Source organism: Martes martes (genome assembly GCF_963455335.1).
Source record: "Martes martes genome assembly, chromosome: 3".
Classification (NCBI taxonomy): domain Eukaryota; kingdom Metazoa; phylum Chordata; class Mammalia; order Carnivora; family Mustelidae; genus Martes; species Martes martes.
Genome location: NC_137890.1, coordinates 63878218 through 64009905, shown reverse-complemented (window position 1 = coordinate 64009905; position 131688 = coordinate 63878218). Strand labels below are relative to the sequence as shown.

Sequence of the window (131688 nt, the reverse complement as noted above, 5' to 3'; positions counted from 1 at the left end):
CAAGATTGTAAGCCACTTCAGCGTCCATCACTAGAGAAGACAGTGAATCAAACTGAGTATCACTGTAGAGAATCAAAGTGAATTATGGTGTATTCCTGCCTGAATGAAAAGGAATGAACTCCTGGTATATAAAGCGACATGACTGAATCTTACAAACATAAGGTGAAATGACCACTTGCACATACAGACTGTATATATAGTGTACTGTTTCATTTATATAAAATTGAAAAGCAGACAGAACCAGACGGAGATAGAGAAGGGATGAAAGAGAGAGCGCTTCTGGCGGTAGTGACTGGTAGGAACACAAGGAAGGCTTCTGAGATACCAATTATTATTTATTTTTTTCCCCCAATCCGGGTGGTGGTTACATGGTTGCATTCACTTTGTCATAATTCATTGGGCTGAATACTTAAGATATGAGCCATTTCCTTGGTTGTATTTTAGCAGAAGATTTACAGGTGAAAAAAACGCAGTATATATATATATATATATATATATATATATATATAGTGTATAAGTGAAATAATACACCGATGTTTACAGGACACACTAATAACTTTCCATCTTCCTAGTCTCCAGGGGGATCCATTTTTAATAGAACAGTAGGCACCCTTTCCTATTTTCTCCTATTTAAAGAGGCATTTATACATACATATCTCTGGCTTCTCTCTTTTGTTTCATTATTTGTGTTTACTGTTATGTGACACACTCTATCAACTTTAAAATCTGATTTTTATTTGGTAATTTGTCATGGGATTTTCTGTAAGTCGATAGCTATAGCTGGAACTTTTGTCTCTCATTTGTCCACCTACACATTCATAGTTTTACAGAAATAAGAAGATACGCTGGTGTTTATTTTTAATGAAGACTTTTTTTCCTATGCATTGTCCCTTTCCCCACACGATCTCTCCCACTTCTTGAACAACCTGCTATTTTCCCCCCTGCTTATGTTATCATTTATAAGTACATAATGTATATATATATAATCATTTATGTATGGCAAACAAAAATTTATATATAATATATAAAATATGTTCCCATTAATATTTTCATAATTTATAACTTATATTTAATATTTCTGCTCTAACACTTCCCAAAAAACATTTAATGTACCATTCACTCACTGAATAATCAAAGCTCCATATAGTAGACCAAAATTCAAAATATATAAATACACCCAACCATTATAGCATTTTAAGGGTAGAAATAGTGTGGGTAGGTTTATTTCTCATCACAATTCAAATATAATATGAGGAATTGGGGAAAAGTACTTTCTTTCAATTAAACACAAGGCTTTATTAAAGTATACTGTTTGCCTCCTACTGCTAACAAATGGAACTATTAGGCTCAATAATATGCATTAATTTTTCTGTCCAATATCTGTATTCTGTTCTCCTCTCTCTGCTGGGGAAGAGCTTCCTTATTAAATCATTAATGTTATTGCTAAGGAGTTACAGGTAGTTACCAAGATGTTCTTTCGTAATACTTAATTTAAATTATCTCGTGCCTTTTGAAAGATAATTTAAAAAATAAGGTTAATTTCTATTTTTAAGAAAATTATCCTGTGAATTGATATGTATTTCTTTAGAAATAAGGGCTAATTAACATATGGAATTAAAACAAACCCATGTGCTATGGTGAGTGCTGTGAAGTGTGTAAACCTGGCGATTCACAGACCTATACCCCAGGGGCTAATAATACATTATATGTTAATAAAAAAAATAAAAATTAAAAAATAAAAAAAGGCTGATATTAACTTCATGGGAGTTTACAAAAATTTTATGTTGCTTCAGAAAGTTAAATGGAGATGAACATCAATTCAATAAATTTAAGAGATATTCTCAGTTTAAAATTCCATCATAAATCTGTGTCAAGTACGGAAAATATGTAGGCATATACTTCATGAGTTAGTTTTTGTCTTGACATCAATTTCCTATCAGAGGCTATGGATTTATAACCTTTTCATTGTTAGTAACAGGAATAATGATATTGCCTATACTTTACCCTAAAAAATAGAAAGAAGATGGACTTTAGAAACAGGACTCTGAAGAGCCAGCCTAGAGTTACACAGGAGAAACGGGATTTCTCTTCGTGTATCACCAACCACCCAATAATGTTTTCTAGGGCTGAGGTCACAAAGAGAGATGGGTCAGGCTTGGGGCCCCTGCCTAGGGTGACAGGATCTGGTTGCTTTTTGTTCTATAATTTGTTAGTCAGGCTTTGGAATCATCTCATCCTGATGAAGGAGAAATCTGTTTTCTCTAACCTGAGATTATTAGAACACACTGATTTTCCTCTTTCGGACATAAGGAATATGGCTGGGCTCAATAATATGGGGTCCATATTTTATCAGGCCTCTCTCACTATGATGCTGAGACTTCACAAAGGTCGCTGTTCACCTGTAGTCACTCCTCTCCGTCTTTGCCTGTGCTCTTCTCTCCCTGGTACCAAGCACCAGCTCTTTGGGGCGCTTCGTTCCTTAGTCTCATGATCAAATTTCTTGTTGGGAAGGAAGCACTCCAGCCCTGCTACCAGGCAGCTCTTTAAACAGACGGGCTATAAACTGCCAACTGAATAACCCCAGGGGTCAGCTATTCAATACGAGGGATGTAATCATTCATAATCATATGTCAATTGCTGGAGAGCACAATTCAAATTCTGCTAACCAGGTACTGTTGACAGCTTTGCTATCAAATCTCCCACACTAGAATCTCACCTGATTTAGGTCTTGCTGTTTCTGCGCACTTAATGTTTTAAGCTGACAAAAAATTGCATTGCATTAATATTTAAAATTAAAATTGATGATTACTCTAGCACAGTGACAGAATGCTGCTGCTGAATGCTATTGGATTTCTCATTAATATTAATTTGTAGTTTGTAGGGAAATGGTTTAACAATGGAGCTACACGCATGTAATTCAAATATTGATTAACTTGGGCCATAAATCTGTGATCGTGAAAAAAATTGCTCTTGACCATCTGTGTTTGATTTTTGTGGTCTTAGCATATTCAAAATCCATCATATCCCGGTAATAACATGTAATGTATTTTTTATAATATGTTAGTTATTAGCAAATATTTTCCAATTTTCTTTTTTTTAAGATAATTTATTTATTTGTCAGATTCAGAGAGAGAGAGAGAGAGCGAGCACAGGCAGGGGAGAGGCAAGCAGAGGAAGAAACAGACTTCCTGCTGAGCAAGGAGTCTGATGCGATGTGGGATTCGATCCCAGGACCCCGGGATCATGACCTGAGCCGAAGGCAGATGCTTAACTGACTGAGCCACCCAGGCTCCCCAGTATCAGCTTTAACTAAAAAATGCACTGCTACATTTTCTCTAGGAAAAGACTCTGATATATTTCAAGCACCATAGGGGTGTGTGTGTGTGTATGTGTGTATTTTAGACTTTTATGCTGGTAGGTTAGCAACACTCTTAGTCTTAAAACCATGTTTGCTACTAGTTCTTCTGATTACTACATAGTCAAAACTTAGTGTGGAAGATGACAAAGCCAGCCCTGCAAAAAAATGATGTCACTTCCATTACCTAAATTGCCTTCATTGTCTGTGTCAACAGACCATGGCTGGATGACATCACACTGAATTAATCAACTTAATAATTCTTCTTATCAACAAGACAGCCAGTCCTCTAGAATCAGCTTGTATGTAATCAATTACTGAACCGGTTAATATGAAAAACTAGTTAATATGTCATAGGTCCAAACCTTCCTATCAAAATCTGACATCCCTTTTTGTTTTTCAAATAGTACCTTCTAAAAGTGTTAGTCAATAAATAAGAATGGAAATGATCAACATAATTGAGATATGGCAGATGACTTCAAAATAGCACAGCATGTTCCTTGGAAATGGCCTTTAGAGATTTGGTATCTCTTTCTCCTCCAAATCATAGAGTCAGGCCACAGAAGGGAACTTCAATTTGATGTTCCACCAGATGGGAAGTCTCTTCTGCATCTCCCCGAGGGATTATCAGCTGGCTCCTCCTTTACCACTCCCAGTGAGAATGAATTTATGTATAACCATTCTCTTATTGGGCAGCACTAAATGATGAAAGGTAATTTTGTTTCCAAATTTTTCACAGAAATGCTAATTCTTCTGTGAGTCAGGTCTGTGTGATTTCCAGTTTCACATTGTTCTCTTGGTATCACAATGCCTCCCAAAGCACGCATACTGTGTGCCAAGAAATTTGTAGGATAATTGTTAGGAACAGAAACACCCAGCGCCTTTACTTAAGGTGTTTATCATCTGCTCATAGAAGAAATAGTACATGCGCATATTTATTTCTAATTCATGTGCCAAAGAGAATCTTCAAGTTCTATGAACTTTTGTTCAGATGAGGTTAAAAAGGAACTATACCCAAATGGAAAGAGGTTGCATGGAGAAGAAGCCTGATAGGTGGAGATACTGAGGTCAAGTGGGGAGAACATTTGAGGCAGAAGGGAGGGCGTGTGCATCGTGAGGACAAAAATATTGGGTATGTTTAGAAATAAGGAGTAGAACACCTGGGATGCAGCATAAAATAAAGATGTGAGTGAAATAAAAGGCTTTCTTTCTCAGATGGCTTGGGGTCCAATCACAGAGTACCTGGGAGCCAGAGACAGCCTTATGGATTTGATCCTCTATACCAACGTTCTCCAAGGTGGGGCGTCAGCTCTGTGAGGTACGTAAGAGAATGCACTGGGGTGTGAAGAGACATTGAAACTCCAGCGAGTTTTCATTTTTAATCTTAAAAACTAAAAAAAAAAAAAAAAAATTACTAAAATTTACCCTCTTGAGAAGAGTGAGTGTCCCAGAATGCTGAGCGGTTTGCTAGTTTTTGGTGAGTTGCTCACTGCGACATACGCTATCTGCCCTTCAGGGAGTTTGCAGATTTGGGGTCCCAGGTGGATTTATAGACTATGGCATCTAATTTTAACTAAATGTGTGCTCACAAAATGGCACACAGTTTTAAAGAATTCCTTCCAAGAACCCACGGATTGAAGACAAGACTAATGATACAATCACAGATAAATAAAAAGCAGTGTTCCTTTTACACTAAGGGCAAGGTGTTCGGCAGCCACATTATAAAACACAGATCCCACAAGAAATAACTGTTCCAAAAAATGATACTCGACATATGGGTATAAAATCTGATTTTATTTACAATGAACCCTCCCACAAATGGTATGAGATACATGACGCCTTTGTGAAACCTTGAGGCATTTTTTTTTCTTTTTGCCAGGGCAGCCCTTAAAGTAGGTATTTGAATAAAATGAACTTGGAACAGGAACAGCAACCTCTGTTACTGTACCACGAAGTGTTAACCAAAATTTCAGAAATAATGAGTCATGTATATGCCATAAATATGAATAAATATACATAAAATCTACTCATATAAAACAGTTAAGCATAAATGATACATTATATGCTATCTAAATAAACATACAATATTAATGATAAAAATTTAGAGAGCTAGAATGTTCTCTGAAACATTAATAAAGTAATTATTCAAATATTTTTTATCTCTTAACTCGACTTTTTACATTTTTATGTCTGTTTAAGGACGTATCTAATATATGTGAACAGCCATAACTTCAATACACACTTATAAATACATGCGTGTCTGTACAAAGCACATTCTCAAAATGTTTTACCTGAGAGGGGGGTGATAGTTTTTTAAATTTTGAGAAACTACCACTCTACGTTTTGGATGAGGGATTCATTAGAGGTTTTCATCCAGGAAGTGATACATCAGTACATTGAGAAATATCAAGAACTGTAGGGGAAAAAATGGTACCGATGTGCTAAAAAAAGAGACTACTTGATAATGAACCGTAAAGGAGAAAGAAGGGAGGTGACTGATGAATTTGTTGAGATAATTCAGGGCTTGAATAAAGGAGAAAGCAGTGGAAACTGGAGGAGAAGCTAGAGGCCACAGATACTGTGGAGGTAAGATCTGCAGGATTCCAGTAAGTGATTTGTTACTAGAGAAAGCTAGCGGAGTCACAGAGGCAAACCAAAGGTAGCCGTGAGTTTCTCCTTCAGATAACTGAACGCAAGATGAGGACCTTCCAACAAAAATAGAAATGCTATGCTTTCAGTTTGGTTTAGAAGACAATAGACTTTCTCCAGTTTGGGTCACAGTTTATTTAAATAAATCCGTCTATCCATTTATTCATATTAATTTTTAATTTGCTTCAAAAACGCTTAATCAACTCCCACTATATTTCAGAAACTGCATAAAGTGTCAAGTATCCAAAGATAAACGAGATTGTTTAACCTCAGGGAGCTCACAGATTAGTGGGAATAATAAAAATGTATCGATAATGATATATAATGGGAGATGTGCAATTATAGAACCATCTATACAGGGTTTGAAAGCACATGGAAGGGCCACCTGGCCTGGCTGGGAAAATTTTTGGAAGATGAGGCTCTGGAGAAGAGTAAAAGAATGACTACATGCTGGTAGCTAGGCAGAGGGGACAGAGTGGCCAAGGCATGGTGCAGGTATGTGAGACACTCAAGCAGAAGGAGTTCAACAGAAATCAGATTCCCTGTGACAGGTGGACTGCTTAATCCTGCTAAGAGGTCATGGGCTCATCTATTCTGAAAAGAAAATCAATAGCAATCAATGAAAAGTGAAATGCTATCAGGTCTATGCAGAATGAAAACCTAAAATGAAGGAAAAAGATATGGTTTCTATCCTAAAGCTGCAGCATAGAAGGTGAACAATGAAAATTTTAACTGCGGCTATTGAAATTGGAGACATTACCATCCAGTTATTAAATGTGGTCAATGTTAAATGAGAGAGGCTAGCAGGCACGCCTGCAGATGAGGCCCACGGGAACAGACAAACACAATTAGAAGCTTGTTTCTAGAGAACACACGCATCCATATGGGGAAAGAGGCCACAACCAGAGCTCCAGAAAGTACATGGATGCTTACAGCGTCGTACTATTAAAGCGTGTATTTACATGTGTGCCAGATGAAACTTGAGGCTGAAAGAGGGTAGGAGATGTGTGAAACTAATGGCGCTCTGCCTGAAAATGTGAAACCGTTGCATGAGATGGGCAAAAAGGAAAGATTATTGTTTAGTTCCACCGATGGTGGTGTGCAATCGCGCAGAATAAACATGGCGAGTATGTTCACTTCACGGATGATATGCGACACCCTGCACACATTTTATGTCCTCAGATCCCCCCTACTTGTTAAGTTGGGTGGTGCTGCCATAGTTTGCAGGTGAGACTAAGACTTGGAAGCAAAAGGTGGACTGCCCGATGTCATGCCGCGGCAAGGTGAGACTCAGATTGGGTTTTCTGACACCCAGACCAAGCACGTACCACCTCACTAGTGGTTTTCGAATGGGCTCCATGGAGGTCTAAGGGTCTTGCATTTCAGCGTCAGGGGCAGCGTCAGAGGACTTCTGTAACTTGTGGGCCATCAAGCACCATTACCCCATCCTGCGGTAACATTCCATCAATTGTTTTGGAGAATTATCTTTTGATAATTGAGGTTTTTTTTCTTTTCTTTTCTTTTCTTTTTTCTTTCTTTCTTTCTTTTTTTTTTTTTTTGCTTAAGTGTGTATGGATAGCTTTTGTATGCAGAAAGAAATCCTCACATCTGCATTCATTTTCACTAACAGTCAACAAAAAATTTTTGTAGTTGTAGATACAACTTATATATGAAGTAAATCCACTTATAAACCTAGTGGTTGCTAATTAGTACTCAGTTCATTTTTGAATGTAAGATATTAAATTTCCCAAAGCTCTTAAGTACAGCTTACAAATTTAAGTCATATATTATGTTAAACATTTCACGTTAAAGTCATGTAAATTGTATGTTCTCCTAAATAATTTGTAAATGTGTTTGTAAATGTCTTTGTAAATGTGATTGCTTTAATTATCTGAAACTTTTCAACTTCAAATAGTTAATATATCTGGTTTTCTAAAGTACTTTAAACAGATAAGTAGAATTATAAATCTAATACACAAAATTTTTTGAAGTACTTAAATGATTCTTGGAAATCTAATAATAAAGATTTGATGACTCAGATCTATTTAAACTGACAAAAGTTGGTAAAAATTTATCAAATATTGTACTTACTAAATTTAAAAATCACAAAAAATCCCTTTAAATTAAAATTATAAGTTTAATATGCCAGATTTAATAGATTTAAAAAGAAGGCAACACACATTTTTCAGATGATTATATACTGCTCAAATTTTCCATTTTCTTTTTCATTTATTTTCTGCAGCTGTGGTCACCTGGATTTCCCCTTAATGTTCTAAATTTGTTATAGATATACTGATTCCAAGGATTTGATTTTATCATTCTTTTTTCTCTGGTTATTTTTACATCTTTCTGGTGTTACTAAGTCTTTTATCATCTCTTTACTCAAAAAATTTCAGGTGATGATCAGAGATTCTGGACAGGGACCTGGAACCTACTGGTAATTTCCAGAATAACCACCTGAGCTGCCTGTTAATATAACAAACATGTTCATATAGAAAAGAGGCTTTTCAAATCCTCGCATTTTCTCACAAATGGTTTCATCTGGCTATTCGAAGCCATTTTATTTTTACCAGACTCTGACACAACTCTTACTGTAACTCCTTCCTAAATATAATTGCCTAATTATAAGTCTTACCCCACCCAGTTGCAATTAACCTCTGCTGCCAATTCAAAGTTAATGAAATCTTCAGGACAGTGCCCACTTCTCCCCTGTGCTGTGGTTATAACTAATATCTTTACTACCTAGTTGATTTTGTATCTTTCTTATATAGATTGCTTCCTTATCTGTTGCCCAGACCACAGATTTATTGCTGTTCAGTTGGCCAGAATTATCTCTCTGGTGTTGCGTGCTATTGGGTTGGGATCGTAAATCATGATGTTCTGACCAGTGGATGGGCATGTGGCCAAAGTGGACTTGCTTCAGGATTTTTAATGTTGAGCAAAGGCAAATTAAAAACAACAAAAAAATGAAAACACACACACACACACACCCTAGAACTAGCAGGAGTGCCCTAAACAAGAAGTGGTTCCAGCCACTGAGATCTATTGCTACTGATCTATTCCCAGTTGAGTCTCCAGCCTTCCCTTCAGTCCTTTGAGACTTTAGATTCTCCCAATAAGTTACCCTGTCTGTTATTTTGCAACCCCAAACTCCAAGTGACCCAGGCAGCCTAGAGGATGCTGTACTGATGAAGAAGGGGCTGTACTTAGGGGAGAAAGGGCAGGAGTCCTGACCCACGCCTCAGTCAGATCAGCCACACTGTTATCCGTCCTGTCAATTTCATTTGAAGAAGGTTTGAAATCACTGTATTGCTACCAAGTGTGAGATTATTACACCCATGACTGCTAAGGTCCAGAGAATTTTAAGGACAAACTGAAGGATGAGAAGTACTGCAGGACATATGCCTGAATAAAACAGAAAATGAGAAACTTGAGGCAGCTTTCAAAATTCATGGTGCATCAAAGAGGATAGAGAAATCAGGATATTTTTCAATGTGAGAAGCCTCAATGCCTAAAAATTGAGGACTGAGCGTTAAGGTCAAATAATAAGAGGTATGAATGGGGTGCCTGGGTGACTCAGTTGGTTAAATGTCTGCCTTCAGCTCAGGTCATGATCTCAGGGTCCTGGGATTGAGCCCTGAATTGGGCTCCCTGCTCAGCGGGGAGTCTGTGTCTCCCTCTTCCTCTGCACCACCCCCATCATTCACCATTCATATCTTCTCTCTCTCTCTCTCTCACCCTCTCTGTCTCAAATAAATAAATAAAATCTTAAAAAAAACATTAAGAGGTATGAAGAAATGGCCGGGAAGTCCTTATTAAGGATGTGTAGGAAACATGGGATCATTACTTCAAAGTCCCTGAGAGAAATATGCAGCAAAGACAGAACATGTTAGGAGTAGGACTTCCACAGAGAAACTGATTTAACTAAAAATGAAAGCTAAACCTCTCATACTTGATTTCTCAGCTTTTCTATAAACTAGAGCATGGGCAGGCACATGCTTTAGGTTCAACTAATCAGACACACAAACATAGAAACACAATCCAAGGATGCAAAGGCACGGGCACTGTGAAAAATTCTTCCCAGAGGTGGCACAGCTGTTTCTAATGGCAGCAGAGCCAATGTGGCCAGTGGCCAGTGGTAGGCAAGATGTATGGAATCAACCAAAGAATCTAGGGTTCAGCTTGGGGGCTAGTGACAATTTCAATAAATTGGTCTTGGAGTAATTTCAACCATATGTCTGGCTACATGGCTCCCCTCTGTTTCTGCCTGTTTTCTGAGCTTGATTCTCCAGTTTTCACAAGGATTCTTTGATTTGTCCAACAGGAACTAATCCTCAAGGAAAAGATGGGGAAATCTAGTATTTTCTACCTGGTGTTCTTGGTTCTAAAAACAAAGCAAAACAAAACAAAACTGGCTAATATTAAGGGATGGGATTTGGGGAGCCTATGGCATGTAATGACTAAGTTAATCAAATTATCACCTGTGGTCACTCTGGAATAATATGCCTATTAATGGAAGGGCTTTGGAGGACCATGTGGCCTCCACTGCAAAGGAAGTTCTTCATGATCAGGTGAACAAAATGGCCAACTCTATGGATGTCAGTCATTCTCGTTCCCAACCACCCACAGGTGTGTTCACTTGAGCCCATGAACAAAGAAAAATGGTGACAATGGCAGTTGCAACAATGTGAATTTCCTTTTCCCTGCCCATCACTTTTGCTAAGTGCCCAAATTTGCCAGCTGCAACCAAATTTGAGTCTTTGGGATATTAACATACCCCAGAAGAATTAGCCATCTTTGTGTAATTAGATTCCTTCCCTCATGTAGGGAGAAATATTTTGTTCTACTGAACTACAAGGGGCATCTGGCTCTCTGCTCAGCGGGGAGCCTGCTTCCTCCCTCCTCTCTCTGCCTGCCTCTGCCTACTTGTGATCTCTGTCTGTCAAATAAATAAATAAAATCTTAAAAAAAAAAGAAATCATATTTGCTGGTACAGGTCTGCAACAGTTGGAGAAGTAAAAACTGACATTAAACCCTGTTTTCTATTATGTCATCTTCTTTGAATAACACTTTTTAAAAGATGGGTCTTTGTGGTTAATTTACATTTTAATCCATAAGTTACATGATATTGGGGAAAGACCATAACGAAGCCAGAGAGAAATTTGACTTTGAGCGAAAAAGAAAAAAGATTCAATTTTAGGTTGTTCCTTAGGGGATAAAGTAAGCGAGATTTTGGTTAGGGGGTAAATCAATTACATTAAATTAGGCAAAAATATTTTTTAAGGATAAGTATGGGAAGAAGAGTGCATGTTAATATTATCCACCTGAAGGTATCAACGGGGTGGACATTTGCCATACATGTAGGTGTGTATGTGTGTGACAGGGGGTGACACAGTCTATGAATATTCTTTCTATTTGTGAATAACTTGCTCAGTTCCCCTGACAACGGGCACAAATCTGTTATCTCAGCTTTGCCAATGAGAAGCACCTGTCCTAGACTCTGAAACAAGAGAAAGCTGCACAGAAAGCAGAGACAGTGGAGAATTCTTCTGGAACGGTAAAGTTTTAAGCAACATGGTCTCCAGAGATGGCATTGGCAGTTGTGCCGTGGAGGCACCCTACGTGTTGGGTCAGGAGTGTGGGTGTGGTGACCTGTGAACCCCAGCATCCAGCAGTAATGATGACGGGGTCCATGATGAGCTGCTGCGTGGAGTGATTTTGGCAAGTGCTACATGTGGCTCATCTCCTTTTGTTCTGAGGTTCCTTATCTGTGGTTCCTTATGTGTTCCTTATCTGTGGTTCCTTATCCTTCCTATCAATTCTGAGACTTCTCCAGTATCCTTTTGTTTCAATTAGCAATAATCGCGCCTGGGATAAACCTCATTGGCTACGATACTGCCACTGCGCAAAGCTCCAGTATCCTTTTGTTAAACAAATTCCTCTTTAAGTCATCCACAGTCAGCTCCTATTAATTGCAATTAAGAGCTCTAACTCATAAAGCCATAAATCTTCATTTCAATACTTTTCATTCAGTAAGCCTTTAGCAAGCAAGCCAGTAAGTCCAAGGCCTTGTGGCAGAAACGAGCGAGGCAAAAATGAGTGACACAGTCCCCATCATCCACATACTGAGATGTCTAGTGGGAGAACAACACATACATAAATCATTTTAAAAATAATCATATAACAAGTTATAATAGGTGTTGTATATTAAGTTCTATGGAATCTGCTTAAGGAATGAACTCATTCTGCCCAAAGAGAAGTGGGGAGCTTTGTGAAGGTTCAGCAGAAGAATTTATTTGAATGGAGCTGGAAGGACAAAGAGGATTTTACTAGCTTCATAGGAGGCTACACTCCTGGAAGAGTGGATTGTATGAGCCAAGGTATAGTTTGTGATGTGTTTGTCATCCAGAAAACACTAGCATGTGGCAAATACAGGCAAATGACTAGAAATAAGACTAGAGTGATACTGTAAGATGTGATTATGAAGGCCTGTGTGTATCATACTAAATAGTTCTCTTCTTCAATAATTACCAACATGGTTTTTAAAGCAAAAAGCAATAGACCCAATCTATTTTGGAAAAATAATGCTAGTGTCAGCATAGAGGCATTAAAGAACCGTATCAAGCCAATACCAGCAAAGAACACATTTGAACGTTTAGCTACAAAAGTTTTTGCCTACATTCCAAGTGGGAAATATATACAACTCGAAACCAAAACAGAGGACGCATTAGTAGAATTTGATAACTAACTGCCAATATAGCTGGAACTAGTTATGTGATCTAAGGTTAGCCATATATCCTTAGAAAGGTTTTCTTAGTCTTGGATTACTCATCAATCACAATCAATCAATTACTAGTTATATGATAACATGGTAATGATCCTTATGCTGCAGGGTAGTTATCAGGATAAGAAGAGCATATTAAAAAGATCTAGCATTGAGCCTGAATATCAATAAATTTGAATGTTAAGGAATGGGAGCTACTGCTATTAATGAGTAAAAATAGAGAGGGTTGAAAATTCTATTCTATGACTCATCAGACATGTCTTAATACATCATATTATATTTTGATGAAACCACAGTGACCACTGTTAGTTCCACTTATTTCAGAAGCCAAAGAGCAAGAAAGCTTAAATAACAATCCAAAGGAGAAGAGGGGGCTTTTGGGGAGGCCCTCCTTTCAACCATTACTTGGAAGGTAAGAATCTCCATGTTTTACTCTACATCATGGCTCCTCTGTAGGTACGTAAGAACGCTTCACTCTTCCCCATGCATGTATTTATTTTCCCATGAAATCAGAATATTTAAATCAGAGCCTGTTTTTCATTCTTTTAGTGCTGTAGTATATGAAGGAGCTCAGTATATGAAATTATCTTTCACATTTTCATGAAAAGAAAACCTTTAATTATATATTTATACACACACACATATATATACATATATAACATAGGCTTCTGATGAGGCTCACCCTAATATTTATTTTAACTTTTGAAAAACATTGATTTTAAGCACTTAACTTATAATTTATGGTTAGCCTTAAAGAACATATGATAATTAAGGAAACATTAAAAACATACAAATGGATTTATTTTAAAAAAAATTTTTTAAAGATTTTATTTATTTATTAGACAGAGATCACAAGTAGGCAGAGAGGCAGGCAGAGAGAGAGGGGGAAGCAGGCTCCCCGCTGAGCAGAGAGCCCGATGCGGGGCTTGATCCCAGGACCCTGAGATCATGACCCGAGCCGAAGGCAGAGGCTTTAACCCACTGAGCCACCCAGGCACCCTATACAAATGGATTTAAATGTTTAAATTGTACAATAATTTTCATCCTCATATTACCACATATTATTCTAATTTTCAAATAATTTTGTTTCTTGTTTTTACAATTGCAAATTCAGAGAAAAACAAGTGAGCAAAGAAGAGGAGGCCATAATTGCCCTACCTTAATAATCTTTGTTAATATATTCAGCAGCACATGGGTAAGATTAGAAATTGTCAATCCATTTGGAAAGGTACAAATAAAAAGTGAAAGCCTCCCTTCCACAGGAATGCCATCCTGAAGAAAATGAAAAAGCTTTAATTTACATGTATCTATAAGGGACCACACTATATGCACTATAATGTACCCCGTTTTTTTCACATACTGTAATTTGGAATTCCTTCCACATTAGCATTTAAATCTCCTTCACAGCAGATAAGTTGCATAGCACTGTACTGAGTGAACGGACCATAATTTATTTGTTTAGTACTTTACTGATGGACACTGATTATTTCCAGTTTTTCTTTCTCTAGCTCCCTCCTTCTTCTTTATTTCCCCCTAGTAGCACTTTAAAGTTTCCTTCATCTAGGTCCTACGTATTTATTGAATTCACAGGGTCTTTAGAATGTTTTCTTTTTGCTATTTGAGCCATTTCTTCTTTACTTGCCAGAATTGGGATAAGTGATTTTGTTAGATATATCTATATCTATATCTATACATACACATATGGCAAACGGCAAATTAAGGACACAAGCTAAATGGTTAGTGTTTCAGAAAAATACTAAACAAGAAGTTCGTAGATTTTACTCTGATCCAGATTTTTAAAAGTGAGAAAAGAAATTTTAAAAATCATGATATTTGCTATCTAGACTCTCCTGAGATTTCATTTTTCATCTTATTATTCACTTCGCCCTCCGTTACTCTACAGCTACACTGGTTTTGGCCAATTCTTGGAGAACCCAAGTTTCTTCTTGTCTTTTTGGACCTTTGCATTAACACTCTCTCCTACCTCAGAATAATTTCAACCCCATGTTTCAGATTTTCCTTCAAATCTCAGTTTAAATGTCAACTCCTTATCAGACTTTCCTGGGTAAAGGAGGACCCTCCCTCCACTATTCTCTTTCACTGCATTTCAGCACCTTCAGACTGCTCATCACAGTCTTTCAACATTTAACTCCTTTGTCTCAGACGTATATTGTAGATCCCCCAATACCCACCTAAGTACCTAACATGTAATATGCTTCAATAAATACTTGAAAAAAAAAAAGAATTCAGGTAAGTGAATTTAATTACTGTAGAATTAACTTTTACTGAATTTATTTGCCAGGAACAGGTGTCAGTGTATGTTACTCATGCTTAGCTTAGACTTTCATAGATTCAGGATTCCGAAATTCTTTTAATCCCATAAATCTTAATCCCCAAACTCTAAATGTAATTTAAAATTTCAGACCATTTCGCGAAATCTCCCGCCAGTCTCCCCCTCCCACCATAAGGATCCACCAGCTTACCCCTAACTTCTCCAGTTCCCCGCCCCTCCCAGCAGCCTGGCTGAGCTGGGCTGTCCCCGCAGAGCCTTCCGGGACCCGGGGCGCATGTGCGGCACGCTGCGCACATGCGCAGTATTCGCGCAGTGGGCGTGGGTCGCAGCCTAAAGCTGAGGTGGCCGCCACGGAGCTGGGGGCGGGGCCTGCGACACTATGGCCGAGGGCAGCGGGGAAGTAGTGGCGGTACCCACGTCCGGGGCTGCCAACGGCCTCAGCAATGGAGCAGGCGGGGTCCCGGCGCAGACCAGCAACCCTCTGTCGCGGAAGCTGAATAAGATCCTGGAGACGCGGCTGGACAACGATAAGGTAACCGGAACTGGCAGGGCCTGGGGTCCTGCGTTGCCGGCTGGCTGAGCCTGGCCGGGGGCGGTGTGTGTTCGGCACCCACTGCCTCATCTCTCTGTCCCTCCGTCCCTCCGTGGAGGGGACTGCAAACCTGCGGGATCCGAAGTGGGACGGGTAAGAAGGGGGAGGCCGAGGAGACCCTGGAAAAGCGAAGAGGTGTCTTGGGTGTCACCCCCTATTGGGAAAACCTGTTCCTGGAAGGCTCTGGCTCCGGGAGGCAAACGGTGGAGTCGTCTCCTGCCGGGAGGTGTTCGTGGGTCTGAACAGGGGGAGAGGAGAGCCCAGGGCAGGATTAGAAACCATGCAAGAGTAAATTACAAGACTGGACAACGTGAATCGGGGTTAGGAGGAGCTGGAGAACCGGGGTAGGCATAATTGAGCATTTCCACCGACGGGTGAGAACAGCTGAAATAATTGGCAGCAGGAAAGAACTGCTTGCTCGGGGCTTTACTAGTTTTTGTTGTTGTTAGCTAAGCTCCGCCTGTGACATGTGGGCTCCTGCTGTATTTCTTTACAAGAATAAAACCGTCCACATTCTCACCCAAGTACCTCCTGAAACGCATCCTTCCAGCTTCTGTCGTAGCTGTAGCTGGTTATCTCTTCTGTATCATTGAAAAAATATAAGTAGAAGTGAGAGAACTTTACAGATAAATTTGTAGGTAACTGAAAATAAGCTGTCAGTAAGAATTTGTGTGTAAGAAATAGTAAGAAAGACGCGGCTCTGGGGCCACCACTTACCAAATATAACCATCAAACTGAAGCATTATGATTTGAGTAAGCCCCTTAATTTCTCTAAGCTTATTTTTCATCATTTCTAAGTTGAAAATACAGCTGGTAACTTTTATCTCAGGGTTGTTGTGAGGATTCAACAAGAGAATCTGAAGTGCTCAGCACAGTGCCCTACACTTACCATTTCTTATTAAATTTTAATTTTATCATACAGCTTATTGTTTAATGTGCCTAATACTGACATTTATTATCTCATTTAATACAGCTGTGATATAGATAACATTATCTCCTTTTTATCCAAGAGAAAAGTAAGGTATGGAGAGAGTGTAACAAGGTTAAATGATATAACTGATAACTGCTGGAGCTGTAATTTGCACCTGTCTGTGTGATTTTGTTCATTCATCCTTTAGGGATTACTTCTTTGAGCCAGGCCTAGGACATTTCAAGGTTATAGTCAAAAGAAATGGCTTCATTTTTTGGTTTTTCTTTTTCTTTCTTTCTTTCTTTTTTTTTTTTTTGGTACATAAATCTTTGTAGTGTTTTCTTAAATATTAAATTGAATTTAAATAGCTTTACTATTTTTGTCAATCCAGCCAATATTGCAAAATAACATTTTAACTGAAACAGAAGGGTAAGCCTTTTAGAATATATGTTAGTTCAGGTGTAGGAATTTGTATTTGGAGTTAGATAACCTGGGCTTGGTCTTCTCCCTTCTCTCCTCTAATGCATATTTTCTCTGTAGGAAAACTATCTCACTTTCATGGTTTTAAATAACAAAAAGGGTGATGATTCTCAAGTTTATAACCCTGCTCTTGACATCTCTACTGAGCTCCAGATGTGTCTAGTCTGTTACTTATATGACACTTCCAATGTCAATACCTGATCAACATCATAAAAACTTAACATAGCCAGACTCTTGGTTTTTCTCCAAACTGGTTCTTCTTTCCCCTGTTAGGAAAGAACATCACTTACCCAGACAAGCAAAAAAAATATATATATATAAATAATTTTTGATTCTTGTCATTTTTTTCACTTCATGCATTGAATTCGTTTACAAATCCTATAGGCTTTACCTTGAAAAAAATAGTTTTGGAATATCTCCTTTTCATCTGCACTGCTGCTTGTTCTAAGTCACTATCAAATCTTTGCTTGGATTATTTTAGTTTCTTCCTTTCTTGCCCTCCCCTTCATCTGCTTTCCTCACAAAGTTAGAATAAACTTTAGAACTTATAGAACACATTACATTACTCCTTTCCCTAAAGCCTCTAGCAGTGTCCTACAGCTTCAATCATATGGCGTTTCTGCTGCTTTCAGGTCTTTGTACTCACGGCTTTTTGGGGGGGGGGGGGGGCTTTTTTTTTTTTTTTTTTTTTTTGTCTGTGAACGGCTTTATCTCCATGGATGCCTTTCCTATTACTTAGGCCTCATTTCAGAAGTCACCTCAGAGAGGCCTTCCTCTAAGTTCTGCTCCCAGTTACTCAGTTCCTAGACTGGAGGCTACAGGTGGGACTTACTTCTTATGTATATCCTTCCAGAGATAGTTTATACATTCACCAGTAAGTATGTATGTATATAGTCCTCTTTCTTTTTTAACAGTTGGTATTATAACTGTTTCTATACTTTGCTATTTCACTTGCTGTGTCTTGAAGTTTGTATTATGTAAGTACATAAAGAATTTTCATCTTTGTTAAAATGGTTATGTCATAATTTCTTTAACCAATCTGCTTTAAGTGGACATTAGGGGTATTTCTAATCTTTACAATTCCAAACTATTCTGTAGTGAGTGGTCTTGTATACATGCTGCAGTGTACAAGTTAGTAGCTTATAGTATTTTGGAAATAAGTTTAATATTCAGTAATGTGAAGGTGGCCTGGTATTTTTTGATTATTTAATGGAAACATTTGAAAATGATTTCATTAAAATTTGACTTGAGATTTGGAAAACATGTGAAAATCGGTCCCAGTAATTGTCTTTTATTATCAATTGTGTAGGAGATGTTGGAAGCTCTCAAGGCACTTTCAACCTTTTTTGTTGAAAACAGTTTGCGGACTCGACGAAATTTACGTGGAGATATTGAACGCAGAAGTTTAGCCATCAATGAAGAATTTGTCAGCATTTTCAAGGAGGTGAAGGAAGTACGTAAATACTTTTCCTTTAACATTTATTGAGGACTTACTGTATGCCTAACTCTGTTCTAAGTATTTTTATGAATTAGGTTGATATGTTTGCTGTTAACATATCATGTTCAAATAGAAAACTTAATTACTTATGCCAGAAGCATCCAGATCCTTCAGTTAGTGGGATTTCTGAATCTGTGACCTCCAGTAATGCTGTTTCTTAGAACGTTCAAACATTTTTTCTAGGATATTCTCTTAGAAATTTTTGTTTTTTTTAACAATAAGAAAAAACAATGCTTTAAATGTTTTCCAGTAGAAATTTTTCCTTACTGAATAAACCTCCTTTGGATAACTACTTCTCCATTGAAGATTAATTAGAATTGAGTTACTTTAGTGCACCATAAATTATGAAATTTTCAGATTAATTAAGATCAGTTACTTTCAGCATAAGTAATATTTTTATCATACTTGAGTGAGCAGACTACTCACCATAGGGTAAAAATGAATTTTATTTATTATGTTGTTATATTTTACTTATGCAATATTTTGTTAATTTTATTAATATCACATATTCTGTATGTGTTGTATGAAAGTGTATATAGAGTTTCAGTGACTAATAAACAGGGGATGTTTAAATGTTTAGGAAGATTTCATTGACTGAGGCTAAAAAATCTGGAAGGTTGGAAGGACAGTTTGGTAGTGTTCGTAAGAATAGAAAGGGTCTCCAAGAGCACATGCAGATTGTGGTCTCTGAATACTGTTTCCCTCTGAAAGGAACAATCTTACAAATATCAGAAAGCAGGGAAGCTACCTGAGACCTTTGGGAAAGTGGCAGAAGAACTCTAGAGCTAATTTGATGAGGCTTCTGTTGGCCAGGGATAGGATGATTAGAGCCTCAATAAGAATAACTCAGTGGACAAAACTCATTAAACATGTTTAAACACAAATTCATACGGATCTAAGAACCAAACAGAACCCTCATTGGTTATATTTGATGGATATAAGGGAACCAGCTTCTTTGAAAAGTGCTAAATAAAAGGAAGGAGTCAAGCATTTATCCTGTCTTTTGTTCCAATTACATATGGTTGTTGAGGGGAGGCTTCTCTTTATAGCTTTATTCTAGTAAATGAAGGAAGAGTGATAGAAGATGAGAAGATTTTTGCCACTACTGTTAAATTTATGGATCTAGCTCAGCTTGGCAGTATTTTACATTTTGGATCAGACAAGTGGGGACTGCCCTCTGCTGTTTGGGTTGTTGAGCAGCATCCCTGGCTTCCAGCCGCCAAATGCCAGTAGTACCACTTTTCCTTTAGTCGTTCCTCCCAAAAATGTCTACAAACACTGCCGAATGCCCCATCGGGGGACAGAATTGCCTAGTTGATCACCATCGATGTAGCCATTGGTCGTCACTAGCAGCTAACCTCCCAAAAAGCAGTTAACCTCGTATCTGTTACTCCTAATAAAGGTATACAACACCACCTGTGAAAAATTCTGCTAGAAAACTGAACCAGAATATAATCAAGCTTCTAGATCTAACTGCCTGTTTATAGGAATTACTGGGGTCAGAGGATTATGTTAACACCACAAATACGCAGTCAGCAAATATAGAATGTAGGGAACTGTAGAGACAAATGAGCTGGTTTCTTTTTTTTTTTAAAAGATTTTACTTACTTATTTGAGAGACAGAGATCACAAGTAGGCAGAGAGGCAAGCGGAAAGGAGGATACAGGCTGCTTGTGGAGCAGAGGGCCCGTTGCGGGGCTCAGTCCCAGGACCCCGGGATCATGACCTGAGCCGAAGGCAGAGGCTTTAACCCACTGAGCCACCCAGGTGCCCCTGAGCTGGTTTCTTCAACAAATAAATGGTAAGCAAAAGAAAAGAAAAATAAGGAGAAGTGAGACTGTATAAATTAAAAAAAAAAAAAAGGAGAACTAGCAACCAGTTGCTATTTGTGAATCTTAGTTGGTTCCTGACTTGCAGTAATTATTTAAAGATTGGAACAGCTGGGAAGACTGGAACACTGACTAGATACTTGATATTAAGAGATTATTGTTAAATATTTAGATGTGAAAATGGCATTATGTTTTTTGAGTCTTTTTAGAACCATATAGTGATGTTTATGAATGAAATAATAAAAGATCATGAATATAAAATAATTCAGTTTGTGGAGGAGGGAGAAAGGGATGGAGAAGAGGTAGAAAGTGGGTAGAGAAATAGATGAAACAAGAGTGGTCGAAGCCGAGTGATAGGTACGTGGGCATTCATATTCTTGCAACTTTAGGATATTTTTGAAAATATTCCATAATAAAAAGTTTTTAAAAAGTTAATCATACACTAGTTGTACTTCCCAGCCTATAATTTTATTTGGGGGGGGCGGGGAGAGATACTTTGTCCTAAGTTCAAATAAAGACTTTTTAGGTAACATACAGGCCATTGAATTATAGTCATCAAAACTCTGCATTGAAGTCATATATTCAGAGATGTAGTTTTTATTATTTGACAAATCAGGTCCATTTGGTATATTATGGTGGCTAAAGTATTAGGAGTAGTTATTCTTGACCTAGCTGGCTGGTAATATCGTAGTGCTATTCATATTAGGTTACACAGTGAGATTTAAGGGAATAGTGAGATTAGTTTACTCAGGCTTCTGCTATTGCTATTATTAATTGATAGTTTGAAATTGTGCTTTTTTTTTTTTTTACTGTTCACCTGAAAGCAATTTAGCACTTCCTTTAATGATTTGATGTATATGCTATTTGTAATGAAGTATAGAAAGTAACATTTGAAAATACTGGGTGCTATGATACAATTCAAAGTACTTTATAGAAAGAAGGGATAAAGATCTTGCATCTAGAACTTAGATTTATGTTCATATTCTGATAAGTGATTTTCCAGCTGGTTTATCCTCACATTTTGTTTATAGCCTCACTGGGCAGCTTTCTTATCTCTTACCCTCTGATTGGCCCAACCCTTAAGACTGTCATGTTTCTATTTGAAGGTCTGGATGTTGTGTTGAAAGGGATTGTCCATTGTCTACCACTGAAACTTCTTTGTGTATCGTTCTGTTGTGTGACACCAAGTTGAAATTAAATTGGGAAAAAGAAGATAGTAGTGCAGTATGAAGCTAGATGTGATTTTGTGATATCATTTTCTCATATAATATTTTTCATTGATTCAATAAGGACTAGAGAATGGTTTCGTGAAAAGTGTAGAGCCTGGGAGACCTGTTGGAAAACTTTTTTTTTTTAAGTCACTTCACATAAGAAATACTAATTGATGTGAATTGAAGTAGTAGCTATTAGAGTAGTAAAAAATAAATGGATAAGATACATACAGTAAGGGTATAAATGATAGATCTTAAGGACCAGTTATATTCCCATGTACCTGGAGGAAGCTAAAGGAGGAAGTACACAGGGAGAGAATGTTACTGAGAAAATTGCCAGCTTTGTGGCATGATGTACTATGTGATGACCTTCCACAAGGTAGAGGAGGCACAATTTTTAGTTTATTGGGTTTTCATATTTTCTTATTTTTATTAATTAAAAGTTAACAAACAATTTGTTACAGAAGAGTTAGATAAAATCAGAAGTCAAAACAATTGCTTATAATCCTATCACCCAGAAGTAACTTTGGTCAGTATTGTCTGGCTTTTCCTGTGTACTTCCCTGTGTGTGTGTGTGTGTGTGTGTGTATGTATACACACACACACACATATATATATGTATATATAGTTTCATAATGCTTTTTAAAAAATCTTATATAGACGTTTTCTATCCATGTATACACACACATGCATGTACATGCATACGCATACACATATAATCGTTATTAATATACACACAGAGTTCCATTGTATAGAAAATGTTTCACATTTTCCTTTTGTTTTGGGCAACTCTGTGTTGATCATCTTCTTACATATATTGTTGCACATTTATCTGATTAATTCCGTAGGCTAAATCTCTGTGTTAGTACACCTGAATGAAGAGGTATTAATATTAAGCATTTGCCATTTCCTATTGTCACCCCCTTTAAAAAGCTTATACTAATTTCTTTACATCTTTTCTAACACTAGATGTTACTCTTTTTTTTTTTTTAATTAATTAATTTATTTATTTATTTGACAGAGAGAGAGATCACAAGTAGACAGAGAGGCAGGCAGAGAGAGAGAGAGGGAAGCAGGCTCCCTGCCGAACAGAGAGCCCGACGCGGGACTCGATCCCAGGACCCCGAGATCATGACCTGAGCTGAAGGCAGAGGCTTAACCCACTGAGCCACCCAGGCGCCCTAGATGTTACTCTTTTTAATTATTTCCAATTTTAAATATAATATCTTTTGTCATGCTTTGACAAAAAAAATTCATGAGATGAAAATAGGATTTGGCTAAGAGAAGAGAATTTCTTTAACAACGTAGGTAATGTTTGCTGTTACTTTTTTAACCTTTTCAGGAACTTGAAAGCATAAATGAAGATGTTCAAGCAATGAGCAGTTGTTGTCAAGACATGACAAGTCGCCTACAGGTACTGTGTAATAGCTGGATTTTACTATAGTTCCTGGTTCAAAGTAAGCTTTCAAAAATTGTGAGCTAGATCTACAAGATGTATGGATATCTGAAATATCATGTCCTGTAGGAAGTTCCAATGTAAATATTATGCTTGTTTTTTTAACTAAAAATGAGTATTTTGGGGTGATGGTTTACTGATATTGTTCAGTTAACTCCATATGCCTTTATATTTTGATCTTGTCAGTGTAGAGCTAACTGCATAGAATTTTGTTAAACCTTTCAATCCCATAATATCCCCAAAACCCAGGAGAAATGATTGCCTTAGTAGAAGGTCTTAGGAATAAGTCCATGCTAAAGCTATGCCTGATACAGACCAACCTTAATTATGTTTTGTGCTCAGCCTCCCTGCAAAAGAAAAGAAAAAATCTCAGGAAAATATCTGTTATTCTACATCGGTTTATTAAAGCAGTTTGAAACTTCTCGTTTGATTGCAGACTTAAGATTTAGCCTGATTATCCTCATTTATGTAATTTTGGAATAGTGAAGAGAATAGGATTCCTCCTAAGAGCCAGTCATGATTATGTTTACTACCTTCACATTTATTTCAAACTTACACCTTTAAGATTCACTGGAACTATAGAGAGCTACAGTGATTCTAGGAAGAACCCTTAATCTTTGCATATTCCACAAATCAGTCCTAAGCTACTTCCATGACCTATCTGTAGAACCAGTTTCCCATTTCTCTAAAATTTTAGCTCTCCTAGTCTTAACTAAATTTCAGTACTCTTACTAATGTATCAGATACTATTGGCGTATCTGTTGTTCAGCCTTAGGTCTTTATGAATTACATAATACTTAAATAGTCATAAAATCTTTGCTAATTATTGTCATTTTATATTTTTTGCAATATTACTTTTGTTGCTTAGTAATTTTGTTTGACTGTTCTGTTCCTTTTTTTCTTTACTTTTCTCATTTTCTGGCTTCCATGATTTTTAATACCTTTTCTCAAATTACACTCTATAAGGTTTTCTGTATTATATACTCCTGCATTTATTTTGTAGTATTATTTTTATAATTTGGTTTATGGGATTACTCAAGTTCTTCTTTTGGGGGACAGTATCGCTTATTTTCAAATTTTTATCTTTAATTGTATTTTTATCCTTTTATCATAGCCATTTGTAGATGTAAAAAGATCAAAGTATTTTTATTCTTCATGCTGTTTTCAAAACAGATTATAAGTATTTTAAATCACAAAGTATCCTCTTTAGTTTTGTCCTTTGTATTTTCTTTGCACCCCCCAATCCTATTTTTTCCATATAATGGCATGACCCCTTCTTTCTTTTTTTTTAATCAATTTTATTGGGGAAAAATGATGTATAATAATAAACTGCATCCACTTGATGTATACAAAACAATGCATTTTGACAATTCTGTACCCATGAAACAGCTACCATAATGAAGATGCACATTTTCATCACTTGCAAAAGGTTCTTTCATAGCTTTTTAAACTGACTATTTAAAAATATTTTATATTACTTATTGTTTACATTCAGTTTTGAATCTCAGATTAGTAGGGATTAGATCTGTGATTTTGAAAGTTTTGTTCATCCATTGGCACTGATTTTTTGCATATAGTGTGTTTTTGGAATCTTGGTAGTACCCACTCAGACTGTCAACTCTAGAATAATGTTTTTAATTTATTCATTTATAGAAAAAAGTATTATTTTTCATTTTAGGATGTTATACACAGGACTAATTAAATTAGCTCTTATTTTTCAAAGTACTTTAGATTTAGGACATTTTAGAAATTATTATAAGATACTTATAGAAATGCAGTCAATTATTTATATGCTGTGGTTTATCCCTTTGTGGACTTGCTTGGATAAATAACATTTTAGAGGCATATGTTTATTATTTAATGAGAAACAATCATTCTTAACATTTAAGATAAATTGGAAATTGCTTTAGGATAATGATCTTCACTGCTATTATTAAACTTAATTTTTGAATCATTACTGCAATTTATAAATGAAAAGTCAGGAAGCAGCGTAATTCTTATTGTATACCATTGTAAGCAGGTATTATAGTTAAGTGATTAATAGATGGTGTTTTCTGTAAGATCTACCTTCAATTTAATAATGACTCAGACTAAACAAAGAAGCTAGTAAGCATTTTTGATTAATTGATTTTATGAAGCATTCTTTTTTCACAAATACTAAAATGTAAATATATTTTAGAATTGAGAGAATACTACATTTTAAACAATTACATTAGTCAAGAATAAGGTGACAGTGGCCTTGAAAGCAAAGCAACATTAGGAAAGATAAAGAAGAATTTGAATAAATTAGTAGGTTTAAAGAGTAATAATTTTAGAATAGTACCATGGGAGCCATTGTGTTCAACTCCATTCCTTAAAAGTTATTGATCTGCTGAATTACCTAGGTTCAAATCTATTTTTTTTTAAAATTACTATTTGCTAGGTCCATAATTTGGTTGCAAGGAGCACAGACTCAACTGGAGATGAGGGTGGGACTGGATGCCCATTTGAAGCAATGAGGCAGAAAATTTCATTGACAATTGGAAAGACTGTAGGAGGATTAGGCATCTAAGAACCCAGAAGTTACCGTAGTATAGGGATTTCTGTGTAGATCTAATGCAGCTCTAGAAACATTAGCAGCAGAAGCTTTGCTCTTTATGGTAGTGTTCCAGCATGAAAATGAGCTATATCTTCACATATTTGCTCTGGTATCCTATCTTTAACGACTGATCCTCCACAGTATGTGTGGTCTACTTTATACCATTGACCCTTGAACAATGCCAGAGGTTAGGGGCATTGACCCACACATAGGCAAAAATCTGCATATAACTTTTTCTCCCCAATATTTAACTACTAGCCTGCTCTTGACTAGAAGCTGTTAACATGAACAGCCAGTTAACACATATTTTATATGTTATTTGTATTATATACTGTATTCTAACAATAAAGTAAGCTAGAGACAAGAAAATGTTATTAAGAAAATCATTAAGGAAGAGAAAAGAGATTTATAGAACTGTACTTCTTGTGTAAGTAGACCCACATAGTTAAAATATTTCAACTGTAATTTCCACTTACTAGTGGCTTGATTTATACATAATTCTGGCTCACTCTGTGTCCCTTCAGGACATGGACCCCATGTCTCTAAGCTACCGTACACCCATTTGTTTCTGCTCTCTTTTCTAACTGCCTTATGTTTAGTTCTTTGAGAATCTGAGTAGCTACATTTGTCTTTTGTTTCAATCCATTTTAAAATACTTGCCTAATCTTAGGATAGAATAGCTTTTCATCAGGTTTTCATTCCTGACCCTTTTAGCTCTGGCTTGGGGGAGGAAGGATTACTTAATATAAAACTTGGTCAGGAACTTGACCTTTAGTTAGGGCTGTCTTTGATCTTCCCCAAACCCTATATAAGGGGTAATTTGTATATTCTGACTCTCAAATGCTTATCTCCATCTTGGCCATTTCTGTTGAGTTCCACACTAGCATTTTAGTGACTTACCTTACAACTCCGTTTAGAGGTCCCATGGTATGTCAAGTCACATGTGCATAACAGAAGTCACGTTTTTCATTCTTAGCCTGCATTTCCAGTACTTCCGCTTCTCTAAAAACATCATGAACGGTTAAATCCCTTAGTGCCCTGATAACTTTTTCCTTGTAAGCCTTAGCATTATGTGTCTATTGAGAACTCTACATGGGTTCTTCTTAGTAAAGGTAATATATGAGCCTTGAAACATCTGTGTCAATTACTTGGCCTTTAAAATTTTTATTTATTTATTTATATTTTATTTATTTTTTGGCCTTTTTTACACTTCTGAGTTCTGGATCTCTCTCGCTGTGAGCTTGAACTTCAGTAAGTGGTACTATTAGTTTTCTGAAGTATAAAAATATCAAGGATATATTTATTGACGTTATAAAATACTGAATTTAGATGTATTTATGATTTTAGGCAGCAAAAGAACAGACGCAAGATTTAATAGTAAAAACCACTAAGCTTCAAGCTGAAAGGTAAGTTTTACTTTAACTACCTCTTCATTAACTTGGAGATTAAGTAGAAAGAAAATTATAGGTAACTCTAAATCAGACTTAAAATAATAAAAAAAGTAATTCAAAATTCATATAACATAAAAGATTCTGAGCTATTATCCAAGAGGAAAATAAACATAAAATGATAATTTAGGAGTATCAAACTTATGTTGGGGTTGAGGGATTATTCATTCTTGGAGGTGACAGTGTGGTGTTTATTGTTTGCTGTGGAATTAAAAAAGATTTCTTTTTAAAATGTAGATGATTTTGGAGTTTTAGTAATTTTATCTTTTTCAACACTCATTATCTCATATTTTTTTAGCTATGATTAATCGTCTCTGATACAATTAAGAGTTCACTGTATACATTTTTCTTGTGGTAGTTTACAGATAGGTATGTTAATATTTGTTCACTGAGTAAATGGGTGAATGAAAGTGAGTAGAATATGGATTCAGGTATTTTAGTGTGTATTACAATCTTTTGTAATTAGTTTTTGGTTCGATTGTCTCTTTTCTTATGAAACTGTGGGCTCATTGAGAATGATGACAATTTCTTACCCTCTTTTTGTGTCTCCAGTGCCTAATACATTGTAGATTCAATAAATAATTTTTGAGTAAATAAAAATAAAAACTGAAAAAGAAGTGTTATATTGGAGCTTGTAGCATATATGGGACCCTGATTAATGTCTACAGGAGGCAACATTTGAACGTTGTGTTTCTGTCTGTATATTCTCAAAACTAAGGATTATTCATGTTTATTATTTTAGTAAATTGATGGAAGTGTTTTGGCCTGGTATGCTTTTGGGAGTGAAAATTTCTGACATTCTAGTATCCCAGGAGCTGTAGATATGATGTGCCAAGTGAACATTTGCGGGAAGTATTTTAGGAAAATTACATAGCAGAAATTATAACAGATTCCTTGGAGCTGGCCGAGAGTTGTTTTTCCATTTTTAAATACCTTTTAAATACCTTTTAAATACCATTTTTAAATTACCTTTTCTTTTAGCAAGAAACCTTGTTAAGTGATTAGCTTTAGAAATAGAAATTCTGTAGGCTTATTTGGATAATGTGACATTCTTATTGAGACAGATACATAAAGGATATGAATATTTTCCCAACTGGGTTAGAAGAAGTTCAGTCATTGTGACAGGTGATGCTGTAATAAAGCTGCATATAAAATTGTCTTCACAGAACTGCAACTAACATTTCTTTATGATATTTAGTTGATAGAAGGTGGATTTCAGTGATAGTCAGGAAATGATATCCACATAAATATACTTCTGTTTTTTTTTAATACTATTGAAGTCACTATTTATTATACATTTAATTGTCTCTTGTGAAGGCCCAGCAGCTAGATTTCTTTCTGGACTCAGAAAAATAATCTTTGGTGAATATATATTTCTTTTTGAGGTGTAGTTTGTTAAAGTGGAAAGAATCTAAGCTTTGAAGACAAAACACTGAATTTTAATCTGAATCTTGGGTAAGAGTTCATTAGATTTTTGATTTTGTAGAAGTTACTTCTTAACCTTCAGCCTCAGTTTTCACATCTGAAAAAAGGGACTAGCATCTGTGTCACAGGGTTGTCGTGCTGATTCAATGATAAACATAGGTGCTGAACACACTGCCTGACATCCATCAAGGAACATTACCCTTCCATCCTCCTCCAAAGCCTTTATTAGATAAACCTGTCAGCACATCTTCTTTCTACACTGGGTTTCCTCAGCTGTTACTTACTTTTTTATCCTTTCTTACTATTTTAATGTTTAATAGTTGTAATTTTGTTTTAATTTTGTTATTTGTTATAAACTAATTCAGGTTTTGAAGTTTGTAAAAAAATATAAAACTGTTTTGCACAAACATACATATAAAAATATATTCCAGATGCATATGTGTTCAGGCAAGAGAGTGTAGACCTTTTTTCTTCTTCCTCTCATTTATATATATAAAATTTAAAGAAAGAAAATTAAAGTCAGCTGTAACTTCACTACACAGACATAACTACTAGTAGCATTTTGGTATGTTTCTTCCCAGCTTGATTATATATATGTGTGTAGTTCATTTTACTTTGTTCACCTAATATTTTATGTTCATTTTTCTTTTATTTAGAAAAAAACATGTATTTTAATGGTGACATTTTATTTCATCTTGTGAATGAACCAACATGTATTTAAGCATTCTTAAATTACTGGATATTACTTTCATTACTAAAAATAATGACTTGACAGATGTTTTTAAATCATTATGGGCATTTCAGATTATTTCCTTGGGAAATACTCTTAGAATTGTAATTCATGAATCAAATGGTAGAAACTTTATATTTTATTTTAATTTTTTTAAAGATTTATGTATTTATTTGAGAGAGAGAGTGCTCATGAGCATGCAAAAGGGAGGGGCAGAGGGAGAGGGAGAGAGAGAATCCCAAGCAGACTGCCCGGGAGCTCCGAGCCTCATCTTGTGGGGCTCAATCCCAGGACCCTGAGATCATGACTTGAGCAGAAATCAGGAGTCAGACGCTTAATGAACGAGTCCCCCAGGTGCCCCAAATTGTAGAAACTTCTTAAAATGCGCTGTATATTGCCTAAATTCCTCTCTAAAAAGGTTATACCAATTTACACTTCTATCAGCAATCTATGAGAATGTCTCCTTTGTCAGTACTAGGTATTGTCATTAAAAATTTTGCCTATTTTATAGATGAACAATAGCATCATAATTCTAATTTACATTTTATTGAATGTTGATGAATCAGTATTTTTTTCATTTTGTCATGCCACTTATATTTCCTAATCTTTTTTGTTTTCTTTTATATATTTTGCCCAATTTTAAATTCTTTTTCTTATTATTTTGAAATTATTTGGTAGAGGGGAGTCTAAAAGGTGGAGTTAAAAGATGACAGAGGCATATTTTCAGGGAAAAAAAGAAGCACCGTAAGATTCATAAATCATGTTCTGGGAATGCTTGAAAGAATCATTATAAGGATTAATTAGACAGTTTATTTTAAATACTTAGTATATGAATACATGTTCTGAAAGTTCGTTCATGTGTGTATTATATGTATTTTTAAAAAAATTTGTTTCTCTGTATATTTTGGGGGACTTGCTTTTTGTATCTATAAAATGTCTTGTAGATCATTTTATGTTAATACATACAGATCTTTATTATATTTATCTGCTGCATATTATTTCACAGTATGCATTTGCTATATTTGTTTATATATTATATATAATATGCAGTGATTACATGAACACATCAAAGAAGTTCTAATTTATAATAGCCATTTATATGCTTTATATGAACATTGATTTCATATGATTTTATTTAGATATTAAAAACTCTCCAAAATATACTGTGTTTCAGTTATGATATAAGATGAGAGAGAAGTCTGTATCATATGTATCTTTTGTCACACCAGACCCTGACTTAGGGCTCTTACACAGCCCTACATTAATGTTACTAGATTGCACAGAAGCTGCCAAACCAAATGATTGGGTTATCTTACAGTAACTTTCTGTCAGAATGATTATCTTACTGGGAAGAATATATATGATGTATGTATGATAACTAAAGAGTAATATGATTTAAAAAAATATATTAGAATTTACTTCATTACTACTTTAAAAAAAGTTCTCATCTTGAGATACCAAACCCTTGTTTTAGCAGTATGACCATTGTTCAACATATTTTTGGACCAATCTTTTGTATACAGATCAGGCTCTGGTTCAAAATCTTTATTTCATGGATTTTTTTTTTTTAAAGAATAGTCAACAATATTATTTGCGTGAAATTTAATGATTAATAAGTAATATTAAGATGGGTAATACTAGCTTTGATTTTTAAAAAAGTAAATTATAAACTAAAGAAATTTATTTCCTTTGTGTCTGATAAATTGACTCAAAAGAAGCATCAAAAAGCTTTTAGTCAAAATAACTGATCTGTATAATCTCCAGGAATTTTATGAATTCTTATAATTACCTTAATCCTGTATGATAATGATTGGAGCTTTAAGAGGATAAAACAAAACCTGTTGAGATAACTTTTTGATATCCATATTAAGATGATTAAGGACATAGGCCATTTATCTAATGTAGATTTCATTGGGTGATTTACATTATTATTTGAGATAAACAGAATGTTACTGCCACCTAGAGGACTTTTACTTTCTAACTTGCTGTACTATTTCAGAGCATTTGAGTGAATTTAATACCTCACAACCTGACCATACTAACAAAACAAAGATGGCAGATGCATTGTACTCTCTAAACATAAAATGTTCATGTTTATTTTGTTCATTCTCATTTGAATATTATTACATTGTGGAATATTACTGCCTTGTGAATACAGCTAGTGAAAGACAATTTTATTAATCTTTAAATCTAAGATAGAGAAGCCAGGAATGTTGAAATTCTTTCAGGTAGTTTTTACTGTCAACTTGCTTTTAGATGGTGACTTGACTCAGTCCTTCAGGTCCTTGCAGACAAGATTCCAGATGAGAGCATGCCTTTTCTTAATTATCAACCTAGTCTAGACAGGTTGCCTCCAGATAATGTAATTTAAAAGTCTTTTTATCACCATATCATGCAGAAAAAGTGGGGAAGGCAAAAGTGAAGTGCTTTTATGAATTTATGAAGAATTGGTAAATGAGTTCTTAGCTTCTGTTTCTAACCTAAAGTTAAAAAATAATAGACCTGACCTTTTGGTTGCTGTGTACTTCATGTGCAAACCTCAGAAGCAAAGGACTTTTCACTAAGAAGAAAATCAGTTGCAGATTGGCGTATTTCTCTTCTGTAGGATAACCTTGTTTATTAAAAGATGAATAATTCAAGTACATGTAAGTGATGGAGAATTTGCTGTGCAGGGATCATTTGTGAACTTATTTCTTCTCTTTTGCATAATGATTTATTCCTTTTATTGTCTTCAGGTATCTGAGATAGAACAAGTTCAGCTAATTTTATTACCTTACATGCCTACTGAGCTTCTAATGTTTGAGCCAGAAATGAGGCTTTCAAAGACGTTGAGAATCTTTCACACTTGTTTTAAGAAGTTATGTCAGAGATGTAACTTGTTTTAGGTGATGCAAATTCACAGCATGCTTGATTTTTTTTATTGCTTTTTTAAAATTATAGTCAAAGATTAGAAATAAGAGCGCAAGTCGCAGATGCCTTCTTATCCAAGTTCCAGCTGACTTCTGATGAAATGGGTCTCCTCCGGGGTACTCGAGAAGGACCTATTACTGAGGTATCTTGTGCTCTGTTACAAAGATTTAAAGCATAGCAGATATTGACTTATAGAGAAATCACTTTTTTTTAAGGCTTTATTTTATCATCTTAAAAGTTTGATTTAAAAATATTTTTTAAGTTTAGAAACTAAGATGCATTTTAAATTACCTTAATTTGGCTTTTTTGTTTGTTGCTTATTCAAAGCAGTATCTCAGCTTTTTTTTTTTTTTAAGAAATCAAAGAGTATCAAGTTTATAAAGAAAACCTACTCCTCCTCATCTCTAAGTCCTTTTTCAACCATTTTCAGTCTTGTTAATTGCTTCTTTTCTAAATTCTGTATCCTGGATCTGTTGATTAAAAAAAAAAAAAAGGCTTTGGTTATCTATGTTACCTTTTTCTAAACAACAAAAAAAAAATCTTGGAATTCACAGTCAAGTCAGTTCCTATATATTTATAAGCAGCCTCTATGACTCCAACTTTACATTCTACTCTTGGATTGAGGGCAAGAACAGGTATGTAAAGATACATAAAACATCATCTTCAGTGATAAAGCTACAGTTAAGTCATAAGGTATGTAATATATAACATGTTTTTCTTTATATAGTAATCTTTAGGTTTGTATTCTATCTCACTAGACTATATATTTCTTGAGGGCAGGGATTTTTGTCTTTATAAATTTTGTGTTCCCAGCAACTAGCATACTACTTGGTGCTAGCAGACGTTAATGTATGTTTTAAAATTTAAATAAATATGTTATGCTTTGTATAAAACTTTAGAGAAAGTCGAGGTCAGTTACAGGAAGGTTTCTTTAGAGTAAGTGAAAGGATTTTTTTTCCCCTTGTAGTGATATTTCAATTTAGAGTAATGTAATTTCACCTGGAAATATGGACATTTTAAAGTTGCATTCTTACTTTTAAAGCATTTTTTCAAGGCATTGGGAAGAGTAAAACGGATTCATAACGATGTCAAAGTTCTCTTGCGTACAAACCAGCAAACGGCAGGGTGAGTAGTAACCTTTTGAATTCATAATTGCATTACTAATCTTATATTTGTAAAATTTTAAAAGTGTCCTAGGTTCTTTTTGAAATATGACATTTTGTGAATAGGAATTTAATCTTTATGTGTCTTTGGATAAGGAGTTGGTTATACCCTGATACTTACAGAGCAAAACAACACTTGCCTATCTAAGTGATAGTATTAAAATTTGACAGCATTTATTTAGTCATAAAAAAGTTATTGCGACATCATTCCATAAATGATAAAACGTTAATATGCTATAACCAGATCACTCTGTAATTAAACAAAACAAATTCTTTGGTGTTGCTATTGTCTAAAACTTTAAAATAAATCTTTAATTTTCTTAGTTTAGAAATTATGGAACAGATGGCCTTGCTTCAAGAAACAGCTTATGAAAGGCTTTATCGGTGGGCTCAAAGTAAGTGATTTCTTTCATACAATCTAGATTCATGAATATTAGTTTTCAGTTTGGTTATTTTACCTGACCTTTAATACCATATTTTGATCTTAGTAACCAAAAAGTATTTTTAAAAAGAAAAATGAACTTCACTTTTGAACACACTGTGTGTCATGAGCATCTTCTGTCATTGAAGCTCTATGTATGATTAAGGATGAGAGTAAAAAAATAAAGTCAATATTTCTGCCCTACTTTATCTTAGAGTTGATTAGGCATTTTTTATTATTTTTATTATTTATTATTATTATTACTTATTATTTATTATTATTTATTATTTATTATTTAAGTAACTGTTTTATACAGTTTTTGTTTTATGGTGAATTGATCTTTCTCTTGCTGCTGTAACAAATCACCACAAACTTAATGACCTCAAAAACACAAATTTGTTATCTTATGGTTCTGTAGGTCAGAAATCAGACAAGGTGTCACCACACTAATAGTGTTGGCAGGGCTGCATTCATTTCTGGAGGCTCTAAGAAGAATCTGTTTCCTTGCTTATTGAGTTTGTTGGCATAATTTAATAACTTGAGTCTGTAGGGTGGACTGAGGTGTGAGTTTCTTGCTGGCTGTCACTCAGAGCTTTTCCCACTTCTAGGGGCTTCCAACATTCTTTGGCTTATGGCCTCTTCCTCTGTCTTTAGAGCCAGCAATAATGGATTGAGTCACTCACTTTGAATCTCCTGCCTCTTCGTCCATATCGTATCTCTGATTGACTCTTTTGCCAGCCTCTTCTACTTTTAAGACCTGTGTCATTGGATTTTCTTGGATAATCGAGGAACATGTCCCTATTTTAAGATCTGTTATCTTAATTTTGTCTGTAAAGTCCCTTTTGCTATGTACTATAACATATTCACATGTTCCAGGAATTAGTGATCCTTGGAGGGCCATTATTTTGCTGCCACAAGTGGTTTATTTATTTTAGTTTTGTTTTAAAATGTTTCAGTAATCTGTTCACAAAATTGCCTGTCAAAACCAAGAAGACAGTTAAGACAGAAGGATAGGATAGAAGTACCTGACATTTTAATAGGTGCTACCAACTGACTGTTGGAAGGAGTTAGATTTTTTTTTTTTTAAGATTTTATTTATTTGCCAGAGAGAGAGAGAGAGAGAGAGTACACACAAGCAGTCAGAGAGGCAGGCAGAGGCAGTGAGAGAAGCAGGCTCCCTGCAGAGCAAGGAACCCGATGCGGGACTCGATTCCAGGACCCTGGGATCCTGACCTGAGCCGAAGGCAGCGGCTTAACCAACTGAGCCACCCAGGCGTCCCTGTTGGAAGGAGTTAGGCATACAAGCAGTAAACTAATAATATCTGTATTAGACTGTGGAAAACTTAATTATCTGCTTGATCATTTTACTCTTTATGCCCAAAACCCATTTCTTTTTCTACCTCTATTGTTTGCACTTTTTACTCCTATTTGGAGTGTTGTCTGGCTTTCTGTCTTTAAATTCAATTTCTACTTCAGTATTTAAAGCTGAACTTGGATTCCGCATCTTTCTGGAACTCTCCATGACTACATTAAATCACAGTGACTTTTTGTATCTCTAAACACTAATTTTTGACATTTGGTACATTACATTACACAAATATTTGACATTTGGTACATTACTACTTAACTTTTAATATATGTATATGTTAGCCTCTCCAGTTAGATTTCTACTTTCTCAATCACTACGTTAGGTGTTGTGGAAGCACAAAAAAAAATGTGAGGCAATGCCTCACATTTTTTTTTGTGCTTCCACAACACCTAACGTAGTGATTCTAAACAATGGCCTTCTGACTCCTAAGGATTCTAAACAATGGCCTTCTGACTCCTAAGGACTTTGGAGTCATCTTAAGATACCTAATTTCTGCGGAGGAAACCATCAACAAAACAAAAGACAGCCTGCTGAATAGGATAAGATATTTGCAAATGATGTATCTGATAAGGGATTGCTATCCAAAATATATGAAGAATTCATGCAACTCAACACCAGAAAAACAATTTGATTAAAAAGTGGACCGAGGAACTAAACAGACATTTTTCCAAAGAAAACCTATAGATGACCAACAAGCACATGAAAAGATACTCAACATCACTAATCATCAGAGAAATGCAAATCAAAATCACAGTGAGATATCATCACACCACTTAGAATGACTAATATCATAAAGACAAGAAATAGCAGATGTTGGTGAGGATGTGGAGAAAAAGAAGCCCTCGTACAGTATGCATGGGAATGTAAATTGGTGCAACCATTGTGGAAAACAGTATGGAGGTTCCTCAGAAAATTACAAGCAAATATCATATAATCCAGTGATTCCACTACTAGATACTTACCCAAAGATAATGAAAACAGTAATTCAGGAAGATATATACACCCTTATGTTTATTGCAGTATTATTTGCAATAGCCAAGATATGGAACCAACTCAGGGTCACCTGAATGGATAAAGAAGATGTGGTGTATATAGATACAATCAGCTATTACTCAGCCATAAAAGCAACTGAAAGTTACCATTTTTGACAACACTGATAGACCTAGAGGGAATTATTATGCTAAGTGAAGTAAGTCAGAAAGAGAAAGACAAAAATTACATGATTTCATTTATATGGGAATCTAAAAACAAACAAACAAACAAACAAACAAACTCTTAAATACAGAGAACAAACTGGCTGTTGCCAGAGGAGAGGTAGATGGTGGTGGGGGAGGGGTGGGCAAACTAGGTGTAGGGGAGTAAGAGATACAAACTTCCAGTTATAAAATAAGTCATGCAGGTGAAAAGTACAGCATAGGGAATATAGTCAACAGTCTTCTTAAAAAAAAAAAAAAAGATTTCATTTTTTTCATTTCTAAAACATGCATTCTCAGTGCTTGCTAGAAAATATAATGCTAGTGTGAGGTCCACATATACCAGATATTTGGGAATTTCTGAACAAGTTCTGAGTTTTTTGAACATAGACATTTAGTTAGCATTTTATGGATAAAATTAGAATAGTAAAATAAAGAAGATGTTGGTGTAGAGATTTTTAAAAGTTTAGGATCTAAACTATTTCGAAATTATTATCTTACTAACCATATATTATTTATATGAACATTTTTAGCAAACTGCTTAAATTTGCTCCCAAGGAAGGGATTGGTAATATATTTTTTATATTCTTCCTCTTCCCCCTGAACATTGCCATGTGTGTAGCAGTTACTCAGTGAATATTTGTTCATTGATTGGTTTCTTTGGAACTGTAGTCTCTAAATAATAATAAAATAGAGGTTTGGGGTGCACTGGATAGCATGTGTGATCATATAAAGTTACACAAATACTTAAGCTTACATTTTTAGTGTGGTTGACAGCATAAAATAGTTTTGATTGGCATATTCTCTAAGTTCTTCTGAGCATTTTTTCATGTAATATTTGTTAAGACTTTAGACTCTAGGTGTATGACCTAATTTTAATTTAATAAGGGCTATAATTATATGTTAACTGTTTTTCAGGTGAATGCAGAACATTGACCCAAGAATCATGTGACATATCTCCAGTATTAACTCAGGCTATGGAAGCCCTGCAGGATAGACCTGTCTTATATAAGTTGGTGACTTTTTCCTAATTTAAAAAAAATAAATCTACTTTTTCTTTGATGAGTTATGCTGGCTTTCAGTATTATTAAATTTATATACAGTAGTTTGAGTAATATAATTTATAGTGATATTTTCATATGTGTATCATTGGAGCATCAGCTTATTTGCTCTTTGTGTATTATAGAATGCCATATGGAGGGGAAAAGCAGGATGTCCCTATATCTAGACTACCCTTTATTTATGTAGAGGTTAAGGGGCTTTTCCTCAGTCTATCATCTCATTAACTACCTTAGAATTGTATGAAACTAAAGCTCCTTTATCAGCCCTTCCCTAGAGAGAAGGAGGTCAGATAGGGGACTGAGATATATAATTTCCCAGAAATGAAAAAAAGAAAATTTAAAATCAGGATTCCATTAATAAGATTCAAGAAAAGAAGGAGTTCAGGTGTTTGATTCAATAATTTATGCCGGCCAAGAGGTGTATGATGGTAATTTGTATAAAAACTCCATGCATTATTAATTGTTCACATATTTTTATTCTATATTTTAATTTTATTCTTTATATAAAATAGAAGTAAATTTTTATTTTTAATTTCTGCAGTAGTATGGAAATAGATCAAGTGGGGAGTTACAATATGGGAAACAGAAAACTAGGGGACTCCACATAGGCATTCAGTCTTGCTCTGAGTCATGTCTTTCAGAGGCTTGTAATAGTTTTAGAGTATCTCCCCATTATTCTTTCTGATTGGAACGTTGCTTAGCCTCTAAGTTTTCAGAACACAAATGCTGGGACAGCTGTGTAAAATAATAACATTCCAGGAGTACTTACTGAGTACTTACTCTATGTTAAGCACAGTTCTATGTGCTAGAGACATAACATCAATAAAACTCTGCCCTCAACTTGCTTTATTTTATGGGAACAGGTACAAACACATCCATTTTAATGACTACAGTGATTGCTATTTTAGAGTCCGTGTGTCTGGTGCTGTGTGGCTCAAGTGTTCTGTGCTAGGGGAAAGGAATGAACATTAGGGAAGGTTTCCTCTGGGAAATAGGTTTCACTTGAGTTCTCAGGGTTGAATAGGCATTTGTCAGGAAGAGAAGGGAATTGAGAACATCCCAAGTTGAGGGAACAGCAGGTGCAGAGATGTAGATTGAAAAACAACATATATTTTTGTGAAATTGATTGTAAAAGCTTGCATTGGGTGCTGGGTTGGCAGCAAGAGCTGCATCGTGATAGCCCTGAACATGGTGCATGGATATGTGATAAACCTTGTTCACCATGGCTCACCAGCTCAGCAGATTTTATCTACCTTGGAATTTCTTTCCCAGCCTTTTTACTTTAAGGTATTGGTGTTTAATTATGAGAGTCTTTTAGTGCTGGAAATATTTGATATTTGATTTTAGTCAAGTGTTACATTGTCCACAGATTCATATTTGTTCACAAGGTTAGTATTTGTTTAAAAAAATGCCTTTGTGTGTTTTGGTCAACTGACTCCTACCATATAAATATATTTTTACTAAATTTTGATTCTCAATAAACACTTGGAAAGGAGCAATATTGCATAATAGTTTAGAAGGTGAGCTCTGAATTAGATTTTTTGGCGAGCCCCTCTACTTTCATAAACCCCAGTTTCCTTAAGTGAGGATAAAAATAGTGCCTATTTTACAGGGTCTTTGTGAATATTAAATTAAATTGTTCACATCAGGTGTTTAGCATAATGCTTTGCTTTCCACTAAATATTAGCTATTATTTTTATTTTGGAAGGAGATAAACTGGAAAGTTGTCAGCCACAGAGAGATATTTAGAGTCTGTTATGACCGCCAGGAAAAGCTTGAAAGACATGGAATAGAACTATAATGGGCAAAAAAGATTTATATTGAAGGGACACATGCCAGGGAATAGGGAAGGCAGCGGTGCAGTTGGAAGATTGTAAGAGGCATTTGAAAGTTAACTTGGAAAGGAGGAGGATTTTTAAGACCAATTGATTCCCATAAGATGAATGTTAAAAAAGAAAATTGGCCTTTCATTAAGTAATCATTTATCTCCAAAGTGGTGGTTTCTCTAAATTTAGGAAAAATTTAACAATGTATCATGTTAACCACCAGATGGCACTATATGAACTTTATTTAAGTGATGTGTAAAAGCTTCTCTGACCTTAGTCTTTCTCAAAAGGGTAGGTATCCTGTGCAAGAAAAATGGTAATTATTGAAGTCCTTGAGAGGAGTTTCCACCCAGTTTTTATTAGGCAGTATGTAACTGTGGAGTGCTAATGCATTATTAATTTTTAATAAGTCAAGTATAGAAATTTCTTCGTAGGGGTGCCTGGGTGGCTCAGATGGTTAAGTGGCTGCCTTCAGCTCAGGTCAGGTCATGATCTCTGGGTCCTGGGATCGCTGGGTCCTGGGATTGAGCCCGCCTCAGGTTCCTAACTCATTGAGGATTCTGCTGCTTCCTCTCACTCTGCCTCTCCGCGCTGCCCGTGTTCTCTCTCTCAAGTGAATAAATTTTTAAAAAAATTTTCAAAAGAAGAAAAAAAAGAAATATCTTTTTTAAATAAATAAATTTATTATAAGTAGATTGATATCTTTCTTCCTTTGGTCCACCTTCAGAATATAAAGTGTTAAAGAATGTAGTAATTTGCTGATTTCTTCATTCTTTATGTTTTTGTTACATTTCTTGGAGGCTTTTACACGATTCTTTAATTTGGTTTTGACCAACATTTTTCATATTTTAATTTGCTTTTTGACCAGATTTTTTCTTTTTTTTGCTATAGACATTAAAAATGAGGAGTTTAATTTTTAATTTTAGCTAGAGACATTTTAGAATATTTATATAATTGTAACACTCACCTTTGTAAAGCTCATTTTGAATTTTTGACCTTTCTTGGGAAATAATCTCTTTTTAGTCAAAGTATTCTTTCTCTGGGAAAAAGTGTTTCACATATATGGATGTCATTGAAGATTCATTGTAGTGCGTGCTGCTTTTGCTTCGAATTATATCTGTTGTTCCAGGGAGATTAACATTCATATTAATGTATATGTGTATTTCATATAATTATACAGATCAGAGTCCAGTGTTTGTCAGGCTTGATAATTCACCCCTACCCCCATTTAAAATGCCAGTGAATTCACCGGTTTCTGACACAGCTTGTGGTCAGTCAGAGTAAATAGACCTAGAAACAGAATTTACATTGCTTCTGTTTATTGTGGGTTCTGAGGATGAGTTTTATGTATTTGAGAAGTTAAAAGTTGTGAATTTTATGCTGTAAGTAATGATCTGATTAGAAGTCATTTCATAGAGTTGGTGATCATTTAAAGGAATGCATCCTTTACACTAAACGTACAAATTTAAGAGCACAAGGGAAAAGCAAAGCAAAGCATTTTGGTTCTAATTTGTTTTAAAAAATAGAAAGTGCTTACAAGGTCATCGTGTGCTTAGAGCTTGGCGGGATAATGCATTTCATCTTGACATATTGCTAGTATGTCACTACAGAGAATATCAGAGCCGTTTCCTTTTAATTGAAGCCAAACACAAAAAACCATGATCTGGTTTCTAGTGAACAGCCCTTTAAAAAGATTCAGATTCCTACAAATTTGTAGATATTAACCACTTTACTATACTTTCCCTTTTATTTAAAAATATTCCCTCTTCCAGCTTTCTTATGTTTAAAAATGGATTTTATTTTTTATTTTTTAAGATTTTTTTAAAAAGTTTAATCATTTTATTTATTGAGAGAGAGTATGTGCGTGTGAGCAGGGGAAGGGGCAGAGGGAGCAAGAGAATCTCAAGCAGACTCCCTGCTGAGCATGGAACCAACATAGGACTCAGTCTCATGACTCTGAGATCATGACCTGTGCTGAAATCAAGAGTTGGTCACTTACCTGACTGAGCCACCCAGGCATCCCTGAAAAAAATGTGGATTTTTTTTTGTTCAATCAGTAGCATATTAAAGAAAGCAGTATAGTTTTTACAGTAGTGGAAGAAATTAATTCTTTTGGAAACCCAAATCCCAAATTTTGGTAATTTGGTTTATATGTAAGGTATGAAATAATTCTTAATATGAAGTCTGTTGTCTGTTAGAAACTCTAGAGATTTAAAAGTTCATGGGTCTGGAATCCATTGACATTGGATTGCAATAAAAATTTCTTCTTTTCCTGTGTACTTTTAAAATGGTAAGAACTTTGAATGGTGGGTGGATGTAAGGAATGGTGGTAATAGTGGGAAACCAAGGATGATTCTAGTCAGAGAAATGTGCACTCTTGGCAACTCCAGGCCATCCTGTGATTTCACCCTGAATCGATCTCCTAGTTTAAAGTTCCCTTTCCTGTAAACTCCTTCACTTTAGGAAGTCTTTTTTTTTTTTTCCTTTTAACCACAATAGATCACTTCTAAATATACATTAAAAAGTTTTTACTCTGTATGCCTCATTGGTCAGTAAATTTAAAGAACATATGTCTAGTATTAGAGTCAAAATAAGCTTTTAGGTATGGATAATATGTTCAGGAAAGTTTTGATGGTGGAAGAAAAAAATGTTTTTTGGATTGCAGAGTTCTAACTGTAAGCAGTCTTCTGAGAACTAGATATTATGGCTTTTGTGAACACTAGAACATCATGTTTTGGGCTCCGAGGTTACCAAAACCTAAAGAATCACGATTTCACCTTTCCTTGATTTTTACTTTTACCAGACCCACTGCTCTGTCCCTTATTGCCATTGCCCCTGTTATCAATCCCGAATTCCAATTAAAGTTCTAAAGTTCTAAAGGGAACTTTAGACTGGCTTTTCATTATGATAAATTTATTTCATAAATATTTTTTGTTGTTTAAAAACAGAATTGCTTGAGAGAGTTGTGTAAAGAAGCTGTAGATGTCTTGCTTATCTCAGAAATTGCATGAATAATTGGATATACCCATTAAAAAGAAACACATCTGTTTTTCAAATAACTTGTTTCTTCTAGGTATACCTTAGATGAATTTGGAACAGCCAGAAGAAGCACTGTTGTTCGTGGATTTATTGATGCTCTTACAAGAGGGGGCCCAGGAGGCACACCAAGACCCATTGAAATGCACTCCCATGATCCTTTGAGGTATAGTAATCAGACAGTGTTGGAATATTTGATGTTTTTCCGAAGGAACTCTTCACTAACATTTAGTTTTTGCACTAGATATGTAGGAGATATGTTGGCTTGGCTCCATCAAGCTACTGCTTCTGAAAAAGAACACCTTGAAGCTCTCTTAAAGCATGTAACTATACAAGGTGGGTCCTCTGTTGTTATTCCTAATGTCTAAGTATAGAAAATAACCCAGGGCCTCTCTGTTTCTATTCTTATTGCTGTCAGCTTCACAGAGTTAAACTCTTCACACACAGGTGCCACATTAAGCACCCTACTTAATTTTCCTCTCTGGTTTCCCTTTTCTGCTAATAAGCTTCTCTCAGCATCACTTTCCTGTCACACAGCCGTTCACACTCGTGTACTGGTCCCTTGTAGCCTTCCCATAGCAGGCCTAGACTCCCCTGCCTCACTTTCAAGGCACTTCTGGAGCATGTAGCATCCACTGTCTCAGGTGTTCCATGCCCCACTTTAAAGGTGAGAGGTGGTATTATCTTCCTCTTAACTATGAGTAATCAGACTGAGTTGAGGTTATGAAGCTATACTACTTCTTTTCTACTACCCAACCACTTTATTCATTCTCATGTGACTGTTTTAAAGTTTTTGAATAATTACTCATGTAGTACTAATTGTACTTAAAGTTTTGGTCTTGCTTTCAAGGAAGACAAAAATGGATGATTTTTGAGTCACTATGTCTGTTACTTACAGAACTCCAGATCTTCTTAGTATTGTGACAACAATACTGATGGGTAAATGGAAAATGAAGATACTCTATTTTTGTTAGGAATTAAAGGGAAATATTGTGACTGGTATCACTTGACTGTGTTGCATTGCCCAGCCCCACGTCCTTCTGGCTCACAATGTGATCTCCAGGAGAGGCTAGTGTATAGATGGGGAAGATCATTACTCACCCTTCCTCATTTTTTTTCACTCTTTGATATACAGATTAGACTCAGCAGGTATGTTTGATTGGCACAAGGTCTGAACTTTTTAAAGTTGTTTTCTGTTATCCTAATTAACCTAGTTTAAAAGAATGAATTTCTTAAAAAATGTTTTAGTGAAGTACAGATGAGAGGCAGTGTGAAGAGGTCGGAAGAATATAGATCAGAGGTGGGTGAAATGGGTTATTCTTTGGGAATGGCTTCATTCTTCCAGGCCTCAGCTTCTCTATGTGTAAAAAAGAAGGCGGTTGCAGGCAGTAAATGCCAAGTAGACAGGAGCTTGGTAAATAGTCAGTATTTAGTAAATGCCAGTTTTCCTGTTAGATTACAAGGTGTGCTTTCCATCTTTATAAGCTCAGCTTCTGTGTTCGGCACTAGTGCCCAGATTAAGACATTTGTAGAACAAATACTAACACATCTTCACATCACTTCCTTCAGTTAATATGTTTCCTAGTCATTTTTTCCTGTGACTCATACATTTACTCTTTTTCACAAAGAAGTAATGTTCATTTTATTAGTCAGCAGTGCAATAAATTAACAAGGCTCTAGACCCAGATGTTAACGTAATAATGTCCTAACAGATACTGAACTTAATAAAATAATGTTATGTTATTTTAAATGTTTGTAATTAGTGCCATTAATCATATGCATTATTGTATCTTAGTTTTTTGAACGTATGTGTAATATGGAAAAAAAATTTCCAGTTATGTTATAATTAATTATAGGTGTTGAAGAAAATATCCAGGAGGTTGTTGGGCACATTACCGAGGGTGTGTGTAGGCCTCTAAAGGTAAATATTTTGTTTTTTATATATGTTATATGGCATCTGGCTAAATATTCCTGTGAGTTTAAAAAAAAAAAAAAAAACTGTTAACAGCTTGAAGTCAAGCTATAATTTTCTCAAGTTAACACATTAGTGTAAGATAATAAAATACATTTTAAAGTAATCATTGTCAATTTTCTTTCTAAGGAAGAAAATTTGAAATATTCTTAGTTTGCATATATTCACTTATTTTTCTTACCATATTATGTTTTCCATGGTAATTTATGTTAATAAATTGAGAAAAAGTCCCTTGAAATAACTAACCTATGAACTCTTTTTTTTTTTTGAAGATTTTATTTATTTATTTGACACAGAGAGAGAGGTCACAAGTAGGCACAGAGGCAGGCAGAGAGAGAGGGGCAAGCAGGCTCCCTGCCGAGCAGAGAGCCCGATGTAGGGCTCGATCCCAGGACCCTGAGATCATGACCTGAGCTGAAGGCAGAGGCTTAACTGACTGAACCACCCAGGCGTCCCAAATCTATGAACCTTAACAGAAATTCTTTTCTTTTTTTTTTTTTTAACAGATTTTCAGACATTTATACTCACGTAAATGTTGCTTGTTTTGTATACTAGCAGTTATTGGAAAGATTAAAAAAAGAAAGGAGAGAATAAAAATATTTCTCTATCTACAATTTGCGTATTTTTTTCCTAACTACATAGAGTTAGTGGGAACGCGGAGTCATAACAATAAATAAATTGCGTTGGTCAATAAATTATATTTTATCTGCCTTATCTCCCTCTACCCCCTTCCTTAGTTAGGATATTATGTTCTTTTATTACTGATAACTTTTCTTGTTGTTGTTAAAGTGATTGTATACAATATAATTCTAGAATCTGAGGATTGGGATGAACTTTAGTGTTTCTTGTTCTGGTCTGAGTAAGAAATGTTATTATGATGTTAAAAATATTAAATTAATAACCTTGCTTATATAAAGAAATTTATGCCTTTGTTTTAAAATGTACTTCATTTCATCTTCCTAAATGTTTATGTCCCAAAAGGTGTTTATAACAATTGTAGGGCATTATTGTGACTGCCTGTGAAATTTTAATGTCAGATATCAAAAGGTGAAGAAAAAACTAGTAAGCAAGCAAAAATATTTCTACTGTAAAATTAAAAAAAAAATCCTTTTATTGTCTGAAGTGACAGAAACCTTAGATCTTTTCATATGATAGTAAATTAAATGCATACTCCAGAGAATATGTAACAGATGTTTATAGAAGTTACGTGTCAAATTAGCTTGATAGTGATACATTATATGATCCAACAATTCTTCTCTTCCTTTATATACTTATGACAATTTACATTATTTTCAGAATTTTCTTCCTATATAACTTCATTTGGGTATCCAATACTCAGTTGATATACTGTAGTTGTCAGCTGAGAAAACAAATAAAAACTTACTTTAACATTTCTTTTGCAATTGTAATCTGAAATTTTTTAGTGACATTTTATATTCCAGTAATATAAAAATTTTTACATTGCATTAATTACATTCCATTAATAGAAATTTTTTTTTGTCCTGATAAGCCGCTAAACTTTTCATAATGGTATATGCTATTGGATCTTTTGGTTAAATATCTCATTCGGTCTTGTTTCTTTTTAAGAGTGAATCCTTTTTAGGAAAGGGGAGATAGTGATTTTTAGAAGCATAAGGAAAAGGTTGTAATGGTAATGAGGGATACCCTTGCAAAACTGTGGATTTGGTTTACTCTACCCTGTATTTATCCTTTACTGTGTGAGTTACTAAAGCAGAACTTCCTAGGTAGTAAACTATATATTTGTAAATGTATGCGTAAGTTATTATTATTTCCAGTTTTAAAAATTTGTGTTTAAGCTTAACATTGCGTATACTGTGGAGAAGATGCTGTGGATCATCAGGTCAAGCCTGTTACTTTACAGGTATCTTCATTTCAGAGTTGTGGCTGGACTTATCAGAATTAATGTGTTAAATCTTTGTTTTTCAAGTCCATAGGTGGTAAAATGATATTTCTTTTATGTGAATGTTCTGGATTGCAGATAGATTACCAGCTAACATTTGAATTCTATCTCTTTTAATAAAAACTCAGTGTACTGTATGCTCTGAGCCTCATAAATTATGATGGGTTCTCTGCTGTTATAAATGTACTAGAGAAGAGCTGTCTGTCTGTAATTAATATCTTTTATATTTTGTCCTAATAATTACATTAAAATTCAGAAGGGATCACTTTTATTGATATAATATAAATTTAAATCACTATTGATCCAGGCCTTGGACCTAGAAAGAAATTGTAACATGAAAAATCATGGTTTTTCATGATTAATAATGTGTGTCAGTTAGCTCACTAGTACTTTATGCCAAAAGATGTATAAATTTCATAAACATATTCATGTAAGGGTTATTTAATTTCTGTAGTCTAAGAGGGTTTTATATGCTCACATATATACATTTATAAAATCTGTCTTAGCAAGTCACATATGTTGGCATTATGACATATTCCAAAATCTAAGTATAGAGAAACTTCAGTTTTAAAAAGGGTGTATTAAGCATCTGTTGTGTATGCACTGTTCTACCAGATGCTGTAGAGATGTAAAAGAAGCAGAAAACACAATGTCTCTGTTTAGAATCTCATTAGGAAACAAGATGACACAATGTAAGCCGCAGCTCAGAACAGGTACAATACGTAAATAAGCGCATTATCAATGTGATTTAGATGGTATCCATTAATTAGGGAAAAGTAAGGGCAAGATCAGTAAGGAATGGAATTTAATTAAGATTCCTAGTAGTTAATCTTAAGAGAGATCAAGTTAACTTAGAAGTAGATCTGATTATGGCCCTGGTAGCCATAATTAGACATATATGTTGGTGCTCATTTAAGCTTTGTCCGTTATTGTCTAATAAAAAAGGAAATTTGGTGTAATAGTTTGAAGATAAGAATTCATATGTTGGTGCTCATTTAAGCTTTGTCTGTATTGTCTAATAAAAAAGGAAATTTGGTGTAATAGTTTGAAGATAAGAATTCTTTCATTTTTTTTTTCCCTGTGTATTTAGTGGTAGAGCAGCATTTGCAGTGATAACCTGTTTTTAGGGATGTAACAGCTGCTTTGCAAATAGTGCTGAGCTGAATTCCATTATAATCTGGTGAAAAACCTCACAGTGACCTCATCATTGTATTATTTCTGGTAGCAACTGCCTTGAGCCAAATTCTGTAGGTAGTGGATCTGGGTTTTGTTGTTTATTCTTTGTGTTTTTTTTTGCTTTGTAGAGTATATCTGTGTTAAAATGTGTTATTTTACTATCCCCTATAATTTAATATTCAGAAATTACTTAGAGGGAATTTTGTGATTTCTACAATAATTAGATTTTATCTTTTTAAATGCTGTTTATACCACCTCTGATTATTGAAGGAAAGTTATGCCTTTACGAAATTTTGATTTTTTTTTTCACATGTTTTAATAGGTTCGAATTGAGCAAGTGATAGTTGCTGAACCTGGAGCAGTTTTATTATATAAAATTTCTAACCTCCTCAAATTTTACCATCATACAATCAGGTAAGGGAAAGGTTAAATGTGCTTTATTAAATCCTATGTGATACATCATTTCAGTTAAAGCATAGTATAAGGGTTTTGTTTTCTGGTTTTTTTGTTTTGTTTTGTTTTGTTTTCACCATTTGTACAACTAAATATAACTAGAAGAACCTCCACACTGTATGAATCATTATATATATATATTATTTGTGGTATATTTTGAGGTCTTTTATTTCCTTTTCCTCTCTAAACATAAACGTACACACCCTCACACACATGCACGTACACACATACAGCTTATAGCAGTGTAAGTTTATAGGGTAAGTACATTTTTAAACCTCTTGCATTAGTAAAAGAGATACGTGGCACCTGATGTAACTATACATTATATTCAAAATAGGGCACAATAAGTGATGTGTCCTATCCCCGACATAGATAATGTAAATTCTTTATCATTTAGCTTTAAATAAAAGCTACTTTATCTTCTTTAAATAAAAGCTACTTTATTTTATTAGGAACCATTTGTTTTCTCTATAATACGATCTTTGACTCTAAAGGGTGCATTTATTTTTACTTTGTAGAGGTGGTATACACTTGAGTTTTATTATGTCACTGTAATACCTTATTCCATGCATAGTTGTGTTAAAACACTGTCCTTTCAAGCTGTGTGTTTGGTAGTTTCCATATTAGTCCACTAAAAATGATTTAACAATTACTTTTCATTTAGTAAGAAAGAATCAAGAACAGAAATCCAATTGTTAAAATCCAAGAGGGGTTATCATAACTAATAGATCCAGGAGAGGCACAGGGATCACTAGTTCAAGAAGCACCAAAAGACTATGGCAGTGATGTTACCTACCTTCTAATAGCTGAGGTTAGCCACCCAAAACTTCACAGCTAAGAGATGAGTTTCACATTTTTAAGCAAAACCAACAAGCCACAGGCTATAAAACTAATCAGAGAGGATTTGGGTAGTCCTCTAACATTTTAGATACAAATTTATTACCACCACTTGCTATGACTCAAAAGCAATAAATTAGTTCCAATTGTGATGTTAGAAGCTTCCTAAAATAAGAGAATGGTCCGTACTGAGGAAACACAAGAGCAGCTAATAGTAGTGAACACTGTAACTAATGCTGTATTAGGCAAAAAATCATTTTTACATTATGTAGTAATACCCATGATGGTACTGCATGAAATTTATTATTTGAAGGTAATGATAACTCAGTTTCTAATGCAAATAATGCTAAGAAAAAAATCATTTGGATTCTAAAGGTAATAGCTTGCTTAGACTCTGAGAATTATAATTTTTCTGTCTTTGAAGATGATGATTTTGAGGATGACAATTGGATCTTTTGATACATTTTTTCCAAGTACTTTTTTACTTGTTCACATATTTCTTCCTTTAGTTAATTAAAAAAACAGGCTATAAATGTCACTCTTCTAGATGCTAAAGAAATAACAGTGAACAGAATAACTTAAACATATACTCTAATGGGGGGGAAGAAGTATAGAATAATAATTTTAACATGATAAGGGTACTGAAGAGAAATAAAGCAGGAGGAAGTAAATAAAGCATAGAGAGTGACCACATATGATGAGCAGGTGTATGCACATGCAGCTGTTTCAAAGGCCTTTTGGTGGAGGTGATGTTTGAGTATAGACCTAAAGAGCTTGAAGGAGTTGGGCATGTAAAGATCTCAGAGAAGAGTGTCCTTCACAGGGTATGGTCTGGCCCTGAGGCCAGAAAAAGCTTCCATTTTAGAGGACCAGAAGGAAGGCCAGTGGTTGGAGTAGAGTGAATGGCAGGAGTAGGTATGGATGAAATCAGAAAGGTAGGCAGAGGCCAGATCATGTAGGACTTTATAGGCTGTGGTGAGGATTTAGGTTTTATACTGAGTGGGTCAAAGATATGTGTGTGGCGGGGGAGATGGGTGTTTCAGTGACTTGAGCTGATTGGTGATATAAGGTGACTCTGGGCATGTATGGATAAGGTAGTATAGTGGAGTAAAGGGGAACAAGGATGGTATTTAGGAAGCTGTGTTCTGAGCAGAGACAGTTGAATCAGAGGAGGGTGATAGTCTTGGAGGGGGTGAAAAGTAGTTGTTTCCAGAGATAAGAGGTTACATGGACTAGAAAGGGTGAGATGTGAGGAGTCAGGGATGAATTCTTGGCTTTTGATTTGAAGTTGGACGAGTGGTATTGTCATTTGCTGAGAGGGAGGGAGGGTTCTAGAGAGGACAGTTTGATGGGAGTGGATGGGTAGTTAAGAGTCCAGCCCACTTTTGACTATGTTGGGTATAGCATCCCTATGAACATTCAGTGGGAGATGTTGAGTGAGCAGATAGTAGAGAAATCAGGACTGAACCTATAAATCTCATAGTTTGCAATATATAGATGGTATTTGAAGCATTTAGGCTAGGTAAGATCACTTAATGTGATTATAGATAAAGAAGAGGCCTAGGACTAAGTCTTGGGAAACTCTAATATTTAGAGGTTAGAAGAAAAGAAACCCACAAAGAAAATTGAAAAGGAACAGCCAATCATGTTGGGGAAAAGTGGGTGACACAATTTTCAAAAATATTTTGCGTCCTATACACTAAAACTCTGAATGGATGGATTCCATCAGAAGGCCATAGTAAACCAAGAAAAGGAAGATGTAGAATCCATAAAAACAGGGAATCCAGCATACTTTGATTACATTTCCTTTCCTGTAAAACTTTTTCTCTCTATAGTTAATAATCGCTTTGTTTTTGTACTTGTTTACTTTCCTATGTCCTTATCACTATTTCAGACCCAAACTCTTAAGTAGACTACATTTTCTCACCATATAGTCAAGCACATCAACCACTCCTTCCCAACTTCTCTCTCCTCTCCCCTTTTCACATTCATCTTGGAGACCCCTTTCTCTTTCTTCAGTCTGAATTGGTTGCTCTTTAGGCCTAGTACAAGACTGTGACATAGGGTTTTGTCTTTTTTATCAGCCTGTTCCCTCCTTATGTTGAAATCTCTGATGCCTTGGACAGTTCTGAATAGTATTTACGTGCTTGTAATAATGTAAACATTGAGTATTTATTCACCAGAACCCTATGACATAACTATTAGGGAACCTGGGAAAGATGAAGCTTGGGTATGTTGTCGTGGGGGGATGAGAATTATGTAAGAAAATTTAACTCTCATCTTCTGTAGCGGGGCTTTTCTATATAATACCTAAAATTGAAAGATGTAATGGGAGGATAAGCATATTGGGTAGAAATATGGAGTGAAATACAAAAAGCATCTACAAGTATCTAGCCCAGTGACTAGTACCTAGTGAGTACTTAGTAAACACTAGTAAATTCTAGATCTGACTAGTTGCCAAATATGGTTGATAACTCCATTTTTTAAAAAATGAATGTACACGTATCTTGGTATCTTAATTTTCATTAAAATACCACTTTCTGCAGTGCCTGGGTGGCTCCGTCGGTTAAGTGTCCAACTCTTGGTTTCAGCTCAGGTCATCATATTAGGGTTGTAAGATCGAGCCCTGTGTTGGGCTACATGCTCAGGGGAGAGTCTGCTTGAGATTTTCTTTCTTCCTCTGCCCATCTTCCTGCTTTCGCTCCCATTCCTCCCCTCTCAAAATAAATAAAATCTTTAAAAAATACAAAAAAGAAATAAAAGATCAGTTTCTGTATGTATCCATTTATTGTTTTCCCCCATTGCTTGGGATGGTATACTTTTATTCAGAGGCATACTTACTTTTATTGTATGTGTAGGCATGTATGAGAATTTCTTTCAATTTAGTTTGGTGTTTTGCTTATAATATTTTTAACCAAAATTCTTTTTTTTAAGATGTAGAAATTATGTCTGCCTCTTTAGGAATTTGCTTTTACTGTGCTATTTGCTTTATATATATATATATATTTTAACTATTAATTTGCTTTGTCTGCATTAAATATGTAAGAATTCATTCCAGTTTGTTTCAGTTTCAGAATGTATTGAAATATGTAGATTTAGTATTTGCTTTTATAATGTATCATGTAGCATATCAGTTTTCTCTAAATTTGCTGATTTTCTTTTTGCTTAGTATCATCTGGTATTTATCAGTGCCATTATATTTATTTTGAGACATTTTTCACATTAACAAAAACTTTATCCCCTAACATCACATTTTTAAATGACTTTCAGTACATGAATTTGGAGAATAAAATTGGGAATTGTTTTATATACATGCTTGTCTTACATTTTGGCAAAAATGAGAAACTCCTTGGATAGGTCTAAGAAATTTCATAACAAATTAAGGAGTATAGAATGTGCTAATAATTAAATATTTTAAAATACTGCCAGATTTTTCATAATTAGTCTAAATACACTGCTATTTAGGCAGCTGTGTAAAAATTGAAAAACTATAAATAGGATATGGTGTAAGAGTTTTAATTGAAAGGATAACTCAGTGTTAATAAAATTTAAATATTTTATGAATAGAGCTACTGATGGAATGGCTTCCTTCAAATTAAAATTAGGTCTTGGATAATCAAGACATGAATTTACTGTCATAGAGAAAGATAGAGAGTTGGATTTGTGTATTAAGTGTCTGTTTTTCTAAAAGAGATTGTGCAACATTGAAACCATTTATTCATCACCTAACTCTTTAAAAAAAAAAAAAACCTTTATGAAGCTAGAGTAGTTGTTGTTAATTCACAGTTTATATTCTATATACACACTTTTACTTATATCTAGATTTTTTATTTATTTAATTTTTTTGTTTTGTGTTTTGTTTTTAGAGCAAGAGAGCGTGGGTGGGGGGTGCAGAAGGGGCAGAGAAGGAGAGAGAATCTCAAGCAGGCTCCATGTCCAGCACAGAGCCTGACGTGGGGCTCGGTCTCACAACCCTGAGATCGGGACCTGAGCTGAAATCAGGAGTCGGTTGCTTAACCGACTGAACTACTTAGGTGCCCCTAAATCTAGATCTTTTAAAGGAATTGTACTCAGTTAAAGAATTGTTTTAGCTGTTGTTTTGCAACCTGAAATATTCTTTGCTTTTAGTGGCATTGTTGGAAATAGTGCAACTACATTACTGACTACCATTGAAGAAATGCATTTGCTAAGCAAAAAAATATTCTTCAATAGCTTGAGTCTTCATGCAAGTAAATTAATGGACAAGGTATGTTTGAAAAATTCGATTCTTAAACTATGTGAGATGAATCTTTCACATTTAAAAAAATGTTTTTACAGTTTCACATTGGTGACAATTTTTTCCCATTCCATACAATGTTCTCTTGAGTTCTTCCTGTGAACGACAAAATTTATTTTGAGATGGCTTTTCTGGATCTAGGTTTATAGGCTGGGTTCCTGGAACAGTATAACATTGAGTCATAATTGGAAGTAGAATCTCAAGCCTTAGTTTCACTACCAGTTTTCTATAACAAAAATTTGTAATTAAAGCAAACTTACTATGTTTAGGTCAGGACTAAGATGACATACAGATAGGGAAACTGGAACTCTTACTAAATATTTTTTTCTAAACAGCTTGCTTTATGTATTTACTCTCCAGTGATCCAGTTTTGTCCTTAAGAAATTTATGCTCCTTTGAGTATATACTACAATTAATTACGAAAATAAGATAACAAAAAACTTCCCTCAAAAAACAAACAACCACAACAAAAATCTGAAAGAGTTCTGAGAGCTAATATTTTTCACTCGGTCAGTGCGTTGTGGCAAGACCTTAATAAATGGGTTTACAGTAGCAAATCCTTCTTTATTTTTGTTTCATTAAGGACATAAGTTTTAAGGATGGATCACAATCACTGTATTTTTTTTTTCTTTTAATCATACCACTGTCTCTGTTACGAGCACAGATTTGTAATATAATGTAGAATAGTGAGTAGCACTCTAATCCATAGTTCCTTGGTCAATTTTTATATTCATAAGCTCAGAGACGCCCTAATAGGAATCTGCTCTCTGACCCCCATGCACAACTCAAATTCTTTTGGAAAAGCAACATGAATTTATAGACCTGGCCCTATTTAAATTTTTTCCTGTCTTATGTATTTTTGTTTACACCACAACTTTACTAACAGTCAGTGCTGGTTATGGATGTGTTTATATGAGTTCCTATTTAAACAAAAATTTTGAAAAATCATTCATGCATACTTTGAACATGAATAAACATGTGCTGGCTGATGAGAGTACAGTGGCAAACAAGGTTAGTTAGCCTCTTGTTGCTTCCTCTTTAGTGGGGAATAATTAAATTAATCAGTGATTGCTGTGGAATCACATATTTTAGGAAAGATACGTGCCGAGGGTGATGCGCCAGCACAAAAGGAGGAGCTTTCTAGAGAGGGAGACAGAAGAGTTGAACTTAGAAAGACGTGGAATTTAAATAGGTAGAAAGGGAGGTGGACAGAGGTCATCCTAAATAGAGGAAACAAAGAATACACAAGAACACATGCTGTGAGTCACTGGTAAACACATTTTTCATTTATTAAAAAAAATCACATGAAAAGTGGTATAGCATGTAGATAAGAGAGAGGTTGCAGGTTGCAGACAGAATAGGAAAGTATCAAGGTGTTTTTTTATGAAAATACATGATCTAAAGTAGAGATTCTAGGAAGAGCCATGAAGGAACACATTCTTAAGGTGTAAAGGTAAACCTTCAAAATTTGATGACTGATTGAATATGGGTACCTGAGAGGCAGGAACCTAAAATAATTCCTAAATTACCAACCTGGGAATTTCAGTAGTAATCACAGCTGTATAAAATATAGAAAGAGGGTAAAATTTACAGAATAAAGATGATGTTGCCCATGTTTGGTAGACAGGATACCTTGAAATATCCCATTGTTTTTTGTCTCCTCTAGTTGGAAGCTGTACATTTGGGTATAGAGAGTTTTACATGTGTAAGTTGAATTCATAGATTAGGATGAGGTCACTAGAAGTCATGTTTAATAAGAGTAGAGTTCACAGGACACACAGTCTTGGGAAACCCTAACATTTAAGAGAAAAAAAGAAGCCCACCCATGGTAGAAAGCTGAGGGAGGTTGGCCGGAGAGGCAAGAGAAAAGTGAGGAAAGAGTTTTACCAGAAGAGCCAAAAGAATAGAATTTTAAGAAGGAGGACGTTGTTAATGACAGATACTGTATAAAAAGTTCCAGTAAAACAAGGATAGCAGATTTGTTATCCTGAACAACATATAGATGATCCATGACTTAATGAGAACAATTTTAGCTGTTTGGTGAAGACAGGAGCAGGAGTGCAGTATGTGGGAAAGTACATGAATGTGCATGTTACCCAAAACTTTCCCAGTCAGAAAACATTTGTACTAAAGACTGAAAAAATAATATAGTAGGCATTCATATTGTGAAATTTGAAAGAGAACAAAACGCTATGGTAAAAGAAAAGATGAACTTAAATTTCTGTGATCCATTAGAAGACAGGGAAAAAATTGATTTTTTGAGAGATCAACAAAATTGACAACCTTTTAGCAATTTTTTAACTAAAGAAAAAATTAAAAATTAGAATATCAGAAATAATCAGAGATAAGAATTAACATTTTTTAGGAAATACTATATTAAAATACAGCAATTTTATCCTAAAATAATCAAAATCTGAATTGAAAGACTGATTTCAAGACAATATATATTTACAAAAAGAATGAAAAAGAAATGGAAAAGTTGAGTACACCTTGCAAGGGAAGAAAAAGTATTAAAGAACATGCTGCTAAGCCTAGTTCAGGTTATAGAGATAGCTTTGTTCACATCTACAAACAGTTCTCCAGAATGTAGGAGAATATAGAATACTTCCAATTCATTTCAGGTGTTTTAATGCTGACATAAAAGTCTTTTAAATACAGTTCAGAAGTGAAAAATCACAAATCAGTCACTTGAAGTTAAAAAAAAAAATAGTTAAAATACCTGTCAAGTTGAATTCAGCATTTTATTAAAACCAAGTATGGGTTATTCTCAGAAATACAAGAATGTTTCAGTGTTAAGAAATACATTAAATGTTTCAGTGTTAAATACAAAAGTGTTACATTAAATTGTTGGGGGGGGAATCTTGTAAATAAGAAAGTAAAAATACTTCCTTAACCATATAAAGGTAAATAAAATTAATAGCCCACATCATAATTAATACAGAAATACTACCAATATATTCTCTTTAAGTCAAGAAAGAATGAGACAAGAATGTTTTCCAGTAACATTTTTAAATAATAGAAACACCAGATTAAAGAAATGAGAGCTATAAGTATTTCAAAGGAAACATTATTTATGGATGCTATGATTGTCTACTTTAGAAACCACAGAGAATTAATTGAGAAGTTGTAAAACAAGTAAATAGATTTAGAAAGTTATTTGGTGACAAGGTCAATGTACGAAAATAAATTTTCAGGGAAAGTGACAAAGTTGAAAATACCACTAATCTATCTCCCCACCTAGACAAAAATTGCCCTGGCAGAATTTGGCTAATATCATTATTTTTGAACTCTGGTGTCTAATGGAAGCTTGCAATGTTTCGAGGAAGGCTTGGTCAGTAAATTGTGATCAATTTCGGTCAATTTCTACTTAGCACAGTAGCAATTACCTACCTTCCACCCTCTGGTGCCATGCAGCAGGCAGCTGTGCGCTTGTTCCTGGTCCACCTTGCCACACAGCTTATTGAGCCAGGGCTGGCAAAAAAGAGACTTTCCTCCAAACCTCAAGGGGATCTGTGCTCTGATCACACAGGTGCAAAGAGGAGGGCCATTGTTTTTACACTTCCCCCATTGTTGCAAACACCTCCTGAGCCTAGAGTGACTTCCTGGGAATTTCAGTTTTTCCCACCCCTTTAGTTTTTCTTTCTTTTTTTTTTCTCCCCTCCCCTTTTTGGGCTAGACATTAAAGAGTAGGAATTCAAGAGCAACTCCATACACAAGGATAATTAGAAAGTAACCACACATGTCCAGGGAATGGAGCAGCTCAGAAGAAAACAAGATCTTAAGGTTACATCTCAGGCTGATCCTTGGTACAGTGATAAGAGTTTTACAAAACCAAAAACAATAACAAAATGGGACACCCTGAGAAATGGGGAGAACCTGCTTTTCAGAGTTAGCAAATTTTTACATTGAAATGTTAAGTTTTCAACAAAAAAATTACAAGGTATACAAAGAAAGAGGAAAGTATAGCCCATTCAGAGGAAAAAAATACAAACAACAGAAGCTGTTTTGAAAAAAATGGTAGATCTGCTAGACAGAGGCTTTAAAACAATTATGTTACAGATGATCAAAGAATTAAAGGAAGGTGTGGACAAAAATCAGAACAATATGTGGACAAAATGAAAATATTAATAAAGAGTTGGAAAACCTAAAAAGACATCACAAAGAAATTCTGGAGTTGAAAAGTCCATTAACTGAAATGAAAATTTCACTATTCAAAGGCAGATTTTAGCGGGCTGAAGAAGGAATCAATAAACTTGAAAATAGGACTTTGGAAATTACTGAATCTGAGGAATTAATGAAAAAACAGATAGGAAAAGTGAACAAAACCTAGGAAATCTGTGGAATACCATCAAGCAGACCAACATATGCATTGTGGGAGTCACAGAAGAAGGTAGGGGACTGAGAGAATATTTGATGAAATGGCTGAAAAATTCCCAAATTTGATAATAGATATGTATGTAACCATACTCCAAAAGGTCAGCAAACTGCAGGAAGATGAACTCAGAGACCCATATCAAGACCCATTGTAATTATAATCACATTATAATTTGAAAACCAAAAATAAAGGATCTTGAATAATACCAAGAGAAAAGCACTTGTCATATAAAATTATCTGCAAATTTATCATCAGAAACTTTGGAGGCCAGAAAGCAGTGGCAGATATAGTAGAAGTGCTCAAAGGAGGAAAGGAAGTCAACTAAGAGTACTTTATCTGGCAAAACTTTAAAAAGTGAGGGTATTTTCTCACAAAAGTATGACATTCCCAAATAAACTGAAGCTGAGAGAATCAATTACCAGTAGAGCTGCCCTGTAAGAAATGCTCAGGGGAGTACTGTGGAGTGAAATGAAGGGACAGTAGACAGTAAGCTTTTTGAAGAAATAAAGATCTCAATAAAAGTAAATACATAAGCAATTAAAAGCTAGTATTGGGGCTCCTGGGTGGCTCAGTTGGTTAAGCATCTGACTCTGGCTCAGGTCATGATCTCAGAGTGCTGGGATGAAGCCCCACATCAGGTTCCCTGCTCAGTGGGATGTCTGCTTTTTCCTCTCCCTCTGTCCCTCCCCCTACTCGTGCTCTCTCTCTCCCCTCTCTCAAATAAATAAAATTAAAAAAAAAAAAACAAAAACCTAGTATTGTGACAAAGGTTTGAACTCTGTTTTGTTTTCTCCCATGATTTAAGAGACTAATACCTTTTTAAATTATTTACTCTGAGAGCTAGTATTGTAACTTTGATTTGTAATTTCATGTTTTTTCTACATAATTTAAGAGGCTAATGCATTTAAAATTATTATTAATTTATATTTTGTGACATCAACTGACAGAGGATGGAGCTATAAAGAAGCAGAGTTTTTTTACGTTACTGAAGTTAGCTGGTATAAATTCAAGTTAAAGTGTTAAATAATTTTCAGACCTTAAATGTAATCCTCATGGTAACCACAAGGGAAATAGCTAAATATACACAAAAAGAAATGAGAAAAAAACTTAACTGATTCACTACAAAACCACTTAAAAGAAGATAGTAATACAGGAAATGAGGGACAAAAAATGGCTATAAATTATATAGAAAATAAAACAATGGGAGTAAGTTTCTTACCAATATTTACTTTAAATGTAAATGGATTAAACTCTCCAACCAAAGGATGGAAATTGGCAGAATGGATAAAAATCACAAGATGCAACTGTTTGCTGTTTATAAGAGATGTATTTTAGGTATAAGACACCTAATAAAAGTGAAAGGAAGGAAAAAGATACTCCATGCAAATACTAACCAAGAGAGAGCAAATGTGCTATAATAATATCAGACAAAATAAACTTTCAGTTAAAAATGGTTACAGGAGAGGGGCGCCTGGGTGGCTCAGTGGGTTGAGCCTCTGCCTTTGGCTCAGGTCATGATCTCAGGGTCCTGGGATCCAGCCCCGTATTGGGCTCTCTGCTCAGCAGGGAGCCTGCTTCCCCCTCTCTCTCTCTGCCTGCCTCTCTGCCTACTTGTGATCTCTCTGTCGAATAAAAGAATAAAATCTTTAAAAAAAAATGGTTACAGAAGATAAAGGACAATTAGATATTAATAAAAGGTTCACTACATCAAGAACATATAACAATTATTTACATAACTGATGACAGACAAGCAAAATATATGAAGCCCAAACTAACAGTATTGAAGGAAGAAATAGATCTACATTAATAATTGGAGAATTCAGTAGCCTATTTGCATTAATGAATAGAACAACCAAGCAGAAGGTAACACAGTAAACCAACCAGATCTAACAGACATATACAGACATGTGGCTCATTTTCCAGGGTAGACCATATATTAGGCCACAAGTTAATCTCAGTAGATTTTAAAAGATATGTAAGATAACAAATTATCTTCTCTGACCAAAATAAAGCTACAGATTAGTAACAAAGGGAAAACTCGGAATTTTGGCTCCTGGGTGGCTCAGTTGGTTAAGTGTTTGCCTTCTGCTCAGAACGTGGACCCAGGAGATCGAGCTCCGCATCAGGCTTCCTGCTCCTTGGGGAGCCTGCTTTTCCCTCTCCTCTGCCTGCTGCTCCCCCTGCTTGTGAGCTCTCTCTCTGTCAAATAAAATCTTTAAAAAATAAAAGGAAAACTCGCAATTTTATCACAAATATGTAGAAATTTAACAACCAGTGGATTGGATAAGAAATCACAAGGGAATTAGAAACCACTTAGAGACAAATGAAAATGAAAACACAACATGACAAAACTTATGGGATGCAGTGTAAGTGGTATCAAGGGGAAACTTTATAGCTATGAACAGTTACGTTAAAAAATAAGAAAAATATCAGCTCCACAACTAACTTTACAACTTAAGGAATGAGAAAAGAATACACTAAGCCCAATCTAACAGAAAGGAAATAGTAAAGATCAGAGCACTGATAAATGGAGATTAGAAAAACGATAGAGAAAATCAGTCAAACCACAATATAGTTCTTTGAAAATGTCAACAAAATGAACAGACCTTTAGATGAGAAAAAGAGAGAAGACTCAAATTAGTAAAATCAGAAATTAAAGTGGGGCATTATTATCAATTCTATGGAAACAAAAAAGATTTTAAGAGAGTATTATTGAAGAACAATATGCCAACAAATTGGATAATCAGATAAAATGGACAAGTTCCTAGAAATACAAAAGCTACCAACACTCATGAAGAATTAGGTTGAATAGATCTGTAACTAGGCGAGAGATTGAAGCAGTAATCAAAACTTGTCCCCCAAACAAAACCCCTAGATCCGATGACGTCACTGGTGAGTTCTACCAAACATTTAAATAACTAAAACCAATCTTTCTCAAGCTTTTTAAAAATTGAAGAGGAGGGAACATTTCTTAACTCATTCTATGAGACCAGCCTTACACTAATACCAAAGCCAGAAAAAAGATACTGTAAGAAAAGAAAACTACAGACCAATATCCCTTATGAATATTGATGTGGAATATTTCCACAAAATACTAGCAAACCAAATTAAGAAGCACTCAGATCTTAGCAGACCAAGTTCGTACTTGTAGAGCCTAAGCAGTGGTTTTGCCCATCTGTAGAACCAAATCAGAGGTGCTCTCTGACCAGTGACCTCATCAAGGTTCAGGTCTGCCTGAAGAGTTTTGATGACATTAGATCTTGGTTTACCCACACCTATGAAAGGACTCGTCATTTCTGCTCCACAGCATGACTTTTGGTCCCATCTGATTGGAAGAGCTGGTAGGAACACTTGATAATGCGTAACCTAGCAACACTCAAGCCTAGAAATGGATAAGCAAAGCTGCTTGTTTCAGGAGGAAAGCCAGTACCAGGCATGGACCATTTACCTGTTATATCCATGTAGGGGAATTAATCGATAGCTTCACCTCAGGCTAGTGGTAGCTCTCAGCTTGGAAGCCTGTTTGGGAAAATTGGGAGTTGCTTAGAGGGTCCCCTCCCTACCTTCTCCCTAAGTGGAGAGCTAAGCCCCAGCCCCACCTCCTGTGAAGCCTGGCGCCTAGCACCACCTGACAAAAACGACAACTAAAAGCTGTGTAACCCCCCAAAACTTCAGCCAAGAGACAAGCTGGAAAGCTGATAGTCTACAGAACAAAGCCAGTGGCCCTGTTTGGCCAGGGAACTTGGGGCATAGGTTGGCTTGAGTTAAGACCACAAAAAGTTTTACTAGCTTTAGAGCTGCTTTCCTTCTGCTCCTGGCCAGGGAAATTAGTTTGTAGCCCTATTCATTGCAGAATATAACCTTCAGCCTGCTCCACCAGGGAAGCTAAGCATATGGGAAGCTGCGTAGCCCATCCACTAGCCATACATACAGTGGCACTTGAAGAAAGCAGAGCTCATGGCTTCTGCTAACTGTAGAGCAAGTCTCATGTCCTCACCTAACCAGGGAATTCAGTATATACTCTTGCCTGATTTTGATACCCAAACAAAGAGCAATATAGGCCCTGGGTCTTGTCTTGCTGCCCTGCCAGGTCAGGGTAACTAATTCATAGTCTTACCTACTGCTAGGCGTAGTACCCAACCATGGCTGTCTAATAAACCTGATGAGGGAACCCAACCAACAATGGAGCTCCTCCTTCAGTCTCACTTGGGCCGAGAATCAAGCCAATAATCATGTCCCCCTGTTCTCAGCCAGTAGCATACCCTCACACCCCTATCCTCAGAGCTCAAGCAGTTGCCTTGTCTAAAAGTAAACTCTAAAAGGAAGTCCCACCTGCTCAAGGATGGCCTTTATTAGCAGACATGCCCAGAAACCCCAAACCAAGCTGACTGGTGAAGAACTGTCTCTGCCAAAGCAAATCTGCAAAGTTGGGAAAAGAAGCCTGCTTACTCAAATGCACATACACCGATGCAAGGAATCAAGGATCACCAAAAAAATCAGGTAAATATACCACCACCAAAGGAAATTAATAAAGTTTCAGTAACTGCACTTACAGTAATGTAGCTCTGCTGTCAGACAAAGAATTGAGTATAACCCATGTGAAGAAGTGTAGTGAATAAGAACACACAGACAACTAAATTAGGAAAGCAATGCATGAACAAAATGAGAAGTTTAAAGAAATAGATGTCTTAAAAACAAATCCTAGAGTTGAAAAACACAATGACTGAATGGAAGAGTTCAATAAAAGAAGGATTAATGACCTGGAAAATAGAATACTTGACATTGTTCGGTCAGAGAAGAAGAAAGAAAGAAAGGGACAGAAAGAAAAGAAAAAATAAAAGACAACCTAAGAACTTATGGAACACAATGAAAAGAAACAATATTCATATCATGGGTTTCAGGAAGAAAAGAGAAAGGGATAGAAAGTATATTTAGAGCAGTAATGGCTGAAAACTTCCCAGGGGAAGTTATCAGGGGAATAGAAATGGATATCCAGATCCATGAGGCCTTAAGGAACCCAAATAGCCAGACCCCAAATAGGACTACACCAAGACACATAATTGAAAAGTCAAAGACAGTGAATAGAAGTAGCAAGAGGAAAAGAGATGTAACATACAGAGGAACTTCTCTAAGATTATGGACAGAATTCTCAACAGAAAATTTGCAGGCCAGGAAAGAATGGGGTGACCAGTATTCAAAATATCAAAAGAAAGTAACTGTCACAGTAATTACTTTAAATGTAAACAGATTAAATTTTCCAGTCAAAAGACATAGAATGGCTGAATGGGTAAAACAGGAAAAAAAAACCAATGGTACAAGACTCACAAGAGAGCCACTTTAGCCTTAAAAACATAAATAGACTGAAAGTGAAGGGATGGGAGATTACTTTCTGAATAAGTGGTAATCAAAACAAAAAAAAAAAAGCTAGGGCACATATACTTATTTCAGACAAAGTAGATTTTAAACTAAAAACTATAAAATGAGACAAAACTTACTATATAATGATAAAGAAGTCAACCCATCAAGAAGAGATAACAATTATAAATATGTATGTGCCCAACATTGGAGCACCAAAATTAAAGCAAATACAGAGCTAAAAGAAAATGTAAATAGCAATACAGTAATAGCTGGGGACTTTAATACCCCAGTGTCAACAATGGATACATCCGGCAAAGAATCCATAAGTAAATAGTAGATTTGAACACTATACCCAAAAGGACTTAACAAATAGATGCAGAACATTCTGTCTCAAAACAGTATACAGGTTCTTCTCAAACACACAAGGAACATTTTCTAGGATAGAAATAAGGGTACAAAACAAATCTTAGCAAATTCAAGAAGACTGAAATCATACCAACTATCTTCCCTGACCACAATGGTATGAAACTGAAATCAGTAACAAAAGAAAAACTAGAAAATTCAACATGGAAATTAAACAACACACTCCTAATCAACCAGAGGATCAAAGAAGAAGTTAAAGGGGAAATTAGAAAGTTTGAAACAAATGAAAGTGGAAATACAATATACCAGAGCTTATGGAATGCATCAAAACCAGTTTTAAGAGGGAAGTTCATAGCAATAAACACCTACATTAAGAAACAAAAATCTCAAATAAACAACCTAACTCGACATCATAAGGAACTATAAAAAGAGCGGACTGAGCCCCAAATTAGCAGAAGGAAGGAAATTAGAGCAGAAATAAATGAAATACAGAATAGGAAACAATAGAAAAGATTAACCAAAATAAGAGTTGGTTCTTTGTAAAGATAAAATTGACAAACCATTTGCTGGACTAACCAAGTGAAAAAGAAGACCGAAATCTATAAAATTATAAATAAAAAAGGAAACATTATAACATACCACAGAAATACAAAGGATCAAAAGATATTACTGTGTACAACTGTATACCAACAAACTGAACGACCTAGAAGGAATGCAATGTATAAAAATTGAATTAGAAAGAAATAGAAAAATCTGAATAGACCAGTTACTAGTAAAGAAATTGAGTCAGTAATCAAAAATCTTTCAACAAAGAAAGGCCCAAGACTAGATGATTTCACTGGTATATTTTACCAAACATTTAAAGCATTCACACCAGTCCTTCTCAAACTCTTCAAAAAACTGAAGAGGAGGAAATGCTTCCAGACTCCCTTTGTGGTACCAGCTGTACACTGATATGAAAGCCAGAACATAACACTAATAGAAATGAAAACTACAGGCCAATATTCCTCATGAATATAGATGAGATTAAAAGGATCATTCACTGTGATCAAGTAGCATTTATCCCTGGGATGCAAGGATGGTTCGACATACCCAAATCTATCTAATACATCACAAACAGAAGGAAAGAAGAGAAACATGATCATTTCAATAGATGCAGAAAGAACATTTGACAAAATTCAACATATTTGTGATTAAAAAAACCTTTGAATTAAGAATAGAAGTAATGTATGTCAACAATAAAGTCCATAAATTATGAGCCCACCACTAACACCATATTCAGCAGATAAAGCTTTTCCTCTAAAATCAGGAAGAAGACAGGGCTGTCCACCCTCACTACATCTATTCAGTATAGTACTGGAAGTCTTAGCCAGAAAAAAGAGGCAGGAAAAATAAATAAAAAGTATCAGAATTGGAAAGGAAGAGGGGGGTGCCTGGCTGGCTCAGTCAGTGGAGCATGTGGCTCTTGATCTTGGGGTTGTAAGTTCAAGCCCCACGTTAGGTGTAGACATTACTTTAAGGAAAAAAAGAATTGGAAAGGAAAAAGTAAAATTTGTCTCTATTTTCAGATGTCATGATTTTATGTATAGAAAAGACTAAACTAAAAACATCTAATCAATAAATTCAGTAAAGTTTCAGGATACAAAAGCAACAAATAAAAATCAGTATTTTCTGGGGTGCCTAGGTGGCTCAGTCAGTTAGGCATCCAATTTTTGTTTTTGGCTCAGGTCATGGTCTCAGGGTCATGAGGTTGAGCCCCAGGTTGGTCTCTGAGCTCAGTGCAAAGTCTGCTTGGAATTCTTCCCGTCTGCGCCTCCTCCTGCTCAAGGTTGCTCTGTCTCACTTTCTTCCTCTCTAATAAATAAATAAAATCTTTAAAAATATCAGTCGTGCAGCCACTCTGGCAAACAGTATACAGGTTCCTCAAAAAGTTGAAAATATAGCTACCCTACGACCCAGCAATTGCACTACTGGGTATTTACCCTAAGGATACAAATGTAGTGATTCAGAGGGGGCAGGTGCACCCGAATGTTTATAGCAGCAATGTCCATGATAGTCAAACTATGGAAAGAACCTAGATGGCCCTAAACAGATGAATGGATAAAGAAGATGTGGTATGTATCCAATGGAATACTATGCAGCCATCAAAAACCCTAAAATCTTGCCATTTGTAATGACATGGATGGAACTAGAGGGTGTTACGCTAAGCGAAATAAGTCAATCAGAGAAAGACAATTACCACATTATCTCACTGATACGATGAATTTGAGAAACAAGACAGAGGATCATGGGGGAAGGGAAGGAAGGATGAAACCAGAGAAAGAGACAAACCATAAGAGACTCTTAATCTCAGGAAACAAACAGGGTTGCTGGAAGGGAGAGGGGTTGGGAGGGATGGAGTGGCTAAGTGATGGATATTGGGGAGGACGTGTGCTGTGGTGAGGACATGTGCTGTGGTGAGGACATGTGCTATGAATTGTATAAGAACCAAGAAGGGAAACGATCTCTGAGAACTTTAAGACTTCAGTGAGAGAAATTGAAGAAGGCAGAAATAAATATAAAGGTACTTTGTGTTCATGGACTGAAAGAATTAATATTGTTAAAATGTAAATATTACCAAAAGCCATCTATGGACTCAACACAATCCCTAATGAGATTCCAAAGACATTTTTTACTTAAGTTTAAAAAAAAAAAATCCTAAAATTTGTATGAAGCCACAGAAGACCTCCAAAAGCCAAAGTTATCCTGAGAAAGAACAAAGCAGGAGATTCACACCTCCTGATTTCAAGCTATAGTATGAAGTAACAATAATTAGAGCAGTATGATACTGGAATGAAACCAGAGAAATAAAGCAATGAAACAGAATCAAGATCCCAGAAATAAACCCAAGTATATATGTTCAGTTAATTTTTGACGAGGGAGCTAATACTACTCAGTTGAGAGAAGAGAGTATCTTAAATAAATGGTGCTGGGAAAATTGAATACTCATGTTTAAAAGAATGAAACTTCACCTCAATCTTATACCACTTACAAAAATTTAACTCAAAGTGGAATTTAACATCTTAAATGTAAAACCTGAAACCATGAAACTCGTAGAAGAAGATACAGGCGAAAAGTTCCTTCACATTGGTCTCAGCAGTGACTTTTTTGGATAAAGCACAAGCCATAAAATCAAAATTGAACAAGTGGGATTACATCAAACTAAAAAGTTCTGCACAGCTGAAGAAATCAACAAAATGAAAAGACAATCTACCGAATGGGAAAAAGTATTTGCAAACCATATACCTAATGAGGGCTTATTATTCAAAACGTATTCAAAAACTCATACAACTCAATAGAAAAAAGCAATCAATGTAATTAGCAAATGGTCGAAGAACATAAATATGTATTTTTCCAAAAAAAGGTATATGAAAGGCCAGTAGGTACATGAAAAGATGCTCAACATCACTAGTCATGGGGAAATGCAACTCAGACCACAGTGAGATATTACCTTAGACCTGTTAGAATGGCCACCATCAAAAAGACAAGAAATAACAAATGCTGGCGAGGATGTAGAGAAATGGGAATACTTATGTTCTTGTTGGTGGGATCATAAATTGGTACAGCTGCTATGGAAAACAGTATGGAGGATCCGCAAAAAAATTAAAACTAGAACTACCATATGTTCCAGCAATTCCACTTCTGGGAATATATCCAAAGGAAATGAAAACACTAACTCAGAAATCACCCCCTTCATAGCAGCGTTATTTACAATAGCCAAGACATGGAAACAAGTGTTCATCAACAGATAAAGAGGTGGTATGTGTATGTCTGTGTGTATACACACAAACACAGTAATATTATTCAGCCATAAATAAGGAAATTCTGCCATTTGTGACAGTATGGATGGATCTTGAGGGCATTATGCTAAATGAAGTATGTCAAACAGGGAAAGACAAATAGTGTATGTGATCTTAAATGTGGAATCCAAAAAGCAAAACAGAAACCAAACTCAGAAAAAGAGGTCTGACTTGTGGTTATAGAGGCAGGGATTGCAGGGATCAGGAATTAGAGAAGGATGGTCAAAAGGTACAAAGTTGGAGTTATAAGAAAAATAAGTACTAGGGATGTAATGTACAACATGATGACTGTAGTTACCACTGCTGTAGGATATGTGGGAAAGTTGTTATGAGTAAATCCCCATGAGTTCTCATTACAAGAATTTTTTTCATGTCTTTTTATTGAATCTAAATGAGATGGTAGATGTTAACTAATTTTATTATAATCATTTCACAAAATGTGTAAGTCAGATCTTAATGCTGTACACATAAAATGAATAATCATGATATATGTTAATTATATTTCAATAAAATGGGGAAAAAGTGTATTATACTTCAGTTAACGAATGGCTGACTTATCAAAATGATGCCTTTTACAAATCATAGCCAACATTTAGTGAGCACTTAATATTGGACACACAGACATACACACAAGTGGTTAAGATGGTTACATAGGGAAAGAAAGAAAGAAAGAAGGAAAAAATAATTTTTCTGTATGCCAGATCATATGGAACTTAATAAATACTAGTTACATGAATGACTCCTTCCCTTCATTTTCTGCTAGTCTGTGATCTCTTGCACCCTTTTCATTTTACCATGCTTCCTTTGCAAAAACACCCTGATATCAGCTTTTCCGTTTCTCTTTTGTATACCCTGGCTGCTGAGCACTGCTAAAGAAAGTCATGTGGGCACCTAGGTGGCTCAGTGGGTTAAGCCGCTGCCTTCGGCTCAGGTCATGATCCCAGGGTCCTGGGATCGAGTCCTGCATTCGGGCTCCTTGCTCGGCAGGGAGCCTGCTTCTCTCTCTGCCTCTGCCTGCCTCTCTGTCTACTTGTGTGCGTGCGCACGCTCTATCTCTCTTACAAATATATAAAAGAAAAAAAAAAAGAAAGTCGTGTAACCACGTAGACTGGGTTCACTAAAATTAACCATTTCCTGCATCATTGAAATCTGCCATAATGGCAGTCCTACATGTCCTTAAGCAGCCACTCCTATTTACCTTTCTTTTACCTATTTCCTCAAATCTGCCATACTTCCTCGTACTTAACTCCCAGCACTCGTTGACATTGGATAATAGGTGTTTTAAAATATCTTTGCCAGTATGAGCAAAAAGTGCTATCATTGTTTTTTATTTGGGTTTTAGTGATTCTACTGAGAATGAATATTTAAAATATGTTTACTGAATGTTTGTGAATTGCTTGTTCATGTCCTCTGCAGTTTTTCTACTAGGTTTGGTCTTACTATTTCCTATTCTTTATATGTAAAGAATACTAACTGTTGGGGCACCTGGGTGGCTCACTGGGTTAAAGCCTCTGCCTTCGGCTCAGGTCGTGATCCCAGGGTCCTGGGATCGAGTCCCACAACGGGCTCTCTGCTCAGCAGGGAGCCTGCTTCCCCCTCTCTCTCTCTGCCTGCCTCTCTGCCTACTTGTGATCTCTGTCTCTCAAATAAATAAATAAAATCTTTAAAAAAAAAAAAAAGAATACTGTCATTTTTATTACAAATATTTTCTCCAAGTTATCATTTGCCTTTAATTTACCTGTAGTATTTTCTAACAAATTTACTTTTAATTTTTACGTAGTAAAGTGTCAAGTTTTTTTTTTTTATAATAGTTTGGGGTTTTTTGAGATTTTTATTTATTTATTTGACAGACAGAGATCACAAGTAGGCAGAGAGGCAGGCAGAGAGAGAGGAAGGGAAGCAGGCTTCCCGCTGAGCAGAGAGCCCGATGAGGGGCTCGATCCCAGGACCCTGGGATCATGACCTGAGCCGAAGGCAGAGGCTTTAACCCACTGAGCCACCCAGGTGCCCCAAGTGTCAAGTTTGTTGTTGTTGTTGTTGTTGTTGTTTTTTAAAGATTTTATTTATTTATTTGACAGACAGAGATCACAAGTAGGCAGAGAGGCAGGCAGAGAGAGATAGGAGAAAGCAGGCTCTCCATGGAGCAGAGAGCCCGATGTGGAGCTCGATCCCAGGACCCCGGGATCATGACCTGAGCCGAAGGCAGAGGCTTTAACCCACTGAGCCACCCAGGCGCCCCTCAAGTTTTTTTAATGTATGGTTTCTTCCTTGGGAGTATGTGATACTTAAAAACTCCAGACAATCAGAAAATACACTTAGAATTTAATATATGATAAAGTTAGCATCTTACAATGGGAAAATGTTAGATTATTTAATAAAATTATTTAGATTCATGTTCTTAGATGTTTTGTGGTTTCATTTTTACATCAGATTTTTAATCTACCTGAAGTTTATTTTTGTCCATGCTGGGGAGGAAGGATCTTACTTATTTTTCCTGAATGGTTACTCATTTATTGTATTTTATTCTTACTCAAAAAATACTAAGTTCTTCTGTGTTTTATTTCTCTTATAAAGTTAAAATGAGAGTTGCAAGAAAATAGGAAAATAAAATGGATAATAAAATAGAAAAATAAAATGGATGACAAGGCATCTTTCAGTTAAAACCTAGAACAGGATAGGAGATAAACAGGGAAAGAAAGTAATTGTAATTTGAATATTTTAAGTACAAGTTATGTGAGTTTATTACAGTGCATGGGTTTTGACTGTTACTGGTTTTTGTTGCCATTATCACTAATTGTGCCCTGAAATGTTTTTCTCAGATATAAATTAGGCTATACTTAGGGATATTTTCATGTTAAGTTGAGATTGGAATATGATACTGTTTACAGCTTGCATGTTGCTTACATCTGTAGCCATTTCAGGTTTCTTTCAAGAATTATCTTTCTTTCATTAAATTTTAATGTTCCATATTTTATATTTCTCTTATTCTGCATCTCGTAAATCCCTCAATTCTTCTAAAAAGATTCTAGCCTTATAAAGAAAACACTGCTTACTCAGAATGGTCTTCATCAGCAAAGCACCCAAGTAGAAATTTTAAGTGGATAAATTTTAAATTAATAAAATTTTAAGTGGATAGTAAAATTGTTGGGAAGAATGCCCTTCAAAATGAAGGCATATCCAGAAATGAGCTCTTTATATGATTCCTTCTGTGCTTTTAAAAAGACATATCTGGGAACTAACTTTATTCACCAAGAAAAAAAGAAAATTCAAGGACGTCATTTTATTGACAGTTATACTTTTTCCCTAACAAAGCAGTTTGAAGCACTTAAGTATTCAAGTATGTATATTCCCTTCCTTATCAGGCTCTCTTGAAACTTTTGTAACTGCAAACCTAGAAATATCTAAAGGTAATACAGTCTTCCTCGATTTATGATAGGTTTATGTTCCCAAAGTATTATAAGTTGAAAGTGCATTTAATACACCTAACCTACAGAACATCATAGCTTAGCCTAACCTGTCTTAAACATGTGCAGAACATCTGTATTGGCCTGCAGTTGGGCAAAATCATCCAACACAAAACCTATTTCATAATGAAAGTGTGAAATTTCTCATGCACTTTATTGACTGTTGTACTGAAAGTGAAAAACAGAACGGTTATAAGGGTACGGAATGGTTATCAGTTGTTTTCCCTTGTGGTTGTGTGGCTGCCTGGGAGCTGCAGCTTGCTGCTCCTGCCCAGCATCAGGGGACAGTATTGCACTCCATCTTGCTAGCCTGGGGGAAAAAAAAACAAAATTCAAAATTTGAAGTGCAGTTTCTGCCAAATGTGCATTGCTTTTACCCCATTGCAAGGTCAGAAAATTTCTAAATTGAACCATCATTAGTCAGGAACTGCCTATATCTATCTATGCTGCAAAATAAACAATGCCATATCAATTTAAGATAGACATTTGTTATATTCACTAGTTTGCTATATTCTGCTATAGTGATATGACAATTCTGATTTAAAAGTATATGAGATGTCATAAATGAACCCAAATCAGAGGCACCTGGGTGACTCAGCCAGTTAAGCGTCCAGCTGTTGGTTTTGGGTCAGGTCATGATCTCAGGGTCCTAGATCTAGCCTAACTCCTAGCTCAGCTGGAGTAGGCTTCCCTCTCCCTCCTGGGCTGCCCCTCCCTGCACTCACTGGTGTGTGCCCCGGCACTCTCTCTCTCTCTCTCTCTAAAATAAATAAACCTTAAAAAAAAAAAAAATGAAACCCAAATCAAATTAATAGGGTTAATTTACCTAAACCTGTGGAGGGGTTGGGAACTAAATGGTCCTTTAAATAAAATCTTATTTAAATTCTAGTATTTAGTTAGTGTTTGGAATCTTCTTTTACTGTTCAAAGTGTAGTATATGTAGTATATAGCAGGTTAGAAATCACTGTTCTTAGACATTCAGAAATCTTAGGCATGCTAGATCTACTGAATCAATATGCATTTTAACAAGATTCCCTGCTCATTCATATGCATGTTAAAGTATGAGAAATGCTGTTCTAGATGAATAGTTTGAGTTTTACATTATTTCTTACAGATTGTTCCATTGGGAAAAACAAAAACAGCATTTTCAGCTAAAATGCTTTTTAAATTTTAAATAAAGTTATGTGAAATAAAAAGTTGTCATTATTTGAAGTTATTTCAAACAAATGTTAGTTTGCATTTTAAGATTCATTGTGGATATTTTTATTGACTTAAAAACTTTAATTCCATAAGTAAAAACATAAAACAAGAGGAAGTGTTTGGAGGTGATGGATATGTTTTATGGCATAGAATTTGGTGATGATTTCGTGGTATACAGATCTCCAAGCTCATCAAGTTATATACATTAAATAAGTACACCTGTTTGTTATTCATCATACCTCAATAAAGTGATTTAAAAAACAGTTCTGTTTATTGTCAGTTGCTAGAACATACATGTACATACATAGGACAAAAGGAGTCTATATATAAGATGAAGAAATGAGTTTAGAAATAGGTTTTTTTTTTTTTATTTGCTAGTTCTGTTTTTATTTTTGAAAGAGGATGGATGAGTGGCTTTCTAAGAAACTACAGAACAGAAAATTAGAAGACCTTAAATGGAAGGTATTTGAAAGAATAGAACTAGTTAACAGTGGAATGGGAATGATGTCTTAACAGGTTTTGAAATTTTTTACAGTGCAGCCTTTTCATTTTCTTCTAAAAAAGAGCACCTGTCTATACAAAGGATGAAAAGTGTCATGGTGAACAGTCACAGGAGGAATAACTGTTTAGTTTATAGCGCTGTATATTTTTTAAAAAGAGAGGTTCTAACATATGGAATGTGAATTTTCAGACTAAATGTTTTTTTAAATGTGAATTTTTTATAGTTCAGCTTTATCAATTGGAAAATGTGCATAAAGTTATGAATGTGTACTTCCTAAAGCACTTTTGTACATTAATAAGTATTAATGGTAACTTTATGAATTTTGGATATTTTTATAAAACATTGTTGATTCTCAGTGTTTACATAATATAAACAAAAACATCAAACTTTTTAAGTGGAGACGTAACTGACAGTACACAAATCTTAAGTGTACAGTTAGTTGAATTTTTTATTTGTATATGCTCATTAATCTCCACCCAGATCAAGACATAAAACATATCCAGCACCTCAGAAGGCTTCTTTATGCCTTTTCTCAGTACTGACTTCTATTTTTGTGTGCTATTGAAATTCACATAAATAGATTGATACAGTCGAACTTTTTTGGATCTGACTCCTTTCATTTAACGTATCTGTAAAATTCATCCATGTTGTCTACGGTAGTTCATCTTTAAGTTATTATGTAATAATTCAATTGTATAAATACAGCACAGTATATTGATAGATACTTGGATTGTTTCCAGTTCGTAGGTATTGTCAATAAGGATCCTATGAATATTGTTGTCCATGTCTTTTGATGGATGTAAGTTTTCATTTCTCTCGTGTGTATATACAGGAATGGACTGTCTGGGTGTTGGGATTGATAGCTTTAGTAGGTATTGCCACTCATTTTTTTAAAGTGCTTGCATCAATTTACTCCACCAGAAATGTGTGAGAATTTCAGTTGTTCCACATCCTGTCCAGTACTCAATATGGCTAATCTTTTTAATCTTAGCCATTATGGAAATTGTGTGGTGGTGTTTCATTTGTGATTTGTACTTTTCTGAAGACCAGTAATATTGAGCAGTTTTTCATATGTTTATTGGTTGCCCTTTTGTGAAGTGTCTTTTGATATCTGTAACCAATTTTTCTATTGGATTATCTGTATTTTTCTTACTGATTTGGGGGGGGTGTGTTAAAAAATGTATTCTGGATTCAAATAAGCATTACAAATATTTTGTCCCAATTTTGACCTGTCTTTTTACTCTCTTGATGGTATATTTTGATGACCATAAGTTCTTCATTTTAATTTTGTCCTATATCCTAACTTTTAATTCTTTTAATCTTTTCCTGCCCCTAGGTCATTAAGTTATGCTTTACATGTATTTTCTAAGAAGCTTGGTGCTTTAGCTTCTACATTTAGGTCTTTGGTCCATCTCAAATTAATTTTTGAGTATGCTGTGAGGTAGGGGTCAAGGTTAAAATCTTTCCCATTTGAATATCTAGTAGATCAAGCACTGTTTATCTTAAAGTCAATCCTTTCCAACTGAATTGCAGTGGAAACGTCAGAAATCACAAGACCATATATGTGTGGATTTGTTTTATAAATGTTTATTCTACTCCCATTGGTTTTTCTGTCCTTGTACCAATACCACACTATCTTGTATAAAGTTTAGCCATTGGAAATACATTTCACTTAGATGAAATTAAATTGAAGCGAAAGGAGGGTATTAATTAGATATTTTTCTTCTTTCAATTTTCTGACCATTATTTTTTACTACATTATTAGTAAAATTATAAATCGTGTTTATGTGACAACTGCCATAATTTTCACTTTGCCTTTGAAGTGTGATTCTGAGCTATTGCTAATCTGATAGATGTGTGTAAAAGTGCTTCATAGAATGTCAGTTTATTGAATGAAGTGAGTTCAAGTAGTACTTGTATCATTTATCATTGACTCCACTAACAGAGGCATGACTTTTGTTTTAAATTTGCACAGCTTTTAAAGACCTTAACTCAAGAGGGTAAAAAGAAGTTTCTCATCAGCTCTTATTGGTGCATAAGATTTCTGTCATTGGCCTTCTGTTTTGATTGGCAACTGACAAACTATGAATTTTTGAAAGATACTCTGTAAGGTTTTTTGTTGTTGTTGTTATTTCCAAATGATACTATACTATAGTTTATAACTTAGAAGAAATTGCACATTTAAAATTAGGGTCTTAATCATACAGTGTATATAGCTATACTGAAGCATCCCTGGTGGATTTGTTAAATTCTTGATTATTATTTTTTTTTGTGTGTGGAAGGTTTTGGGAAACTGAGATACACACACACACACACACACACACACACACACACACATTTCCTCTGATTTATATAGCTGCCTATTTCTGTATTAAAGCTGTTAGAGTGCTGGCAAATCTTACTGATTTATACTTATCTAAAGATTCCCCTGAGCCATTTTTTATATGACTAGCTTCTGTGCATTTTATATTACTTATGTATATGCATACATGTATATATAATACGTGTATATTCTAATTTCTAAAATTGTAAGTACACTTATTTTATTAAACAAATATTTTGAAACACTGGAAATACAAAGAAGAAAATAACAGTCATCAATCCCTGTTATCCTGAATTAATTGCTGTTAATGGGTTGACGTTTCATGCAGTTTGGGTGATAGATGGATCTATAATTTTTATGCATAAACTCATTATAAGGATTCAGATCATGCAGAAAAACACAAAGATGAAAGTTTTAAAAAATTCCTTCATTTAGAAATAATATTAAGTAACCATCATTACCATCAGCTTATTTTTTAAGATTTTATTTATTTATTTGACAGAGAGAGAGCACATGGAGGGGTACTGGTAGAGGGAGAAGCAGGCTCCCCACTGAGCAGGCAGGCGGATGTGGGGCTCTATCCAGCACCCTGGGATCATGACCTGAGCTGAAGGCAGATGCTTAACGAATTGAGCCACCTAGGCGCCCCTCATTGCCATCCGTTTAACAACATTTTAGATATCTCTTTTAATTGGGTGAATGAATAGAAAATACTTTTATAAAGATGACTTCATATTCTAGAGTCTTTCAATTTGAATTTGAATTTAATACAAAAAAAGGAAACAAAACTGAAAGAGGTGTGAAACTTGAAATAAATATTTTCCATGGGAGATACTTTTTCTTCAATTTTGGCTTCAGCCTTGGCTTCATGTATTTTGAGGCTCTGTTCTATGCACACGTTTCTAATTCTCATGTCTTCTTAATAATAAACATAAAATACCTGCCTTTGTTTCTAGTAGCAGTTTTTGTTTGAAGACGTTATTTTGTCTGAAATGAGTATAGCTACTGTAGCTCTCTTTTGGTTTTTGTATGCAAGGTTTATCATTTCCCGTCCTTTGACTTTCAACCTTTTTGTGTCTTTAAATCGAAAGTGTTTCTTGAAGACAACATATAGATGGTTGGATCATTCTTTTTAAAAAATCCATTGCCAGTCTGCTTTTTGGATGGCATGTTTAATAAATTTACATTTAACTTAATTGCTAATAAAGTAGTGCCATTTTGCTATTCTTATATGTCTTAACTGTTTTTGTTCCTCTGTTCCTCTGTAACTGCCTTTTTTTGTGTTAATACTTTCTGGTATGCTACTTTAATTCCCTCTAGTAATTTAAATAATTACTATTTATTTAAATAAATGTGTGTGAGAGTTTGTGAGTGTAGTTAGTTAGTTTCTTAGTTGTGCCCTGGGAATTACAATTAACATCTTAAATTGTAGCAATTCAGGTTAATACCAACTTATTTTCAATAGCATGTTAAAGCTTTACTCCTACATAGCCCAGTTTTCCTCTTCCTTTATACTGTTGTTGTTACAAATTACATCTTTTGACATTGTGTGCTCAGTAACATGGAATTATAATTATTGATTCATACAGTTGTCTTTTAAATCAGGGAAAAAATAATTACAAATGGAAAGTACATTAATACTGTCTTGTATTCACCTATGTCAGAACCTTTATTGCTGTTCTTTATTTCTTCATAAGAGTTTAAGTTACTGTCTAGGGTCCCTGTGCTTTAGCCTGAAGGATTTCCCATAGTTATTGTGGAACAGGTTTGTTAGTGAACAGTTTTTGTTTTTGATTATTGGGAATGTCAATTTCTCCTTCATTCTTGAAGGATAGTTTTACTGAATATAGAAATCTTATGTTGACAGTCTTTCTTTCAGCCCCTTGAATGTGCCATCCAGTGGCTTTTAGTCTCCATGTTTTCTGATGAGAAATCAGCTATTAATCTTAGAATCCTTTGTCATAATCAGTTAGTTCTCTCTTCTACTTTCAAATTCTCTGTCTTTTGACAGTTTGATTGTGATGAGTCTTAGGGTGGATCTATTTAAGTTATTCTGTGTGGAGTTTGTGAACTTCTTAAATGTTTAAATTAATGTTTTGTTTTAATCACATTTGTGAAGTCTTTGTCGTTATTTCTTCAGATGTTCTTCCTGCTTTCCCCTCTTCTTCTAAGATCCCCATGTACTTAGGTTTCTGGCGTTCCATAGGTATCTGAAACTCTGAATTTTCTTTCATTTTTTGTCTTCTGATTCCACAGACTGGATAACTTTAATTGATCTATCTTCAAGTTCACTGATCATTTATTCTTCCTACTCAGATGTGCCATTGAATCCCTGTAGTGAATTTTTCATTTTAGTAATTTTCAACTACAAAATTTCTATTTGGTTATTTTCTTTAAATCATTTCTATCTGTTGATGTTCTCTATTTGATGAGACATTGTTCTCAAACTTTAGTTCATTAACATGGTTTCCTTTAGTTTTTTTGACCATATTTAAAATAGCTGGTTTAAAGTTTTTGAGTAGTAACTCCAGGGTTTGGGCTTTCTCAGGGAAAGTTCCTATTGACTTTTTTTTCTGTGCACAAACCATATTTTTTTGTTTCTTTGCATGTCTTATATTTTTTGGTTTTGTTGCTTTTATGAAGGAGGGGGGTTTTCAGAGGTCCATACTTCACCATTCCTGCTGATGTCACCTATATATTAACTTTTCTATATAAAATATTCTTAATATAAATCCAGATATTTAAAAATTCTTACACCTTACTATCTGACACAAGGCTATCAACTCTTCCATGGACTTCTGAGATTTTACAAATAAAACAAAATCTATCTAGGGGTGCCTGGGTGGTTTAGTGGGTTAAGCCTCTGCCTTCAGCTCAGGTCATGATTTCACAGTTCTGGGATCAAGCCCTGCATTGGGCTCTCTGCTGAGCAGGGACCCTGCTCCCCTCTCTCTCTCTACATACTTGTGATCCCTCCCTCTCTCTCTGTCAAATAAATAAATAAAATCTTTTTAAAATATCTGTCTATATTAGTATTGTAAGTGTTCAGAAAAATGTGTTTCAAAAAATTCAGAGAGATGTCTTGGATATCGTGATGCTGGCAAGTAGGGGTAGTGAACTTTGCATGCCTTTCACTAAGTGCCGGGTACTCTACCAGTATTTTAGATGCAACAATCCTACTTAGTCCTTACAGAAACTCTCTGACGCTCTGAGAGGTTAAAGAGCTTACCCGGGACCACACAACTAGTAAATGGTAATCTAAAATGTAAAACTAATCTTTAACTTGAGTACTTAAGATTTTGGTGGCAGTGTTACACTGTATAGAATACAGTATGTACTGTATTTTTGTGAAGTGTCTAGCCCATTGGCCAGTGCCCTGAAAAATCCCCTGTGGTGCTTATTGAAAGGAAGATTCCTCGGCCACAAACCTATGCATACTGAACCAAAATCTCTGAGATTTGGGCCAGGGGTGGATGATGATTCTCAGTTATGTCACTGTTGGGGGAGTGCTGGTTTCTGGATTGCCTTTTTCTTATGACTTGGGCTAAAAAAACAAAACAGTAGATCATTTCAAGTTTGTATAAAAATATAATTCTACAGTTCAAAAACCACTAAGTTTTCTTACAACTTTTTGAATTTTGGAAGTACAAATTCTGCACTGCTGTGAGAAGACTATATTCTATAATAATATAACAAAAAACTTTTGTGTCACTTTCTATGCTTATTAGTATAAGCTACGGATAAATTAAAGATTTTGTAATATGTCAAAGCTTTACATCTTTTATATGTATTGTTTAACTATGAGTTGCATTTATTCATGCATTAAATTTCAGTGGAAAAATATAAGCAGTGGATGAACTACCCTTTATTTTAGGTTGAACTCCCACCACCTGATCTTGGACCAAGTTCGGCATTAAATCAGACACTCACGTTGTTGCGTGAAGTTTTGGCCTCTCACGATTCTTCAGTTGTACCATTAGATGCCCGTCAAGCTGACTTTGTGCAAGTATGTTATAAGTTATATTTAATAATTACTTATTGCTCGTCTATTATACATTCTGTTGAAATTCCGGCATTTTATAACCCATACATTTTAATAATCCTTCTCATTGATTCTTCCTTCAAATATTGAATCAGGTCTCTTTATTTTTGAAGAGTATTTTATTCAGCGATGCTCTTTGTAAAAAACATTATGATTACTGTAACATTTGATCTTTTTAAAATGTACTTCTGTAAGTTGGCCCCCTTCCAATTAGTTTGACTTTCATTCTGAAGTTCTGTTAACCTAGGCCTGTATCACTGATTGGGGAATAAAAAATAAATTTCATTTTGTTTTTCATTTATAGGTTTTATCATGTGTCTTGGATCCTCTCCTCCAAATGTGTACTGTATCTGCCAGCAATTTAGGCACAGCTGACATGGCCACCTTCATGGTCAATTCACTATATATGATGAAGACAACACTAGCTCTGTTTGAGTTCACTGACAGACGTCTAGAAATGCTGCAGTTTCAGGTAAATTTTACCGTAAGATGATAGCTCACTGTGATGGGGCCTTTTTTCTGTATATGATCTCAGTTACTGGCCTTAATCCAATTTCAGTGACCTACTTTTTATAAATCCTTTGGTATGGTCTGATAGAATTCCACATACACACACATACACGCACAAACACACACTCTTGGTATTTTGGATTTGTTTGGGGGAAGCTAGAATATATAATAAATATGATATTTTATTCAAACCATAGTTTGTGATGATGGAATGAAGCTTTTCTTATTGATTGGAACAGTTATTCTGTATGCAGATTTCAGTTTCTGAACTGTGAATAATATGCTATATTTTTCAAGCTTTCTAGCTAGTGCAGAAGGTGTTACAGAGGACAGATATATTTTTATCTATGTGTAAACCAGTGTTAGGCAAAACATTACAGTTTGTTATACCAATGACTCTAGTCCTATAAGCCAAATGGTATCACTTAAGAGTTTGTAAAGTGGCTAAAACAAAGCATTTTGTAAAATTTACCAGATACTTGGCTTCTGATTTTTAAATAGTGAGTTTTGGTAAATATAATGTTTTTAAGAAAAAACTCTGAGTGTTCTGTGTTATTACAAGTATGTAAGCAATTTGGCAGTGGCTATGGTAAAAATTCATTTGTAAAGTTTTAGGGGTTTCTAAGGAATAAGCTTTGGTACATCTAAACTTGTAATATTTTCTAATTTCTAATTCCTTTTAAAAGAAATATAATGAAGTATGATTAATTTTTCTTTCTTATATAACTTTTTTTGTGGAATTAGTAAAATTCTTTAAAAAAAAATTCATTGGTTTTGACTGTATTTATCACTAACTCAACCCCCAAACTCTGCCATTTGTCTCAATCTTAAGAAGTTCAGATATATCAGGTACTCATGGATCTGTTTTATCCCCAATTATCTGTGTTTCTTAACTATTCCATGGTCATGTTTTTCATTCCAAGGGGACAAGCCCCAGTGTGTAAGTATGTGTGAAGCCCATGCTTATTCCATGGTTGCTGATCGGCTGTTGGCCAATGCTGGTTGCGTGGGTCAGCCCCAGAGTCAATGGTAGAGAGGACTGCACAATGATGCAGATATGGAAGATGTGGTGTATTTAGGCCCTCCAAAGAAAGTTCACCTTGTGGAGTAAAGGATTCTTGATTTTCAGAGCTTTCCTATCAATTGTCTATTAATTTTCTTCCACTCTTACTTGCCTTCTTCCAGTGTTTAAAGAAAGGAGTTCAGGCTAGTTTGATTCTTTCTTTGTGGTAACTTAGTCTGTCCATCTGGAAGCTTGTAAGGATTTTCCTTTGAGTTGAGATATTTCCTTAGGATGTATTTTGGCATGTCTCTTTTTCTGTTATTTCCATTTAGATTTTGCAGAGCCATTTCAGTCTGAAGATTCAACCCTTTCTTTTGCTCCATAAAGTTTCTTACTATCTAATTAATTATCACTTTTCCATCTGTTACTTTTTACATTCTGAAGCTCTTGCCCCTTAGTTGGTTTTATCTCCAGAATCTCTCTTCTAATTTCTTTTTACACTCTAATTTAATCTTTCTTTGATGTTACTGTATTACTTTTCTTCTGTTCTTCTTCAGATACTCATTTGGTTCTTAACAGTAACTTTTTCATCAAATGTTTATATTTACACATCTTGTTTTTCTTTGATTTCCAGTAAGTCTAATGACTAAGGGCTCTAATTGTAGTTTCTTGGACATTCACTTAAAAAAAAGTTAAAGAACTCTGTGTCTTTTAGTAGAGTTGCCTCTGGAAAAGATTTTGTTCTAATTATTCAGATGAGTTTTCTCTTAGAATATACTCACCTCTTTTAAGTTAGTTGTAAGTTTTTTAAGGGGAGAGGTGCTCGGCTATTGGCAAGCATCCAGATATTAATAGCACCATTAGTAGTAAACTACGCCATGGACAAACAAACTGGTAAAACTGAGGGAACTCCCTGGTCAAGAAGAGATGGAAGACCCCCAAACTCTTGGGCCTATACTGGTAAAAGTAAGGGAGCAGCAGACTTCTTCCCACTAAGGGATATTTCAGCCCATCAGGGTAGTCTAACTTGTGTGGATTCTGCCCCCATTAGCATTAGATGGGTTCCTCAAAGATAATACGAAGCAGATGAGCACATACAACTCACATCTGCTAGCTTGAGCAGTTCCTAACTTTAAATCTTTGACCAACCTTCTGCCCGTCCTCAACTCTCCCCTGATTCTAACAAACCTGCTTCTCCAGATGGCACATTTGATTGGTTGAGTCGGTCCAAGAAGTTGGAAGGGTAAGGGAAATGTGGAGGTTAGGAACATCAGGCCTTCATCTTCCCAGAAGTCTTTCTAAGTATTTTATTCTACACTGTTGTTATTTTTTACTGTTTATTGTTTTTTGTTTGTGTTTTGCTTAGTGTCATCTTTTAAAAGAACTGACAAACAACTTGGATTTTTTGACTAGTGACTAGTCCTAGAGTCCTCTTCAGTTACTTTTAAAGTGAGACTTTCTCTCCCTTTTGTAGGAGGACTTCCTCTTTGGGGAAGGAAAAGCTTTGTCACAGAAGCAGCCCATGTGGCTCATGGTCTGGCCTCATAGGCACTGCAAGGAGCACGTCCCTGATGAAGAGCTGACTCTGCGGTGGTCTACTTCTACTCTCATCAGTCTTACTCCCCTTTTAAAGTATTTTCTTTCTGTTGTGTTTTATCTTAGATTGAAGCACATTTGGACACGCTTATAAATGAGCAAGCTTCTTATGTTTTAACTAGAGCAGGCTTGAGTTCTATCTATAACACCGTACAGCAACATAAGCCTGAACAGGTAAGCACATGGGTGTTCCTAACTGGAGAAATGCCCATTTAGAGCATGGGTTCTAGAGCTAAACTGTAGCTTGAATCTTAGCTCTGCCACTTAATAGTTTGCTTTGTTTTAAACTGGGAAAGTGACATCTCTGTGTCTTTCATCTGTGGAATTAGGATAATAATAGTATCTGTATTACAGAGTTGTTCTGAAAATAAAGTGAGAAAATACAGGTACAATTCCTAGATGACTACTTGAGATGTAGCAGAGTGCCCCCAAATATTAACTGTCCTTTTTACCATGGTAATTTTGGTTAAAAATACGGAAAAAAGCTTAGTAATAAAATGTGTGAAGGATATTCATACTGGTGAATTTTCTAGCTTCCTATATCACTATCAGTTAATTGAATGCATAGGTTACTGTGTAAATGCAGTCATTCCCTTTCTAACTTGGTGAATCTTGGTCTATTATTTTGGAAAGGTAAATACTCTGAGGCCTGCATAAGATCTTGTTAAGTTATAGAACTCCAGTGGAAGTAGAGAAGGGAGTGGTGGAACCCGAGAAAGTTAAGTAAGGATCTTTCTTTAAAAAGCAGAGAACTCATTTAAATGGCATTAACATGAAGAATATTTTACAGTCCAGGAACTTCTAAATGAAGCTCTCAAAAATTACCAGTTTCAAATTTTTTATTCTGATAAAGCAACAAGCAAATTTCTATCAAAGAGAAATCAGTTCTGCTGCTGTTGTATACTACTGAAAATTGTCAGAGTGCAACTTCAAGCCCCCATGATTTACTGACATTTTCTAAGTGCTTCCTTGCGTTTTTGTCTTGCTTATGTGTAAATCTGAAATATCCTGGTATTCCCATTGTTAATAAATCTGTGCTTGTCACTCCCTCCAACAAATATGATGGCGTGCCTTTGTGCTAGTTAACACAAAACTGATCAAGTCATAGTCCCTGCTCTAGTTGAGGTTGAAGAGGTGACACTTGAGTTCTTTGAAAGGGGATGAATTTCCAAATTTGGGGAATCTATTAATAGACTGTATTTCGTTATTGAACTGAAGCTATAGCACCTTTTTTTTACATCTTATTTTTGCTGTTTTGTTTTGTCTTTTTTAGGGCTCTTTAGCTAATTTGCCCAACCTAGATTCTGTGGCACTGAAGGCTGCAATGGTAAGTGAATAGTAAAGCATTTCAACGTAGGTTTCCTCATAAAACGTTATTAATTTTTTCCTGTGTGATAATTTTGTCCTGGATGGTAATTTTATCTCTTGATATACTGCATTCACATTGGGTGCAATAATAATGATTGTATACATGTTTCCTTTAATTAAGGTCTGACCAAGACATACATTTGTGGTAATATTCTACTCTACCCTTACACCCCATCATTCCTGTTTGGGTTTTCTTCGTTTTCAGAGTTTTATTTCTAACGTAATAGAGAAACAGGAATGACAGATGCAAAGAAGTTAGGCTGTATATCATTGAAGACTTCTCACTGTTAGTCATCTTTGGCTTACAGTTCTTGATTTCTTCCTGAGATGGTAGCTGAAATTGGATTCCAGTCTTAAAATAACATATTACTCTTGAGTGTGAGATTCCTCGAACCTCTACTTTATTTCCTTCTTTTCAAGTGAAGACCTTGCCTGCACGTCTGCATGAGCATGTTTCCACATCTTACATATATACTTGGCATGCATGTATACTCACCGTTGGATGACACTCGTTCAGCCAACATAGGGTGATCTTGTTTGGAAGCTTTAAGTAATACACAAGCAGCAGTGTTAACAATGGTGTCTTTAGCATAGTTTTTTATTGAGTGTGCTAGTGTTTTTCATGTGTGAACTCTAATCCTCTGAACAACCTATTAAACCCCATTCAACCTAGTACTGACACGCTCAACTACTGTACTGCCTATCCCATCCTGAGTATTTAAATACTCACATATGCTCACTACCATGATGGCTTGACTTCAGCACATAGTTCTCCTGGATGACTTTTAATGCCAAGGCATCTTACAGAGCTAAATTAAATGAAAGGCTTAAGCCCACAAGATACCTAACAAGGCAGAGAGTACAGAGCCAACAGTATCAATATTAGATAAAGTAGATTTTAAAAACACTAAATAAGATAAATAAGGAACATTATGTCATAATAAAAGATAATATATATATACACATAGAAGTAATAGTTATAATTTCTGTTCATCAAACATCACAGCAAAAATTTTAAAAATACGAAGATTTTATTCTAAAAATAGAATATTCTAAATAAAATATTCTAAATAATAATAAATAAAATAATAAATAAAATAGTCTAAAAAGTTTAAAAATAAATGAAAATGAATGAATTTTAGATTAATTTAAAAAGATAAGTTTCTTAGAAAGTTAAATATACACTCACCATACCACCCAGTATCCCACTTCAAGGTATTCCGCCTCCCGCACCTCCAAAATGAACTAAGTCTGTACAAAGGATCAGTAACCGTAGTACTCAATACATTTGTTTTTCTCCCCTTCTCTCTCTCCCCCACCAACATATGTCTAGTCCATAATGTAAAACCACAAAATATATTTAAACCCCATTACAAATTATTTTGTGCTTGGTCTTAAACTTTAATAGCAATTAAGTTGAATATCTGTCTCTCTAAAGAATCCCTCTAAGTAATCTTGTTTTGTGTGTGGTCCATCATTTTATATATAACTGTCTGTAGCCATCACTTGAATGCTTCAGGGCACGCTGAGTTCAGCATATCCTAGACTTGAACTCTTCTAAGTCTCTCCTGTCCCCCACCCCCAGGTCCTCTTCCAAATTTCCCAACTCAGAAAGTGGTAAGAGCATCTGTCTATTATCATTTCAGTGTTATCTGCTATTTCCTAGGCATCGTGCTAAGAATTGGGATGAAAATAGACGTGATCTAGTAAGCGGTATAGCTATTACACAACTAAATAAATGTGAAAAGTAGACAGTTATGAATTATGATAATGCTGTGAGTTTAATTATATAGATCCAGATCTGGGAGTCAGCCCTGGCATCTTGTCACTAACCAAATGCTGATAATTTTACATCTAGTTCTGTCAAATATCTCCTCTGCTGTCTACTGTGTTATTGTCCTTGTAGTCTAAGATGCGTCAGTAGCTACCTATTTGGTGTCCTTGCATCTACAATTATAACCTTCCCTTCTTGCCGTAGCCAGACATAACTTCTTAAAACTTAAATCAGATTATTCCCCGCCTTCAATGATTTCCTAAATGCTTTTGCCAGTAAGAGTTAAAATCCTTTAAAGAATAGTAGAAGACCTACATGAACTGATCTCTGTTAGCCATTCTCTTTCTCACCTCAAGCCTTCATCCATGCTGTCACATCCATTCTATCCCCCTGACCCCCCACTACACACACACTCTTACTTAATCTCTGTTCATCTCTTAAGATCTCACTTCAAATATCCTTTCCTCAGATTCTTTTGCCAAACGCGGAAACTAGGTCCATCCTCCTGATTTACACTTTTATAGGGCTTTGGTGTTTTCCTTCATAGCATCCATAACACAATTTGTAATTTTATATTTATTTCCATTATTATTTGTTTATGATCTTTCTCAGTAGATCATAAGGTCTTTGAAGCTAGGGACTGTCCTCTTTTGCTCACCATTATTTACACTTTACCTAGTATAGTACCTTCCTAATAATAGGTACTCAATAAATATTAGTTGAATGGTTAGGTAAATTAACAATTAACAAATACAGTGGATTTAAGAAAGTAAGGTAGACTTGAACTCTGATGACTTTTCTTGTTAATACTGTTATTCAAAAGTTTAGTGAAGGAGATTAAGACGAGTGACTTGGATTCAGAATTTTAAAAGTAAATATTGCTGATACTGACTACATTAAGAAGTTGACACTGTTAGGGAATTTTAGTTAGAATGTAAGCAGTAACTCGTTTTGATCAGAAAGAACTCATTATTTGTACCATGGTATGTTTGCTAAGTTTTAACCCTTAGAACTGATGGTTGTGTTTGAGATGTCTACTAGCAGATATATGCACTTTATGTTTTGCTCTTTCTCTACTTCATGTAGGTTCAGTTTGATCGTTACCTGTCAGCCCCAGACAGCTTGCTGATGCCACAGCTGAACTTTCTTCTAAGTGCCACAGTGAAGTAAGTATTTTTTTTTGTTTGTTTCAACTAGTTGGTAAAGATTCATATATTTTTAAAAATACCAAGCACATTTCTTAGAAAAAATTTATGTTGAATAGTAGATTTACCATTGAAGATCTATAGTAACCAAGCTTGTTTTATGTCTGAGCACCCCTAAGAGATCTGACCTGACCCTGTTCATACTTATTGCTTGCATGTATACAGCTCCAAAATCTCTATTCAGTGAATGGTTTATAAAATGAATGTGAATATAATTAGATGTGTATAGCCATAATACAAAATTCCCTTGTATTAACAAAGATGTCAGAATGACATTTAAAATGTTATGGAAGATGAATAATACATTAATTGTGCAGTGCAGATGAACTACTTTATAGATTATTTTGGATTTGGAGATATATTTTTAATTGTTCAGTATCATGTATTTATCAGGAATGTGTTTGAGACAAAGAACTGTACATTAAAATCTTAGAATGGTACAGTTAGAAGAAACAGAGTTGATATTGTCTGACTTTCTTGATTATAAGGAAGATATTGACAAATTGACACCCAGTTGTGTATTAAATGCTTCTTATATAACAGGCAAGGACTAAGATTCAAAAGACATTTGCCCTGTCTGCATGGAGATTATAGTCTGTTGGGTCAATTAGACATGCAAACAGGTATTTATATTAAAAAGTAAGGAAAGAATCAAACTTGAAGAACATATTTCAATTATCTGCAAGGATGCAGTGGTACAGAGTGGTGGGTGGTACATTTGTTTTCTCTTGTTCTGGAGAGTAGGTCTATAGCAGTAAATAAAGCAAGGAGGCAGCTTTTGGTTCAACATGCAGAAAAATTTGGTGTCAAATAGAATTGGCTGGAAATGGGATGGACCATTTTTTTCTCAGGCATAGAGTTAGGGAATTTTCCCATATTAGATGTAGTTAGAATGAATGATTTTAATTTTTTTTATTTCATATTTTATTATCCTTTATAGTATAAAGATCTTATACTATCTACATAACTGGAATTCTTTTTTTTTTTTTTAAGATTTTATTTATTTATTTGACAGAGAGAGATCACAAGTAAGCAGAGAGGCAGGCAGAGAGAGAGGGGGAAGCAGACTTCTTGCTGAGCAGAGAGCCCGATGAGGGGCTCGGAGATCATGACCTGAGCTGAAGGCTTAACCCACTGAGCCAACCAGGTGCCCCTACATAGCTGGAATTCTAAAGACCTGAGAGACTATAAAAGGAACTCCATTATGCCATGGCTCGAATTGTGTGTGTTTCTTGAATTATTTTTTTAAATGAATACCTGTAGGTCTTTTAGATTTAACCACACGTTTCAGTCTTAGTATTTGAGTATTGAGTTGTTTGGGGCATCAATAAATATGAAACATACCATTATTCTTTTCATAATATGCCAGTTGAGGGGAAATTTTAATGTGTTTTATGAAGGATGGCATGTAGCCCAGATGCCATAAAGGAAAAAATGGACAGATTTGGCTATAAAACACTTAAAGTTTTTGATTTTTTTTTCACAGAAAGCAACAATATAAACTAAGTTAAAATACAAACAGTAATGTGGAACAATATTTGCAAGTTATGTAACACACAAGTTATCCTTGATACATTATACTTAATATAGAATAAAATCCCACAAATCAGGACAAAACAGAAAAACAGGCACTGTATGCTTGGACAGTTCACAGAAGAAATGCAAATGGCGAGTAAATATATGAGAACATATTAATGATCAAAAATGCAAATTAAACAGCATTGAGAATTTCTGCCTATTAGATTACTGACAATAAAAAGTTTATTATGTGTTAATGGAAAGGGTCTGGGAAAATGGAGATTATTTCATATGCTGTTGATGAGAATATAAATTAGTACAATCCTTTTAGAGGGTAATTTGACAGCATTCATCAAAATTAAAAAAACGTATGTCCTTAAACTCGGGAATACTTCTCAATAGATTTTTACCCCCCTTTCGTAAACTTTAAATAATAGTTTAAAGTTACAGAACTAGCAATGGGATTAAGCACTTTCTATGACTGTATCTGAATTCTTTATCTGTGAGGACTCCTCAGATTCTCTAAAGCTTAAATGATATTTCACATCAGATGTTTGTCTTCTGTTACTGCAGGATTTCAGTTTTCCATTTACTTTTGTTTTATTGATTAACAATAGTAATATAAATTTTGTTGTTAACAGCCAAATGAACATAGTTTTTGGAATATTGTCTTAAAATCTAAATTTTTAATTAGTACTTTATTTTTATAGTATGTACCTAACATCCTCTTACAAATTCTAATATAGTGACATTTAAGAATTGAGAAATGCATGTAAGTAATAATAGGACAACTAAGAGAAATTGGTTACTACCTGTAACTATCACTTTTTTCATTCAGAAAATTTCTAAGATGTTATTTGCAAAGTATTCTAAAATTAAAGTATAACCTGTGAAAATATTTTCAGAAGAAAAAAATGTATCAATTTGGCTACTTATTTTAAAAATCGGGGCTTCTTTGAAAATAGGACATTTTACACAATGAAATTAGATTCACCATGAAAGCAGACTTTCTAACTGCTTTTCCTCCTTTCTTTGATTGATGGCTTTTTCTTATTTTCAAAATTAACTTTTATCCTTATTTCTGCTACTGTATAGGCACAGTACTTATTTGATCTTATTTCTGAAACATTTGAGACAATAGGACAGAACTTTTATTCAGTTAAATTTTGAACCTTTTCAAAATGGTAATTCACTTTTAACCAAAATTTATTTCATATTTTTATGTCACCAATTTCTTTTCTATTCATATTTTATTTAAAATGTCTGTTGTTTCTTTGAAGTAGATCTTTCAAATGTAAAATGCTCTTTTTTAATCGTTTTAAAATTTTGTTAATATTCTGCTCTCCTGCACTTTACTATGGCTGCAGTACCTTTGGGACACCTATCACTCTTGTCTCCCTTCTCTTTGTCTTAGAGTTTGACTGCTTTTCAAGAGAGATTTTGATTAAATGCCTCAGCCTTGAAATAAACTATTGAATAAATTTAAGTAGCCAGGAAGCAAAGTTGTATAGAAAATGAAGAAAATAGTTTAAAGGAATTCTTCCTTACTTTCTTCCTTGGGGCGAATTAGAAGGCTGTGTTCTTTTTTCAGTGCCAAACTCCAGTATTCACCTTTCAGTGGTGTAAATACAGAGACTGGATTACAGAAACCACAGTTAAAAATACATAAGTTGTTCTCAATGGCTTTTCTTGATGATTCAGAATTATATATATGAGGAGTTTAAGAAATAAAGGAAATTATAGATGCTTCCTAAAGTGAGCATAGTAGAAATTGGATGTGATTTGAGAACTCTTGTTCAGGAATCTTCCTCTATTATATATACTAGGAAAATAATGTAGTGATTAAGAAATAATGCCTTTAAAGGAAATTTTTTTTTAAAGAGGTAGAATAATTTTTCTTTTTCCTCTTTTCTTAACTGCATCTTTTTAAGCCACCCATGTTAACCATCAGCAGTACCTGTATCAATAAAAATAAAGTACGTTTGGGGGGGAAATAGGACTGCTAGGGAAAGAACAGCTACTGGAAACCTGTGAGCTGAAAAATAACTGGAGCTTGCACAATGCTTTACAGACTTCAGAAAGTCCAAGCCTTAAAAGCAGGGTTATTTTAGTCCTACAGTAAAGACTACTTTAGACTCAAAGAAGCTCAAAAACAAACTCTAAAAGATCATGCTGATCTTTAACTAAATTAAGTACCTTCCAGAACAAAACTTAGCGCCCTTAAGGATGACAACAAATACAATCAACAGTGTAACATTTATAATGCAATAAAAAATTACTTAGGTGAAGTAGTAGGAAAATACGAACCAAAACTAGAAAAAAAAAATCTACCAGTAAAGAACAGACTGACAAAAGACAATTTATAGAACTAGCAGGTAAAGTCTTCGAGACAACTATTTACAGTGTGTTCAAGGACTTAAAGGAAAACATTATTATACTGAGAGGAAAAAATAAGGAGTTTAACAAAATGAGAATTCTATACCCAAAAAGTATCCTATCTAAAATGAAAAATTAACAGAGTAGGCATAATTGTCAGTTGGACACCTAGAGAGAAAGGTCAACCTGAAAGAGTATAGTAGAAACCATCCAAACTGAAGCACAGATAGAAAAAAATTAAATACTAGAAAAAGTTGGCGAGTCTTAGTGAATTGTGAGATAATATTAAGCAATCTCAAGCAGGTATAACTGGAGTGTCATAGTGAGATTGAGTCAGAAAAAACTTGAAGAAATAAAACAGCTTTTTCCAAATGTGATAGAACACATGAACCCACGACCCAAGAAGTTAAATAACCCAACAGAGAAGACCATACCTAGGTACACCATAATCCAATTACTGAAAACCAGCAATAAAGAGAAAAATCTTGAAAGTAACCAGAGAGAAAAGACATATTATTTGCAGGGAATATGGTAGGCATATTACTAACTTATTGTTATAGATAGTACAAACCAGAAGACAATAGAATATCAACTTTAAATATCTACTTTGATAGTGTATTCATCAAAAATACCTTTCAAACTGAAAGATCAATAAATAAATTTTGAGGTTAAAAAAGCAGAGAGGCTTTATCGCTAGTATACTGCACTGTAAGAAAGGATAAAAGAAGTCCTTCAGGCTGAAGGAAAAGAATACCAGAAGAAAACTCACAGAGAAATAATGAGCACAGGAAATACTAAATGTAAAAGATAGTTGACCATTTAAAACAAAAATACAGTGAATTTTGGGATTTTAACACATAGAAATAAAATTTATGACAACAAATGCACAAAAGATGGAGTGGGAGGAAAGTAGAGATGTACATTTATAATGTTATAAGGTTATCATATATTTTTGAAGGTACATTGTGAACCTTGCAGCCAGCTCTTGAACAAAAATCATCTAACATGTCCATGGATAAGATAGAATGCTAAAAAACAATCATATCAAAACAAAGCAGAAAAGGAAGAAGAACAGATGGGACAAATATTAAAAAAAATAGCAGGATGACAGACTTAAATTCAGCCTTATAAATAACTGTATTAAATGTAAAAGACTTACACACTCCAGATAAAAGGCAGAGCTTCTTAGATTAGATGAAGAAGCATGGCCCAACTCTCTGCTATCTGTAAGAAATCCACTTTAGGGGCCCCTGGGTGGCTCAGAGGGTTAAAGCCTCTGCCTTTGGCTTGGGTCATGATCCCAGGGTCCTGGGATCGAGCCCCACATCGGGCTCTCTCCTTGGCATGGAGCCTGCTTCTTCCTCTCTCTCTCTCTCTGCCTGCCTCTCTGCCTTCTTGTGATCTCTCTCTGTCGAAAAAATAAATAATATAAAAAAAAAAAAAAGAAATCTACTTTATATGTAAGGATACAAATGCTTTAAGAGTAAAAGGATAGTAACAGATACACCCTGCAAATACTAATCAGAGTAAAGCTAAAGTAACTATAGTAATATCAGAAAAATTAGACTGCAGGACAGATACCAAAGATGAGGTACATTTTATAATAATAATAGAATCAGTTTATGAAGAAGATATAATTACCTTAAATATGTGCAACTAATAGCAGAGCTTCAAAAAGCGGTATAAGCTCAAAGAATTGAGGAAGAATAGATCCACTGACAATTGTTAAGTAGATATTGTTAAGTAGATATTTCAACACTGCTATCTTAGTAGTTGGTAGAAAAAGTAGACAAAAACCGAGTATGGTGTAGAAGAACTGAACAATGCCACTAATCAACTCAACCTAATAGAAGGATACAGAATACCACACACAACTATCGGAGGTAATGTTCTTTTCAGTTGCATTTAAAACTCACCAAGCTAATGTAAGAATGAGCAAAAAGGAACTAAAAAAAATATAATCCACTGGTGAATATTTCCATCTGTGAACATGGTATGCTTATTTATTCAGATCTTATAGAATTTTCAATACAGTTTTGTAATTTCCTCATATAATCTTCTCTATTATCATCTTTATTCCTAGGAAATAATTCTGTGGCAATTATGATAAGATCTTTTATTTTCCATTACCTGTTCTAATTAGATATTGCTGGTATAGAGGAAACATACTAAATTTTGTATGGTAATTTTGAGTCTGGCCAAGCAACTAAACTCTATTTTATTTTATTTTTTTTTTTTAAGATTTTATTTATTTATTTGACAGACCGAGACCACAATTAGGCAGAGACGCAGGCAGAGAGAGAGGAAGGGAAGCAGGCTCCCCGCCCAGCAGAGAGCCCGATGCCGGGCTCGATCCCAGGACTCTGAGATCATGACCTGAGCCGAAGGCAGAGGCTTTAACCCACTGAGCCACCCAGGCACCCCTGAAGATTTTATTTTTTTAAATAATCTCTACACCCATTGTGAGGCTTGAACTCTCACAACCCCAAGATCAGGAGTCGCACGCTCTTGACTGAGCGAACCATGTGCCCCTAAGATATGCTTTACAGTGAGTGACAGAAAACTGACCTGAGATGGAAAATTGACTTGATCCATTGTGACGTTTTTGATGTTTGTGTTAATGTTAAAAGAAAAATCAAAATTCTTTAACCTATCTATTATTTATAAATATATTACCATCTTTTCTTTTTAGTTTTTCAGGCTTAAACTGTTAATGACTTCTCTTCTGTGATGCATTTGATTGCACTCTTAACTATGGTTCTGTAATAAAGCTCAATTTTAGTGATCACAGAGCCTGAATGTTGAAATAAGCTATTTTTAGAAATGCTGGGTTTATGGTAATGATAAAAGTTGTGTCATGTTGTTATGGCAACCAAAATCTTAAAGTACTGATTAATAACAAGCTCACTGATTCTATAAGTAAGCAGTTCATTTCTTATCACAGCTAAATGCTTTAAATAATTATTTAAAATGTTTTGTGAACATGTTTTAAAATGGGTGATATCTCCATTTAGTTATATATTAGTCTTTATTAGTATTTTTGAGATTTATAATACTAAATTTTTAGGACATTGTAATGTTTGTAACAGGAAAAATTGAATTTCTTAATGCATGGTATTCTGATCCATAAGAAAAGTATTGCCCTTCTGTACAAGGTTATAACATCCTCATCTTCTCCTCCTTCAATTTCTTTTTTCCAGCAGTTAATTAACTACATGACTGTTATCCTTGATACATGATACACGGGTATAGCAAACTCCTTTCTAAATGTGAGAAAGACTTTCTGAAACTTGGAAATAGGGCAAATTGGTCTGGGAGAGCAATGTGTCCTTTCTGTGTCACACTGAAGCATTGTTAACAGGCTCCTCGAGAATTATTTAATTACTTGGGGGGATGTTTCATAGTTTGATGCTCTGCTTATTGTTGATTAAAGGCCCCATGCTTCCTAATGTCCTGTGTATTTTTTTGCTCCGTAGGACATTAACCCGTTTTGTGTCTAACCTGTTTTTATTCTAACCTTCCTTTCCAAATGCCTATAAATGACCAGTTCCTCAAAATGTTCTGTGAACCATCTTTACCATCTTAATAGTTTCCCATGAAAGAGTTATTAAATTTTTGACATTCTTTCATTCTTTGTTTGTATGAATCATGTTTTTATTTTTTAAAAGTTCTGTTTGCACTATGATGTTATTAAACTGTCCAGAGGCCAATAGAGCACCACCTAATAAATTACTATTTATGAGATTTTCATGGTAGTAAAGAGACCAAGAAAGTTAATGGTCTAACTTTATAGATACCATAGCTTACTTCAAAATTTTTTTTCCCCTTTCAGCTGGACTTTTTGCATATTCTTTGGTCCTGTGAAAAACAGGACCTATCTTTAGATTTTAACCTCCAGAAATAATTCTAAGCAATGTCTACAGTAGCCAGACTATGGAAAGAGCCCAGATGTCCATCAACAGATGAATGGATAAAGAAGATGTGGTACACACACACACACGCACACACGCACACAAACACACCACACGAATATTACTCAGCCAGAAAAAAAAAAATTCGCCATTTGCAATGTTGTACATAGAACTAGAGGGTATTGTGCTAAGCAAAATAAGTCAGTCAGAGAAAGACAATTATCATATGATTTCACTCATATGTGGAATTTAAGAAATAAAATAGAGGAGCATGGGGGAAGGGAGGGAAAAAAGATAAGAGGAAATCAGAGAGGGAGACAAACCATAAGAGACTTAACTCTAGGGGCACCTGGGTGGCTCAGTGGGTTAAAGCCTCTGCCTTCGGCTCAGGTCATGATCGCAGGGTCCTGGGATCAAGCCCCACATCTGGCTCTCTGCTCAGCAGGGAGCCTGCTTCCTCCTCTCTCTGCCTGCCTCTCTGCTTACTTGTGATCTCTGTCTGTCAAATAAATAAATAAAATCATTAAAAAAAAAAGAGAGACTTAACTCTAGAAAACAAACTGAAGGTTGCTGGGACAGGGGGGTTGGATGGAGTGATGGGGTAACTGGATGCATTAAGGAGGGCACTTGATGTAATGAGCACTGGGTGTTATATACAACTGATGAATCATTGAACTCTATCTCTGAAACTAATAATATATGATATGTTAATTAATTGAATTCAAATTGAAAAAAAAATAATTTTAAAAGTACTCTCCATCCAGCAGCTCTGGACTTGGCCGTGACTGATCAAAATACAGAGTGTAGATCTGAGGTGGATGCCCATGCTAGCACCAGTGCTCAGCATAGACCACTAGAAAACAATACTGCTTTTATCCCTGTCTGTACACGAGTTCATCAGTGGATGAGCACATTCCAGGTTTTCAGAAGCACATGACTGACATAATTTGTTAGTGATTTTAAATGTAGTTAGAGAATACCTGAAACTTCCATTTTGAACATTGATTATTTGTCACTATAATGATTCATCATTATTCGAGACTCTGTATTTCTTAAATGATACTAGTGAATAATTTGGGCCGAGACACAAGGCAGGCAGGCAGGCAGACAGATAGATATACAGATACACACATATACTTTTTAAGATAAAAGCTACATACTAATTGCATAGTAATTAGCACAATAAATAAAGAGGAGGAGATAGTAAAATGGCAAGAAAGTAAAACATTTAACATCTCAGATTTGTATATAAATGTAAAAATATTTATATACAAATAACTGGTATGCTCACTATAAATCATTATTTAAGGAACCCAATTCCCCCAAATAACATGTATGTATACAAATGTGTGTGTGTATGTGTATGTGATGTATGCATATGTATGTGTATAAATAGATAGGCACATAGAGGGTTGTTTTTTTTTTTTTAACTAGCAGGTCATTAAAACACTTTAAATCCAATGGAGTAATGTAAGAGCTAGAAGTACCCTGTAAATATTATCAAGCTCAATATTTTGCCTTATGATAGTGAAGTTAGTCCTAGAAAGGTTAAATAACTTGTTCAAGGCAACAGTAATTAAGTGGCAGAGCTTCAACTAGAGTCAAGGTCTTCTGACAGTGATGTCACTCACTGTTCCATTTGATCTCTACTATATAGCTCATTAGGAAAAAATTACTGAATGTGACTGTGTGGACCTATACCTGGCTTTGGTAGTGATAATGAACTCTTAAATTTGTTCAGAAATGTAGAAAATCATTTTCAGTCGCAGTTCTTGCTCTTTACAGTTTGGATTTGACTCTGATTCACTTTGGAGAATCTCTCTTCCCTTGGCCTTTTTGTCCTGGTGGGCTTTAGCAGCTAGCTGACAGGCCAGGAGGAACAGTCGTTTTGCCTTTCTTTATTCACCCCATTACATGAAAGACTTCTTTTCTCCATGAGCTTGGGTATGTCTTATCTTGTTCTGCACAACCATGTTCATTTTTTAATCCCTTCCCTCCCTATGGTAGCTTCCTAAACTGAGGAACAGAATGAGAAACACTGTGCTATCGAACATCAAAATTGGAAATAAATTAAAAAATCTTATTTGGTCTTATTGGCTTGATTTTATTTATTTATGTCTTAGCAGTATTGCTTTATTCTGATTTTCTCCATTGCAGATTTATAATGAATTTTCTGTTGCATCGTGAGTTGTAAACATTTGCAAGCTAGTTTAGCTTATAAACAGAAACGTGCCCTGGGTTACAACTAAACTGCAATAAATTTAAAATTTTTCATCATTGGGACTTGGGAATAAAATTTAAAATTTATTCAGATTTTTTTTAAATACACATTTTTTAATTTTTATTCAGATTTTTCAACAATCCTTTCTACATTTACCAGTTACTGTGCACTTTTTAAAATTATATTTAACATTCAATTATTGTACCATATTCTGATTTTAAACTTCTTGTGGGAGGGAATAACCTTGTCTCTTTGTATTCTTTATGTAGTATAAATAACACACTACATTTAGATTGAATATAGATCTTAGAATAAGAGGTGTAAGTAATGGATGCTTTATACCCCTCCCCCAAAATCTGTCTTAGTGCTTTGAGTAAAGAACGAAAAATGCTATGTCTAAAATTCATAATTTGACTAGTTGCAAAATGGGCACCAAATGTGTATTTAACAGATTTTTAGAAAGTTTATAGTGTTTTTCATCTATTTCATGTATGGAGAATAATTTTGCATCACACTGATGCATTTATTATTACGCTCAGTTAATTGTAGGATTGATCAGTAATAGATCACAAATATCTCGAAGGCTCATCTGGTTAAGTAGATTTCCAAACCAGTTTCTACCATCCTCCCTTCCAGTGAAAAGGTGGTATGGCCAGTAGTACTCCACTCTCTTCAGAGAATTTACTCAGTGTAACTTCCTTCTATCCACTCTCATTCTGAAAGCTTTAGCAATTTGGGGGAAATGTCGAGTCGTTTCACCTCACCAAGAGTTTGAGACCCCGTCAGAACAGGGTGCTGATGATCCTAGATCATAAGTTTACTTTTATCCTCATTCTGTCCAATTAATTTTATTCTTTCTTAGACCACAGATACACAGATAGTCTTCCAAATATCATTTTAGTCATGCATGTTCCAAAATGGAATAATTATTTCTAGCTCTGAGGATCAGGGAATGAGAAAATACATTTTTTACTGAGAATTAAAGAGTATTTGAATGTGAGAGAGAAAGAAAACATCCTGGGCAAATAGAGGAATAGAGCAGAGGAATCCAGGTGAACAAGAGCAAGGGAGAGAGAACAGAAATTGTGTTAGACCTCAGGATCAGAGTTGTGATATGGAAGATGCTATAAAGGATTCTAATGACAGGATGAGGGATTTCGACTTCTCAGAAACCAGAGAAACTCCTTGAAGGAAGGCCCTGGGTGAGGGAGAGACAAGATAATAGGTATGTTTCAGAGGATTAATCTAACAGCAGTGCTTATAATAGATCGAATGTGAAAAGACTAGAAGAGGGAAGATCAGATGGGAGCTTTTTTCTATACTCCATACAAGAGTTCGTTAGGGTCTGAACTGAAGTGATGCGGCATGGTTATGCCACTGACAGAAACGAGAAACAACAACAAAGTAGGTTTGGGAATAAAGCTTGAAAGACGCATTTAAATTTAGTTGTAAAAATCAGAACAGATAGTGTTTTTGTCACTAGGCATAGTGATACATGAATAGAAGTAGTTGAGGATGGCAAGAAGTAAAGGTCATGAGAACATAGAGTTGATGCAGATTTTATGAACCCCATGCTATTTTTTTCCAGCCAGATCTTTAAAAATTGGCCTCACTTCATTTAAAACTTTTTATTCTCTTATGTGCATACGTAGAAACGCTTTTTGTGGAAAATGCTGACTTGTTGGAGGCAAGTGTCACTTTATTTTAACCCGGTAAAATAAACAGATGAGAAATCTAAAATGTGGTTACTAGTGTAGGAGCTATAACTGAAAGGACAGTTTACTGTAAGTTATTCTGAGATTTGAAGATTTGGTAAGTATGAATGATGATAAGCCTCTTTCGTTAAGGTTAATGTGTTACCAGTCACGTTTGCAAAATCAGGACATTGATGGCAGGTCAGTTTCTGTTGCTTGTCTAGTAACCCTAAAGATACAGCTGTGAACGAAACACAGTCCCTCCCTTCTGCAATAATAAATAATGAATATAAAAAAGTATGTTGGATCCCCAAACCAAAGTAAGTAACCTGTGTAGTTGTACATTGATTTTTTATAGTATGTACGTGGTAATTATGAAAATGAAATGTATTGGTTCAAATATGAAGCTTCTTGTAATTCTTAGTATTTTATTTTTGGATCATGTGTTCACATATTGTTTGTTTTGCCATAGAGAGCAGATCATAAAACAGTCTACAGAATTAGTCTGCAGAGCCTACAGTGAAGTGTATGCCGCCGTCATGGATCCAGTCAATGAATACAAAGACCCAGAGAGCATCCTCCACCGATCGCCACAGCAAGTGCAGACACTTCTCTCCTGATAATCTTATTTGAATGTGTTAGCATAATGGTGCATCCCTGAAACTCTAAAGGTTTTCTTGCTCTTTAGTCTGTTAATCTCCTCGTCGAAATTGGATGGTTACGATTTTCTTTGTATCGTAACATTATAGGTCCCAATAATTTCTTTTCTTTGATCTCAGTACCGTGGAAGTAAGTAATATAATGTTGACCTGAGTCAGGGTTGCTCTGTATCTGCTCCTTCTGTAGAGATGGTGTGTTCTCTGTGAGCCACCTCCCCAGCTCTGTAACTTTCTGGAATATAAATGTGTGGGGGAAAGTCGTATGAAAGGTTTGAGGGATTTTTATTTTACAACATTAGTTCCAAATGAATAATACATTAAAAAAAAAACTTGTCTGAACTTAAGAATTAATACGAAGATGGGACAGAACATCTCCTTACCTAAAGATTAAGTGGCTTTCTTGTTACTTTTCATGTGAGAAGACATTTAAACCAAGGAACAGAAATATACACTTAGTGAAAAGTGGGAAAAGAGAGAGAGAAGTAATTTAAACAAGGTGGATTTCACTCTGTGTATACCTGGACTGAATTCAAGGTGATGTTCAGCACTTCAAAAGGATTTTAGGTAGGGAGTCACCCTGTGCTGCATGAAAGTCTAGTGTCTAATTATAGGTATTTGTTGTATAGTCTGAACTCTAAATCCAACCATCTACAGATTTTATCTGGTGTTCAAACCAAAGAATAAGGATCTACTCTCACACCAGAGGAAAAATACGGAGTAGCAGTTGCTCACTGACAGTGTGTCTATCCTCCTGGTGGCCCCTCACAAGAATGATTTGCACTCTGACTTTAGAACTTTACCTATGAGTAAGATTCAGAATCACTGTGTTTTTCAAAAAAATAGATCTCAGTGTGTTTGATGTGACTTTACTCTGTTGATAATATTTCAAGGATGATTCTTATTAGCAAAATATCTTAATTTCTGATACAACTATAAAAAGAGGTGGGTCCCTAAGTTATGAGGAAACTGAGGCATAGGGAAAAAATGGACAAGGCTAAAATATTTTGCAAATTAGTAAAACTAATATTTATGCGACATATAATATTTAACACATTATTATTTACAGAACATGGCTTATTCATGTATCTGAAATTTTAATTGCTTATATTAATATGATTCTTTTGGAGTAAGAGCAGTTATTTATCACTTCTTTTGGTGTAAATCTGTGCTTTTAGTCTTTTTCCTTCAATGAGTATATGTGGTATATAAAAGATAGAAAATAAAGTATGATATAAATCAAGAACTTAAATTTTATATAATTTATTTCTACCATGAAAAAAGTTTGCTACCTTATTGATGAATCCATTTGTTTTCTAGGAAAAAAGTGTATTGGGCTTTTTACACACAGTTTTCTCAAAATATTAAAATTATTTCTAGAACAGTGATAATTGAAGTACATTTTTATACATCTCATCAGTGTGTTTTTAGAAAATGTACTACAGAAAAGGAAGTACAGTGTAGGACCAAATTGAGATAACCAGTATAAGACTGGTTATCTGATCAGCAGAATGTGTTGTGAATATTATCTTGAGTACTACATCAAAGTAAAAGATTTTAAGTGCTAATTCATGGACACAACCTTATATTTGCTAGATACTTCCTGGTTTGTGTTTTGAGCTGTTTTGATGTGGCATAAATATAACCTTAGCTAGAGAATACATTGAGCCTTTTCTCAAAGAAAGCTATTTGCCTCGCAAAAACCTCTTGTTGAATTCTTCTCTTTCTTTCTTTGCACCTGAACTTGAACAGGTGAATGTTACCTGAGAAAAATCACATAAGTGGACTGAATGACTTTTTAAATTCATGATCACAGTCTTCAAATGGCACACAGTATTGCTTTGTAGTTTACTTTGTCTCTTTGCTGAACTCACCTCTCCACTTTTCAAGAAGACTTTTCTGCCCTCACTCTTAGTTAATACCCTCATAATTATAGAGAAAATAATTATAGAGAAAGAATTATAGAAAGAATTATATATATAAAAAAATTAAAGAAAGAATTATAGAGAAAATAGAAGCTGTTAGATTAATCTCCATTACTTCCCCACCTTCAAATACTGCACTCATCTTCTCCATCTTTCCTATAGAAATTGCAAAAATGATTTTTATGAAGTTATAAACATAAAAATTATCACTTAAAGTCATAATTTTGTAAAAATTGTAAGTATCTTTTCTGGAGTTGAAAATTATAACTGAATTTTTAAAATTCACTGTAGGAATTGAACAGATTTGAACAGTTGATAAAAAGAATCTGCAAATTTGAAGTTAAGCCAGTGGAGATTATCCAGTCAGAGGAACAGAAAGAAAAAAAGGATGGAGGAAAAAAAGAAAAAAAGAGAAAAAGGATGAAGATGAATAGGGCCTCAGAGACCAGGGGATATTATCAGCAATATACACTCAGTGGGCGTTTCAGAAGGAAAAGAGAGGGAAAAGGGGGCCAAAAGAGTATTTGAAGAACTATTTGTAGGAAACTTTACAAGTTTGTTGGAAAGTTTAATATATACACATTTAAGAAGTTAACCAAGCCCACGCAGAGATACACACCAAGACACATCACAATCAAATTATCCAAAGCCAAAGTCTAAGAGGGGAACTTGAAAGCAGCAGGAAAGATAACTGATCATGTATATGTGATTTACAATCATGATTCTTATCAGAAACCAGAGAGGCCAGAAAGCATTAGATGATATATTCAAAGTGCTGGAAGAACAAAACCATTAACTTAGAATTCTATAGCCAGCAAAACTGCCTGTGAAAATATAGACAAAATTGAGACAGTTCAGAGTACATAAAAACTATCACACCCGCCTTAAAGGAATGTTAAAGGTAGTCCTTGTGGCTGAGGGGCACCTGGGTGGCTCAGTTGGTAAGCATCTGCCTTCAGGATCAAGCCCCGCATTGGGCTCCCTGCTCCATGGGGAGCCTACTTCTCCCTCTCCCTCTGCTCCCTCTGCTCCTCCCCCTACTCTATCTCTATCAGACACTATCCCCCCAATAAATAAATAAATAAAAATCTTTAAAAAAAATAAAATAAAGGTAGTTCTTGTAGCTGAAATGAAAGGATACTAGACAGTCACTGGAATTGACACAGAAATAAAGAATAGCAGGGAAATAGAGGACTTGGGCAACGATCATTTCAAATCAAAATCAAAATGAGCTAGACCTAACAGACATCTACGGAACACCACCCAGCAGCAGAGTACACATACATTCCTTTCAAGTCCGTGTGCTGCATTCTCCAAGGCAGACCAAATGTTAGGCCACAATTCAAGTCTCGGTTAATTTAAAAAGACTGAAATCATACAAAGTATCTTTTCCATCTACAGTGGCACAAAATTAGAAACCAATGACCGAGGGAAAATAAATATGGAAATTAAACAATATATATACTCTTAAATAACCAGTGGGTTAAAAAGGAAGTAACAAAGGAAATTAGAGAAAACTTTGAGATGAATGAAAGTTTGGTATAAAACAACATACCAATACTTAGGGTATACAACAAAAACAGTGCTCAGAAGAAAATAGCCTACATTAAGAAATAAACTAACCTAACCTTACACCTTTAAAAAACTAGAAATAAAGCAAACTAAACTGAAAGCAAGAAGAAGGAAATAATAAAGATTATGGCAGAATACAGATAATATAGAATAGAAAAATGGCATTTCAGTGAATGGATGTGCTAGCCATTCTGTAATGCATGTAGAGATGTGTTTGAATACACATGTCAAAAAGTGAAAAATAACATCTGTTAATTGGTATGATAAAGCCAGAAAAGGCAACATCAGAAAATCATAGTCCGGTATCCCTTATGATTATGAATGCAAAATCCTCAACAAAATACTAACAAGAATATCCAGCAACATATTAAAGGATTATATGCTAGGACTAATAAGTAAGTTTGTCCCAGGAATGCAAGAATAGTTTAACGTCTGAGAATCAATCAATGTACTATACCATATTAATAGAATAAATAATAAACGCGATTACCTCAAAAGATGCAGGGAAAGCTTTTGATAAAACAAAAACACTCAACAGATTAGTAATGGAAGGGAACTTCCACGAACTGACAAAGGACACTTAGAAAAATCCACATCTAACATTGTCTGAAAGATTTTCCCCCTAAAATCATGAATGAGATAAGGTTGTACACTCTTGCCACTTCTATTCCACATTGTACTAGAAATTATACCCAGAGAAATCAGATAAGACAAATAAATGACAGATGGAAAAGGAAGAATTAGAACTATGTCCTTTTGAAGACAGTATGAGCATGTATATCTATTATATATTTATGTTTACCTATCTATATGGTCATATATGTATTAGAACCAATAAGCAAGTGAAGCGATATTGCAGTATATAGACCAGTATGCAAAAATCTGTTGTATTGCTGTACACTAGTAATGAACAATCTGAAAAAGTAAGAAAACAGCCCCATTTACAGTAGCATCACAAAGAATAAAATACTTAGGAATAGATTTAACCAAGCAAGTGATATACTTATCCACTGCAAACTACAAAACATGGTTTAAAGAAATTAAAGGTGGTCTAAGTAGATGGAGAGACATTTCATGTTCATAGCGAGGAAATAGAGGACTTGGACAACTCATACATCCATTGTCAAGTGAGTTTTTTCCAAAGCTACCAAGTCCTGTCAATGGGGAAAGAATAATCTTTTTAGCAAATGACACCAGAACAACTTGAAATCCACAAGGAATAAGATTGAAGTTGGGGGCGCCTGGCTGGCTCAGTCAGTTGAGTGTGCAACTCTTGATCTCAGGGCTGTGGAGTTGAGCCCCACATTGGTTGCCGAGATTACTTTTGTTTTGTTTGATCTACAGTAATCTTTTTTTTTTACTATGTTGTCACCATATAGTTCGTTAGTTTTTGATGTAGTGTTCCATGATTCATTGTTTGTGTATAACACCCAGTGTTCCATGTAATAACGTGCCCTCCTTAATACCCATACCAGGCTGACCCATCCCCCCTCCCCATTCCCCTCTGAAACCCTTAATTTGTTTCTTGGAGTCCATAGTCTCATGGTTTGTCTCCCCCTCCCGATTCCCCGCTCCTTCATTTTTCCCTTCCTTCTTCTAATATCCTCCATGCTATTCCTTATGTTCCACAAATAAGTGAAACCATATGATAATTGACTTTCTCTGCTTGACTTATTTCACTCAGCATAATCTCCTCCAGTTCTGTCCATGTTGATGCAAAAGTTGGGTATTCCTCCTTTCTGATGGCTGATGAATATTCCATTGTATATACGGACCACATCTTCTTTATACATTCACCTGCTAAAGGGCATCTCAGCTCTTTCCACAGTTTGACTGTTGTGGATATGCTGCTATGAACATTGGGGTGCACGTGCTCCTTCTTTTCAGTACATCTGTATCTTTGGGGTAGATACCCCAGTAGTGCAATTGCTGAGTCATAGGGTATAGCTCTATTTTAAATTTTTGAGGACCCTCCACAGTTTTCCAAAGTAGCTGTACGAACTTGCAGTCCACCAACAGTGTAAGATGATTCCCTTCTCCACAGCCTCTCCAACATTTGTTATTTCTTGCCTTGTTAATTTTTGCCATTCTAACTGGTGTAAGGTGGTATCTCCCTGTGGTTTTGATTTGAATTTCTCTGGTGGCTAATGATGATGAACATTTTTTCATGTGTGTTAGCCATTTGTATGTCTTCTTTGGAGAAGTGTCTGTTTATGTCTTCTGCCCATTTTTTCACTTGATTATTTGTTTTTTGGGTGTTGAAGTTGCAGAGATTACTTAAAAATAAAATCTTAAAAAAAAAGATTGAAGTTGGAGCATATTCATGACATATACAAAAATTAACTCAGAATGGGTCAAAGTTCTCAATGTTTAAAAGTTAAAAACTGTAAAACTCTCAGAAGGAAACATAGGTATAAATCTTTGTGACCTTGTATTAGGCAACAAGTTTTCACCTTTTGTATAAAACAGATTTTTATGCAGAGTCACGTAATAATAATGTTGAGTATTTGGAGGTCAGCTTATTTTTCCTATTTAGTTAAATATACTGTTTAGATAATATTATAAATAACTAGGTCTACATATGGTTACTTTAGGGCTATAATCGTACTTAAGCACACTTATCTTGAGAATATGTATTTATTTCCCCTTAGAAAGTGCTTTTGGAGATAGATTATGTAATTATGTATTTTCACATCCACACATGAAATGACTATAAATTGGCTAAGAAATGAATATAAAAATCATTTAATAATAGCATGCTCATCTATCAAATCCAACTAACATTAATGTTAAAAACTTTCCTAGCACTTACAATTTAATAAGTTAAAATAAATGGTACTAAGCTTATGAAAATAAGGGAAAATTGTTGGTAGGACCAAAAATATCATATAAAGTATTTGCTTGCTTCGAGAGGATATATCATTGTTTGGCAAAGTGTTTTTTCATTGTATATTTTATTTTATTTTTTTAAAGATTTTATTTATTTATTTGACAGGCAGATCACAGGCAGGCAGAGAGAGAGAGAGGAGGAAGCAGGCTCCCTGCCAAGCAGAGAGCTCGATGTGGGGCTCGATCCCAAGACCCCGAGACCATGACCCGAGCCAAAGGCAGAGACCCCAACCCACTGAGCCACCCAGGCGCCCCCATTGTATATTTTAAACAGTTAAAGTCCCAGCCAATCTAGGACTTTCAAAGCTAATAGCTTTGCCACCAGGATATTAATTTACTTGAATATTCTCTTTATTTCCATCAATGTCAAGATCTGAAATTCCACTGGAGTGAGCATTATTTTTTGCCTACTAAAAGCAAAATGACAAGAAACAAGAGTGGTTTTTCTTGTGCAAGCCAGCATCAAAAGTTAGGTCTCGTGTGTTGAGATGCCATGAGCCCTCCTAAAGGGTATCAAATATATGAGCCTACTTTGGAGAATTCAGACAAGAGCTGACTGCTGTTTGCTATCCAGGCCTCAGACGGAATATAAAATGGTAATGAGCAGAGCACTGAGGTTGAAAATGCATTTGCCTGAGAAGCCAAATCTTAAAAAGGAAATCAAAGATTTGGTTAGTATTCCATAGCCTTGCAATACGCACTTAATAGAAGACCAGGAATTTTTCTTGCTTGAAAACTGTATTAGCTTCTTTTCACAAAGATGTAGCAAAGCAAGCATTCAGAAGTCAGAAGGCTGCCGTTGCTGCCATTAAAAACAACGAAAACAAAAACAGCATGTCAAGTTACCCTGCCTTTATTCTGAATCCTACCTACCTACAAAGAGGAAATCACTTAGCCACTGAGAGTATTAACAGGTTAATGTAATGAATCATACAATAATAAATTATAATAGAGTTTGCAGAAACCCAGAAATGTGCAAATAAACTCCTGTGGTTAACCTGTGATTCTGCTTGCACGTGGTAAATCGTTAGCCATGGTGTTGCTCTTGGTAACCGCAGGTTATCAGGGGCTGATGCAGAATTCCTATTGCTTCCTACTTTGTGTGTGATAAGTGTAGGATGAGGCTAGAGTTTTCTCTGTCATAAATTTGTATATATGTGGGCACATTTCTGGATCTTGTTTGCATTCTTTTCATAGGTTTCCTTATTCCTGCACCAATAACATATATTTTAATATTATAACTTTATAATCTTAGCATGTGGTAGGATGGTCCATTTTGTCTTTTTCATCTAGGATGCCTCAGGCATTCTTGGCTTTTTGCCCTTCCACTTCGGTTTTAAAATCAGCTATTTCTCACGCAGTAGTCAAGAATATAGTTGGGATTACTTTGTATCTATATATCAAGTTAGGTACAATTAATATCTTTATGATGTTAAATAATCCAAATCATGAACATGTTAAATTTTTGCTATGTAATGAGAGTAGTTTTAGTGTCCTTCAAAAAAAAATTTATATTTCTTCATATGAATCTAAGAAAACTTTGCTTTATTCATTCCTAACACAGTTCTTGTTCAGAGTGGAAATGGTATCTGTTTTTTAATTACATTTTAAAATCTGTTGCTGTGTATAAAAACAGAATTGATTTTTATATGTTGATTATATTAGATCTAAGCACTTAACTCAATGTATCTAATGTAATTTCTATGCTTTGAGTTTTCTATATAGACCTTTATATTACTTGAGACTAGATGACAGTGTTGTTTCTTTCTTTGCGATCTATATGCCCTCCATTTCTTTTGTTGTCTTAACATGATAACCTAGGACTGCCAGCACAGTGTTAACCAAGAGCAATGATAATGGACATGTTTCGTAATTCAGGTTTTAAAGGTGACATTCCCAGTATCTCACCATTAAGAATTATGTTTGCTGTAGGTTTTCCGTAGATTAATCAGAGGGCATCATATGATCATCATAACACATTTAATATTAATGTGGTCAATGACATTTATTGTTTTTCTGATCATAAACCACTCTTGCATTGCTGGGATAATCCTATATTGATAACGTTATTTTCTCTTCCTGTACAGACCACTGGGTTTAGTTTTGTTTTATATAGTGACTTAACGACCTTGCTAAATTTGTGAGTTAATTCGAAACTTTATTTGTAGATTTTTTGGTAAACTTTATAAATTAAATCACATAGTCAGTGATTAATGACAGTTTTATTTCTTCTTCTTAGTCTTGCTGGCTTTATGACACTGTGCCGTGTTCAACAGTACAACATTACAGTGTTGAATAGAAGTGGTAATCATGACCACCCCTGTCTTTTTCCAAAATGTGAGGAGGGAGGGAAAGCTTTTATTTGGCTGATATTTTGTAGATAAGCTTTATCAAATTAAGAAAGCTCCCTTCTGGGACGCTTGGGTGGCTCAGTTGGTTAATAGGCTGCCTTCGGCTCAGGTCATGATCCCAGCGTCCTGAGATCGGGTCCCACATTGGGCTCCTTGCTCAGTGGGTAGCCTGCTTCTCCCTCTGCCTCTGCCTGTCGCTCTTTCTGCCTGTGCTCACTCTCTCTGACAAATAAATAAATAAAATCTTTAAAAAAAAAAAAAAAGAAAGAAAGCTCCCTTCTGTTCCTGGTTTGTTATGATTACTTTAAATCATGAATGAGTTTTGAATTTTATCAAATGTGGGTTTTTTTTTCTTTCCTGTATCTATTTAGGTGCCTGTATAGGCTTTATCCCCCCCTTATTTGCTTAATGTGGAGAATTTCAAATGTCAAAACGACTTTGCATTCCTGGAATAAACCCAGTGGTCATAATGTACAATCTTTTTTATATACCTCTTGATTTATTTATATTTTATTTAAAATTTTTGTTTTTATGTTCACGGCCTGTAGATTACCTTGTAATTTTCCTTTCTTTTAATATCTTTGTCGGTATGTCTAACAAGATTGTGCTGACCTCATAAAACAGATTAGCACATAATCTCTTCTTCTCTTATCTGAAATAGTTTGAGTAAGATTGTTGTTATTTCTTCCATAAATACTTGGATGAATTCCAACTGCAGCGAACTTATGTAGAGATGTCTCTGTGGAAAGCTTATTTTAAATTTCCGATTCAATTTTTAAAACATATGCAGGAGTATTCATATGGTTCATTTCTTCTTGTGTCAGTTTTGATGAATTCTGTTTTTCAAGATATATGGCCCTTTCACCTAAATTTGTCATACTGTCACTCTCCTTACTGTTCTCTTAACCTTTTTTAATGTGTGTGGACATGATATTAATAATTTATGTTTTCTTTCTTGATTAGTCTTGTTAGGAGTTATGAACTTTGTTAGTCTTTTCAAAGAGTCTGTTATCGATGTGGCTGATTATCTCTATTTTATGTTTCATTGATTTTTTTTCTCTATTTTTATTATTTCCTTCCCTCTACTTTCTTGATATTTATTTGCTCTTCTTTTTCTACCTTCTTGAAGTGGGAGCTTATAGAGATGGTCCCCGACGTACTATGTAGTTCAACGTACGATATTTTGACTTTACGATGGTGCAAAAGCAATATGCATTCAGTTGGAACTGTATTTCACATTGTGTATTTTGATCTTTTGATCTTTTCCTGGGTTGGTAATATGCAGGAAAATCCTCTCCTGACGCTGGGCAGCTGCAGGCAATCTCAGCTTCCATTCGCCTCCGCAATCACAAGGGTAGACAACTGATACACTGACAGCCATTCTGTACCCATAAAACCATTCTGTTTTTCATTTTCAGTGCAGTAATTAATAAATTAAAGGAGATATTCAACACATTATTCTAAAGAAGGTTTGTGTTAGATGATTCCCTGTAGGCTAATGTAAGTGTTCTGAGCACGTTTAAGGTAGGCTAGTGAGGCTAAGCTATTACGTTCAGTAGGTTGGGTACATTAAATGCGTTTTCAGCTTATTTCATCTTACCATGGGCTTCACAGGACATGACCCTATTGTGAGTCAAGGAAGATTGGTATCATCAGTCTTCAAACTTTTTTTTGTAATATATTCATTTAAATATCATCTGTATTTTCATGTAAACAGAAACTTCGTTGTATCCATGTTTTTATGTGTCATATTTTGTTTATTTTTCACTGCAAAGTATTTTCTGATTCCCACTGTGATTTCTTCTTTGACTCATGGATTATTTAAAAAGTGTATTTCCAAACATAACAAGATTTCCTGGTTATCTTTTTATTATTTATTTCAAAGTAAATTCCATTGTAGCCGACCAATAGGTTGTATATCAGTCCTTATATATTTGTTCATAGTTATACTATTTTAGTGAGGGATGTCCCCCTAATATTTGAAATGATATGTTCTGTAGTTATTGGGTGCAGTGTTCTATACATGTTAAGAGGATAAATTTTGTCAATCTTGTTCCAATCATCTATAGTCCTTTGGATTTTTATCTGCGTGTTGCATCAGCTGCTGCGAGATACTTGTTAAAAATTTCAACTAAGATGGTATCTGCTTTTTTTTTTTTTTTTTAGTTTTTTCAGGTTTTGCTTTATGTTTTGAGGCTATGTCTAGATTTAAATTTTATCCATTATGATTTTTTTTTCTTTGAACCTTTATTTACTTAGAAGTATGTTATTTGCATTTCTGCTGTTAAAGTTTTTAACAAGAGAGTAGTGAGGCAATAAAATTTGTTTTTTAAAAAGAACAATTGATGATGACAATAGGTTTCCTTCTGTCATGGCCCTTTTATGTCCCTGTCTCTGTGTCCTACTTCGCAGTTACAAAAATAAACTGAAGACTTAACCAGTTAAGCCAATTATCAATATATGAACTACCGGCAGCACCAGTCACTTTGGTAAATTAAGCGAAATTTGCAGCGCTTACTGACTTGCCATTCATAGTGTTCACTTCTGTTCTCTCAAACCCTGAGGTGGGTGACTGGGGTTCTGTTGGCTCTGACTGTTTTTCGAATACTTGCATCTGACTTGAATCTTGAAGAGATCAGTCTGATAAGGTAATCTGATTTCATTAACCAAATGACCTTATCTCCGAATGAGTAAGGTGTATAATCACGTTAACAAGCATAAGCAAGTATGTCAGCTTCCACTCTTTTGAGATAGTATATATAATGTGACTCCTTTTTATCACTGAATGTAGCAACATTCCTTGTACATGGTTTCTAGAACAAAATGAGGCAATTTTCTTGCCTGGTGGGCATTGTGAGGCTTATACAACTCTCCATAATCTGAAGCATAAACGTGATGTAAGATGCAGTTTGGTTTATACCTAATAGCTTCTGAGAAATTTTTCATAGAATTTTGGTGGTCGGCAAAGGAATTACTGGAATAAAAATATCGCAGCTTCTGTGCTGTGTGCAGATACTTACTGAGTGTGATGAAGGAATTACTGTCTAACCATGCACATATTCTGAGCAATTAGGCCAAGTGCCAAAACCATTAAGGCTCAAATGCCAAGTGCCCGTAGGGAGGGTTCTGTTACAGGATTTAGCAACCAACCCCTGGCTCAGTTACCAGAGGGTGGCACTCCAGTCTTCCTGATAGCAGTGCCAGGCCCACTGAGACTCAGCAGCTGCCACCCGGCTTTTGCTGGCTTCCAGAGACTCTCCTCAATGCTGCCTCTGTCCCCACCCTTCTTGCCCATCTGCCCTCCATCTGCCTGCCACCTGAGTGGTGGGGGCCCAGTTGGGGGCACCTTACGAGTTGAGTCATGACACCCAGATAACACATTGCATTCACCTTCCCTGTGCCTCCACGGCTCTTTCTCCAGTTTGGCAGCTTAAAAGGAAAGCGTTGCCAACTCCTGTTTCATAACATTTCAGGGGCTCCATTCTGAGGCTTCTAGAGTATCCTGATGCTCAAGGAAACTGGGCATGGAGGTGGGATAGGGAGATCCATTCAGGGATTGGGGACATCCAGGCAACCCTGGCCTATGCCCCCCAAAAACCTGAGGAAACAAGAGTAACCTTTGTAACTCCACAATTTCATCAAGATGAGCTGAAATCTGGTTCTGCCATTTCCCCGTCTCGTCCTGTTCCACAACCCAGCCACCTCCCCCCAACACACAAAAAAGCAAAACACAGAGCTCTGCAGTATCTTCACAATTTGACTTTTATCCAGAACTGAGGCTCTTTATTTGTTAGAGCTAAGTGTTTGGTCCAAGATTTTCTAATTCTTTCTGTGGGAACTTGAATCAGCACCCCCTCCCCAGTCCCCCGTGGAAGCAGATGGGGATCTTGGCGAGGTTTAGAAGTCCGGGACTTGGCAGGTTGAGATTTCTATTTGCCAGGCTGAATTGCTTGTAATTAAAAAGCTCATCCTCCTCCTTTTTGCACTTCTGAACTTATCTGAGGAATCAAGAGAGTATTTAATCATGCACAGAAACAAATCTGTTCATATAAGTGAAAATCTGCAGTTGAAGTCAGGCTTAGCAGTAACGGTGAGTCACGCAGGCTGGTGAGGGTGACGGGGCACAGTCTGTGTCCCGTGCCCAGGTCAGAGCTGGGTGTGCAGCCCTCCTCTCTGTCCCCTTCTCCCACTATCTCCTGTCTCTGTCCCCTTGCCTCACTTGTGGCTCCAGGCGACATTCCCGGACTGGGGGATTCTGAAGCAGGTTTGGGGTTTTGTTAGTGACACTCACTGACACCAGATTGGTAATGTTTATCTGCTTTCTAATACTGAAAAGAAAATAACTCATTAGTGTTGACATTTTAACGTTCTAGTGTTCTGAGACAAAACTTAACTTTGCTCCTTCCAGACTGAACTGTGCTAATTGCCAGATTGAGCGCACGTTGGAAACTTGGGAACAAAGTGAGGCGTGACCATTTGTGGCTCTTGGGGTAATAAGCGCTCAGAGTTAATTTTAGAAGTAACTGTTTCAAAAAAAAAAAAAAAAATCCAAAGGGTGAGTAGCGGGACTTTTCTCCCATGGAGGAGCTCTCCTATGGGGCATGGGTGCTTGGGTGGCAGACGCAGAGGCAACAGTGGCAGGCAGGCAGCCCTGACGTGCCACCAGAGAGGGGGAGCAGAGCATTCTGTCTGTGTTCGTGACCGTGACCGCTGGGAGCATTTGTGGAGTCTCTCCAGAGTTGGGTGCCCCGCATTCTTCCAGCGGAGGTGGGGGAGGTGGCCCTTGTGCAGGCTCCCTTCCAGGTTGGCAAGGGCTCATGCTGCCACATGGGAGCCTTTCTCTGTGCCAGTCGTCCTCCGCTCCTACACATACCTGTCACACAGGCAGACAGCTGGCTCCAGTTCTAGCCTTGAAGTCTGCCACGAGGGGGAAGCAGGCAGGGAGAGCGCCGATGGCACAGCTCGCTGGGCAAGCCATGCCAGGATGACCTCTGGAGACGATGCGGGGGGACAGAACCCATCCCTGCTACACCAGACTGGAGCTGGAGCTTCCAAACTGGAGACTCCCTGGCAAGGCGGAGGACCCGGCAACCGTGAGTTGGGCCCACCCCTGAACTGTCACCATTGTGCCCAAGCAGCCCCCAGTGATGGGTTTCCCGAGTTATTCAGAGGCTCCACAAGGCACCAAGGTCTCCTTCCCTGGAGGTGGCCCAATCAGGCACTCTGATTGCTCTTGTTCACATTCATTTATGCAATTTTGTTTTCTTGCCGTTTAACACACGTGTCTCTGTCTATCTCTTTCACACTCACACACAATGAGATTTAGTAACCCATTTTAATGAGGCAATTATATTTTAACTCCATTATGTGCAATTATCCACTTACATAAATTGCCCCAGCTGGAGCGCCTGGTGTTGATGTCTCACTGGCACTGGCTTGCCGGCCCCTGGGGGCAGCTGGGCCTCCAGCCCTGGAACAGGGACGCTCCTGCGGCCCCTGCTGCTCTCCACAGGTGGCTTCGTGCCGCCAAGAGGCAGGGACATTTGCAATTTCTGGCCCACCCGGTGCAGCTCTGGATGGCCGCGTGGGTGGTCTAGAACTCTGTCATCTGCTTTGCTGGGCTGGCAGGGCTGTCTATCCAGACCCAGAGCCCTAGGTAGCCACCTAGCACCAAGCGACCAGAAAAACAGCCTCGGACCATCAGAGCCATGTACCTTTCCGAATCCTTTTCCTTTCCAGTCGTCTAGGCTTGACATGCCTGGGGATGGGATGACAGACTGAAGGCCCCTATATGCCCGTCCCACCAGTCCTAACTTTGAAACAGGCTTTAATGATGAGCTGGGTACTTCATTCAAATTAACGATCTCCTTTATATGGTAACACGAAACAGGACAGGGCAGTCATCCAAGGACTTGCCATCCCGCTCACGAACCAGAGGGTACCCAGTACTTTCACATCGACCTGTAGGCGTTCATTTCACCCTTCCCTACCCCTCCGAGGGCACCATGTGCTTGCATTTTGTCCTTACCTTTCACTTAATCGTTTAAACGTACTATCACGCACGTATGCATCTGGATTCACTGTGTTAGTTTCACTTGCTTTGAGTTTTACCGAAGTGGTGTCATTCTAGAGGTAGCCCCCCATAACCCAGTCTTCTCCACTGGGTGTAATGAGAGAGATTGGACTCTGCAACTGTGTGGAGTTACGGTTCCTTCCTAGTCGCTGCTGTAAAAGCATCGTGTGACGAGTTATTTACATCCATCCCCCCTGTCAAATGAACTAATGGCTTTTCTAGATTGTTCATTTCTCATTATGAGCAATGCTTCCATAATATCCCCGTGTACACAGACTAGTACAAGTACACGAGAATGTCTGTACCCCGGAGTGGCATTCCTGGGTTCTAGAGTATACAAATGCTTTCCAGGTGGTTGAACCAACTCATGGCCCCTCCAGCCAGACAGTATCTTTTGCAGTTTTCCAAATTACCACAGTGTCCAGTGTTACATACGGTAAAGAGTATCATTTGGATCTGGGGGACCTTGGAAAAACTAGTGGTCTCTGTAAGCCCCAGCTTTCTCATCTGTGAAGCTGGAGGAAAATACTTGAGTATGGCACCTGAAATATCTAGTGGGTCACCTCGGCAAATTTCCTTGCCTTAGGAAGATGGAATCTTGCCCAGCAACTCAGAACATTCACGTTGCCAAGGGTAGCCAACCAAAATTCCTTGTGCTGTTACGATGTTGGCTGCTTGGTACCTTTCACAATTTAAGCCTGTCCTACAAAGAAAATGAGAGATCAGCAAGATACCAGAAGGTATGAACATTTTCTGGTTTGCTTCATAGGTAGTAATCTGGTCACTTATGTAATTAACACCCACTGCCATTGCTGTCATCTGGTACATGTTAGCTGCGTTTTCTCTATGGGCTGTCAGTGGAATGCCAATGCCCTCGGGGCCCCACAAGGTGACAGGAGCCACACCAAGGCTCTGGAGCCCATGCTGATGCTGAGAGCAGTGACAGCAGAGGAGGGCTTTTAGAAAGCATGCCTGTCCCTCGTCTCCCCCACCAAGGTCCTCAAAGGGCAGTGTTACTTCCATTCCCCGCTTTTACAGATAAAGAAACCAAAACTTCAAGACAGTTAAGTGACTTGTCTTATGTAAGTGACAGAAGCTGGACTGCAGCCCAAGTCTTCTGTCACTGAACCCAGCACATTTTGTCCCACTGCCTCCCGCCTCCCACTACCCACCCCCCGAATTATGCTCCATTGTGTGTGTATTCATTTTTTCCTCCTCATGTTATTTAGTAATCCACTTGATTATATTAAAAATAAAAAGAAATTTGTGTTTCCAGAGATGGCTGTAGCCATTAGGCAGACAGACTATTGAACAAAGTTCACTGTCCAATTTGCTTTCGGAGGAACGGTTTGCGAATTCATTGTAAAAGGCTTATTCATAATGAGTAAGGCTTAGGACCACGGGCTTTAATTTCTCCCAGTCAAGTTTTAATGACTGAAAAGTTTGGTAACAAGTGAAGCGTGTAGCTACCACGCTCTTTGTTCTTCATTGTCTTCTCTTCTTGTTTCTGCAAGACCTCACTTGATCATGTTAATCGTCTTTTCCGTGTTCGTTTTCACTAAAAAGAGTTCTGCCCAACTTTTGTAGCAACATGGACAGGACTGGAAGAGATTATGCTGAGTGAAATAAGTCAAACAGAGAAAGTCAAGTATCATATGGTTTCACTTATTGGTGGAGCATATCAAATAATATAGAGGACAAGGGTAGATGGAGAGGAGAAGGGAGTTGAGGGAAATTGGAAGGGGAGGTGAACCATGAGAGACTATGGACTCTGAAAAACAACCTGAGGGTTTTGAAGGGGCGGGGTGGGAGGGTGGGGGAACCAGGTGGTGGGTATTAGGGAGGGCACAGATTGCATGGAGCACTGGGTGTGGTGAAAAAACAATGAATACTGTTACGCTGAAAATAAATAAAAAATTAAAAAAAAAAAAAAAAAAAAAAAAAAAAAAAAAAAGAGTTCTGCGTTCTGTGGGGCTCAGGCACGGACTGTTGTTCCTGGTATAGGCAGCGGGCAGGGGGCCGGAGGTGATGGCAGAGGGGCGCGGGTACAGGTGCGGTCTCCTGCCCACCACCCCGCCGACAGGCCTGAGCCAAGAAGAAAGTGCTGCCTGGAGGGGTCATTCCATCCAAGGCTGAGGGACAAGGACCACCCTGATTCCTAACCACTCAGGGCCTGCCCCCGAACACCACTCGGCAGGTAACAGATCCCACAGTCTTTCTGGCTTATTTCCCACTGAATTCTGAAAGGCACTTGTTCCCCGCAAGCCCCACTGCGAGACTCTCCAGGCGCTTCTTTGTATATTGTTTTGGGGGCAGACGCGATTGGCCAGGTGTGTTTGGTCCAGAGGCTCCAAGTTGAAGTTACCATGCAGGGTGGGTCTCAGCCCTTCCCCAGACTTCCCAGTGAGATCCTGATTCAGCAGTTCTGGTGTCTACGGGAAGACAGTCATCACTGAAGCCTTACTCTGGCCGCTCCCCTGGGTGGTGATTTAACCCCACTGGCCCTTTCTTCCCTTGCAGGTATGGTTTCTGCCCTTGGGCAGCTTGTGGTCTCTGTTCTCACAGCTCTCTGCTGTTGGACAGCTGCAGCTGGGCCTTTCTTTGTGTTCTTTTCGGGGACACAAGCCCCTGAATATTAGCCAAAAGGATTTGGTCATTGGAAGTCAGAGGAATTCTCCATAAACACCTAAAAGAGACTTTGCTCAAGTTACTCCCCACTTCTGTGGTGTCACGTAATTTATGATCTATTTTCTGGCTCAGAGATCGTCTTCAGACTCAGCTCTCTGGCCCAAGAACTCAGCCCTTCGTCTCTTATGGATGGTGGAGATAAATAAGTACTTGACTCACCAAATGGTCTCTTAAGAAACAGAAAAAAACAGCCATCATCAAATCGCCTTGTGCTCTCTTGCCCCTGTCAAGGAGCCGAAGGGTTTTCCAAAGAGGACGAATACTAGAGGCTCTAGTCTGAGCAGTGGCTGCACTCCTGTCCCTGTCCCTGTCCCTGTCCCAGGCACTGCCTCCATCTGTATGCCTGCCATTTTGGATCTCCAGCTCGGAGCCAGACATCAACTCCACAAAGCAGACATTGGTATAACTGTTTTCCAGGTGAGAATCTGGAAGGTCTGAGGTTGAGGGACTTTGCCCAGGGGCAGAGCAGGTACCAAAGCCAGTTCTGTCTACCCCATGCTCTTCTTAACTCTCCACCCTCCCCACCCCCCCCATCCTAATGCCAGGAAGAGAAAAGAGCAGATCTGTCTCCAAGGCAACCAGAGCAACCAGAGGAAGGAGCCCAGTCTTCACTGGGTGCTGCTCATTTGGGATGTTCACAGCTACTTGATTCTTGGGCAGAGGCTCAGGCCTGGGCTGAGGCATCAGGGAGCGCTTTCCAAATGGACTTCCCTGGCTCTTTGAAGGGAGAGGTTTTCATGTGATCTGGATTTCCCCCTAACAGTGGGAGCCTTGAGCACTGGAGGTTTGTGAGTGAGACTTCTGATAGACATAGAGGAGGAGATTTTATGCCACCTACCATTTTCTGCTGACAACCAAAGAGGCCAGGACACTGTGATTCTCAGTAACTAGAAGCTGATTATCTTTTTCTACCTCTGCTTTGATTAGAACAGGCAGAAAACAAAACAGAACTTTGACGATTGTCAGATTGTAAGTTGGTAGTGCCCAGTCAGTAACAGAACTGGGCCACTATCACTCATCAGTTATCTTTTGAGGAGTCACTGGAATGTGGAAATTCTGCACCAGCTGGACTCAAAGCACGATTCTTTTAAGGCTGGTAGTTTTGTGGAAATGGGCTAATTCTTCCCTGTGATGTAAGTTCCGTCCACCTAATAATCAGCTGCTTCTTATTTAAACATAAGTGCATTCTTGAAGAAATGCTGTGTTAGCCTATATAAACCTGTCAGGCTGAACTCAAATTAGTCCTGATGGATACAGAAATTATGTCTCTATTGACATTTTTGTTTGCTCCATGAGATCTAACTACTGGCCAAAATGAACCTAAAAATCAGCCTCACAAGGGAACGTGAGGGCTGTGAGAAGTTTGGTAGCTTTAGTGTAAAATGGCTGAGCGGGAACCCACAGGCAGGTTTCAAAATGGCCTCCCATTTCACCTAGTGAGGCTGTCTCATTGCAGGAAAAGGCCCATCCAACCGCTTCCTTGGCTGTATTATTAATAGGGCAATAAGCCCGAGTTTATATCTGCCAAAGGAGATCTTAGCTGTGACTTCCAGAGTCTTCCATACTATCTGTTCTTCCCTAAACTTCATACAATTTTAAAACTTTATAAATGTCATGTACATTTTGAAGGCTTCTTTTTGCTAATAGAAACTCATTTAAAAATAAATAAATTGTTAGGACAATTATTTCTAGTCTTTAGAACAGAATATCAGATACTCATTAAAAATAGATTTTGGAAAAATCTAAGAACTGTATTTAGTGTTTGGTACAACTTACGTTATGCTTAAAGGCTCTTCTATTTGATATATCATCTTGGATGCTAATAAATGTCACTACTGTAGCTTTTATCCTGGTTCCTTTGTAAATCTACTCGATGATAATTATTTTACTTTTATCAGTGGTTTAGAGCAAACCTTTTAGTTATCTTTACGTCTAGGTAGTTTACAAAGATACAAAATTTGCAAAGTTGGTCTTTTCACATCATTGCAAAATCAGTGTGATTGTATTCAGAAGATTCTAAGGGAGTGAAATTGCAAATTCATTAGTAATGATTATATAAAATAGGGGTTATCAAAATGCAAAGCCACAATAATGACATTGAAATAGCAATGAAATGTCAACACTCAGTTATAGAGGCATTTCCATGGCTTCCAGCCGCCAGGGAAGGTCTGGTTTTGCTGAAAGATATAGGTGTGATGGGTGAGTATTATTCTCTAAAGCCAAGGCCTTGGAGTCACATCTTATCTCTGTCATCTGTTACCTAAACTAGATTACCCTGAAAAAAGTAACAGATTTTGTGCCTCAGTTTCCTCATTGGTAAGAAGGGGATAATGGTCTTGTGATTCAAATAAAGACACATTAAATGCAGAGCACAAAATATGCATTCATTGGATGTTAACTGCTCTTATCTTCATTATGGTTATATTGCTGAAATTTAGATTGGGGGGAAAAAGAAAAAAAAATGCACACAACTCAGTTGTCTCTACCTGCTTAATCCTTGGTATAATGGGCAAAGTTCTAGAGGAAAAATGAGGACATCTTGGTTCCAGTCTAGGCTTTGACTCCCACTTCCTTTGCAACCCTGTAATACATCTGGACGCTTGCTTCCCTCCTCACTAAAATGAGAGGGTCCTGCCAGAGCCTCCCTCTTCCCGCTTGCCCCAGACACTCAGATCTGGCTCAAGTGGCTCAAAAACCCGCTATTACTTATTTTTTTAACGCAGTATTACGTTTTAATGCACCAAAGCAAAATAAAGCATCCAGATGCCAGCTAAAGGGAAAGCTGGAAATAATGTACAACAATCTTTTCAGAGACACTTTAGAAAGACTTTTTAGGCAAAATTCTAATCAGCGGAGTCAGAAAAATAAGACCACATTTTAAAAGTGAAAGAAAACAACTGCAAGAGAATAGTAGTATCACCTCTTTTATTCTAGCGTCTGGCTTTGGTTCTTGGAACTATCACATGAAAAGAGGAGCAGAAGAACAAGAAGGAGGAAGCAGGAGGGAGAAGGGAGCTTGTCCTGTGTGGTTGTTATTTTACGAAAAGGTATTCTGACCAATTTTATTCAAAGACTAAATCAACCAACACCCAGCAGTCTGCCCCAAGATTTTTTCCCCCCAACTCAGACCTAATCAAAATAATCTGGTTGTGTCTAAAAAGTTTCTAGTAAAATGGCCGTCTCTCTCTTCCAGTGTTATTGTTAAATCTGAGCTCCTGTGGACTTGCACAGTCCCGTTGCTGGCCAATGTTAGCCAAGGGAATATTCGTACTATGCGTGTTTCCCTCAGAAAAATGAAGGTGAACAAATGGGAAAAGATGTAACGAATGTTTTGCAGCCTTATTATAAATACTTTATGAATGAATCAGAGAAATTAAAGATGAAAAAGCCCACTAACTCAGCTGGTTCCCTGATGTCTGCTGCCATATACTTTTAAGTGGTTTGTCTGGTCTAGTTTCTAGTGACTCAGGTTATAGGGAATTTACCACTTCTCTCAAAGCCACTTTCCCAGTGGAGACAATCTGGCCAGCTAGGAAAATTTCTCAAATTCCCCCTGCTTTGTTTAATATCTCACTAATCTCATATTATTTAGCTTATTGAATGGTTTATTTCTGGTGTCTTTAGATTCTTCATTGTTTTCTATGCATATCTTATATTTCTTTTCTTTTCATTCAAACTTCCTCTCTTTTTTTGTCAGGAAGAAAGAAAATACTTTTTTTATTTTTTCATTTTTTATTTTTGCTTGTGGATCTGTGAGCAGTAACCATTGGTTTCATTCAACAAATTAACAATAACAGCCACAACCTGATTTGATCACGTAACTATTGTCAAGTGATATGCTAAATACTTTATATATATTATCTCATTTATTACATCCCTACTATTCAGATACCAGGAGTGCAAAGTTAAATAGGATCCTGCAGTTTTTGTGTAAGACTGATGAATCACAGACCTGAACCCCTGAAACGGATAATACATTATATATTAATTTTTAAAAAGAAGTTAATATGCATTAAACAGAGTCCTACAATTGTTGTTGAAGAGGAGAGAAGGAGATGGAAGGAGACAAGCATTCAAACAGATAATGTCAACATGGCACCCCAGAGCCCTGTGGGAATGTGGTGGGTGAGGGGTCCCTCCAGCTTTGAAGCAGAAGAAGCAAAGGCACAGGTCCCTGGACTGGGGAGATGATATTCCAGATGAGGCAAACTCCACGTCGAATTCTCAAACAGAGCATGTGGAGTTGGAGAGGACGGTTGCTTCAGAAATGACATAGAGTTCAATGTTACTAAGTTGAAAATCTTGAGAATTGTTGGGAGATAAGCTAGGTCAGCGTCAGACTGTAGAAAGCTCTGGTGTTATCTGGTGGGAAATTTGGACTTTGCTCTGGATTTGAAGCAGAGGAGTGACGTGAGTGCCGTGAGGAAAACACCCAGGAGTAGAAGCAAAGGGACTGTGGTTGTGACATCTGTCCTGGAGAGAGACAATGAGTGTCAGGATTCCAGGGGCAGGTTAGTTCTTTCTGGTTGGAACGTCATTGAGGCCTTCTGCCTCCCTTGACTCTAAGTAACTATTAAGATACTTACCAATACCTTCTGAATATCTGAGTGAATCTTCGGGGTATCTTGAAGCTGAAAAATGGGGGGTGGGGAACCCACGCTTGCTGCAACCAGTGGAGTTATGTCCAAGGATGGTTATTTGCTGACAAGTAAGTGTCTTGTGGAGAGAGATAGGCAGTATCACTTACAAGCATGCAGTCCGTGCAAAGCCCAGTGCCATGGGCGCTAGCATTCATTCTATCAACAAGGTGGCAGCAGAGAGTCAACCTTTGGACAAGCAGCGCAAATCAACGTAAGGGGAACTAACCACGTGCCGAAGTGATCCTATCTGAGAGATGAGTTTTCTGTTTTCATCCCAGCCTAAAAGTAATAGACAATAAAAGAAGGCTAATACTTGAGGTCAATAGATGTGATACATATCTAATTTGGTTAAGGTGATTGTGGTGTATTCATAGGATAGAAATGATACTAAAATAGCCATAATCTGATTAATTGAATTCTAACAAGCTTGTTTGAAGCACTGTGCTGACAGAAAGGTAAGGTCTGCTTGGAGTCTAGGAAAAAACAGGATAGACCGAAAGTCTCACACCGACATTCATTCAGAACATCATAGGAAAGGAGCGACTGTATGTAACTAACCTGTGTGTTGCCATCATCCAATTTATCAATGTCTAGAAACACATCAGAATTTCTTACAGCTTGGAGGAAATGGCCCTCCAAATTACTGAACAGTTTTTGTCAGAATCTGAGTTTATCAAATAATCTCCTTTGTATCAACAGAGGCAGAATGGTATAGTAATAAACTGTGGGCTTTGCTTTCAAACCCTCTGGATTGGTATCTTGGCCCTGACTCTTAGAAGCTGTGCGCATTAGTTTTCTATAGATATATAGCAAATTACCCTGAACCTAGCAGTTCAAAATTATAACCATATATTATCTCACAGTGTTGATGGGTCAGATTCAGAAGTGGTTTAGCTGGGCACCTTTGGCTCAGGGTCTATCATGAGGTTGCTGTCATCAGCAACATGAGGTTGCTGTCATCATCAACTGAGGCAGGAAGACCCACCTCCAGAGTGGTTCACTTACAGGAGGACCCACTGGTGCTGGTTGTTGGTCCTCCCACAAGGGCTCCTCTACAGGCTACTTAGGAATCCTCAAGACATACAACTCAAAAAAGAGAGCCAGGAAGAAGGGGCAATCTTGTCCTACTGTAGGGAGCACCTCCCATCACTTCTGCCACACTCTGTTCATTAGAATTAGGCCTTTAAGTCTGATTCAAGAGGAGATTGATACTCCACTTCTTGAAGAGAAGAGTTTCAAAGAATTTTCACACGATTGTATGCCATCACACTGTGTAAACTTGGGCAATTTATCTAAAATCTCCCTACTCCAGTTTCCATATCAGCAAAAGAAAAATAATTTTAGTATCTGCCTATAGAGTTCTTGTAAGAATAAAAGGAATTAGTGGAGAGCTTAAAACAGTGTGGGATAGACGACGAGTGCTTGATCAGTTGTTATGCTGATCACTAATTGGGTTCCAGACCTCTTTGGCCTGCGACAGAGCTGATCTGGAGGCAAGAACCATATATGCTGGTATCAGTCATAGGCTTCCCCTTAGGTCAATCACTTCTATAAACAACAGAGTTATCTTCATGGCCTCTTGTTGGGCTTTGATGAACTTAGATACTGTTCTTGTCTAGGTTGGGGATCTAGGACCAGCAGCATGCTTTCTTCTTCTTTTTAAAAATAAAGCCTCTTTATTCTTTCCTCACCAGTGAAAGTGGTCTGGAAAGGCATCAGCCAGACTATGTGACTCCTCAGGCTCAATGGAATAGAGATGAGGAAGACCAAATGGCACCTGGGGGTCCTGGGGAACTCAGAGGTACAAATCTCAGCTGAGCCATCAGAAGCCATCCAAAAACCCGTGAATGGATCCTTTCAGATCCTTAGGGTGGCATCACTGAGTGAGGGCCTCTCCAGGGCTCTGTCCTAAAATCACCTCACAAAGCTGTGTCTCTAATATTATAGGAAAGGGAGCCAGAGATGAAAATCACTTCAAAATCACCCATCTCCATTCCACCTCCAAGAATTGAACTATCAGGAGCAAATATTGTGGGAATGTTCAAGAATCTCAGAGGTATTAGTCTAGATTAAATGAAATTAATAAATATTTATTAAGTACCTACTATGAGCAAGTTCACAGAATTTCCTAAATTGAAAGAAACTCTGTGATGGCCAAGGAAGGAATTGAATTTTAACCCATATAGGATCTTAGAGACACTACTTCTATCTGCTGCAGTTAAAATTCACAGTGACATTCCAAGAACATGGCTCAGGAAGTTAAATAAGGAGAGTTTTGATTTTTTTACTTAACAAAAGCATTGAATTCAAACCAGAAACCCAGAATCACTACCTACGCTCACAGTTTCAGCTCTCATACCAGCAAACTGGCCTTCAAAAAGAGAGAAGAAATTCGATGGGGTGTTCACAGGGTTGTGGGCGGGGGGGAGCAAACCAAATGAAAGTTGTAAGTTCAGAACTTTGCTTTTGAATAGCTAAGCAGCACAGTGGCTGGTTCCACAGAAGGCCACACCACCAGAGACCACAAATGTCACCCTCCAGCATGCATACCCTGCTGCCTGTCCCTTCCTTGAAAGAAATGTCCCTTCTATTCAAAGGCAGGATCGAGGGTAAAGTAATATATAGATTTTAACACCAACAAATGAAAATGACTATTTCTGGTCAGGTATTCTTACTGATATGGAAGAAATGAGAAAAGAGACCCCATCGTTTCTCAAGGGATCACATTTTCAGCTTAACAGGAGACTCAGTTTCAGGATCCGTATTTGGATATTTTCTGTACACTCTATTACTTAGGGAGGTCTGAGGATATTTGGACGTGGAATACTATGATCGAGTCACAGCACATAATTTTCAGGCAAATTTTGCATTTTTAAAGTGGATCACAAACTATCTAATTTCCCTTTGCTTATTCCTATGAGAGAATGCCACACTTAAGGAACCAGGCAGAGGAACAAAGATGAGTCTTTTCCTCGCACAAAAGTCTGCACGAGGAAGGGCGGATGGCTCTCCGCACTGGGCACAGATGCGTAGCTGTAAACCGCATACCCTTCTTTTCTTCTTGGAAAATGGTCTCCAATTAGGCTAGGACACTAGATGAACTGCTGCTAAGGAAAACGTTCATTACTTTCTGCAACAGTGAATGCCATTGAGTTATATCCACGATTCTGAATTCTTTTTCCTCCAAAGGCCCCATTTGGCCTCTAAATCTCTTTCACAACCCCTCCTCCCCTCTCTTAAAAATGTTTCCTATTCACTGGGAGGCTCTCATCCAAGGAAAATAGATGGCAGTGAAGGACCTGGGGGAGGGGGGCAGGGAGGCAGAAGGGAGCTGTTTTAGTGAAAGGGCTGTGACGGTTGTTCCCCACATAATGCTTGGATGCTTGTTAAGGGGTCGGAGAGCTCTTTTGGCAAACATCAGGTTAGATTCAAACATTCACCCCAGTCCACTGGAATGTGCAAATTCATTTGACAGGTTAGAAGAGAGAGGTTTTAAAAAATTAATTTTTTCCTAAAAACATGAGATGACTTTGTGCAGAAGGGAAAAAAGTGGTAGCTAATGACAGCTAATGGGGTGGACTTTTTTTTTTTTTTTTTCTGGTGGGCTGAGAAGCTAAATGGATGGAATAGAAGTATTTCATATTTCAGATGCAGTCTGTGATCGCTGAATAACCTTCTTATTTTGACTCACAGCTTCACACAATGCAGGCTTTCATCACATGAAGAGCCACAGCAGAGAGTTTGGGGCCATTTTCTCTCTTTATTCATTTTCTAAGCCCCATCCCTCCCCCAGCTCTGTTCCCCCATTTCCTCTGTCTGAGTTTGAATAGCTGAAGTGTGCCCACAATATGTACTAGACACATTGTTACCTCCTTTCTACCAAAAGCACCTGGCGGGGTCACTAGCCTCCCAAGTCCCCCCGTGGAGTCAGGCTTAGCTCTTTGAGGGACAACCATCCGAATGTGTTTTTACAATGATTGAAACAAATATTAGAAATAGTCTGAAAACTATTTTAACATATACTTTAAAAACTGGGGGAAAAAACCCCGCAGCCTGTTAAATTGTGTTAAGTTTTCTTATTTCCCTTCTATTCTTCCTCTCATCTTGTCTCCTTTTCCCTTGGGTTCTTAACATGAAAATGTGAATTTGTTCTTCCCTAGCTGAATCAGTAGGAGGTGGGATTATTAACTGCTTTTAAATCTGAGCCTGCAGATATCTAGACTTTGTGATCACAAAACAAGCAACCACACATATGTGGTAAAAGAAAAAAACAATTCCCATTATACAGCAGAGTATAAAAATAATCAAAATGCTTTGTATTTCTAGAAACCTTATTCTTCTCTGGAGGCCAGAAGATGGTCAGAATGGAACTTCAGGTTTCTGCTTCCAGCCAAGATGGAGTAACAGGACTGGGTTGATGGACTCTCCTGTCAGAAACAACCCAAGGAGGGGAAAAAACCACACCTATATGTAAAATAATAGCTTAAAAACACTAGACAATAGGCAGCTTGGGATAACCTAAATCAGAGGCAGATTTATTTTTGTTAGAAGTTGGACTTTGGCCCATAAGCAAAGGGGTGTGGTCTCTTACTTAGTCTGGGTGCCGAATGTGGGAAGTGCTGATTGAGACAACCCGTGGGCACTTCCACTCTTGTTTGGATCAGACAGGAGTCCTCCCTGAGGACTGCGGGCCAGGGTTCTGCAAGGAGCCCATGAGAGGTGATGGGTTTTGATGAGGATGAACCTCAGTCTCTGCTTCATTTTTCATCTGAGTCTTATGCTGGAATCTTAGCGTAACGAGAACAAGGGCTAGACCTCACCTTGAACAGGGGTGTGAGCTGATCGTGTTTGGAGCCCTGTGGGAGACAGGAGCCATAGAAAGTCAGAGAGCGGCTGCCTCCTCCCCATCACAGCAGGGCAGGCGATGGCCCTCATCCTCTTGTGGGGCAAGAGTCTGTCTGCAGCCTGTGGCTTCCTTCCTCCCTTAGGAATGTACGGATGGATGGGTCAAAGACTAAGGTTTTCAATCCCGGTTTTAAAAGTCATTGCAGTTTGTGAATGAGCTTCTAAAGCTGCTAATGTCCTATTTCTTGATCTGGGTGATGGTTACCAGTGTGCTTACTTTGTGACAATTCATCAAGCTCTATGTTAAGGATGGTGAACATTTCTTTATGGATATTATAGTTCAATACAAGGTTACAGAAGTAAGCATAATGGTCTGCGTTCACTGTGGCTTGTAATTGACTCTGTTTTGATCCAATTACTATTTTATTACAGAAGAATGTGTAGTTAACTCTCGAGTACTGATTATGCCTGATATTTTTAGTGGTAATCCTAGAGGCCTTGCATATTTTCAAATAACTTTAAGAAAGAATTCAGTCTCCTCATTCCTGCAGGTGGAGACAAAGCTGTATCGTTTAATCCTGTGCCCTTTGTTAGGAAACCTTTACTTTCCAAACAGAAAAAAATATTCTCATTGGCAAGGGCATGGTGGCCACTGGGCTAGTTGGATGGCACTATTTAGAAATTTACCAGAGCTCAGCATCATAAAAGCCTGGCTTTTATCATCGCCGCATGACTATGTTTGTTTGTTTCAGCTTTCCTCTTTCTGTTCTTACTGCCTTAAGCGAACACGGGATCTTACTTTAGAATTGTTTTACTGTCTTCTGGGTTTCATGTAAAATTCTGGGAGACAGGAACTATCTTTTCTGTTTCACGAGGATGGCAGTTGGCAGTGTTACTCGTCTGCTTATGAGACTGGAAAGGACGATACTTTCCAGAGCCCTGGGAGACCCCGTGCCAATTCAAACTAACGCTAAATGACCACACAGTCAATATTATGAAACACAGTCCCCGATCTGGACTCTGACTCCACACCAGCAAATGACCCCAAATCTGTCTCCGTTAAAACCCTGGACACCCGAACACCGTCTTCCCCGTTGACCTGGGTGACCCTCAAGCAAGGATTAGCAAGTCAGTCAATGTTCATAGACAAATTCGACTTCGGGCTGTAGTGAGGTGCATCTTTCGTTTATATCTCGTTGAACATCTTCGGAAATCAGAGTAACCTCAAGCCAAGTGAGGTCATTTTTCACGCTCTCCTAGAGGAAGCGGAGGCTGGGCTGGAGGTGGGCGTGCGGCAGGCAGGGTGGACAGGGTGGTTGGGCCGGGGCTTGACTTCGGCCTGGCGCTGTCTGCTCCACTCCGGGCACAGGCACGACATCTCCCATGAAAGCAGTACCGGCAAAGCTGCCATCCCCTGCGTGGTGAGCAGAGAGCTTATATGTTCCCAGCACTCTTGGGAGAGCACTGTGAGCATCGGTCTGCCTAGATCGGAGGACAGCCTATGTGACTTTACCTGCAAAGAGGGACTTGGGGGCAGGATCCTCGTGGGAGCCTGCATCGAGGGCAAGGGTGCTGCTTAGAATAGCTGTGAGAGGGGAGCAGCCGGCCCCAGAAGTAGGGGGCTTGGATCACCGGGGAGACTGCAACAGGAGCTGGAGGGGACCACAGCCACCACCAGGTCGGAGCAGCCAGGATTTGCCGGACAAGATCCTGCAGCAGGGGCTGTAAGCATTGGATACGGAGGGAATTCACAGTCTAGAACACAGTAGGCTGTTCATTGAGTTGCAATTAGACAACACTGCCGATAATCAGGGCTTCAAGTGTACTGGGAGAGAGTGAATGATTCATACAGCCCTTGTCCATACACCTCTCAAGGGGTTTCCTACCGCTTTTCTCTTAGATTCGAAGTTAAGGAGACCTGTCTGGGTGAAGACGATGTCCTTCACCGAGGCCCAGGAACGGGTACAACAGTGAGTCTCCCCAGAAAGAGTCCCCGAGAGAACAAAAGAGAGGCCTCTGGTCGACTGCTGAAGCTTCGGAGGCCCCCAGAGCGTGAGTGCTGCAGAGGTCCCCTGGGGGGCAGTCCTGAGGGCCGAGGAAGTGCCTGAGAAAATAAGTTTGAGAGTGCTGTGTTGAACTCAGGCTCATCTGGTCCTGGGCACTTCTAGCGGAGCATTGGATTGGGAAGAGGACGAGGAGCTTGCCAAACTGCACAGACTGGTTGGGGATTGGAGTGGAGGCCTAGGCTCAGGCCCACGGCCTTGGTCAGGACCAACTGCAAAACCCTAGGTCATGGCCACCGGAGGACCATATGGGGCAGCTTGGTGTCTTTGAAACAGCCCTGGAGGTGACTCGAGTGGGCATCTGAGTCCCTGCTCCAGGAGTGAGGCTGGAAAGCTGGGAATCACATTTGGATTCTAGTGAACGCTTGGGAATTCTGCTGCAGCTGGTCTCTGGTAAGGAGATGGGCACCCGGAGGAGGATGTGGCAGGGAGTGAAGGCGCTGGTGTTCCTGCTAGAGGACCACGAGAGAGATGTATTTTATTTTGCTTCTCCACTGGTAAATGCCACCCTTCCAGACTTAAAATGGACCTACCTGTTTGGTCATTTTCTGATGACTCATAGAGGCAATCCATATTGTAAATTGTTGAAAGTCTCTACTTACCCTCCTCCGTGAGAAATAAAAAGGATCAGAGAACCAGCCCTAATTCAGATGTATCTACCAATCCCTTTACCCTCAAATGATTCTGTGTTTTCAATATTTAGGATACTCGGGAGAACTTTCAGCGGGGAGGTTCCATCTCCTGCAACATTTGCTCTCCTAGCTATTAACGGATCTTCAATGTTAACTAAACCCTTCAGTTTAGGGATTAAGGCAGGAAGATCACCGTCCAGTCCAACCAGGGAGAAGGTAGGGGCTGAAGGGCTTGAGAAGAAAGGTTTTTCCACTTCGCTCAGCTTTGGGGAATGAAGGAAATGATATATCAAAGCAGGGACGACCTCAGTGCCCTGGGATATAAATATAACGTGCTGTGCAGAGCACGATGAGCTCTTCGAGGTGTGGTCGGGATAGAGCCCAGCGGTGCCTCCAGCTCTGTGTATATCCCCAGCTCCGGAAATCCTGCACTCCGACGGCAGGAAACGGAGGAGCAGGCTGAAATCCTAGGGTTTCGAAGACACTCCTCGCCGTCCTCGGAGGAGGGTGAACACGCCAGGCAAAGGAAGCTATACGAACTCCAGTGAGGAGAGAGGAGGAAATCAGTTACCCAAAACAACTGAGCTCCAAAGCCCTGCTCCAGGGAGAAATTTTCCCTCCGAGATGACAGGAAGCTGGTCCAGACCTCTGCAGCAGCATGAATAGGCAGAGGAAGGAATGTGAAGGCAGATAAAGGGGGTGACTGGAACACAGGCCCTGCCTGTGTTTTCATCTGTCTGACGTGGAGTGGAAGACGAATGGTGGAAGCCCGGAAAAGGGCCTGTGGCTCTGCCGGTGATAGTGGGAGCCGGTGGTGCTGTTGCCAGTGGCTGGGAGCAGGGCTGGGGGTGGCTAGCATGGGCCGCTTTACAAAGCACATTTCTAGAACATGATGCCCATCCCCCGCCCCCACCCTGCCCTGGGGTAAGCGATATCGCAACAGGTTTGGCAGAGAGAGAAACCGTACTCATACTGGCACTTGTGAGATTCAACCTGACAGAAGTGACATTTCGGACTATAGGAACCTGAAAAGGGGATTTAAAGTGCTCCCAGGAAGAGCCTCTGTGAGATGTCTGTCCCCTTGAGTCCTGCTGAGTTGAGGTCTCCAGATTCTGGTCTCCAGTGACACCGGACTTTCCCCTCAGCAGCACTCTTACTCACTGTGGGGTTTCAAGCAACATTTTTACTTGTTCAGTGACGGCTCGCTTGATTCAGATGGTCCCTTTGAGATTCTAGCATGCGTGAGAAGACAGATCAGACCATCCCCCTTTGTGACCCAACAACTATACGTTCCTAAGATGCTATTCTCCCTGAAATTCTAAAGGGGACACTTAACATTATTAATCACTTTAGGAGCCCTCAGAGATTGCTTACTGGAAAGTACTTTGAGAAATTTACATATGGGAAATGGAAGGCACCGCAAGTCTGTTGGTTCTCTGCCCATTTTTTTTTTTTTTTCAAAGGTAGGAAATGTCCCTTTCCATTGTGAGATTGGCTCACCACGCTGTGAACTGTAGTGAGCAGACTGGGTCAGGGGTCCCAGGAGTGGAGCGAACAAAAGGGCATGGGTGGTTACAGCACAAAGGGCTGCTTCCAGGCAAGACGGTCAAGTTTGGTTTCGGCACAATGCTCTCGCATCGACTGCCAAGAAGACGGGGTTAATTGGGTAGGAAAGTGTAGGAGGAAACTGATGTTAGTGGAACATTTCACTCAGAAGCCTTCAGCATTTAGCTGGATTCTGTATCTGGTGGTATGTGCGTGTCTGTATGTAATTCTCACAACAACCTTAAGAAATGAGAATTAGTAAGCTCAGTCAGTTGAGCATCTGCCTTCGGCTCGGGTCATGATCACAAGGTTCTGGGATTGAGCCCTGTGTCGGGCTCCCTGCACAGCGGGAAGCCTGTTTCTCCCTCTTCCACTCCTGCCGTGCTCCCTCTCTTGCTGTCTCTCTGTCAAATAAATAAATAAAATCTTTAAAAAAAAAAAAAGGCATAAGGAAGTTTAAGGGCACCTGGATGGTGGTTAAGCACCTGACCCTTGATCTCGGCTCAGGTCTTGATCTCAGAGTTGTGAGTTCAAGCCCCACATTGGGCTCCATACTGGGCATGGAGCCTGCTTTTGGAAAAAAAAAAAAGGCACAGGAAACTTTAGAACAAACATCTAAGACTGACTTCCACGCTTTGCACTTTCAAAATAATTCACTTTTATTTAGTGTTTATATGTGTGTGTGTGTGTGTGTGTGTGTATATTTTATATATATATATATATATATATATATATATATATATATATATATTTGGATTTTCATCTAAAAAGCGGAGTTGGCAGCCAGCAGCCGGCAGACAGCAATGCTTCCTTGTGGAACTTCAAGCACTTTGGACAGAGGTGTGGAGAAAAGATATTACGGAGTGAGATTTTTCTCAAAGTGCCATGCTTAAAGCTTTCCCTGTGTGACAACTGTCAGCACTATGCAATACTCAGCTGTAAGCATGGTACCCAACTGCCCTCGCCATCTTAGCAAGTCCCCCACCACATGGTACTCAGTCTGCCGTCCCAGATAAATCTTTCTATTAGCCTTCACTGTGAGTACTCAGGAATGTGGAGCATTCCGAGCAGGAAATTGCTCCATCAGCAACATTGTCTTTGAATGTTGACACTTGCTCAGGGTCAGGCCACCCCAGGGGCCATCATCATCATCTTGTGACCCACATAGGACCTTGTACATCTGGAGCCGTTCCAGGTGTGGGAGGAGGGGAGGTCTCGGAAAACTCTGCCCAGCGGCCTGGCTTGTCGAAACATGGCCAGATGGTTTTGTCATCTGCCCTTGTCTACATACACTATACACTCTAATTCTTCGTTTGATGGAAATGAACCAAATGGAAACTCGAATTTATTCTTCGGAAAAATGTAGACAATAGTACGCACGTATGGCACAAAGGGTGGTAGCAGGGGTTAAATGAGTAAAATATACACAAAGCACTAGTATCTGACAAGCTGTGAGCACCAAGCCAGTGTGAGTCGTTCCTGTGATTTTTTTTTTAAGATTTTATTTATTTATTTGACAGACAGAGATCACAAGTAGGCAGAGAGGCAGGCAGAGAGAGAGGAGGAAGCAGGCTCCCCGTTGAGCAGAGAGCCCGATGCGGGATTCGATCCCAGGACCCTGGGATCATGACCTGAGCCCAAAGCAGAGGCTTTAACCCACTGAGCCACCCAGGTTCCCATCCTGTGATTTTTATTATCACTGATATCCTTGTCTTAAATGGGTTATTTTCTAAATGACTTCCATTTTTGTTGATTGTTAAAAGATAGAATGACCCGAAGAAAATTCAGCCCTGGAGATCCACTCACTGAACAACTTTCTCCTCTCTGCCACTCTTTTCTTTTCTCTTAAACCTCATGATTCCCTTTTGTGTTTTCACAAAGGTTATTTGCTTCAATGGGCAGAGAGAGTATCATGCAGGGGGGTGATTAAAACATCTGCCCTCTTAGTTGTTGATTTTAAATTTTGTCGTTTATGAATAGATAATAATGTGTATACTGCAAAATAGTCACAAGGGTCAAGAGGGTATACAGTGAAAATTTAGTCTCTCCCCCAAGAACTTCCCCATCCATATTTTCTTCCCTGAAAGCAATCCCGGCGGGCTTCAGGGAGAATCCACGCATGCCCACTCTGACCACACACACACCCCTCTGAAAACAAATCACAGCACACCATATACTGTGTGCTTGCCGTTCCGTCCTTTCTGTACTCAGGAACACAGTACACAGTACAGTTCACTCTAATTTATAATCTAGTCCACACGAACTGATATTTTGATGTTGTTATTATAGATAATGCTGCAGTGATACACTTGTTC

At 36.8% G+C, this 131688-nt stretch overlaps 1 protein-coding gene across 2 annotated transcripts; it reads left to right on the top strand.

Annotated features, from left to right (window-relative positions):
- Positions 1 to 15384: 15384 nt before the first annotated feature.
- Positions 15385 to 99537, top strand: COG6 (component of oligomeric golgi complex 6). 2 transcript variants are annotated; one of them, XM_080799744.1, is made up of 19 exons: positions 15385 to 15613; positions 18373 to 18516; positions 22944 to 23015; positions 26983 to 27041; positions 32179 to 32290; positions 33191 to 33273; positions 33636 to 33706; positions 37213 to 37306; positions 42255 to 42383; positions 42462 to 42553; positions 44074 to 44138; positions 47609 to 47700; positions 52705 to 52822; positions 78151 to 78282; positions 78623 to 78790; positions 81494 to 81601; positions 82701 to 82754; positions 85656 to 85735; positions 97967 to 99537. In XM_080799744.1, the coding sequence occupies exons 1-19, from the start codon at positions 15461 to 15463 to the stop codon at positions 98112 to 98114; spliced, it is 1974 nt and encodes a 657-aa protein (XP_080655870.1). In that variant the 5' UTR covers positions 15385 to 15460; the 3' UTR covers positions 98115 to 99537. The 2 variants fall into 2 exon arrangements, with proteins under 2 accessions (XP_080655870.1, XP_080655871.1); XM_080799745.1 differs by lacking the exon at positions 97967 to 99537 and adding an exon at positions 86768 to 86833.
- Positions 99538 to 131688: the final 32151 nt, after the last annotated feature.

Bases quoted from the DNA above. Each gene is read 5' to 3' on its own strand.
- COG6 (XM_080799744.1), top strand. From the start codon at position 15,461: ATGGCCGAGGGCAGCGGGGAAGTAGTGGCGGTACCCACGTCCGGGGCT. The intron at 33,707-37,212 runs GTAAGTGATTTC...ACTGTTTTTCAG, and splicing joins GCTTTATCGGTGGGCTCAAA to GTGAATGCAGAACATTGACC. The intron at 42,554-44,073 runs GTGGGTCCTCTG...AATTAATTATAG, and splicing joins AAAGCATGTAACTATACAAG to GTGTTGAAGAAAATATCCAG.